Here is a 144179-nt window from a genome sequence, read left to right as displayed (position 1 = left end):
AGTCCCATCCGGACACAGGACGAAGTCTTCTATCTTGTATCTTCATAGTCCAACAGTCCAGCCAAAGCATATTGTCCGGCTGTCCGGATACTCCCTTATCCAGGACTCCCTCAGGGGGGGGGGGGACATAATAGCATCATAGATCATCCTCATCATCATCATGAGCACCACTGCCACCAGCCTCGTCGAAGAAATCAGCCCACTCAGGACCCAAGGGGAAACCAAAGCCAGAAGGGGGCTCTTTAGGAAGACGCTCTGTCACTCACATCATACACTCCGGAGTCTCTCAGACGAGCCTTCAGAGCGTTCTTTGAAGTTACCATGCGAGTGACAACATTGTGATGTTGGGAGCAATGGAAGATGAACATCTTCATCATGGAAGAGTGAGCCTTCAAAAGAAAATGACCAATGTGCCCAAAAGGTGCAGAACTGGAAGGAGAACGGGCAGCATGAGAAGGAACAGTAGCGGCGGTGCGACGAGCAGTAGCGGTAGGAGGAGGAACATGATTAGCCGCCATGTGAGCTGGAATGACCCATCGCTCATGCATGTTCGTGCGGACAATGGGAAAAGAAGCTACGCTCTCGATAAAAGCCTGAATAAAGGGGGCATGAGGAAAAGCCCTCTTGTGCTGGAAGCTAGAAAGGCGGATCTCATGCCATAGAAAGTGTGGAACATTGATCTTCCCTTTGGGAGATGCAAAGAGGCGATGCATGAGATCAATGCAATAGCTGCTGCAGGAGCCTTTGTCACCCATCTTGGGATAGATGGTGCGGATGACACACTGATAAATGATGTTGAAAGGGAAGCACAAAATGGAGACTTGGTTTAGATCCTTTTGTTTTTCAATGTCAGACAAAGTTGGTATAGGTTTAAGAAGATCCGCACAGATCTCAATGCCCTTGGGCCTATGGCTGGGATCATCCTTGTGGATTTTGAACCCAGTGTCAGGAAATCCAAGGGCAGTGACAAAATGAGCATAGGATGCTGTGGGTGCGGTGTCCGAGGTCATCCATCTGACAGTGTTATCAGGACCAAAATAACATGTGGCATAAAATTGATGAATGGCAGCTTAGTTAAAATCATGTTGAAATGCAAATGGAGAAGCTAGATTGGATGACTCAATGAGCTCAATAGCTCCCGGATATTTCTCCGGATGAGTGCGAATATGCTCCAGATCAATGCAGACATGGAGTGACAAGCCTTTAGGGATGATAATAGTGGTAAAGATGTCGGCTTGGACATTAGTGTGAAAGCGACTATCCTGAGAATCCCTAACAACAGTAAATTGATCAACATCGCGATGCAATTTAAGATACAAAGCGGTGGGAACCTCGTTGAAATGCTTAATATGGCGGCCGAGTGGTAATGGAGGCTCAAGTGAGATGTGACGAGCATCACCGTGGGTTTGCACCGGAGGAGGAGGAGGTTGGAAGGTTGGACGACGAGTGCTTGGCTTGGGTGCAGAGACGCGAACACCAACAAACGGGGCCGGTTCCACCTCCTCAAGTTCATCCTCAAAGTCCGACCCCTCCGAGGAGGAGTCGCTAGACGAACTAGGAGGACGGGCGGCACGCTTTCGGGGACGAGCCTACTCCTGGTAGTCATTGGAGCCACCACGACGAGGCGAACGAGCCTGCCCTCCAGTGACTTGCTTGCGAGCAGAGTGCTTGGTCCAAGGCATCATGACCTAGGGGATAAAGAAGACACAAATCAATACCCCACCATAGATTGAGGAGTCAATGCATGAGGGGGAAAAGATATGGCCTACCTTGAAGTGAGGAACATGAAGGAAACCGGCGACCGGAACAAATCAGGAAACCGGCAGAGAGAGAGGCCGCCGGGGCGTGAGCGAAGGCCAAGCTGGAAAGCAAAACCACAGCGAGGAACGAGGCCACGGAGTGGATCCCGAGCAGAAGGGAGCCCCGGCGAGGGGCACGGTGGCGTGTGGCCGCGGCGAGAGACCACTGGGCTGGAGCGGCGGTGGTGGGGAACAGTGGAGAGGAGGATGAGGGAGCAGTTCCGAAACCCTACCGCGCACTATATATAGGGGCCGGTGAAAACGACCAGACGACCGGAGCCTACGGACGACCAAAGTCGAATAGGAGTCTGGACGACCGGGGGGCACAGACGACCAGGGCCGGGGCCAGGAAAATGAAGTATGACAGAGATGATTTTACGGACAACCGGAAGCCTCGGATGTCCGGTGCGAAGGCACCAAAAGGTATATTACGGACGTCCGAATAGGCCGGACGACCATGCTGAGTTTAACAGAGAAGAAGTTACGGACGTCCGGAGGCTTACGGGCGTCCGGCGTTCCGGCGCCAAGGCCAGCTAAGGGGGCCAGAGAGTATTTTACGGACGTCCGGATAGGCCGGACGACCGGGCTGAGGTCAACAGAGAAGAATTTACAGACGTCTGGAGGTCTACGGACGTTCGGCGTTGGAGAACCGCCCGGACGTCCGTAAACCATGGACGTCCGACGCCAGAATTGACAAGAGGCAAGGTGCAAGTGTATGTGCTGCTGATCATGATGAGGAGAAGACGATTGTCGGAGTAATGGGCCACGGGTAGGCTAACCCGAGCCCCAAGACCTTTCAAGACATCGGGGCAGGCCGCGCCCCTCAGGCCGAGTCCCAGAAGGCGACTCCGAGATAAGCCGACTCCAAGCTGGTGACCTCCAGAGAGGTCGACTCCAAGCTGGCGACCTTCAAGGAGGCCGACTTTGGAGAGTCGGCCCGTGGCTCCTCCCTCATCCCGAAGTACGATGCGGGGTACGGTCATGACATGGCCGTCTCTCCCCTACTTACGAAGGGCCGGCATGGCTATAGTGAGCCGTATCGCTGGAAGATCTCCGGCGAGGCGCGGCACTGTTGCCATGCCTGCCCTGACCTCAGCCACAGTGCGCAGTGCACTGTGCCCACGACGCCGGCCTGTATGACCCGAAGGCAGTGGGGCCACCTGTCAGTGGGAGGGCCGAAGGTGGCCTGGGCGCCCGAAGACGGACCTGTGGGAGTCGGCCTCCCTGGAATCGGCCGACTCCCCCCCAGGGCCCCACGTGCCATTAACCTGATAAGATGGGGAATGGCGACAGTGATCTCCTGATAGACAGCGGCACTGTTGCCACGACCCAATGACCAAGCCTGCGTCACCAGGAGTGTCGCTACAGTATCAAGCCTGTCCGCGGGACCCGCCAGTCGGCGGGAAGCCTGCGTCACCAGAAGCCGGCAGGAAGGATGGTGGCTAGAGAGACAGACGGCTGGGACCCGCGCCCAGCCGTATTACTATTGTACCCCCGGGGGGTAGGCCTATATAAACCCCCCGGGGCACCCATACAAAGGGTTCAAACCTGAATAGAGATAGACCAGATAGCACGGGAGGAGAGAACTAGTCTTGCTCTCTCCTGCCTCCCAAAACAGCTCGAGGAGCACCATTGTAGTCACCTTGCTTGAGTGATCATGCGGAGACCCCGCAGAGCAGCAGTAGGGGTGTTATCTCCTAGGAGAGCCCTGAAGCTGGGTAAGATCCGCCGGCGTGCATGTCTTCGCCTCATCCCGCTTCCAGGCACCGGCGATGTTCTACTCACTCCCACCATGATAAGCCATCCTTTGGCATATGTCGCATCCAACCCCCGACATTTGGCGCCCACCGTGGGGCGAGGTGCACCGTCGTCCGGAGATCTGCTCTGGACGGGAACCCTGTTCCTTCCCGGCGAACGCAGCCAGCCCGGCACGCTGGATGGCGTCTGTGCTGATGCACTGCACGGCGCGGAGATCGCCTGTGCGGCCAGCTGCCTCGCCGATCTTATCGGTGAGGTTCGCCTCTCTGATGAGCCTGCATCCGACGCAGGCACGAGTGCCCCCGAGAGCCTCCTCGCGGGCCTCCTCGACCAACTCTACGTCGCTGGCGAGCCTGCTGCGGACCTGGAGTCCATAGGATCCACCGACCCGATGCTGGTCGACTCCGACACCGCGTCGCTCGATGCGTTCCCCACCAACGCGGTGGTCTACGACAAGCCGCTCTCCTACGCGGGGAGCGGTGGAAGCATCGTCACCGAGATCCTCGTCCTCGAACACGGCGAGCGCTCCGGCGAGGAAGCGCATGACCCGCTTGACGCGGCCCTGTGAGACCTTGCAGCGCCGATTCCGGAAGACGCCGACGCCGGGACGCTGGAGGCGCTCCGCCTTCAGCTCATCGAGGGCGCGAAAAAGCTGGCAAGCATGAGGGACTTGTCAGAAGCTTACCAACGAGAGATGGATCGCACCGTAGGCAGTTCGCTGGCTCCAACTGGGCCTAGCCGCCTAGGCGCGGTCCGACAGCGCGGTGCGGCAATCGCAAACCTCTTCGGGGCTGATCGCCCTGTGTACGCCACGCCCGCAGAGAATATCCGTGCCGCCCAGGCGGCGGCAGACGAGCTCGACAACTTCGAAGGCGAAGAGCGCCGCATAATGACGGAGCGAGTTCAGCAACTCCTCGACGCGGCCGCCGCGCAGAACGGTGCCGGCTGCCGCACCGAGGCGCCGCAGCGCCAAAACAATGACACACCGCCTCGCCAAGACCAAGGTGCGACGTCTCGGACGCCGACTAGCAGGGCCCGTGGGAAGAAGTACAAGGAGCCGGCTATCAGCCATAGCCGGACTCACATCACCATCGAGCGCGACCAAGACGGCCGCCCCAGAGCTGTGGAACGGCGGGACGATTACCAGCCTCCCCCTCCTTGCGGAGAAAGGCGAGTCTCCCCGCCGCCCGTGGAACATCCGACTCTCGGCGACCGCCTTGGCCGTCGAGAGGGAGTCGGAGAGAATGATGCCCGCCACCGGATCGACCGACTCCACCGATCCTTGGCGCTGGAAGAAGAGGACGAGTTGGGTCCCCCCTGCTTCGGACCCCGCATCCGGGACGAGACCTTTCCCAAAGGGTTCACGCTCCCCCGAGGCACGCCCAAGTACACTGGCACCGTGAAGCCGGAAGATTGGCTGATCGACTACTCCACGGCTGTCAACATAGCGAACGGCAACAAGCGTGTTGCCGTAAGATATGTCCCGCTCATGCTCCAGGGCTCGGCCCGGACGTGGTTAAACAGTCTGAAGCCTCGCAGCATCAACAGTTGGGTCGACTTCACCGAGGCTTTTCTCTGCAACTTCACGAGCACGTACAAGCGACCTCCCAAGCCACGCCAGCTCTCCTTGTGCGTGCAAGGCCCTGACGGGTCTACTCGCGACTACCTCACGCGCTGGCGGGAACTCCGGAACTCCTGCGAGGGCATGCACGAGGTGCAGGCCATAGAGTACTTAACTGTCGGGTGCAGAGAAGGCACCCTCCTCAAGCACAAGCTCCTCTGCGACGAGCCCAGGACCCTCGACGAGCTGCTGATCACGGCGGACAAGTACGCCACGGCCGACTCCTCCATGAAGGCGGAGATTCGGGTCAGCGCAACTGGCAAAGTCGCCCCTCAGGCTCCAAGAACTCCGGCTGGAGACACCAGTCGGCGGCAGCAGCAGAATGACTAGAAGTGCAAGGCCCCGCTGCCGACTTCCAGCAGTCGGCAGGTGGCAATGGCAGAGGACCAACAACTGGAGGGACCGCCTCCGGCGAAGCGACAGAAGGGCGGCAAGTCCAACTGGCTGCCGGCTTTCTCCTACGAGCAGACTCTGGATGGTCCCTGCAAGTTCCACAGCGGCGCGAAGCCGTCCAACCATACCACCAGGAAATGTCACTGGCTGACCAGAATCGCCAAGGGGGACGGCTTGCCCCCTCCCCCTCCTGCTGGGCCGCCTCCTCCGTAGCCGCCCCAGCAGCTGGCCGTCAGGCCAGTCAGTGCAATACAAGACGAGTTCCTAGACGAGCATGGAGCCTACGTGGTGTTCACCAGTGTAGCGGACGACCGGCGCAGCAGGCGCCAACAGCAGCAAGAAGTAAATGCAGTTGCATCAAGCACTCCAGAGTTCATGCATTGGTCCGAAAGGCCTATCAGTTGGAGCAGAGCTGATCACCCAGAGGTGATGCCAAGCCCAGACTCTTATGCCTTGGTCCTAGGCGCCACCCTTGCCACGGACAGGCGGGCCGCTCACTTCTCGCGAGTACTGATAGACGAAGGCAGCAGCATCAACATCCTGTACAAGGATACGATGGAGAAACTAGGAATCAAGCGAAGACAGCTTCAGAGCAGCCGGACTGTGTTTCACGGAATCGTCCCCGGCCTTTCCTGCTCGCCAATCGGCAAGATCCTGATAGATGTCCTCTTTGGAGACAAGGATCATTTCCGCCGAGAGCCAATTTGGTTTGAGGTGGTGGACCTTGAAAGCCCATATCACGCATTGCTCGGCCGACCCGCCCTGGCCAAGTTCATGGCGGTACCCCACTACGCCTACCTCAAGATGAAGATGCCGAGTTCCAAGGGAATCCTAACCATGTCCGGCGACTATAGGAAGTCATCCGCTTGCGCGGCCGAAAGCAGTCGGCTGGCCGAGTCCTTGGTGATCGCGGCTGAGAAACGGCTTCTTGATCGGGTCGTGGCGATGGCCGGCAAGCAGCCCGAGTTATCGCCCGACCCCAAGGAGTCGGAAGTAGAAGGATCATTCAAGCCGGCCAAGGAAACAAAGAAGATACCGTTGGACCCAGAGCACCCAGAGAGGCACACTGTCATAGGTACTGGCCTTGATAGAAAATAGGAAGGTGAGCTCATCGATTTCCTCCGTGAGAATCGCGACATCTTCGCATGGTCCCCAAAGGACATGCCCGGTGTCCCGACGGAATTCACCGAGCACAAGTTACATGTCCGACCTGATATGAAGCCCGTCAGGCAGCCCTTGCGCCGCCTGTCAGAAGAAAAAAGAAGAGTTGTTGGAGAAGAAATAGCCCGGCTGCTGGCAGCCGGCTTCATCATGGAAGTGTTTTTCCCAGAGTGGTTGGCAAACCCGATACTGGTGCTAAAGAAGAACAAGCAGTGGCGGATGTGCATTGATTACACAAGCCTCAACAAAGCTTGCCCCAAAGACCCATTTGCTCTGCCGAGAATCGATCAGGTGATAGATTCCACAGCCGGATGCGAGCTGTTGAGTTTCCTAGATGCGTATTCAGGATATTACCAGATCAAGCTGAACCCGGCTGACAGACTGAAGACCGCCTTCATCACACCGTTTGGATCCTTCTGCTACCTGACCATGACGTTCGGCTTGAGAAACGCCGGCGCCACCTTTCAGCGTTGCATGCAGAAGTGCCTCCTGAAGCAACTCGGCAGAAACGCCCACGTCTATGTGGATGATGTAGTGGTGAAGACGGAGAAGCGTGGAACCTTGCTGGAGGACCTCAAGGAAACTTTCGAGAATCTGCGCCGATTCCAGATCAAGCTCAACCCAAAGAAGTGCGTTTTCGGAGTACCAGCCGGCCAGCTCCTCGGCTTCCTAGTCTCCGAACGCGGCATAGAGTGCAATCCTGTGAAGATCAAGGCCATCGAGAGGATGGAAGCACCCAGACGACTGTTAGATTTGTAGAAGTTCACCGGCTGTTTGGCATCCATCAGCCGATTCATCAGTCGGCTGGGCGAGAAGGCTCTCCCATTGTATCAGCTCATGAAGAAGACGGCCTTCTTTGAGTGGACTCCCAAGGCGGACGAGGCTTTTCTCCAACTGAAGAAGATGCTGACTGCTCCCCCTGTGCTGGCGGCTCTGACTCCCAAAGAGCCCATGCTCCTATACATTGCCGCCACCAGCCGAGTAGTCAGCACAGTCATGGTAGTTGAGCGCAAGGAGGAAGGCAAGGCGCTACCTGTCCAGAGACCGGTGTATTACCTGAGTGAAGTACTGTCGACCTCCAAGCAGAACTACCCCCATTACCAGAAGATGTGCTACGGCGTGCATTTTGCCGCCAAGAAATTGAAGCCTTACTTCCAGGAGCATCCAATCACTGTGGTCTGTACAGCCCCGCTGGCCGAGATCATCAGAAGCCGAGATGCTTCTGGCCGAGTGGCCAAATGGGCCATTGACTTGGCTCCCTACACCATCTACTACGAGCCCCGCACCGCCATCAAGTCGCAGGCGCTAGCCGACTTCCTCATCGACTGGGCCGAGACCCAGTACCTGCCGCCAGTGCCTGACTCCACCCATTGGCGGATGCACTTTGACGGCTCCAAGATGCGCACCGGCTTGGGAGCCGACGTCGTCCTCACTTCCCCCAAGGGCGACAAGCTCAGATATGCGCTGCAGATCCACTTCGCCGCCTCCAACAATGTGGCCGAGTACGAGGCGCTCATACACGGGCTCCAGCTTGCCAAAGAACTCGGCATTCGCCGGATCTTGTGTTATGTCGACTCCGACTTGGTAGTCCAACAATCATCTGGCGATTGGGTTGCCAAGGACGCAAATATGGCGAGCTACCGTTTCCTCGTTCAGCAGCTCAGCGGATACTTCGAGGGGTGCGAGTTCCTCCACGTGCCAAGGAACGACAACGACCAAGCAGACGCCTTGGCACGAATCGGCTCCACTCGCCAGGCAATACCATCTGGTGTCGCCCTCTGGCGCCTCCTCAGGATTTCTATCAAGCTGTCACTAGAATCAGATTCAATCTTTGTGCCGGCCCCGCCTGAGGACGCCGGACCCGACTCTAGGAAGCACACAGTCGAAGCCGGCCCGGGGACTGCTGCGGCAAGATCGAAGACTCCAGAGCTCGGCCCGGGGACTGCTCCATTCAGCCCCGGGACTTTGTCAAACCAGCAAGCAGCTGCGGACTCCAACCCGCCGCCTCCCAGCCCGGCCGCCCTTATCCAAGTCGCATTAGTGGCAGTTGAAGAAATAGCAGCACCTTCATGGGCCCAGCCCATCCTCAGATTGTTAGTAAACAGAGAGCTGCCAACTGATGAAATCTTGGCTCGGCAAGTGCAACGCCGAGCATCAGCCTACACCATAGTCAACAGAGAGCTAGTCAGGCGCAGCGTTACCGGCGTCTTCCAACGGTGCATCGAGGTAGAACAAGGCCAAGCAATACTCAGAGACATCCACGAAGGCGAGTGCGGTCACCACGCGGCCTCAAGAGCACTCGTCGCCAAAGCCTTCCGGCACGGTTTCTTCTGGCCAACCGCCCTGGAAGAGGCCAAAGAGCTAGTCCAAAAGTGCAAGGGGTGCCAGATTTTCCGTTCCAAGCCACTTCAGCCAGCTTCCGCACTCAAGACTATCCCCATCGCCTGGCCCTTTGCAGTCTGGGGTCTGGACATGGTGGGACCATTCAAGACGGCACGAGGTGGCTTGACTCACCTGCTTGTCGCAGTGGACAAATTCACCAAGTGGGTGGAGGCGAAACCTATCAAGAAGTTGAATGGTCCGACTGCAGTGACCTTCATCGCTGACATCACAACTCGGTACGGCATCCCACACAGCATCATCACCGACAATGGCACGAATTTTGCCAAAGGCGCCTTGGCCCGTTTCTGCGCGATGCAGGGCATCCGACTGGACTTAGCGTCCGTTGCCCATCCGTAGTAAAACGGCCAGGTGGAGTGAGCGAACGGCCTCGTCTTATCCGGCATCAAGCCTCGACTCGTCGTCCCGCTAGAGCGATCTGCCGGCTGTTGGCTTGAGGAGCTGCCAGCCGTCCTCTGGAGTCTACGCACGACTCCGAACAAGTCAACCGGCTTCACACCCTTCTTCCTCGTCTATGGTGCCGAAGCCGTCATCCCAATGGACATAGAGTTCGACTCCCCGCGAGTCACCATGTACACCGAGGAAGAAGTAGAAGAAGCACGACAAGACGGCGTTGATCTGCTGGAAGAGGGCCGACTGTTGGCACTCAGCCGGTCCGGCATTTACCAGCAGAGCCTGCGTCGATACTAGAACAGGAAGGTCAGGCCAAGATCTTTCCAAGAAGGCGACCTTGTGCTCCGGCTGATCCAGCGAACAGCCGGCCAGCACAAGCTGTCGGCACCTTGGGAAGGCCCCTTCATCATCAGCAAGGTGCTAGGAAACGACGCCTACTATCTGATCGATGCTCAGAAGCCCCGAGCGCGCAAGAGGGATGACTCCGGCAAAGAAACAAAGCGCCCGTGGAATGCAAATCTTCTTCGAAGATTTTACAGTTGATGCAGTATGTATCGCACTACCCCTTTGTATTAAAGTACTAAGGCTTTGGGCCCCCCAAGACGAGCTCGGGGACTGCCCTTTTTGTTATCTATATGATAAGAATTATGCCTTCAAGAAAATCACTTTCACTGCAAGCCGCTTGGCACCGAGCCAGACTAGTCGGCCCGGGGACTCGCCGCCTTGCGCTATGAGGAGCTTCCCGCAGTCAGACAAGTAGTGCGCGGTGCCCAATCCGCCTCCTAGCAAAGCCGCAGCTCACAGAGCGACTGTGAGGCGAACAGGAGGGGGGAAGAACGGGCGCCCACACGAAAAATGGCTAAGGACCTAAAGCATGAACATAGCGTAAGACGGCCTCCAGCATTTCTAAAGCGGAAGCCGACTCATGAGTAGCCGGCTCGCCGTCTTTATGAGCTTTTATCAAGGACGGCCGACTCTTGGGTAGTCGGCCTGTCGCTTTACATCCAACTTGCTAAAGAAACTCTAAACGGCCAAGTACTTGCTTTCCCAAAGTAGCTAAGCACTTGACCCAGCGACAGTCTGCGGAGCGGCTGGCTGACTAGCAAGGCAGCGACTAATGGAAGGAGGCAAAGGGAAAAGCCTAAAAGAGCAGTAAGCAAGGGAAGACGGAAATGGGATAAATATTTACATAGGCTCTTGGCCGAATTTTCGAATAGAAGTTCAAGATACACCCCGCGGGTGGAACTGTTCGAAACTAACAAAGTTTTCAAAAGATTACTAAGACAGACAGGCAGAGGCAGCCTAGGAGGCGGCGTCGGGGATCAAAGGATCGGAGGAGACGGCGGTGTCAGGCGCCGGGGCAGTTGGCTGGGCGGTCTCGGCTTGATCGCCTCCGGCGGCAGTCGCCTTCTCTTGACACGGCTCGTTGCTGGAGGCACGGTCGAGCTGAGGTTGGCCGCCTGCTCCGTCTTCTGGCGCCTCCGCCTCGCCTTCGTCCTCCGCCTCGTCCTCCTCCTCAGTGCTGGAGTCGATCACCTCCGCCGAATCTTCGCCATACTTCGGGTTCATTCCGAACCACTCCGGCAGCACTTCCTCGCCGCCTTCAGCCCACTCGGGGACGAAGACACTGGTGTCTGTGTACTCGGCGATGGCCGCTGCACGCTCGATAAGGGCGCCCTCCACGACCTCTAGCTCGGCCTGGGCTTCTGACCGGAACGCGGCCAGACGGTCCAGATCCAGACCTGGATACCACGCCTTGACAAACTCCAAGGCCCGGCGCGCTCCGGCCCGGGCCGAGGAGCCCTTCCAAGCCTCAAGAAGGCCGACAGCGACCTCCAGCCAGTCGACAGTTCGGCTGGCGGTGCGCAGAGCCGGCATGCCTGGCCACAAGGCGGTAACCGCCTGGGCGCCGGCACGCTGAAGCCGGCGCATCAGCCGGTGAGCCGGACGAAGACGGGCTTCAATGCTCAGAAGCTGCTCATCGACGGTTCAGGGGGCATTGGCGGCGATCTCCTCACTGTTCGCCCTTCGCGCCTCACGAGCAACCTCGATGGCCAGAGGAACTGCCTGCGAATGACCAGGGAAGAAGTCTGCCAAGACAAAAAAGAAGCAAGATGAAAAAAATCAGAAGTTGGCCTGACACATAGTCAGAAGCCCGAAGAAGCGAAAGAAACTTACCATCAACAATATCCTCGATCTCGTGGAAGCCGGAGGTCAGCATCGCCTCCCTGTCAGTCCAGGAGGAACGCTCGCTCTCGAACTCGGCCAGGAGTGCGTCCTCCCTCTTCTCGGCCTCGTCCTGCGCCTTCTTGAGCAGCTCCTTCTGCTCGGCTAGCTGCGCCACCAGCAGGTCGCGCTCCATGGCGAGCTTGCCACACTCCTCCTCTTTGGCACGACGGGCGGTATTGGCCTCGCCCAGCTGCTCCTGAAGAACGGCATTGGCCTCTGAGGAACAAAGAAGAGACAAAACAAGTCATTAACAAAAAAGATCGCCGGGAAGATCCGGCCCGACTGCTCAGCAGTCGGCCCAAATCTCGGGGACTACAGCCCGCAGGTGCGCCAGCGCGCCCCCGCGAAGAAGAAGAACTTACTTCGGCTTTCCGACAAGTCGGCAGCCCGCTTGTTCAGCTCCTCGACATTGCGGTTGAAGGCAGTGGCGTGGAGGTTGTGATACTCCTACAATGAATCATTGAAGGCAAAGTTAGTGTTTGGAACTCGCCAGAGGGAGTTCTGAACCGCCTGCTCAGCAGCTGGCCTAGAACTCGGGGACTACACCCAGTGGGTGCGCTGGCGCGCCCCCACAGAGAAATGAACAAGAATCCAAAGGGAAAAGAAACTTACTCGGACGGCCGTTCGTGTGGCCAGATGCGCTCTGGTGCAGGCTTGAAGGGCATCGCCCTCGGCCTGCGGCTTCGCCTGGACTTCCAGGAGCAGTTGACTCAACGGCCCGGTGCCGCCTTCGCGCACCCACCCGCTGGGCGCGGCACTTGTGGCCTCAGCGTCTAGGGATGCCGAGCCGGCCACGCCGGTCTCCCAAGGACGCGGCGCCAAGGTCGCCCTCTCAAGACGGTGACGCACCGACGAAGCGACTTGGAGAAGCAGCCGCGCTTCAGCCTCGTCCATAGCCGGCGGCTCCGACGGATCCACCGGCTGTTTGCCGTGCGGCCTCCCAGAAGGCGGTGGAGGTGGTGGTGGCGGCACGAGGGTGTCCGACATAGAAACATCGCCGCCCTCCTTCTCCACGATGGGGTTCTCGGTGCCGGCCCCTCCGGTTTGCCCCGTTAACCCCGGAGGCGGCGGCGCAGATGATAGTGGGGGGACGAGCATCGCTGATCGGCGATGCGCGGCCTCCTCGGCACGCCGTCTCGCTGCGAGGGTAGCCTCGGCATCCTCCAGCTCCTTCTGGGCGGAGGCGGCCGCCTTGTCGGCTGCCGCCTTCTCCAGACGTTCGGCTTCCTCCTCTTCGCGCTTCTCCCGTGCATTTTGCTCCATCGCCTCCCAGAGGGCGGCGGCGGGGTCGGCCCGCCGAGTATTGGCGGACGTCTCCGCCGACCCCATGACAGAGGGGACGGCGACTCTCTCAAGGGAGAGAGGGGCCCTGGAGAAGATCGGAGGGAGTACATAAACAAAGACTCGGACAAGATTTAGCAAAGGAAATAAAAGAGCGTTAAGACTTACGCGGATACTAGCGGCGGCCTTCTCACTTCCCTTCGGAAGCGGTTGGCCTTCGCAGCCGCCTCCTCCCGTCTGGTCACGGCGGCCGCTCCCTTAAGCTTCTTCAATTTGCCGCCGGGCGCACTCGGCCTGGCGTGACGCCTCTTCGCGCCGCCCTGGCCGGCGGAGGAGCCGACCTTCGGCTGGTGGCGCGGGGCGACTTCCCATTCGGCGGCGTCGTCAGGCCAGTCGTCGAAAGTGGCCGAAGGCCTGAAGTCGCGTTCTGCTACTCCTCCCCCGCCTTCGGCGTCGGCTTCCATTGCCGCCACCCCCAAGTCGGGGTCGTCGACATCGCTCTCCGCGCGGTCGGGGACATACTCGCGGGGCTGTCTCGTAGCACCGGCGGCAGGCTGTATAAGAGGATTCTGGTTCAGAAGAAGCCGACAAGAGTTAGAAGACGGAGTCGGCTGAGGAAAAAAGACAAGGCAATAGGAAGACGCGACTTACCACTGGCGGAGGGTTGTCGCGCGAGTACGGCTCCTTGCCGAACTGCCAGTCCTCCTCGTACTCGCAGTGCGCGATGTAGTTCACCATGTTCGCCACCTCCTTGCAGGGCATCTCCTTGGTGCTCATCCGACTTGGGTCTCGGGGGCCGCTCATCTGACAGATCAGGTGTGGCCGGCCTTGGAGCGGGAGAACTCGGCGCGCTACGAAGGCGGCCAGCAAGTCGGCCCCGACGAGTCCCTCCGACTATATCAAGACTCGGAGTCGCGCTACGGCGGCGTCTCCGGCAAGGGACAGCGACTTGACTCTGTGGGACCAGCTGGGGAGCCTCCCGGTTAGGGGAGTGGCGTTGTAGGGCGGCAGGTTGACCAAGTCGCCTTCAGAGGCGAGGTTCTTCATGTAGAAGTACGTGCGCTGCCACATCTTCACCGACTTGATCAGCGCGATGGGAGGAAAGGGATTGTCGGCCGTCGAGCATCGCATCGCGATGAAGGCGCCGCACCGAGCCGGCATGCCGGCGATGTGCGTGCCGAGCTTAGAAGAGAAGAATTCCCCCCACAGCTTGATGGTGGGGAGAAGGCCGAGGAAACCTTCGCACAGAGTGGCGAAGGCGGAGAGCAGCACCACCGTGTCCGGTGTGAGGTGGTGCGGCTGAAGACTGTGGAACTCCAGGAACGAGCGGAAGAAGCCGCTCGCCGGAAGCCCCAGGCCGCGCATAAGGTGCGAGCGGAAGACGACCCGCTGGCCCTCTTCCGACGCCGGCCGGATTTCCCCCTTCGGCGCGGCGCGGGCGCGCACGAAGTCCGTGCTGGGAAGACGACATGTCTGGCGGAGGAACTTGATGTGTTCTTCCTCTACCTCCGAGCCGTCCCACACGCCGGAGCGCACGGCAGGGGCCGCGGCGGAGGAAGAGCTCATCGCTGCGGTATGGTGTGCTCTGGCTCAACAACGGAGGAAGGAAGGAGAGAGAGCAAGATGGGGCGGGGAGCGGGGAAGAAGGGCACGCGAGCTGTGCCCCTCCGCTTCCCCTCGCCTACTTATAGTCCAGCGGGCTGAGAAGCCGAGGGAGCGGGCGTGGAATTAACTGCGCACGATGTCCCGCACCGCCCGACGATTTACCCCACGAAGTTACTGCACGCAGTAACGACATCGGAAAACCAACCGTCCACGGCCGCAACGGATCCGTCCGTATGCCGAGGCGTGGTAGTGGCAGGCCCTGCCTGACGGCCCGTCCTGTCGCGCGCGTGGGCAGGCAGACTGTTCTCCCCACGTGGTGCCACGCGATAGGACCACCTTGATGGCGGCGGGAAGGCGTATCAGGCACGCCGCCTAGTTTCCCGCCGCGACTTTCGAGCGGAGGCTCTTCGCCGAAGCTCCGACTTTCGACAGTCGGCCCAAGAGAAGACGGCAGCCGAGTCCCAGAAGTATGCACTTATAAAGATTGAAGCTGACGAAGCCTCACAATGCAGCGACCGCCGGGCTTCACCAGCTTCGGGGACTACTATCGGAGTAATGGGCCAGCGGTAGGCTAACCCGAGCCCCAAGACCTTTCAAGACATCGGGGTAGGCCGCGCCCCTCAGGCCGAGTCCCAGACGGCAACTCTGAGATAAGCCGACTCCAAGCTGGCGACCTCCAGAGAGGTCGACTCCAAGCTGGCGACCTTAAGGGAGGCCGACTTTGGAGAGTCGGCCTGTGGCTCGTCCCTCATCCTGAAGTACGATGTGGGGTACGGTCACGACGTGGCCGTCTCCCCTGCTCACGAAGGGCCGGCATGGCTACAGTGAGCCGTATCGCTGGAAGATCTCCGGCGAGGCGCGGCACTGTTGCCATGCCTGCCCTGACCTCAGCCACAGTGCGCAGTGCACTGCGCCCACGACATCGGCCTGTACGACCCGAAGGCGGCGGGGCCGCCTATCAGTGGGAGGGCCGAAGGTGGCCTGGGCGCCCGAAGACGGACCTGTGGGAGTCGGCCTCCCCGGAATCGGCCGACTCCCCCCCAGGGCCCCACGTGCCATTAACCTGATAAGATGGGGAATGGCGACAGTGATCGCCTGATAGACGGCGGCACTGTTGCCACGACCCAATGACCAAGACTGCGTCACCAGGAGTGTCGCTACAGTATCAAGCCTGTCCGCGGGACCCGCCAGTCGGCGGGCCCCAGAAGCCGGCAGGAAGGATGGTGGCCAGAGAGACAGATGGCTGGGACCTGCGCCCAGCCGTATTACTATTGTACCCCCGGGGGGTAGGCCTATATAAACCCCCCGGGGCACCCATACAAAGGGTTCAGACCTGAATAGAGATAGACCAGATAGCACGGGAGGAGAGAACTAGTCTTGCTCTCTCCTGCCTCCCAAAACAGCTCGAGGAGCACCATTGTAGTCACCTTGCTTGAGTGATCATGCGGAGACCCCGCAGAGCAGCAGTAGGGGTGTTATCTCCTAGGAGAGCCCTGAAGCTGGGTAAGATCCGCCGGCGTGCATGTCTTCGCCTCATCCCGCTTCCAGGCACCGGCGATGTTCTACTCACTCCCACCATGATAAGCCATCCTTTGGCATATGTCGCATCCAACCCCCGACAACGATTACCGTCCATAGTAAGAATTTCTTATTAAGTAACTAGTACCCTATCCCAATCAATAATAGCCATATACCACTCCAATATTGTTCTAATGATACAAGTGGTGGCTACTGCCACCATGTATGAGTAGACGTGACATGACATGGAAAGATTTGAACTTTGAGTGCATAATCACTACTCCATCATGTTAAAGCACCATAGTTCTAGAACCATGGCAACTTTGAGAGTGTTGGTTCTTTTTATGCATTAAGTAGGGTGAGAATATTCATGAATTGAATACCTCCCCCTAAATATATGCCTTCATCATGACAAGACATTAGATTCATGCATGAATGGGTACTAGATTTCACATAATATTGTCAAGCTCCAAGATACCAAGTTCACGCCTAAGTCGACAAAACCTTGCTTCATCTAAAGGTTTGGTGAAGATATCTACCAGTTGCAAATCTGTACCAATGTGATTAATGTGAATATCACCCTTTTCAACATGATCTCTCAAGAAATGATACCTAATATGAATGTGTTTGGTGCGGAGATGATCTTTGGAGTTCTCAGCAATATTGATGGCACTTTCATTATCACACAGAAGAGGCACATGTCAATAGGTGATACCGTAATCCTTCAAAGTTTGCCTCATCCATAACAACTGAGTTGCACAACTGGCGGCAGCAATGTATTCAGCTTCTGCGGTAGAGAGAGCAATACAATTTTGTTTCTTCGAGGACCAACTTACCAAGGATCGTCCAAGAAACTGACATGCACCGGATGTGTACTTACGATCCACTTTGTCTCCAGCCTAATCCTCATCCGTGTACCCAATGAGATCAAACTTAGCATCCTTGGGGTACGAGAGGCCCAACTTTGGGGTGTGAACAAGGTATATAAGAATATGCTTAACCGCCTTATGATGACTTTCCATAGGTAAAACTTGAAATCTAGCACACATGCATACACTGAACATGATGTCTGGTCTAGATGCACAAAGATAAAGCAATGAACCAATCATAGAGCGGTAAGTAGATGGGTCGAAAGGAGTACCATTTGTGTCTTCAATGAGAGGAATTTTGGTTGGCATGGGTGTCTTGCATGGACTAGCATCAGACATGCCAAACTTCTCTAGGATATCCTTGAGGTACTTTGCTTGAGATAAGAAAATTCCTTCTTGAAATTGTTGAATTTGAAATGTTAGAAAGAACTTCAAATCCGTATTGAGTGACATTTCAAAATTCTTGGTCATTGAAGCCGCAAACTTCTTGCACAAATGAATGTTAGGAGAACCAAAAATGATGTCATCTCTTCTTGTAGAGGACCGTTAAGGAAAGCACTCTTCACATCCATTTGATGTAATTTAAAACCATTGAAAGCAGCATAAGCAAGTAAGATGCGAATGGATTCAAGACGGGTAACAGGGGCAAAGGTCTCACCGAAGCCCAAACCTTCAACTTGTGAGTACCCTTGTGCCACTAACCTTGCCTTGTTGCGGATGATTACACCATTTTCATCTTGCTTGTTCTTGAAAATCCATTTTGTTCCAATGAGGTTGTGCTTGGTAGATGGCCTCTTGACTAATGACCACACTTGGTTGCGTTCAAAACTGTTCAACTCTTCTTGCATAGCAACTAGCCAATCGTTGTCCATCAATGCATCTTGTACCTTGAGGGGCTCAATACTAGACACAAACAAGGAGTGAGCACAAAAGTTTGTCAAATGTTTACGAGTGACTCTACCTTCCGATATGCCGGTGAGAATTTTGTCAACATCAACACGACCGGCCACTCGATGCATGATGGAGGTAAGGGTTTCATGAGGTTCAACTTCATGTCCATCATCCACGTCCTCAACATATGGATCATTAATGTGTGGAGGAATATCTTCTTGTTCATATTGCATTTTTTGAGGCTCATCATTAATGATTGGACTCTCTTGTTCTTGCACTTGATGATGATCTTGTTCTTGAAGATTATCATGAAGAGAAACTTGATCATTTTCTTCTACTTGGGATAAGGGCATTTGTTGAACAATAGGAGCTTGTGATGGTATGGGTGTTGAAGTAGTTTGATGATGTGTGAGACTTCCATCTTCTTCTTCATCATCATGAGGTTCTTGTTCCATAGGAAGAAGTGCACCAACACCCATGGTCGGAATGTCTTGAGAAGAATCTTCTTCACCTACATCACTTAGATCAACTTTCTCCCCGTGGGAGCCATTAAATTCATCAAACACCATGTCACAAGTTTCTACGCCACATCCATTGGATTTGTTGTAGACTCTATAGGTGTGAGAGTTTGATCCATAGCCAACAAATATACCCTCAATTGTTTTGGATTGAAATTTTCCTAACCGTTCTCTTTTGTTGAGGATGAAATATTTGCACCCAAATACACGAAAGTACTTGAAATTTGGCGTGTTCCCAGTTAGAAGCTCATATGGAGTCTTTTCTAATATAGTGCAGAGGAAGAGCCGGTTTGATGCATGGCATGCGGTGTTGACAGCTTCGGCCCAAAAACTATGCGGTGACTTGTATTCATCCAACATGGACCTTGCCATCTCTACAAGTGTACGGTTCTTCCTTTCGGCTACACCATTTTGATGAGGAGTGTATGGAGTTGAATATTGATGCTCAATCCCTTCATAACTAAGAAATTCTTCCAAGGTATAGTTCTTAAACTCAGAGCCATTGTCACTTCTTATTGCCAAGATTTCTTTGTCAAACTTGCGTTGGGCTTGCTTGGCAAAATCAATGAAGGTGATCTTCATTTTGTCGTTGTACTTGAGGAAGAACACCCATGTATATCTTGAGTAGTCATCAACAATGACAATCCCATACTTTTTCCCACCAAGACTATCCCATGAAGGAGGCCCAAAAAGATCCACATGAAGGAGCTCCAGGGGGCTTGAAGTAAATACTATGTTCTTGGGTGGGTGCTTTGATTGATGTTGCTTCCCGGCTATGCATGCACTACACACACGATCTTTCTCAAAAGAGACATTGGTTAGTCCAAGGATGTGATTCCCCTTTAAGAGATCTTGAAGATTTCCCATGCCGACATGGCCTAGCCGGCCGGCGATGCCATAGCCACCCCTTGTCAGCCTTGGCCATTAGACAAATTGCATGGAATGTGCTCTCTTTCAAGAAATCAACCATGTAAAGGTTGCCATCCAACTCTCCAACAAAGGCCACTTCGAGAGTATCTATCTTAAAGACTTTCACATCCGTTAGTCCAAAGAGTGTATCATAACCACCAGAAGCCAATTGGCGAACAGAAAGCAAGTGGTATTTAAGGGATTGGAGAAGCATGACATTTGCAAGAGACATGTCATTTGTGATAGCCACCTTTCCTAACCCGAGTACCTGTCCTTTTGAACCTCCACCAAACATAATGCTCATGAATGGTTGAATAGCTTCCATGAAATCGTGGAGCAATTTGCTATCTCCAGTCATATGATTTGTACATCCACCATCAATCACCCATTTCACTCCACCGGAGAAGTCAACCTACACACAATTAAGACTTGGTTAGTGATACGTCCATTTTGCATCATGCTTTTATATCAATATTTATTGCATTATGGGCTGTTATTACACATTATATCTCAATTCTTATGTCTATTCTCTCTTATTTTTACAAGGTTTACCATGAAGAGGGGGAATGCCGACAGCTGGAATTCTGGTTGGAAAAGGAGCAAACGTTGGAAACCTATTCTGCACATCTCCAAAAGTCCTGAAACTCCACGAAACAACCTTTTGGATTTATTAAGAATTTAAGAGCGAAAGAAATAGGCCAGGGGGCCCACACCCTGTCCAGGAGACAGGGGGCGCGGCCCCTATCTCCTGGCCCCCCTGGTGGGCCTTCGGCGTCCATCTTCTGCTATATCATCACTCTTTACCTGGAAAAAATCATGGGCAAGCTTACGGGACGAAACTCTGCCGCCACGAGGCGAAACCTTGGCGGAATCATCTAGGGCTCTGGCGGAGCTGTTCTGCCGGGGTCACTTCCCTCCGGGAGAGGGAAATCATCACCAGCGTCATCACGAACGATCCTCTCATCGGGAGGGGGTCAATCTCCATCAACATCTTCACTAGCACCATCTCCTCTCAAAACCCTAGTTCATCTCTTGTATCCAATCTTGTATCGAAACCACAAATTGGTACCTGTGGGTTGCTAGTAGTGTTGATTACTCCTTGTAGTTGATGCTAATTGGTTTACTTGGTGGAAGATCATATGTTCAGATCCTTTATGCATATTATTACTCCTCTGATTATGAACATGAATATGCATTGTGACTAGTTACGTTTGTTCCTGAGGACATGGGTGAAGTCTTGCTATTAGTAGTCTTGTGAATTTGGTATTCGTTCGATATTTTTATGAGATGTATGTTGTCTTTCCTCTAGTGGTGTTATGTGAACGTCGACTACATGACACTTCACCATTATTTGGGCCTAGAGGAAGGCATAGGGAAGTAATAAGTATATGATGGGTTGCTAGAGTGACAGAAGCTTAAACCCTAGTTTATGCGTTGCTTCGTTAGGGGTTGATATGGACGCATATGTTTAATGTTGTGGTTAGGTTTACCTTAATACTCCTTTTTGTAGTTGCGGACGCTTGCAATAGGGGTTAATCATAAGTGGGATGCTTGTCCAAGTTAGGGAAGTACCCAAGTGCCGGTCCACCCACATATCAAATTATCAAAGTACCGAACGCGAATCTTACGAACGTGATGAAACTAGCTTGATGATAATTCCCAATGTGTCCTCGGGAGCTCCTTCATTATTAGAATTTGTCCAGGCTTATCCTTTGCTACATAAAGGATTGGGCCACCTTGTTGCACTTTATTTACTTTATTTACTTTTTGCTCGTTACTATTTATCTTATCACAAAACTATTTATCACCTACTATTTCAGTGCTTGCAGAGAAAACCTTACTGAAAACCGCTTATCATTTCCTTCTGCTCCTCGTTGGGTTCGACACTCTTACTTATCGAAAGGACTATGATATATCCCCTACACTTGTGGGTCATCAAGACTCTTTTCTGGTGCCGTTGCCGGGGAGTGTAGCGCTTTTGGTGAGTGGAACTTGGTAAGGAAACATTTATATAGTGTGATGAAATTTTCTGTTACTTGTCACTTTGGAAACTAATCCTTTGAAGGGCTTGTTTTGGGTATCTTCACCCCAACCATAAGAGCAAAGAGATGCTCCTCAACCTACTGAACCTTATGAAAATATTCACTTTGAGATTCCTTCGGGTATGATAGAAAAACTGCTAGCTAATCCTTTTGCAGGAGACGGAACTTTGCATCCCGATTTACACCTTATCTTTGTGGATGAAGTTTGTGGATTATTTAAGCTTGTAGGTATCCCCGATGATGTTGTCAAAAGGAAGGTCTTCCCTTTATCTTTGAAGGGAGATGCAATGACATGGTATAGGCTATGTGATGATACAAGATTTTGGAATTATAAGCGACTAAAGTTGGAATTTCACCAGAAGTTCTATCCTATGCATCTTGTTCATCGTGATCGTAATTACATATATAATTTCTGGCCTCGCGAAGGAGAAAGCATCGCTCAAGCTTGGGGGAGGCTTAAGTCAATGTTATATTCATGCCCCAATCATGAGCTCTCTCAGGAAATGATTATTCAGAATTTTTATGCTCGGGTTTCTCTTGATAATCGCAACCCGCTCGATACTTCCTATGCTGGTTCCTATATGCTGAAGACTATTGATTTCAAATGGGACTTATTGGAAAGAATTAAATGCAACTCTGAAGATTGGGGTTCCGACGATGGTAAGGAGTTAGGTATGACACCTAAGTTCGATTGTGTTAAATCTTTTATGGATACCGATTCTTTCCTTGGATTTAGCTCTAAGTATGGACTTGACTCTGAGATAGTAGCTACTTTTTGTGAAACTTTTGCTACTCACGTTGATCTCCCTAAAGAGAAGTGGTTGAAATATAATCCTCCTGTTGAAGTGAAAGTTGTTGCACCTATTACAGTAGAAGAAAAGACTATTACATATAGTGATCCTATTATTCCTACTTCTTATGTTGAAAAACCTCCTTTTCCTGTTAGGATAAAAGATCATGTTAAAGCTTCGACTGTTGTTCGTAAGAGTAATACTAGGACCTACACACCTCTTGAGAAAATTAATGTTGAACCTGGTATTGCTATGATTAAAGATCTCTTGGATGAGGACTTAGATGGGCATGTTATCTCTTTCTTGGGTGAAACTGCTAATATTGCTAGACCCGATACTAAGACACATAGACCTGTCGTAGGCACGCCTGTTATTTCTGTTTAAATAGGAGATCATTGTTATCATGGCTTATGTGATATGGGTGCTAGTGCTAATGCGATACCTTATGATCTTTATAAAGAAATTATGCACGATATTGCACCTGTTGAATTAGAAGACATTGATGTTACTATTAAGCTTGCTAATAGGGACACCATTAAACCTATTGGGATAGTTAGAGATGTTGAAGTCTTGTGTGTGAAGATTAAATACCCTGCTGATTTTCTTGTTCTTGGTTCCCCACAAGATGATTTTTGCACCATTATTTTTGGTAGACCCTTCTTGAATACTGCTAGTGCTAAGATTAATTATGAAAAGAATATTGCCACTATTGGCATAGATGGTATGTCTCATGAGTTTAATTTCGCTAAGTTTAGTAGACAACCTCGTGAAAGGGAACCACCTAGTAAGGATGAAATTATTGGTCTTGCTTCCATTGTTGTTCCTCCAACTGATCCGTTAGAACAATATTTGTTAGACCATGAAAACGATATGTTTATGAAGGAAAGGGAAGAAATAGATGAAGTGTTCCTTAAACAAGAACCTATGCTAAAACATAACCTTCCCGTTGAAATTCTTGGGGATCCCCCTCCACCCAAGGGTGGTCCCGTGTTCGAACTCAAACCCTTACATGATAATCTCAAGTATGCTTATCTTGATGAAAAAGAAATATATCCTATTATTATTAGTGCTAACCTTTCAGAGAAAGAAGAAGAAAGATTATTCAAAACTCTGAAGAAGCACCGAGCTGCTATTGGATATACTCTAGACGATCTTAAGGGCATTAGTCCCACATTATGTTAACACAAAATTTCAGTGGAGAAAGATGCCAAACCAGTTAGAGATCCTCAAAGACGATTAAATCCTAAAATGAAGGAAGTGGTAAGAAAGGAGATTCTAAAACTCCTTGAGGCAGGTATTATTTATCCTGTTGCTGATAATGAATGGGTAAGCCCTGTCCATTGTGTCCCTAAAAAGGGAGGTATTACCGTTGTTCCTAATGATAAAGATGAATTGATCCCGCAAAGAATTATTACAGGCTATAGGATGATAATTGATTTCCGTAAGTTAAATAAAGCTACTAAGAAAGATCATTACCCTTTACCTTTTATTGATCAAATTCTAGAAAGGCTATCCAAACACACACATTTTTGCTTTCTAGATGGTTATTCTGGCTTCTCTCAAATACCTATGTCCGCGAAGGATCAATCTAAAACTACTTTCACTTGCCCTTTCGGTACTTTTGCTTATGGACGTATGCCTTTTGGTTTATGTAATGCACCTTTCAAAGATGCATGATGGCTATATTTTCTGATTTTTGTGAAAAGATTTGTGAGGTATTCATGGATGACTTCTCCGTCTATGGGTCCTCTTTTGATGATTGTTTGAGCAACCTTGATTGAGTTTTGCAGAGATGCAAAGACACTAGTCTCGTACTGAATTGGGAAAAGTGCCACTTTATGGTTAATGAAGGCATTGTCTTGGGGCACAAGATCTCCGAGAGAGGTATTGAAGTTGATAAAGCCAAAGTTGATGCTATCGAAAAGATGCCATGTCCCAAGGACATAAAAGGTATAAGAAGTTTCCTTGGTCATGCCGGTCTTTATAGGAGGTTCATTAAGGACTTTTCTAAAATCTCTAGGCCTCTGACTAATTTATTGCAAAAAGATATTCCTTTTGTCTTTGATGATGATTGTGTAGAAGCATTTGAAACACTTCAGAAAGCTTTGATCACATCACCTATTGTTCAGCCACCTGATTGGAATTTACCTTTTGAAATTATGTGCGATGCTAGTGATTATGCTGTAGGTGCTGTTTTAGGGCAAAGAGTCGATAAGAAATTGAATGTTATCCAGTATGCTAGTAAGACTCTTGATTCTGCCCAGAGAAATTATGCTACTTCTAAAAAAGAGTTCTTAGCAGTTGTATTTGCATGTGATAAGTTTAGACCTTATATTGTTGATTCCAAAGTTACTATTCACACTGATCATGCTGCTATTAAATATCTTATGGAAAAGAAAGATGCTAAGCCTAGACTCATTAGATGGGTTCTCTTGCTCCAAGAATTCGACTTGCATATTATTGATAGAAAGGGAGCTGAGAACCCCGTTGCAGACAACTAGTCTAGGTTAGAGAATGTTCTTGATGACCCACTGCCTATTAATGATAGTTTTCCTAATGAACAATTAGCGGTTGTCAATGCTTCTCGTACTGCTCCTTGGTATGCTGATTATGCTAATTACATTGTTGCTAAATATATACTGCCTAGTTTCACATACCAGCAAAAGAAAAAGTTATTTTATGATTTAAGACATTACTTCTGGGATGATCCACACCTTTATAAAAGAAGGAGTAGACGGTATTATTAGATGTTCTGTGCCTGAGCATGAACAAATCCTACGCAAGTGTCACTCTGAATCTTATGGAGGACACCACGCTGGAGATAGAACTGCACACAAGGTACTACAATCTGGTTTTTATTGGCCTACTCTCTTCAAAGATGCTCGTAAGTATGTCTTATCTTGTGATGAATGTCAAAGAATAGGTATGATAACCCACAAGTATAGGGGATCGCAACAGTTTTCGAGGGTAGAGTATTCAACCCAAATTTATTGATTCGACACAAGGGGAGCCAAAGAATATTCTCAAGTATTAGCAGCTGAGTTGTCAATTCAACCACACCTGGAAACTTAGTATCTGCAGCAAAGTGTTTAGTAGCAAAGTAATATGATAGTGGTGGTAGCGGTAACAAAAGTAAAGACAACAAAAGTAATGTTTTTGGTATTTTGTAGTGATTGTAACAACAGCAATGGAAAAGTAAATAAGCGAGAACCAGTATATGGAAAACTCGTAGGCACCGGATCAGTGATGGATAATTACCGGATGTGGTTCGTCATGTAACAGTCATAACATAGGGTGACATAGAACTAGCTCTAATTCATCAATGTAATGTAGGCATGTATTCCGAATATAGTCATACGTGCTTATGGAAAAGAACTTGCATGACATCTTTTGTCCTACCCTCCCGTGGCAGCGGGGTCCTATTGGAAACTAAGGGATATTAAGGCCTCCTTTTAATAGAGAACCGGAACAAAGCATTAGCAGATAGTGAATACATGAACTCCTCAAACTATGGTCATCACCGGGAGTGGTCCCGATTATTGTCACTTCGGGGTTGCCGGATCATAACACATAGTAGGTGACTATAGACTTGCAAGATAGGATCAAGAACACACATATATTCATGAAAACATAATAGGTTCAGATCTGAAATCATGGCACTCGGTCCCTAGTGACAAGCATTAAGCATAGCAAAGTCATAGCAACATCAATCTCAGAACATAGTGGATACTAGGGATCAAACCCTAACAAAGCTAACTCGATTACATGATAAATCTCATCCAACCCATCACCGTCCAGCAAGCCTACGATGGAATTACTCATGCACGGCGGTGAGCATCATGAAATTGGTGATGGAGGATGGTTGATGATGACGATGGCAACGAATCCCCCTCTCCAGAGCCCCGAACAGACTCCAGATCAGCCCTCCCGAGAGAGATTAGGGCTTGGCGGCGGCTCCATATCGTAAAACGCGATGATTTCTTCTCTCTGATTTTTTTCTCCCCGAAAGCCAATAAATAGAGTTGGAGTTGGCGTCGGAGGGTCTCCAGGGGGCCCACGAGGAAGGGGGCGCGCCCAGGAGGGGGGGGGGGGGCGCCCCCCACCCTCGTGAACAGGGTGTGGGCCCCCTGGTCTTCATCTTTGGCGAGGATTTTTTATTGTTTTTTCTAAGATGTTTCGTGGAGTTTCAGGTCATTCCGAGAACTTTTATTTTCTGCACATAAAACAACATCATGGCAATTCTACTGAAAACAACGTCAGTCCGGGTTAGTTCCATTCAAATCAAACAAGTTAGAGTCCAAAACAAGGGCAAAAGTGTTTGGAAAAGTAGATACGACGGAGACGTATCAACTCCCCCAAGCTTAAACCCTTGCTTGTCCTCAAGCAATTCAGTTGACAGACTGAAAGAGAAAAAGAAAAACTTTTACAAACTCTGTTTGCTCTTGTTGTTGTAACATGAAAAGCCAGCATTCAAGTTTCAGCAAATATTATGAACTAACCATACTGATACTAACACATAGGTCTCACAATTACTCATATCAATAGCATAATCAGCTAGCGAGCTATAATAACAAAACTCGGATGACAACACTTTCTCAAAATAATCATAACATGATATAACAAAATGGTATCTCGCTAGCCCTTTCTGAGACCGCAAAACATAAATGCAGAGCACCTTTAAAGATCAAGGACTGACTAAACATTGTAATTCATGGTAAAAGAGATCTAGTCAATTCATACCCAATATAAACCAATTATAATGAATGCAAACGACAGTGTGCTCTCCAGCGGGTGCTTTTAATAAGAGGGATGATGACTCAACATAAAAGTAGATGGATAGGCCCTTCGTAGAGGGAAGCAGGGATTTGTAGAGGTGCCAGAGCTCGATTTTAAAATAGAGATTGAATAACATTTTGAGCAGCATTCTTTTGCTGTCAACACAACAACTATGAGATGACGATATCTTCCGTGCTAAACAAATTATAGGCGGTTCCAAAACAGAATGGTAAAGTTTATACTCCCCCTCCTCCACAAGCATCAATCCATGGCTTTCTCGAAACAACGAGTGCCTCCAACATTCAACGGGTCCCAGGGGGAGTTTTGTTTGCAATTATTCTGATTTAGTTTGCATAAAGCATGGGACTGGGCATCCCGGTGACCAGCCATTTTCTCGTGAATGAGGAGCGAAGTTCACTCCTCTTGAGAATAACCCTCCTAACATGGAAGATAAGGGCAGCCCTAGTTGAAACATGAGCTGCTCGAGCATACAAAACAGAATTTCAATTGAAGGTTTGGAGTTTGGCACATACAAATTTACTTGGAACGACAGGTAAATACCGCGTATAGGAAGGTATAGTGGACTCATATGGAACAACTTTGGGGTTTAAGGAGTTTGGATGCACAAGCAGTATTCCCGCTTAGTACAGGTGAAGGCTAGCAAAAGACTGGGAAGCGACCAACTGAGAGAGCGACAACAGTCGTAAACATGCATTAAAATTAATTTACACCGAATACAAGCATGAGTAGGATATAATCTACCATGAACATAAATATCATGAAGGCTATGTTGATTTGATTCAACTACATGCGTGAACATGTGCCAAGTCTAGTCACTCAATTCATTTAAAGGAGGATACCATCCCATCATACCACATCATAATCATTCTAATAGCATGTTGGCACGCAAGGTAAACCATTATAACTCATAGCTAATCAAGCATGGCACAAGCAACTATAATCTCTAAATGTCATTGCAAATATGTTTACTTCATAATAGCTGACTCAGGAACGATGAATCATCATATTTACAAAAACAAGAGAGGTCGACTTCATACCAGCTTTTCTCATCCCAAAGTCCATCTTATATCATCATTATTGCCTTTCACTTGCATGACCGAACGATGTGTATAATAACAAGAGTGCACGTGCATTGGACTAAGCTGGAATCTGCAAGCATTGAACTCAAGAGAGAAGAGAAGTAATATGGGCTCTAAGTTAAATAAACAATCATGCATATAAGAGCCACTTCAACAATTTAATCATGGTCTTCTCCTACTGACCCCCAAAGAAAAGAAAAGAAATAAAAACTATTTACACGGGAAAGTTCCCAACAAGCAAAAGAAGAACGGGAAATATTTTTGGGTTTTGTTCTTAATCCTACAGCAAAGAAATAAACTACTACTAAGTTTTTGGTTTTTCTTAAGGTTTATTAAACACACAAGAAGAAAGCAGGAAAAGGAAAATAAACTAGCATGGATATTACAGTGAAAGAGTATGAGCACCGACATCTAGCAATGAGTGTGTGTGAACATAAATGTAATGTCGGTGAGAAATACGTACTCCCCCAAGCTTATGCTTTTGGCCTAAGTTGGTCTATTTCCAGGGATAGCCTGGTGGATACACGTAGGTGAAGCTGGGGTCGTACTGCTATGCAGCGGTTATCGCCGCCTGAGCTGTAGCGTGGCGTCGAGCAGCCTCCGCTCTCCTCTCGTACCCATCTGCCTCCTCTCTGGTAATAATATATATTCCTTTTGTCTGAGAATCAAAGAAGGCAGGAGAAGGAAGAGTAATATGGACTACATGCCGTTTGTTAAAGATTAGTCGATACTGGAGAGGTGGTTCAGTCCTCTCAACAAGCTGGTGGGAAACCATAGAATCAAAATCTAAATAGGTAGGGGGTAACTCCATATCACCCTCACGAATGTCTATCTCAAGAAAATTTGCTAAGCGGGTTGCATAAATTCCTCCAAAGAAATCTCCGTTATATCTGTTTTGATGCAACCTACGAGCTACGATGGCTCCCATATGATAAGATTGGTCTCCCAACACAGCACTTCTGAGAATGCTGAGATCAGGGACACACATGTGACATGCTTCATCCTTAGCATTTATGCATCTACCTATGAAGAGAGAAAAATAATGTATAGAAGGAAAGTGAACGCTCCCTATAGTGGCTTGTGTTATATCTCTAGATTCCCCCACAGTTATTCTAGCAAGAAAGTCTCTATATTCAGATTTAGGGGGATCCCTGACGCTACCCCATGATGGAAGTTTGCAAGCAGAAGTGAAATTCTCTAAGTCCATGGTATAAGATTTGTCATAAAGGTCAAACATGACTGAAGTAGAATTACGCGAAGATGAAAACTCAAACCTCCTCACAAATGAACTTGTGAGATCATGATACTGGGGGCATTTGTCAGCTTCAAAGTCCTCAAGACCGGCGTTACGCAAATATGTGCTAAATTATTCTTTGATTCCCACTTGATTCATAAAATTTTCCGAAGGCCATTCACAGGGCCTCACAGGAGCGTCTCTTGGTGGTTCCTCGTCAGCATCACGCATTGCAAGCCTGGGACCTTTCTTCCTTGGAGGACCACCTTGGAACATCCTCCTAAACATATTGCTTCCTCTGGAAAATTTCTGAAATTTTTAGTAACTTCAAACAAAAGTGAACCAACTTCAATAAAATTGATAGCAACAACTCCCACAAGTGCCTAGAGCCTATATCAAGCATTAGAACTACTTGGAACCATATGAATTTGACATGCAAGCTCAAGAACATGGTCACCTATGCAGCATAAATTTGCAATGAATAAAGCACTAGAACAAAAACTAATTGGACCAATGGAGCAGTCACATACCAAGGAACAATCTCCCCAAGCAGTTTTGCAAAAGGTGCTTTGAGCAAGGAGATCGAAAATCACAGCAATGGGGGCTGGAACTCATGCTTGAGTTGGTTTTTCATGTTTGTGTGAGACAGAGGAAGAAGATGGGTGTAGGGATAAGTGGAGGAGGGCCACCGTGGGCCCACGAGGCAGGGGCGCGCGCCTAGGGGGTAGGGCGCGCCCTCCACCCTCGTGGCCAGGTGGCAGCTCCCCCCGCGGTAATTTTTGCACAGTAAATCCTCAAATATTCCCCAAAAAAATCATATTAAATTGGCATGGGCATTCTGAGGACTTTTATTTTCGGGATATTTTTATATTGCACGGATAAATCAGGAGATAGACAGAAAAATACTATTTTAATTTATTTCTACTAAATAACAGAAAATATAAAGAGGGTACAGAAGGTTGTGCTTCTAGTTTCATCCATCTCGTGATCATCAAAATGAACCCACTAACAAGGTTGATCAAGTCTTGTTAACAAACTCATTCCGAATAATCACGGAACCGGAGAAATTTCGAATAACACGAAGTTACCTCAACGGGGATATGAAAATCCCCAACAATAAGTATATCATATTTCTTTTTGACAGTAGGGAGAGGAAATTCAAAACCTCCAAAAATAATTGATGGAATTTTTCCAATAGAGTTGATACTATAAACTTGAGGTTGTTTCCTCGGAAAGTGTACAGTGTGCTCATTGCCATTAACATGAAAAGTGACATTGCCTTTGTTGCAATCAATAACAGCCCCTGCAGTATTAAGGAAAGGTCTTCCAAGAATAATAGACATACTATCATCCTCGGGAATATCAAGAATAACAAAGTCCATTAAAATGGTAATGTTCGCAACTACAACAGGCACATCCTCGCAAATACCGACGGGTATAGCAGTTGATTTATTAGCCATTTGCAAAGATACTTCAGTAGGTGTCAACTTATTCAAGTCAAGTCTATGATATAAAGAGAGAGGCATAACACTAACACCGGCTCCAAGATCACATAAAGCAGTTTTAACATAATTTCTCTTAATGGAGCATGGTATAGTAGGTACTCCTAGATCTCCAAGTTTCTTTGGTATTCCACCTTTAAAAGTATAATTAGAAAGCATGGTGGAAATTTCTTTGGTATCTTTCTTTTATTAGTAATGATATCCTTCGTATACTTAGCATAAGGATTTGTTTTGAGCACATCAGTTAATCGCATACACAAAAAGATGGGTCTAATCATTTCAGCAAAGCGCTCAAAATCCTCATCATCCTTTTTCTTGGATGGTTTCGGAGGAAAAGGCATGGGTTTCTGAACCCATGGTTCCCTTTCTTTACCATGTTTCCTAGCAACGAAGTCTCTTTTATCATAACGTTGATTACTTAATTGTTGGTTATCAAGATCAACAGCAGGTTCAACTTCTACATCATTATCATTACTAGGTTGAGCATCATCATGAACATTATCATTAACATTATCACTAGGTTCATGTTCATTACCAGATTGTGTTTCAGCATCAGACATCGAAATATCATTTGGATTCTCAGGTGGTTCAGTAATAGGTTCACTAGAAGTTTGCAAAGTCCTATCATTTTTCTTTTTCTTCCTTTTAGAAGAACTAGGTACATCGATATTATTTCTCTGAGAATCTTGCTCTATTCTCTTAGGGTGGCCTTCAGGATACAAAGGTTCCTGAGTCATTCTACCAGTTCTAGTAGCCACTCTAACAGCATAATCATTTTTCTTACTATTCATTTCATCAAGCACTTCTTTCTGAGCTTTAAGTACTTGTTCTACTTGAGTGGTAACCATAGAAGCATGTTCGCTAACAAGTTTAAGTTCACCTCTAATATTAGCCATATAATCACCCAAGCGTTTAATCATATAAGCATCTTGTTTTAATTTTCTACCAAAATAAGCATTAAAGTCATCTTGCTTAAACATAAAGTCATCAAACTCATCCAAGCACTGACTAGCAATTTTAGTAGGAGGGACTTCAGCTTTATCATATCTATAGAGAGAATTTACCTTTACTACCTATGTCGGGATATCGGGATCAGGAGGTTCTTCAGTGAATAAGGAATTGAGATCATATACTTCTTCAACAGGCGGTAAATTAAGACCGTGTATCTCTTCAATATATAGGAGGTAAATTCTTAACATCTTCAGCTTTAATACCTTTTTCTTTCATATATTTCTTTGCCTCTTGCATATCTCCGGGACTGAGAAATAGAACACCTCTCTTCTTCGGAGTTGGTTTAGGAATAGGCTCAGTAGTTGGCTCAGGAGCTGGCTCGAGAGTTGGCTTGGGAGGTGCCCAATTATTTTCATTTGTCAACATATTATTCAATAGAATTTCGGCTTCATCCGGTGTTCTTTCCCTGAAAAGAGAACCAACACAACTATCCAGGTAATCTCTGGAAGCATCAGTTAGCCCAATATAAAAGATATCAAGTATTTCAGGTTTCTCAAGAGGATGATCAGGCAAAGCATTAAGTAACTTGAGAAGCCTCCCCCAAGCTTGTGGGGGACTCTCTTCTTCAATTTGCACGAAGTTGTATATTTCCCTCAAAGCAGCTTGTTTGTTATGAGCAGGGAAATATTTAGCAGAGAAGTAATAAATCATATCCTAGGGACTATGCACACAACTAGGATCAAGATAATTAAACCATATCTTAGCATCACCCTTTAACGAGAAAGGAAATATTTTGAGTAAATAAAGGTAGCACGATCTCTCATCATTAGTAAATAGGGCAGCTATATCATTTAACTTAGTAAGTTGTGCCACAACAGTTTCAGATTCATATCCATAGAAAGGATCGGATTCAACCAAAGTAATTATATCTGGATCAACAGAAAATTCATAATAATCCTTATCGGGAACACAGATAGGTGAAGTAGCAAAAGCAGGGTTGGGTCTCGTTCTATCTCTAAGACATTCTTTACTCCATTGAACTAGCAACCTCTTAAGTTCGTATCTATCCTGGCAAGCAAAAATAGCTGCAGAAGATTCCGCATCAAAAAGATAACCCTCAGGAATAGCAGGCATATTTTCATCATCACTCTCATCATCGTATTCATATTCAATAATTTCTCTTTCTCTAGACCTAGCAATTTGCTCATCGAGAAATTTATCAAGGGGCACAGTATTATCAAGCATAGAAGTAGTTTCATCATAAGTATCATGCATAGCAGAAGTGGCATCATCAATAACATGCGACATATCAGAGTTCATAGCAGTAGGAGGTTTAGGTGTCGCAAGCTTACTTATAACGGAAGGAGAATCTAATGCAGAGCTAGATGGCAATTCCTTACCTCCCCTCGTAGTTAGGGCAAAATAGTAGTTCGATCATCTTTCAAGTTCTTCATAGTGTCCAGCAGATATAAATCCCAAATGACTCAAAGAATAGAGCTATGCTCCCCGGCAACGGCGCCAAAAAAAGGTTATGATAACCCACAAGTATAGGGGATCGCAACAGTTTTTGAGGGTAGAGTATTCAACCCAAATTTATTGATTCGACACAAGGGGAACCAAAGAATATTCTCAAGTATTAGCAGCTGAGTTGTCAATTCAACCACACCTAGAAACTTAGTATCTGCAGCAAAGTGTTTAATAGCAAAGTAATATGATAGTGGTGGTAGCGGTAACAAAAGTAAAGACAACAAAAGTAATGTTTTTGGTATTTTGTAGTGATTGTAACAGCAGCAATGGAAAAGTAAATAAGCGAGAACTAGTATATGGAAAACTCATAGGCACCGGATAAGTGATGGATAATTATGCCGGATGTGGTTCGTCATGTAACAGTCATAACATAGGGTGACACAGAACTAGCTCCAATTCATCATGTAATGTAGGCATGTATTCCGAATATAGTCATACGTGCTTATGGAAAAGAACTTGCATGACATCTTTTGTCCTACCCTCCCGTGGCAGCGGGGTCCAATTGGAATCTAAGGGATATTAAGGCCTCCTTTTAATAGAGAACCGGAACAAAGCATTAGCAAATATTGAATACATGAACTCCTCAAACTATGGTCATCACCGGGAGTGGTCCCGATTATTGTCACTTCGGGGTTGCCGGATCATAACACATAGTAGGTGACTATAGACTTGCAAGATAGGATCAAGAACACACATATATTCATGAAAACATAATAGGTTCAGATCTGGAACCATGGCACTCGGGCCCTAGTTACAAGCATTAAGCATAGCAAAGTCATAGCAACATCAATCTCAGAACATAGTGGATACTAGGGATCAAACCCTAAGAAAGCTAACTCGATTACATGATAAATCTCATCCAACCCATCACCGTCCAGCAAGCCTACGATGGAATTACTCACGCACGACGGTGAGCATCATGAAATTGGTGATGGAGGATGGTTGATGATGACGACGGCAACGAATCCCTCTCTCCAGAGCCCCGAACAGACTCCATATCAGCCCTCCAGAGAGAGATTAGGGCTTGGCGGCGGCTCCGTCCCGTAAAACATGATGATTTCTTCTCTCTGGTTTTTTTTCTCCCTGAAAGCCAATAAATAGAGTTGGAGTTGGCGTCGGAGGGTCTCCAAGGGGCCCATGAGGTAGGGGGGCGCGCCCAGGAGGGGGGGGGGGGCGCCCCCCACCCTCGTGAATAGGGTGTGGGCCCCCTGGTCTTCATCTTTGGCAAGGATTTTTTATTGTTTTTTCTAAGATGTTTCGTGGAGTTTCAGGTCATTCCGAGAACTTTTATTTTCTGCACATAAAATAACATCATGGCAATTCTGCTGAAAACAGCGTCAGTCCGGGTTAGTTCCATTCAAATCATACAAGTTAGAGTCCAAAGCAAGGGCAAAAGTGTTTGGAAAAGTAGATACGACAGAGACGTATCAATGTAACATTAGTAGACGTCAAGAAATCCCTATGAATTATTCTCTTGTTATTGAACCGTTTGATGTTTGGGCTTTGATTATATGGGACCTTTTCCTGCCTCTAATAGTTATACACATATTTTAGTTGCTGTTGATTACGTTACTAAGTGGGTAGAAGCTATTCCAACTAGTAGTGCTGATCATAACACTTCTATTAAAATGCTTAAAGAAGTTATTTTTCCGAGGTTTGGAGTCCCTGGATATCTTATGACTGATGGTGGTTCACACTTTGTTCATGGTGCTTTCCGTAAGATGCTTGCTAAGTATGATGTCAATCATAGAATCGCATCTCCTTATAATCCGCAGTCTAGTGGTCAAGTAGAGTTGAGCAATAGAGAGCTCAAATTAAGTTTGCAAAAGACTGTGAATCGATCTAGAAAGAATTGGTCCAAAAAACTTGATGATGCATTATGGGCCTATAGAACTGCATACAAAAGTCCTATGGGTATGTCTCCATATAAGATGGTTTATGGAAAAGCATGTCATTTACCTCTTGAACTTGAACATAAAGCATATTGGGCTATTAAAGAGCTCAATTATGACTTCAAACTTGCCGGTGAGAAGAGGTTGTTTGATATTAGCTCACTTGATGAATGGAGAACCCAAGCATATGAGAATGCCAAGCTTTTCAAAGAAAAAGTCAAACGCTGGCATGATAAGAGATACAAAAGCGTGAGTTTAACGTAGGAGATTATGTGTTATTATTCAACTCTCGTTTAAGATTTTTTGCAGGAAAACTTCTCTCAAAATGGGAAGGTCCCTACATTATCGAGGAGGTCTATCATTCTGGTTCTATAAAAATCAACAACTTCTAAGGCACAAATCCGAGGGTGGTAAACGGTCAAAGAATTAAACACTATATTTCAGGTAATCCTATCAATGTTGAAACTAACATTATTGAAACCATAACCCCTGAGGAATACATAAGAGACACTTTCCAGAACGTTCCAGACTCCGAAAAGGCATAGGTACGTGGTATGGTAAGTAAACCGACTCCAAAACAACTCTAATGGCAATTTTTATCAGTTTCGGATTATTTAAGAATTTTAGGAAGAAAGAAGTAGTCTGAAAGGGACACGAGGCTCCCACGAGAGAGGAGGCCGCGCCCCCCCTGTAGGGCGCGCCCCCTGTCTCGTGGGCACCTCGTGTGCCTCCCGGACTCTGTTTTCTTGTATGTTACGTATTTTGGTCGGTAACAGTTCATTATAGATACTCCCGAAGGTTTTGACCACCGTATTACGCAAATATCCTCTGTTTTCGTTTCGAGATGTTTCCGTTGCAGATTTAGAGCACCATGAATTCTCCCTCCTCCAACAACAAAGACAAGGATGCTTGGCTATTGAAGATAGAGTTGAAAAGTGAGGAACCAGAAGAGATCAACAAGGATGAAGGGATCAAGAAGGCCTTGGAGGTTCAAGCTCCGGTGGTGAAAGAAGAAGACATCCCTCAACCTTTACCTAACCTTTTCACTCCCACAGAGATTGAAGCTTTCAAGATGATTGAGTTAGCCCGCATACAGAACAAGTATCTCACACAGGAGAATATTTTGTTGAAGGATCATATTGCCGGACTCAAGGGCATTATACGCAAGTTGGAGGAGCTTTTACGCTCGATGTGCGATTATCCACCGTCATCATCACCACCTCCATCACCTCCGAAGAAATAATCACATGGGTATGGGCACTCCCCTTGGCAACTGCCAAGCTTGGGGGAGGCCCCCAGTATCATATCACCATCACACTCCTATCTTTACCGCTTTATTTAGTTCGATCCTTTTAGTAGTATCTTGATCTAGTAGATTGAAGTTTTAATATCAAGTAGTTTTGAGTTTTGCATCGTGATCTCTTTATGTAAGCGAGTCTGTGTGCTATCTATAATAAAGATTAGTGTTGAGTTAAGGGATTTGCTATGTTGCTATGATCTTGTGAAAGTATAAAGAACAAAAAGAGTTCATATTGATCTTATGGACTGTGATAACTTCACACATAGAAAGTATGAGGCATAAAAATTGTTGAGAGCTGATGAACGTAGCCTTGGTCGTCGTTGCAATTAATAGGAAGTGATAAGGAAAGAGGGGTTCACATATAGATATATTATCTTGGACATCTTTTATGATTGTGAAGCACTCATTAAGTATGACATGCTAAAAGAGTTGATGTTGGACAAGGAAGACAACGTAATGGTTTATGTTTTCCGACATCTCAGTTAAAGTATATTGTCATTGACCTTCCAAACATGTTGAGCTTGCCTTTCCCCCTCTTGCTAGCCAAATTCCTTGCACCAAGTAGAGATACTAATTGTGCTTCCAAATATCCTCAAACCCAGTTTTGCCATGAGAGTCCACTATACCTACCTATGGATTGAGTAAGATCCTTCAAGTAAGTTGTCATCGGTGAAAGCAATAAAAATTGCTCTCTAAATATGTATGACTTATTAGTGCAGAGAAAATAAGCTTTGTACGAACTTGTTGTGGAAGTAATAAAAGCAACAGATTGCATAATAAAGGTCCACATACAAGGGGTAATATAAAGTGACGTTCTTTTGCATTAAGATTTCGTGCATCAACCCTATACGCGCATGACAACCTCTGCTTCCCTTTGCGAAGGGCCTATCTTTTACTTTATGTTTTTACTTTTTGCTTGAGTCAAGGTGATCTTCACCTTTCCCTTTTTCATTTTATCCCTTGGCAAGCTCCTCGTGTTTGAAAGATCATGATACATATATCCAATTAGATGTAAGTTGGCATAGGCTATTATTATTGACATCACCTAAAGGTGAATACGTTGGGAGGCAACACAATAAGCCCCTATCTTTCTCAGTGTCCGGCTGAAACTCCATAACCACAAGTGTTGTGTGGGTGTTAGCAATTATGGGAGACTACGAGATAGTTGAGTGTGTGAGCTTGTTAAAAAGTTTTATTATTGACTCTTTCTGATGTTACGATAAATTGCAATTGCTTCAATGACTGAGATTATAGTTTGTTAGTTCCCAATGAAGTTTATGAACCATACTTGACATTGTGAATTGCTTGTTACTTGAGCATAGAAAATCATATGACAAAATCTATATATGTTGTTGTTACTAGAATGATCATGATGCCCTCATGTCCGTATTTTATTTTTATCGACACTTCTATCTCTAAACATGCGGACATATTTTTCAAATTCGGCTTCCGCTTGAGGACAAGCGAGGTCTAAGCTTGGGGGAGTTGATACGTCCATTTAGCATCATGCTTTTATATCAATATTTATTGCATTATGGGTTGTTATTACACATTATATCTCAATACTTATGGCTATTCTCTCTTATTTTACAATGTTTACCATGAAGAGGGGGAATGCCGGCAGCTGGAATTCTGGCTGGAAAAGGAGCAAACGTTGGGAACCTATTCTGCACATCTCCAGAACTCCTGAAACTCCACGAAACAACTTTTTGGATTTATTAAGAATTTATGAGCGAAAGAAATAGGCCAAGGGGCCCACACCCTGTCCACGAGACAGGGGGCGCCCCCCTGTCGGGCGCGGCCCCCTATCTCCTGGGCCCCCTGGTGGGCCTTCGGCGTCCATCTTCTGCTATACAATCACTCTTTCCCTGGAAAAAATCGTGGGCAAGCTTACGGGATGAAACTCCGCCGCCACGAGGCAGAACCTTGGCGGAATCAATCTAGGGCTCTGGCGGAGCTATTCTGCCGGGGACACTTCCCTCCGGGAGGGGGAAATCATCACCATCTTCATCACCAACGATCCTCTCATTGGGAGGGGGTCAATCTCCATCAACATCTTCACCAGCACCATCTCCTCTCAAACCCTAGTTCATCTCTTGTATCCAATCTTTGTACCAAAACCTCAGATTGGTACATGTGGGTTGCTAGTAGTGTTGATTACTCCTTGTAGTTGATGCTAGTTGGTTCATTTGGTGGAAGATCGTATGTTCAGATCTTTAATGCATATTAATACCACTCTAATTATGAACATGAATATGCTTTGCGAGTAGTTATGTTTGTTCCTGAGGACATGGGAGAAGTCTTTCTATTGGTAGTCATGTGAATTTGGTATTCGTTCGATATTTTGATGAGATGTATGTTGTCTTTCCTCTTGTGGTGTTATGTGAACGTCGACTACATGACACTTCACCATTATTTGGGCCTATAGGAAGGCATAGGGAAGTAATAAGTAGATGATGGGTTGCTAGAGTGACAGAAGCTTAAACCCTAGTTTATGCGTTGCTTCGTTAGGGGTTGATATGGACCCATATGTTTAATGTTGTGGTTAGGTTTACCTTAATACTCCTTTTTGTAGTTGCGGACGCTTGCAATAGGGGTTAATCATAAGTGGGATGCTTGTCCAAGTTAGGGCAGTACCCAAGTGCCGGTCCACCCACATATCAAATTATCAAAGTACCGAACACGAATCTTACGAACGTGATGAGACTAGCTTGACGATAATTCCCAATGTGTCCTCGGGAGCTCCTTCTTCATTGTTAGAATTTGTCCAGGCTTATCCTTTGCTACATAAAGGATTGGGACACCTTGCTGCACTTTATTTACTTTATTTACTTTTGCTTGTTACTATTTATCTTATCACAAAACTATCTATCACCTACTATTTCAGTGCTTGCAGAGAAAACCTTACTAAAAATCGCTTATCATTTCCTTCTGCTCCTCGTTGGGTTTGACACTCTTACTTATCGAAAGGACTATGATATATCCTCTACACTTGTGGGTCATCAGTTAGAGGCACCCATTTTGCAATGGGACCTCTCAAGTTAGTCACAAGGGTCTTAGGGACCCAAATAGCATAGAACCGGAATGCATTTCGAGGACCAACAAATTTTGCAAAGACTTCTCCATCCTTAGTCTTACGAAGTACATAGGATGGAGGCATGAACTCTTTAGGCTTGTTGAGAGTGGGCATGCCCCTTGTGGCCTTCCCACTCACAACCTTACCTTTGTCCTTGTGCCCTTCTCTTACAAATGTTTCTTTTAGAGGAGTTGTGCACTTTTGAGAGGACGTCTTCTTCTTGCTTGTGCTTGGGTCAAATCCAAGTCCCTCTTTGGCAAACACCTCATTGTGTTGGCTCAATATCTCATCAAGATTCTTTTGCCCTTGAGCACATGTCATGAGACCTTTCTCGATTTGAGCCTTGAGAAAACGATTTTCCTCAAGAATAGATGCTAGATCACTACTAGAGTTAGTAGTACAAGCATCAACATTGATAATAGGAGAAGAGTAAGCCTTGGATAGAGTTTCAAGATAAGTAAGTTTGAGCGTCTCAAAACTCTTTGTAAGAACAGTGAGCTCTCCTTCCTTAGTCTTTAGAGACACGGATAGAAGCTCACAATCCTTAGATAGAGAAGCATGAGACTTCACAAGCTTACTTTTATCATTCATTAACTCTTCGCAAGAGTCAATAGTCTTTCTCAAGGAGGCAAGATCATTAGTGTGAACATCAATATTTGCACCAATTTTTAAGTATAGTTCATCATTTCGTGCTTCCCCATATTGGACTTTCCGCTCAAGGATTTCACATTTTTCCTTTTCCTCGGTGACGAGGGTTTCGAGTTCCTTAATGGTGATGGTGTGCTTACTCACCATCTCCATAAGCATACGAAACATAGGGAGCTTCTTTCCTTTGAGGGAGCACATGAACTTATTAAGTTTAGCAATTATAGGATCATCTAGATCATCATCCTCATAACTATCCTCCGCATCAAGATACTCATCACTAGGAGTAGAAGGACTGAAGAGAGGAGGATTTGATCAAGGAGTTACCTTGACCTTGTCAGAAGAGCTTTGGTCCTCTCCATCTTGAACCATGGCCTTTGCCATTAGGTACTTGTGAGCGCTGCCCTTGTAATCTTTCATGTAGTTGTAGGTGACCACGTCACCACTCTTGTTTACTAACCTCAAGGTGTTTTGAGAGTCTTGAGCAACTCCGGCAACACCACTAACATCATCCGGATTGGATTCTTCTTGAGCAACCATTGCTTTTCCATCTCTCTTCTTGAGATTGGAGTTCAAAGGATTTGTCAACATCTTCTTGGGAAAGGACTTGGGAAACCTTGGTTTATCTTCTCTCTTCTCATAAGGGCACTCGTTGGAGAAGTGGTTGGTTTCTTCATAGTTGTAGCATTTTCTTACTTTCTTCTTTTGAAATCTTCCCTTGAATTTTCCCGTGCTAAAATTCTTGACAAAGAGAGCCATGTCTTCATATGAAGGGCCATCGTCGGATTCAATCTCATCACCATCTTCATCATCATCATCGTCATCTTCTTCTTCTTAACTTTGCTCATCTTCATATACATGCTTGGCCTTCAATGCAAGATTGATCTTTGATGATGGGGAACCATGCATGGCAAGATGTTTTGTGGCATTATCCTTCGACACTTCAAATAGTTGAAAGGTGGATATGATGTCATCTGTAGTCATTTCCTTGAAGGTATGGTGTTGTCTTATGTCCCACGTCATTTGATGGTGATATGGGGCAAGATCATGAAGCAACTTATCCACAAGGAAACGCTTAGTCATGTTGAATCCATCTTGTGTCTTGTCACACTCACATGACTCAATATCGGCAGTGAGAGTCATGAGACGCTCATGGAGTTGATTGGGGGTTTCACCTTTCTCCATACAAAAGTTTTGCAATTGCCCCTTGGCAATTTCATATTGAGCACTCCAGAGGGTAGAGGTGCCAGTCTTGGATCTTATAATACTTTCCCATAGTTCCTTGGCACATGTGATGTGTATGAACGGTCTCCTTTGCTTTTCAGCCATACCTCTCCTTATACACATGATTGCAGTGTCATTGAGGTTCTTGTCATATATTTCTCTTGGTGTGGGGTTCTTTGGATCAACCACATGATAGCCATACTCTATGATCTCCTGCATCTCATCGTTTCCATGTCAAAGATGATCCTGCATAGCAACTCTCCACAAAGAAAAATCGGAAGTGGCACTAAGTAAAGGAGGTTTGCCTTGAGGATTATATCTTGGTTTTTCAACCTGGGGTCTTGCATAAAGCCAAGGAACACTGGCATGTTCATTGCTAGGAGGTTGTTGACCATGTGACGGAATAGGCACAGTTGGCCTCGAAGCCGCACCACCTGAGTGTGGCGCAAGCACCGTGGACAACGTGGCTAATCTCATTTGGACCAAGGCCTCAAGGGAAGCATCATGCTCCTCTTTTTGCTTAGCAAGGGCCCGTTCTAGATCCTCAGACGTAAAGGACTTGATGGTGCCCTATTTAACGTGAATACAGCCGTCTCTAAAGCATAACCCCAAAACGATAGTGGTAAATTAGTAAGAGACATCATAGATCGCACCATATCCAATAAAGTACGGTTATGACATTCGGACACACCATTACACTGTGGTGTTCCAGGTGGCGTGAGTTGCAAAACTATTCCACATTGTTTCAAATGAAGACCACACTCGTAGATCAAATATTCGCCTCCACGATCAGATCGTAGAAACTTTATTTTCTTGTTACGATGATTTTCCACTTCACTCCGAAATTCTTTGAACTTTTCAAATGTTTCATACATATGTTTCATTAAGTAGATATACCCATATCTGCTCAAATCAACTGTGAAGGTCAGAAAATAACGATACCTGCCATGAGCCTCAACACTCATCGGCCCGCATACATCGATATGTATTATTTCCAATAAGTCATTAGCTTGTTCCATTGTTCTGTAGAATGGAGTTTTAGTCATCTTGCCCATAAGGCATGGTTCGCAGTATCAAATGATTCATAATCAAGTGATTCCAAAAGCCCATCATCATGGAGTTTCTTCATGCGCTTTACACCAATATGACCTAAACGGCAGTGCCACAAATATGCACTATCATTATTAACTTTGCATCTTTTGGCATCAATATTATGAATATCGGTATCACTACGATCAAGATTCAATAAACCATCAACCTTGGGTGTATGACCATAGAAGGTTTTATTCATATAAACAGAATAACAATTATTATCTATCTTAGATGAATAATTGTATCACAATAAACATGATCTAATCATACTTATGCTCAACGCAAACACCAAATAACATTTATTTAGGTTCAACACTGATCCCGAAAGTATAAGGAGTGTGCGATGATGATCATATCAATCTTGGAACCACTTCCAACATACATCGTCACTTCATCCTCAACTAGTCTCTATTTATTCTATTACTCCTCTTTCGAGTTACTAATCTTAGCAATTGAACATGTATCAAATACCTAGGGGTTACTATAAACACTAGTAAAGTACACATCAATAACATGTACATCAAATATACCTTTGTTCACTTTGCCATCCTTCTTATCCACCAAACATTTGGGGTAACTCCGCTTCCAGTGACCATTTCCTTTGCAGTAGAAGCACTTAGTTTCAGGCTTAGGTCCAGCTTAGGGCTTCTTCATGGGAGTGACAACTTGCTTGCCATTCTTCTTGAAGTTCCATTTCTTTCCCTTTGCCTTTTTCTTGAAACTAGTGGTCTTGTTTAATCATCAACACTTGATGCTCTTTCTTGATTTCTACCTTTGTCGATTTCAGTATCACAAAGAGCTCGGGAATCGTTTTCGTCATCCCTTGCATACTATAGTTCATCACGAAGTTCCAGTAACTTGGTGATGGTGACTAGAGAACTCTATCAATCACTATCTTATCTGGAAGATTAACTCCCACTTGATTCAAGAGATTGTAGTACCCAGATAATCTGAGCACATGCTCACTGCTTGAGCTATTCTCCTCCATCTTTTAGTTTTAGAACTTGTTAGAGACATCATATCTCTCAACTCGGGTATTTGCTTGAAATATTAACTTCAACTCCTGGAACATCTCTTATATTCCATGACGTTCAAAACGTGTTTGAAGCCTGATTGTAAGCCGGAAAGCATGGTGCACTAAACTATCAAGTAGTCATCATACTGAGCTAGCCAAAGTTCATAACGTCTGCATCTGCTCCTGCAATAGGTCTGTCACCTAGTAGTGCATCAAGGACATAATTATTCTGTGCAGCAATGAGGATAAACCTCAGATCACGGACCTAGTCCGCATCATTGCTACTATCATCTTTCAACTTAGTTTTCTCTAGGAACACATATAAAAACATAGGAAATCTATAACACGAGCTATTGATCTACAACATAATTTGCAAAATACTATCAGGACTAAGTTCATAATAAATTAAAGTTCAATTAATCGTATTACTTAAGAACTCCCACTTAGATAGAGATCCCTATAATCATCTAAGTGATCACGTGATCCAAATCAACTAAACCATGTCCGATCAAAATGTGAGATGGAGTAGTCTACAATGGTGAACATCACTATGTTGATCATATCTACTATATGATTCACGCTCCACCTTTCAGTCTCAGTGTTTCGAGGCCATATCTCCATATGCTAGTCTCGTCAAGTTTAACCCGAGTATTCCGTGTGTGCAAAACTGGCTTGCATCCATTGTATGTGAACGTAGATCTTATCACACCCGATCATCACGTGGTGTCTCGGCACGACGACCTGTAGCAACGGTGCATACTCAGTGAGAACACTTATACCTTGAAATTTAGTAAGGGATCATCTTATAATGCTACCGCCGAACTAAGCAAAATAAGATACATAAAAGATAAAAATCACATGTAATCAAAATGTGTGACATGATATGGCCATCATCATCTTGTGCTCATGATCTCCATCACCGAAGCATCTTCATGATCTCCATCGTCATCGGCGCGACACCTTGATGTCCATCGTAGCATTGTTGCCATCTCACCAACTATTGTTACTACGACTATCGCTACCGCTTAGTGATAAAGTAAAACAATTACATGGAGATTGCATTGCATTCAATAAAGCGACAACCATATGGCTCCTGCTAGTTGCCGATAACTTTGTTACAAAACATGATCATCTCATACAAAAAATTATATCACATCATGTCTTGACCATATCACATCACAGCAAGCCCTGCAAAAACAAGTTAGACGTCCTCTATTTTGTTGTTGCAAGTTTTACGTGGTTGCAACGGGCTTCTAGCAAGAACCGTTCTTACCTACGCATCAAAACCACAACGATTTTTCGTCAAGTGTGTTGTTTTAACCTTCAACAAGGACCAGGCGTAGCCACACTCGATTCAACTAAAGATGGAGAAACAGACACCCACTAGCCACCTGTGTGCGAAGCATGTTGATAGAACCAGTCTCATGAACACGGTCATGTAATGTCGGTTTGGGCCGCTTCATCCAACAATACCGCCGAATCAAAGTATGACATGTTGGTAAGCAGTATGACTATTATCACCCAAAACTCTTTGTGTTCTACTCGTGCATATAACATATACGCATAGACCTGGCTCTGTTGGGGAACGCGGTAATTTGAAAAAATCCTATGATCACGCAAGATCTATCTAGGTGATGCATAGCAACGAGGGGAGAGTCTGTCCATGTACCCTCGTAGACCGAAAGTGGATGTGTAATGCAATGCGGTTGATGTAGTCGAACCTCTTCGCGATCCAACCGATCAAGTACCGAACGCATGGCACCTCCGCGATCTTCACATGTTCAGCTCGGTGACGTCCCTCGAACTCTAGATCCATTTGAGGCCGAGGGAGAGTTCCGTCAGCGCGACGGCATGGTGACGGTGATGATGAAGTTGCCGGCGCAGGGCTTTGCCTAAGCACTACGATGATATGACCGAGGTGGAAAACTATGGAGGGGGGAACCACACACGGCTAAAGATCAACTTGTGTGTCATAGGGGTGCCCCCTTCCTAGTATATAAAGGATCAAGGGGAGGGGGGCATCAGCCTCATAGGGTGCGCCCCAAGGGGGGAATCCATCTCCTACTAGGAGTAGGTTCCCCCTTTCCTAGTCCAACTAGGAGGGGAAGGAAAGAGGAGGAAGGGAGAAGGAAACAACGGCCCGCCCCCCAAGCCCTAAACCAATTTGGTTTGGGCCTAGGGGGGCGCGCCCCATAGCTCCATTGCTGCCCTCTATTTCTACTAAGGCCCATGAAGGCCCATTGACCCCCCAGCGGGTTCCAGTAACTCCCCGGTACTCCAGTATTTATCCGGTGACCCCCGGAACCTTTCCGGTGTCCGAATATAACCTTCCAATATATCAATCCTTATGTCTCGACTATTTCGAGACTCCTCATCATGTCCGTGATCTCATCCGGGACTCCAAACAACCTTTGGTACATAAAAACACATAAACTCATAATACCAATCATCATCGAACATTAAGCGTGCGGACCCTACGGGTTCGAGAACTATGTAGACATGACCGAGACACGTCTCCAGTCAATAACCAATAGCGGAACATGGATGCTCATATTGGTTCCTACATATTCTACGAAGATCTTTATCGGTCAAACCGCATAACAACATACGTTGTTCCCTTTGCCATCGGTATGTTACTTGCCCGAGAGTCGATCATCGGTATCATCATACCTATTTCAATCTCGTTACCAGCAAGTCTCTTTACTTGTACTGTAATACTTCATCGCGCAACTAACTCTTTAGTCACAATGCTTGCAAGGCTTATATTGATGAGTATTACCGAGAGGGCCCAGAGATACCTCTCAGAAACACGGAGTGACAAATCCTAATCTCGATCTATGCCATCCCAACAAACACCTTCGGAGATACTTGTAGAGCACCTTTATAATCACCCTTTTATGTTGTGACGTTTGGTAGCACACAAGGTGTTCCTCCAGTATTCGGGAGTTGCATAATCTCATTGTCTGAGGAACATGTATAAGTCATGAAGAAAGCAGTAGCAATGAAACTATAACGATCATGATGGTATGCTAGCAGATGGGTCTTGTCCATCACATCATTCTCCTAATGATGTGATCCCGTTCATCAAATGATAACACATGTCTATGGTTAGGAAACATAACCATCTCTGATTAACAAGCTAGTCAAGTAGAGGCATACTAGGGACACTTTGTTTTGTCTATGTATTCACACATGTACTAAGTTTTCGGTTAATACAATTCTAGCATGAATAATAAACATTTATCATGAAATAAGGAAATAAATAATTTCTTTATTATTGCCTCTAGGGCATATTTATTTCAGTAATTGCTTTACTTTATCACTAGCAGTAGCGATAGTCGTAGTAGCAATAGTTGGCGAGATGACAACGATGCTACGATGGAGATCAAGGTGTGAAGCCACTGACGATGGAGATCATGACGGTGCTTTGGAGATGGAGATCAAAGGCAAAAGATGATGATGGCCATATCATGTCACATATTTTGATTCTATGTGATGTTTATCTTTTATGCATCTTATTTTGCTTAGTGCGGCGGTAGCATTATAAGATGATCTCTCACTAAATTTCAAGGTAAAAGTGTTCTCCTTGAGTATGCACCATTGTTATAGTTCGTCGTGCCGAGACACCACATGATGATCGGGTGTGATAAGCTCTATGTTCACATACAACGGGTGCAAGCTAGTTTTGCACGTGGAGAATACTCGTGATAAACTTGAAAAACCTAGCATATGAAGATATGGCCTCGGAACACTGAGACCGAAAGGTTGAACGTGAATCGTATAGTAGATATGATCAACATAGAGATGTTCATCATTGAAAAATACTCCATCTCACATGATGATCGAACACGGTTTAGTTGATTTGGATCACGTGATCATTTAGATGACTAGAGGGATGTCTATCTAAGTGGGAGTTCTTTAGTAATATGATTAATTGAACTTTAATTTATCATGAACTTAGTCCTGATAGTTTTTTGCATATCTATGTTGTTGTAGATCAATGGCCCGTGCTACCGTTCCCTTGGATTTTAATGCGTTCCTAGAGAAATCTAAGTTGAAAGATGATGGTAGCAATTACAGGGACTAGGTCTATAACTTGAGGATTACCCTCATTGCCGCACAGAAGATATATGTCCTGGAAGCACCGGTAGGTGCAAGGCCTGCTGCAGGAGCAGATGCTGATGTTATGAACGTCTGGCAGGCTCAATTTGATGACTACTCGATAGTTTAGTGTGCCATGCTTTACGGCTTAGAATCGGAACTTCAAAGACGTTTTGAATGTCATGGAGCATATGAGATGTTCCAAGAGTTGAAGTTAATATTTCAAGAAAATGCCCGAGTTGAGAGGTATGAAGTCTCCAACAAGTTCTATAGCTGCAAAATGGAGGAAAATAGTTCTGTCAATGAACACATACTTAGAATGTCTGGGTACCATAACCACTTGACTCAGTTGGGAGTTAATCTTCCTGATGATAGTGTCATTGACAGAGTTCTTCAATCACTGCCACCAAGCTATAAAGGCTTCGTGATAAACTATAATATGCAATGCTAAAGGCTGCAGAGGTAGAAGTCAAGAAGGAGTGTCGGGGTAATTGACCACAGGTACCCCGAAGACGGCGAGACAATATTTCAAGACATCGGGGCTAGCAAAGCCCCTCAGCCCGACTGCTCAGGCCGCCCCAGACGGCTCCCTGTCCAACTGCCCGGGCCGGCTCGCCACCCGGCTGCCCGACCGCTCCACCTTGCCAGTTGCCGACTGCACCAACCAGTCGGCTGCCTGGAGTCAACTGCAGTTCCGACACCGACAAGACCGCCATACCGCAGACGGGACAGTTGTACCCGGCACTGTTGGCGAATAGTGAAGCACTATACATGCGTCACCCCAAGTTGTCATGTATAGTGTCCCTTGTCCCTGGGCACTATTTATGAAGTGACCCAGGGGACAAGGATGACATCCACGCCATGCCCACCATGCCCCTCACCTAGCTTAGGAACTAAGCTAGCCCACTCTATATATACTAGCTCCATCCATGCACACACCACACACACCCTATCGACACACATGGCCAGGCACATTGGCCACAAGCCACGGCCACAGAGCATGCACGCTCACTCTAGCCACTCACATATACGAATTCATATGCCCTTGGCACTAGTCTCAAATACAACTCTAGGAGCACTTTGTACTGCCAGATCTACACTCCACATATATATTCAGACATGTAGGAGTAGGGGTATTATCTCTCCGAAGAGCTCTGAACCTGGGTAAACCCCCGCATGCTATTCGCATACCCATCCTGGATATTCCACTGCAGTCTTGCCCTCGCCTCAAGCCACTCCGTGGCATCTGTCATCTCGTGGACCCCCCTACCGACTGACGCGAGAATACCCGACAAGGAGCATCAAGTGTTGATGGTTAACAAGACCACTAGTTTCAAGAAAAAGGGCAAAGGGAAGAAGGGGAACTTCAAGAAGAATAGAAAGCAAGTTGCTACTCCTGGGAAGAAGCCCAAGTCTGGACCTAAGCCTGAAACTGAGTGCTTCTACTGCAAAGGGACTGGTCACTGGAAGCGGGACCACCCCAAATATTTTGCGGATAAGAAGGATGGAAAAGTGAAGGTATATTTGATATACATGTTATTGATGTGTACCTTACTAATGCTTGTAGTAGCACCTGGGTATTTGATACTGGTTCTGTTGCTCATATTTGCAACTCGAAATAGGGGCTACAGATTAAATGAAGATTGGGTAAGGACGAGGTGACGTTGTGCGTCAGAAATGGTTCCAAGGTCGATGTGATTACCGTCGGCATGCTACCTCTACATCTACCTTCGGGATTAGTTTTAGACCTGAATAATTGTTATTTGGTGCCAGCATTGAGCATGAACATTATATCTGGATCTTGTTTGATGCGATACGGTTATTCATTTAAAAATAATGGTTGTTCTATTTATATGAGTAATATCTTTTATGATCATGCACCCTTGATGAGTGGTCTATTTTTCTTGAATCTCGATCGTAGTGATACACATGTTCATAATATTGAAACCAAAAGATACAAAGTTGACAATGATAGTGAAACTTATTTGTGGCACTGCCGTTTTGGTCATATTGGTGTAAAGAGCATGAAGAAACTCCATGTTCATGGGCTTTTGGAATCAGTTGATTATGAATCACTTGGTGCTTGCGAACCATGCCTCATGGGAAAGATGACTAAAACTCCGTTCTCCGGAACAATGGAACGAGCTACTGACTTATTATAAATAATACATACCGATTTATGCGGTCCAATGAGTGTTGAGGCTCGTGGCAGGTATCATTATTTTCTGACCTTCACAGATGATTTGAGCAGATATGGGTATATCTACTTAATGAAACATATCTATGAAACATTTGAAAAGTTCAAAGAATTTCGGAGTGAAGTGGAAAATCATCGTAACAAGAAAATAAAGTTTCTACAATCTGATCGTGGAGGCAAATATTTGAGCTACGAGTTTGGTCTTCATTTGAAACAATATGGAATAGTTTTGCAACTCACGCCACTTGGAACACCACAGCGTAATGGTGTGTCCGAATGTTGTAATCGTACTTTATTGGATATGGTGCGATCTCTGATGTCTCTTACTAATTTACCACTATCGTTTTGGGGTTATGCTTTAGATACGACTGCATTCACGTTAAGTAGGGTACCATCAAAATCCGTTGAGACGACACCATATGAACTATGGTTTGGCAAGAAACCCAAGTTGTCGTTTCTTAAAGTTTGGGGCTGCGATGCTTATGTGAAAAAGCTTCAATCTGATAAGCTCGAACCTAAATCGAAGAAGTGCGTCTTCATAGGATACCGAAAGGAAACTGTTGGGTACACCTTCTATCACAGATCCGAAGGCAAGATATCCGTTGCTAGAATGGATCCTTTTTCGAGAAAGAGTTTCTCTCGAAAGAAGTGAGTGGTAGGAAAGTAGAACTTGATGAGGTAATTGTACTGAGGGAGTTCCGGACTAGGGGGTGTTCGGATAGCCGAACTATCATCATCGGGCGGACTCCAAGACTATGAAGATACAAGATTGAAGACTTCGTCACGTGTCCGGATGGGACTTTCCTTGGCGTGGAAGGCAAGCTTGGCGATACGGATATGTAGATCTCCTACCATTGTAACCGACTCTGTGTAACCCTAGCCCTCTCCGGTGTCTATATAAACCAGATGGCTTTAGTCCATAGGACGAACAACAATCATACCATAGGCTAGCTTCTAGGGTTTAGCCTCCTTGATCTCGTGGTAGATCTACTCTTGTAACCCACATCATCAATATTAATCAAGCAGGACGTAGAGTTTTACCTCCATCAAGAGGGCCCGAACCTGGGTAAAAACATCGTGTCCCTCGTCTCCTGTTACCATCCGCCTAGACGCACAGTTCGGGACCCCCTACCCGAGATCCGCCGGTTTTAACACCGACATTGGTGCTTTTATTGAGAGTTCCTCTGTGTCGTCACCGATAGGCTCGATGGCTTCTTCGATCATCAACGACGATGCAGTCCAGGGTGAGACCTTCCTCCCCGGACAGATCTTCGTATTCGGCGGCTTCGCACTGCGGGCCAACTCGCTTGGCCAGCTGGAGCAGATCGAAGGCTACGCCCCTGGCCGTCAGGTCAGATTTGGAAGTTTGAACTTCACAGGTGACATCCGCGGGGACTTGATCCTCGATGGATTCGAGCCACAGCCGAGCATGATGTACTATCACGATGGGCATGATTTAGCTCTGCAGCCGGACAGTACCCTGGAGGCCGCACTCGAAACCACTCCGCTCTTCAATTCGGAGCCAGCTCCGCAGATCGAGGATGGATGCCTAGACACCGCCTCGGGGGCTGCAACCTCTACGGCGATGGAGCCGAACACTGACTTCGTCCCTCATAAAGCTCGTGACTCCAAGGTGCCGGACTCCTTGCCGGACTCCGGACCTCCCGCGCCCCCTCCAATCGAATCCGATTGGGCGTCGATCATAGAGTTCACCGCGGCGGACATCTTTCAACACTCACCTTTTGGCGACATCTTAAGTTCGCTAAAGTACCTCTCGTTATCAGGAGAGGCCTGGCCGGACTGCGGCCAGGACGGTTGGGATGCGGACGACAAAGAAATTCAGAGCCCACCCACCACCCACTTGGTAGCCACTGTCGACGATCTAACCGACATGCTAGATTACGACTCCGAGGACATCGACGGTATGGACGACGATGCCGGAGACGACCAAGAACCAGCGCCCACAGGGCACTGGAAAGCCACCCCATCCCACAACGTATGCATGGTGGACACACCAAAAGGAAGCGACAATGAGGAAAAATGGGACGTGGCGAAGGACAATTCCCCCAACAGACAAACAAAGCAGCGACGCAAGCGCCGCCCGAAGACCGGCATCGACAAAAACGGTACCCATACGGACCCAGCCCTAAAGCAGGGCGAAGCAGTGGATGACGCACACGTCAACAAGCAGCCAGCCGGACATGAACCGGACAAGCAACCCATCCCCGGCGAAGACGATCTCACATCATCAGAGCATATGAATCTCCATAACAGGCTCGTCGCCACTTCAAGAAGTTTGAAGAAGCAAAAGCGGAAGCTCAAAACAGCGGAAAACACACTCAGAATGAGATGGAGCAAAGTACTCAACACCGCAGATAAATATGGCACTAGTCGCCAGACAAAGAGCTACCCGAAGCGCAAGCTGTTTCCCGAATTCGACGAGGAGGCCTTCGAGCCCCCGCAGTCAAAAAAGAAAGGGGCCGCCTGGCCGGATAGACGACCAGATGACAGGCCAAGAGCAACACGGGGCGCCACACACAAGCCGGCACATGATCAACATAAAGATCTTCAGAAAAAGGATAACCCGGCCAGGTCTATCTATGGGCCAAAAAAGAAGACTCCAGGAAGTAACACAACCAGCCGAGCATTTGAAGACAACGGCACACCCAAATACAGGGGCGCCGCACACCCACTATGTTTTACCGACGAGGTACTGGATCATGGATTTCCAGCGGGATTTAAACCCATAAACATAGAGGCATACGACGGAACAACAGACCCCGGAGTCTGGATTGAGGATTATATCCTACACATACACATGGCAAGAGGAGACGATCTCCATGCCATAAAATACCTTCCCCTCAAGCTCAAAGGGCCGGCCCGGCATTGGCTTAAAAGCCTCCCAGAAAATACGATTGGGAGTTGGGAAGAGCTTGAGGATGCGTTTCGAGCAAATTTTCAGGGGACTTATGTCCGGCCTCCGGATGCAGATGATTTAAGTCACATAACTCAACAGCCCGGAGAATCAGCACGCAAATTCTGGAACAGGTTCCTCACTAAAAAGAACCAAATAGTCGACTGTCCGGACGCTGAAGCCTTAGCAGCCTTCAAACACAACGTCCGAGACGAATGGCTCGCCAGACACCTCGGCCAGGAAAAACCAAGAACAATGGCCGCACTAACAAGTCTCATGACCCGCTTTTGCGCGGGGGAAGACAGCTGGTTGGCTAGATGCAGCACCAGCGACCCGAGTACATCCGAAATCCGGGATGGAAATGGGAAATCATGACGCAAAAAAGATCAGCGCCGGAACAAGGAAAATGGCCAAAATAGTACGGCGGTCAACGCCGGATTCAAAAGCTCTCGGCCGAACAACAAAACACTACCCTTAAAGGATAACAGTGAAGAGCTATCCAACCTCAACAAGATTCTGGATAGACTATGTCAAATACACGGTACCTCCGGGAGGCCTGCAAACCATACCCACAGAGATTGTTGGGTCTTCAAGCAGTCCGGCCGACTTAATGCCGAACACAAAGGGCTCGACACACCAAGTGAAAGTGATGAAACCCAAAAGTAGCGCTCCGGAAACCAAAATACTTTCCCATTAGAAGTCAAAACAGTGAACTCACTTCATGTGATAACACACAGCGCGGACCCTGCTATACCAGGACACCGTCCGCAGACTGGGGATAGAACCCACCAAAATTCGCTATAGCAAGCACTTCCTTCAAAGGAGTGAAGCCAGGCCTTTTGGCCAAATTTTACAAGCTCTGTACCACTAGGGGTCGTGTTCGGTTCATCTGACAACCCCCGTCGCGAAAAGCTCGCCCTCCGTCGCCCCATTTAGCAGTAGCCCTTAAGCACTACTGGGGCGTGCAGCTTTCGCCCGCGTTAATGCAACACCACATTACGCGCTCTTACGCTTAAAAATGCCCGGTCCACGTGGCATATTATTAAAACTCCAGGTGTCTCTCGACCACGGAGAATGTGCGGCTACCTAGACAGCCACACATTATTCCGACCTTGCAGGTCAAAGCCCCTAAAAACAGGTCATTTAGACCCCGGACATGGTTAGACGAGTCCGGCGTAACTTAACAAGGGGCTTAGTAGCCGCATACTCCTTTCTTTTAGGGGGCCGCGCGCATAAATGATGAAAGCCAATAAAGCTCAACTTTCTTCATCTTCCAAATTATACTTTATTTTGATACACTTTTTGCATGATATTTCTTAGAAACTAAGTCCTTCTCTTTTACAGATGAAGCACGTGCTACACCCGTCCAGGATACAGCACAACGGAGACACAGGCGCAGACGTGCAGTAGGGACCCGTTGCAAGGATTCTTTTCAGATTAAGACCCTGCGTAAACCTTTCTCACTGTCTCTTGTTGATAAACATTTCCCGATTTCTTACCAGAGCCGAGAAGGAGGCTGGCATTTTGGCATCGGCCGCGTCAGAAGTTCCCGCCTGTACCCGGACACTAGGATCTTAGGGCTTTTATTCTGCCCGATATCATAAAGACCGAACACCTCAGGGAGTGTTCGGCGTCTCGAGTTAGGCCTTATATGCATCAGCTCCGAATCATGTCTTTGGTCAAATGTTGGGTTTGCCCGGCTCCTGTGTTTTGCTGCCTTACGTTCCGTATCATCAGCTAACGCGGCACCAGGAGAACTACTGCGATTGTGCCCCGGTTCGGCCGGGAGAGCGCCTCAGTAGAGAAAGCCGAAAACTGACTGTCATGATATAGCGAGAGATTGGTCAACCACTCGATCGACCATTGGAATGTTTAGAATTCCTCCGCTTTGACGAAGGACCGCTTCCCGGTCAGGCACATACGCGCCCCAAGTTCGGAGAAGCGCGGTGCCATCAGGGGCTATATAGTAGCCCCACATTCGAGCTCCTATGGCTAAGTGAAAGTGATAAAGCATTATAGTCCGGTTGCCTAGTTTGCTATGCTATCACCTCCTTAAAAGGACCAAGACGTTGGATTAAGTGTGAAAAAGCATTTTTCTTTTTGCAAACACCCCCGCACCATGTGCGTGGGGGCTGAAGCCAAAGACTGCCATCTTTCAGATTATACATACATATACGGCCGCACAGGAGATAGTTCAATACTTGAACACACAAGTATAAAAAGTCATTGCATTATAAACATGATCTTAGAAATCATACATGTCATTCAAACATAACATCTTTCGAGCACTGCGACTCTATTATACAAGCGCCCTGCAGGACTTCCTCAAAGTAATGCTCGGTGGGGAATCGGCTTTTGCCCGAACCCCGGGATGCAACAGCGGTGGCATCCATCTCCGCCCAGTATGTTTTACCACGGGCGAGTGCCATCCGCGCACCTTCTATGCATGCCGACCGCTTCATCGCCTTAATATGCGGCACTGCCCCAAGGAATTGCTGCAACAAGCCAAAATAACTCTTCGGCTTGGGCCTTTTCGGCCACAGATGAGTTACCACATCCGTCATGGCCAGTCCGGACAATCTATTCAGCTCAGCCCACTCAACCATCCGATCACACAACGGAAGTGGACGCTCCGGACTATGGAATTGAGACCAAAAAAGCTCTTCCATTTCATGATCCTCCTGGCTTCAAAAGTGCACGACTGCATCAGCCGCACTTGCCGCCAAGTCCATATAAGGATCCTCCGCACTGTACAGTCAGCCCAGCTGAGCATACTTCAGATCCGTGAACTTCCTATGCAGCATAAAGGGCTTTACAGCCACAATGTCTTCGACCTGGCGCAGTTCTTCCTTTATAGCCCGCACCGCACTACGGGCATCCTTGGCCTCGGCATCGGCCTTCTTCAGGTCCTCTTGCTCCGCTCGGCGTTCTCCTTCAAGAACTTCCAGGCGGTCGGTAGCAACTCTTAATTTCATGGCCATTCCAGCCATCTCCTCCCTGCTTCGGCAGTGAGCAGCCTTCTCGGCTTCTAGCCCTTCCGCTGCCTTCAAGGCAGCCGCCTCGCTTTTTCTGGCCTGCTCCTTGGCCCGAGCAAGTTCTGCTCGAAGGTCCTCCACAGCAGCAGCGCCATCTGCATCTAAGCATACAATTTGTAAGGAATGGACGTCAGCTCCCTTACTAACCAACCGCAGGGCAACCACATACCTTGTGACTCATCAAGTCGTCTATTGACCAGCGAGATGTCCGCATCTGCAGCGTTGAGTTGCTTCTTCAGCTCGACAAATTCATTAGTCCGGCTGGCCACCGAACGTTCCGCCACCTGCATGGGAAAGGCGACAGTTAATAACCGAGATTATGATCCTAGGCATGCTGTCGTTTTCGACAGCATACCAAGTCTCGGGGGCTACTATACAGGGCGCACTTCATGTGCAAAACTGTTAACAGGTATGTCATTTTTTTGCGTACCTCAAATCCCGTCAGTAAACTTTCGACGGCCTCATACAACCCGCTTTCGGCGGACAATATCCTCTCAATCACATTACCCGTTAATGTGGGGTGATCTTCTGAGATGGACGCCCTCTTAAGCAAATCCTGCAGCTTCACCGGCCGTACTCCAATGGGTGCCGAACTCTCCGGCCCCGCCGGACTCGGGGAGACCCTCCGCGACGACACCTCAGGGTCGTCGGCCCCGTGCAATGGGGCAACAGATGGAGGGGTTCTGCTCTCCATCATCTCCGGACGAAGGTCTCCCGAGGATGAGCTGTGCTGAGATGGGCTGAGATCCGAACTACAAGGTAAAAACTTCGGTTACCTTTAGGCATTAAGCAGGGGTGTATAATAATTATAAAATCCCCCTTTTTACTTACGGCTCGTTAGAGGGCTGATTCCTCCGAGGATACAGTACGGCCGGGGCTCCTCCCAGCGCAGGACCTTCCGGTACAGATTTCTTTCCCCGCTTTGAGGCCTTGGCCTCCAGGTCTTCGGAAGCGGTCCTCTTCTCCCCCTGGAAGGAGGAACTCTCGATTCCTCCCTTACTAAAAACCTCCTTGGCAGAGGTGACAGTTTCCCCGTGTCCCCCTTCGCCCTCATTCGAAGGAGCAACCTCGAACATTTTGATTAACACGGGATCCTGCATGGTCTCAGGGAGGGGGGCCGGACACCGTATAAGTTTTGCTTGCGCTATCCACTCCTGTCCAGGGAAAGCTGGTTAAAAGGCAAGCTCACGATAAATAAATGGATGGTGTGTCCGGACACATGGCTACTTACTTGAGTATCCGGGCAATTGCAGCTTAGGCCAGCGTCCTCGGTCAATTCCGGATGCATCTCTTGCGATCCGAAGAACAGTTTATACATCTCCATGGGTGTCAAACCCATGAAGTGTTGAAGAACTCATGGCCCCTCCAGATTAAATCCCCACAGGCGGAGGGGGCGACGTTTGTAGGGCAGTAGGCACCGGATCAACATGACCTGTACCACTGTGACCAGATTGATCTCCCTTTCTTCGAGGCCTCGAATCCGGTCCTGCAATAGGGGGACGTCTTTGGGCGGCCCCCAGTCACGCCCCTTGTTGACCCATGACGTCAGCTGCTGTGGAGGGCCCGAGCGAAAGACGGGCGGCGGCTTCTGCTTGCTGCCCCGGGGAGCGGTGATATAAAACCACTCCTGTTGCCACAAGCCGAGCTCCTCTTGGAAAGAGCCCTTGGGCCATGGGGCTTCGGCCCTCTTGCTTATAACCGCCCCGCCGCACTCTGCCTGACGCCCCTCAGTCATCTTCGGCTCCATGTTGAAGGTTTTGAGCCATAAGCCGAAGTGAGGGGTAGTACGGAGGAAGGCTTCACAGACGACAATGAATGATGAGATATGGAGGATGGACTCCGGAGCCAGGTCGTGGAATTCCAGCCCATAGTAAAACATGAGCCCCCTCATGAAGGGATCCGTCGGGAAGCCTAAACCCCGACGAAAGTGAGACATGAACACGACGATCTCGCCAGGCTCAGGAGTTGGGATGACTTGCCCTCGGGCAGGCAGCCTATGAAAAATCTCGTAGGTTAAATACCTGGCATCTCTCAGCTTTAGCACGTCCTCCTCCGTGACGGAGGAGGGCATCCACCGGCCTCGTAGATCAGGACCGGACATTGTCGAAGATCGAAGGTACCCGAATTTGGAGCCCTGGGTGTTGGAACTCGGGGAGAAGGGCGGATTCGATAGAGGATTGAATAAAAAGAACGAGCCTTAGTCTCATTATAAAGAGGAGGAATACCAAGAGTCATCCCCGTGACCGTTTGGAACCCGCCTTCGATGGAGGGGGCATGGCAACGGGCGCGGTTGGGTTACCCACGTCCGTATTGATGGGAATCCCGGAATAAGGGGAAACGATCTCTGCTTCGACAAGACGTGCCAAGGAAACCGCCTCACTAAATGCGCTGAGGTGGAACAATAAAAACAATTCGAGTAAAGGCTTGGAAGTGGTGTGACGTCACGCCACAGAATACGTCAGCAGATTGATCTTGTGTAATATTATTCTCTCCACGGTGGAATGTGGAATTTATTTTTGCAGAGCCGGACACTATCCTGGTGTTCACAATCTTCTATAAATTATTCGGAGGGGGAACCCGCCTTGCAATGCCGAAGACAATATGCGCGCCGGACTCGTCGTCATTGAAGCCTGGTTCAGGGGCTACTGAGGGAGTTCCGGACTAGGGGGTGTCCAGATAGCCGTACTATCATCATCGGCCGGACTCCAAGACTATGAAGATACAAGATTGAAGACTTCGTCCCGTGTCCGGATGGGACTTTCCTTGGCATGGAAGGCAAGCTTGGCGATACGGATATGTAGATCTCCTACCATTGTAACCGACTCTGTGTAACCCTAGCCCTCTCCGGTGTCTATATAAACCGGATGGCTTTAGTCCATAGGACGAACAACAATCATACCATAGGCTAGCTTCTAGGGTTTAGCCTCCTTGATCTCGTGGTAGATCTACTCTTGTAACCCACATAATCAATATTAATCCAGCAGGACGTAGGGTTTTACCTCCATCAAGAGGGCCCGAACCTGGGTAAAAACATCGTGTCCCTCGTCTCCTATTACCATCCGCCTAGATGCACAATTCGGGACCCCCTACCCGAGATCCGCCGGTTTTGACACCGACATGTACCTTCTCCCAAATTGGAAAGTATTTTATCATAGAAATCAGTTCCAGTGATTCCTACACCAATTAGTGAGGAAGCTAATGATGATGATCATGAAACTTCAGATCAAGTTACTACTTAACCTCATAGGTCAACCAGAGTATGGTCCGCACCAGAGTGGTACCATAATCCTATTTTAAAAGTAATGTTACTAGACCATGATGAACCTACGAACTATGAGGAAGCGACGATGAGCCTAGATTCCACAAAATGGCTTGATGCCATGAAATCTGAGATGGGATCCATGTATGAGAACAAAGTGTGGACTTTGGTGGACTTGCTCGATGATCGGCAAGCCATATAAAATAAATGGATCTTCAAGAAGAAGAATGACGCTGACAGTAATGTTACTGTCTACAAAGCTCGACTTGTTGTTAAAGGTTTTTGACAAGTTCAAGGAGTTGACTACGATGAGGCCTTCTCACCCGTAGCGATGCTTAAGTCTATCCAAATCAAGTTAGCAATTGCCGCATTCTATGATTATGAAATTTGGCAAATGGATGCCAAAACTGCATTCCTTAATGGATTTCTTAAAGCAGAGTTGTATATGATGCAACCAGAAAGTTTTTTCGATCCAAAAGGTGAAAACAAAGTGTGCAAGCTCCAGCTATCCATTTATGGACTGGTGCAAGCCTCTCGGAGTTGGAATATACGCTTTGATAATGTGATTAAAGCATATGGTTTTGTACAGACTTTTGGAGAAGCATGTATTTACAAGAAAGTGAATGGGAGCTCTGTAGCATTTCTAATATTATATGTGGATGACATATAGTTGACTGGAAATAATACATAATTTCTGAATAGCATAAAAGGATACTTGAATAAGAATTTTTTAATGAAAACCTCGGTGAAGCTGCTTATATATTGGGCATCAAGATCTATAGAGATAGATCAAGACGCTTAATTGGACTTTCACAAAGCACATACCTCGATAAACTTTTGAAGAAGTTCAAAATGGATCAGTCAAAGAAAGGGTTCTTCCATGTGTTACAAGGTGTGAAGTTGAGTCAGACTCAATGCCCGACCACTGCAGATGATAGAGAGAAAATGAAAGCCATTCCCTATGCCTCAGCCATAGGTTCTATCATGTATGCAATGTTGTGTACCAGACCTGGTGTGTGCCTTGCTATAAGTTTAGCATGGAGGCACCAAAGTAATCCAGGAGTGGATCACTGGACAGCGGTCAAGAACATCCTGACATACCTGAAAAGGACTAAGGATATGTTTCTCATTTATGGAGGTGACAAAGAGCTCGTCATAAATGGTTACGTAGATGCAAGCTTTGACACTGATCCGGATGACTCTAAGTCACAAACTGGATACGTATTTATATTGAATGGTGGAGCTATCAGTTGGTGCAGTTCCAAGCAGAGCGTCATGCCGGGATCTACGTGTAAAGCGGAGTACATAGCTGCTTCGGAAGCAGCAAATGAAGGATTGTGAATGAAGAAGTTCATATCCGATCTTGGTGTAATACCTAGTGCATCAGGTCCAATGAAAATCTTTTGTGACGATACTGGAGCGATCGCCTTGGCGAAGGAATCCAGATTTCACAAGAGAACCAAACATATCAAGAGACACTTCAATTGCATCCACGATCAAGTCAAGGTGGGAGACAAAGAAATTTGCAAGATACATACCGATCTGAATGTTGCAGACCCATTGACTAAGCCTCTTCCATGAGCAAAACATGATCAGCACCAAGACTCCATGGGTGTTAGAATCATTACTATGTAATCTAGATTATCGATTCTAGTGCAAGTGGGAGACTGAAGGAAATATGCCTTAGAGGCAATAATAAAGTTGTTATTTATATTTCCTTATATCATGATAAATGTTTATTATTCATGCTAGAATTGTATTAACCGGAAACTTAGTACATGTGTGAATACATAGACAAAACATAGTATCCCTAGGATACCTCTACTTGACTAGCTAGTTAATCAAAGATGGTTATGTTTCCTGACCATAGACATGTGTTGTCATTTGATGAACGGGATCACATCATTAGAGAATGATGTGATGGACAAGACCCATCTGTTAGCTTAGCATTATGATCGTTACAATTTTATTGCTACTACTTTCTTCATGACTTATACATGTTCCTTTGACTATGAGATTATGCAACTCCCGAATACCGGAGGAACACCTTCTGTGCTATCAAACGTCACAACGTAACTGGATGATTATAAAGATGCTCTACAGGTATCTCCAAAGGTGTTTGTTGGGTTGGCATAGTTCGAGATTAGGATTTGTCACTCAGTGTATCGAAGAGGTGTCTCTGGGCCCTCTCGGTAATGCTCATCACTATAAGCCTTGCAAGCAATGTGACTAACGAGTTAGTTGCAAGATGAAGCATTACGGAACGAGTAAAGAGACTTGCCGGTAACGAGATTGAACTAGGTATGATGATACCAACGATCGAATATCGGGCAAGTAACATATCAATGACAAAGGGAACAACGTATGTTGTTGTGCGGTTTGACCGATAAAGATCTTCGTAGAATATGTAGGAGCCAATATGAGCATCCTGGTTTCTAAATGCCTATGCCTCTTGCAATATCCATTTTCCCTATTTGGTGTGTCCATGCAAACCCAATGTTCTCCACAAAAATCAACATACTTATAAGAGACATTTTTATCATAACTAGTGCAATCATCATTAGTACTATGGATATTCAAGGAATTCATGCTAACAACATTGCAATCATGCTCGTCATTCAAAGATTTAGTATCAAACATTCTATAGATTTCTTCTTCTAGCACTTGAGCACAATTTTCCTTTTCATCATACTTACGAAAGATATTAAAAAGATGAAGCGTGATGGGCAAACTCAATTCCATTTTTTTGTAGTTTTCTTTTATAGACTAAACTAGTGATAAAAACAAGAAACAAAAAGATTCGATTGCAAGATCTAAAGATATACCTTCAAGCACTCACCTCCCCGGCAACGATGCCAGAAAAGAGCTTGATGTCTACTACACAACCTTCTTCTTGTAGACGTTGTTGGGCCTCCAAGTGCACAGGTTTGTAGGACAGTAGCAACTTTCCCTCAAGTGGATGACCTAAGGTTTATCAATCTGTGGGAGGCGTAGGATGAAGATGGTCTCTCTCAAACAACCCTGCAACCAAATAACAAAGAGTTTGTCGTGTCCCCAACACACCCAATACAATGGTAAATTGTATAGGTGCACTAGTTCGGCGAAGAGATGGTGATACAAGTGCAATATGGATAGCAGATAAAGGTATTTGTAATCTGAAATTATAAAAACAGCAAGGTAACTAATGATAAAAGTGAGCGTAAACGGTATTGCAATGGTAGGAAACAAGGCCTAAGGTTCATTCTTTCACTAGTGCAAGTTCTCTCAACAATAATAACATAGATATATCATATAACAATCCCTCAACATGAAACAAAGAGTCACTCCAAAGCAACTAATGGCAGAGAACAAACAAAGAGATTATGGTAGGGTACGAAACCACCTCAAAGTTATCCGTTTTGATCTATCTATTCAAGAGTCCATAGTAAAATAACATGAAGCTATTCTTTCTGTTCAATCTATCATAGAGTTCATACTAGAATAATACCTTAAGACACAAATCAACCAAAACCCTAATGTCACCTAGATACTCCATTGTCACCTCAAGTATCCGTGGGCATGATTATATGATATGCATCACACAATCTCAGATTCATCTATTCAACCAACACAAAGTACTTCAAAGAGTGCCCCAAAGTTTCTACCGGAGAGTCAAGACGAAAACGTGTGCCAACCCCTATGCATAGATTCCCAAGGTCACGGAACCCGCAAGTTGATCACCAAAACATACATCAAGTTGATCATGTGAATATCCCATTGTCACCACATATAAGCACGATAAGACATACATCAAGTGTTATCAAATCCTTAAAGACTTCAATCCGATAAGATAACTTCAAAGGGAAAACTCAATCCATTACAAGAGAGTAGAGGGGGAGAACATCATAAGATCCAACTATAATAGCAAAGCTCACGATACATCAAGTTCGTGCCATAGAGGGAACACGAGAAAGAGAGATCAAACACATAGCTACTGGTACATACCCTCAGCCCCGAGGGTGAACTACTCCCTCCTCGTCATGGAGAGCGCCGGGATGATGAAGATGGCCACCGGTGAGGGATCCCCCCTTCGGCAGGGTGCCGGAACGGGCTCCTGAGAGCTTTTTGGTGGCTAAAGAGGCTTGCGGCGGCAGAACTCCCGATCTATCTTCGTTCTCGATGTTTTTAGGGTATGTGGGATTATATATGCTAAAGAAGTCGGTCGAGGGGGTGCTCGAGGGGCCCAGGACACAGGGGGCGCGCCCATTTGGGGGGGGGGGCGCCCTCCTATCTCCTGGCCTCCTCGAGGTTCTTCTGACGTGAACTCCAAGTCTCCCGGATCATATTCTTCCCAAAAATCACGCTCTCGAAGGTTTCATTCCGTTTGGACTCCGTTTGATATTCCTTTTGTTCGAAACACTGAAATAGGCCAGAAAACAACAATATGGGCTAGGCCTCCAGTTAGTATGTTAGTTCCAAAAGTAATATAAAAGTGTATAATAAAGCTTGTAATCGTCCAAAACGGATAATAAAATAGCATGAATGCTTCATAAATTATAGATACGTTGGAGACGTGTCATGGCCCCCCTTTCCTCCTTCTCCTCCACCTCTTTCCCTCTTCTCCTATTCCGGAAAGGAAAGGGGAATCCTACTAGGACTAGGGAGTCCTAGTAGGACTCCCCACACTTGGCGCGCCCCCTAGGTCGGCCGCCTCCTCCCCTCCTCCTTTATATATGGGGGCAGGGGTCACCCCAAAGGCATACCAAGAATTCTCTTAGCTGTGTGCGGTGCCCCCTTCCACAATTTACTCCTCCGGTCATAGCGTCATAGTGCTTAGGCGAAACCCTGCATGGATCACATCATCAACACCGTTGCCACACCGTCGTGCTGACGAAACTCCCCCTCGACCCTCTACTGGATCAAGAGTTTGAGGTACTTCATCGATCTGAACGTGTGCTGAACACGGAGGTGCCGTACGTTTGGTACTTGGATCGGTTGGATCGTGAAGAGAGTCGACTACATCAACTGCTTTAACTAAACTCTTCCGCTTTCGGTCTACAAGGGTACGTGGACACACTCTTCCCCTCTCGTTGCTATGCATCTCCTAGATAGATCTTGCGTGATCGTAGGAAATTTTTGAAATTGCATGCTACATTCCCCAAGAGGGTAACCAATGCCAAGGATGCTGTTGGTCAGCCTTCCATTGATCCCTCACGGGCCGACGCGGTGCAGCGACGCGCCCCCTCGCGCCACGTGTACACACAACACCACCGCCCCACGTCCCCTCGTCGCTATATAAATCAACACCTCCCTCGCTGGAGGATGCATCCGCCCAGAGCCCCTCCCTCTCTCACCGTGCATACCACCGCCAACGAACTCTTTCCTCTCTCTCTCTCCCTGTTCAAAGCCTACGCAGACGATGGGCGAGAGGTTCCTTGGTGATGGGGCAGCGGCCAATGGCTTTGGCCGCCGCTCGCTGCACGAGTGGGAAGCCCACCTCCTGTTCGAAGCCAACATCCCGATGCCTCCTGACATGCGTGCGCCAGGGCGATGGAGGCTCAGCGCCGGGGGCGTCCCAATGCCCCCGCTGCCTGATGTGATGTGCACGAGTACTTCATCGACGAATTCGAGCGCGTGAGGGCATCATTGACGGAGGAGCACCTGGCCCAGCCGGAGTACGCCGACGGCAACCACGAGGCATGGGCGGCGTACTTTGGACACCGGCAGGCGGCATTGCTGGCCTCCACCAACAATGCTCCTCTGGTGCGGGGCACCAAGAATAGCGACGGCCACCACCTATGGTGGGGCGCCCCCGGCCACACTCTCCATGCTGTCAAGCAACACCTCGAGGGTAGCAATGAGCCGTCGTTGACGTACCGTGCCGCCCCGGTCCCCTGCCGGAGCGGCGGCCAATGGATGCTGAGGAGGAACGGCTCCTCTTCCTCCTCCTCCCGCTCCTCCTCACACTCCTCCAGGTCGCCGGCGCTCTTCAACGTAAAGGCCGAGCCAGCGGAGATGCCGCTCGGCCGGCGCACTCGCAGCGCCGGTATCGTCATCAACAAGGGCGGGCGAGCCTCCTCCTCCTCGGCTACTCGTCAAGCCGAAGACGGAGCTAGGTCTCGCTGGCGTCAAGACGGAGCCGGGGCTCGATGACGCGGCGACCTTGAAGTGGGCGCGGGAGGACTGGGCACGACTGGAGTTGGAGCGCCAGCGTCGTGCCCTAGAGGAGATCGCCGCTCGGCGCCGAGGCCACGACGAGGGAGGCGTAGTTGTTCTCGACGACAGCGATGATTGCGCATGGCCGCCGGTCCGCCAGGGCGACCCTAGGCAGGGGTCTAGCAATGACGTCCGCGTGAAGGAGGAGAAGGACGACGACGATGGCGGTGACGACGGCGACTAAGCTGTGTTCAGCGAGTTCTTCGGCCTATAGTCGCGGCCATGTTTTTTTAAATAAATTTTAAGTTGCTATGTACAAATTGCTTTAAGTCACCGAAGTTTATATCTTGATTGCCGAATTTTAGCCAAATTTATTTTTAAAAAGTTTGAAATAGGCGTCTGGGGGTGACCCTCGGGGTGGCGGCTGGCACCCCGATCGGCCGCAGGCCGATTTTAACACCGGTTCACCCCCAGGCGGCGATTTTTCGAGCCGGACGGGGGGGGGGGGGGGGGCAAACGGCTAGAGTTGCTCTGAAGACATAGCAGTTGCACCGGTTCACCGAAGACTAACACAGCAAAGCAGCTACGACATATAGACTATATTACAATGATCAACAAGTATCCAAAGACAGCAGTGGAGTACAAAGCAGCAACTCATTAGGATAGACAAAGCAGGGAAAAAAACAGAAGCTTCAGCTCGCCATGATTCTATTAGCCCCAATCTGCCGGCCATGCACCACTTTGAAGAATTCACTTGCCATCATTTTGAACATTTGTACTCCCCACCTCATAGTTTCTTGTATTTTTGGCCTTTTCTACAAAAGCATTCAATCATTAAGCCATTGAGCAATTATATCAACAGGTTTGCGTAACTATGTATGTTTTTCTAATGACTTGGTTGATTTTGAGCGAATTAAGGTGAGCAATACGCGACACTAATGGCTATGAATTGCACATTCATATGGAGATTGCATATTGAACCAAGAAACAAACCATCTTGTACAATTTTCCTTGCAAATATTATGATTCTATTCTACTAAGTTTCCAGTATGCACACTACATATCAAACTTAGAAAAAAACTGGAGGCGTTCAATTCAAGTTGAACGATGCTATTTTGCGATGTCGACATATTGTTGAACCCATGAAAAAACCAATAAGTAAGCAATGTCAACAAATTTGAGAATAGAACCTTGTAGATATTTTGTTTACTCTAACATTATCCTTTCTAATTACTTGTAATTTAAACATGCACTCTAGTAACGTCTACCAACTTTAGTACTTTATGCTATAATATTTATGGTAAAATAGACACAAACAAATACATATAGATACAATCAATCTAAGTTCAACAAATATCTGCAAGACATGTGATTTTATTCTCTTCTATTTTACCCTCATCTAGGAAAATCCGTTTTTTAAAGACAATGTCTCTAAATAAAATGAAAAATGCCACTTTTAATTGTAGTGTATGCCTTAAATTAATATTAGTGCATTTTTCAATTTTGGCATTATGCATAATAAAAACATTGTATCTTATGATATGGCCACATTGTTATGTGATTAATTTAAGAAATATAAGAGAAAACATTAACGTTTAAGATTGTATGTCAAGGAAATAAGTTATTAATAAATACAAAAGTATAATATAAATAAATATATGTTATATAACTCACACTAGGCAATGTTGGAGTGGAGTGGTTATTTATAACCGCAGTCTTCCCCGAAGGGAAAAGACCAAATTGTCCACGCGCATCAGCCAATGGCCGAATGACACGTTTCCAACTGTTGGAATTTAAGCACAACGGTAACATTCCTTATGAAGCAAAAATGCTAACTTCTTTGTCTGGAAGATATCTCCTGCGTCACCAAGGATTCACTGACAGGTAGGGTTATCCGTTTCATAGGCGAGGGTGGGGGAGAAGCGAGCCGAACCTCTGATCGACCCGGAGACGTCAAAAATTCTCGGCGCCGAGAGAAAGACGAGATTCAGTAAGTAATTCGGTGAGTGCTTTCTTTTATAAGAAGAGCGTCGACTTGGAAGAAGAAAATGAAATACGAACAACCGCGCTGGTTGTAATAGATCGACTTGAATGCGTCTTCTTGCTCCAGCATTCAAGTTCCATTTCAAGGGAGGACGACGTACCATGATACTTTCTGTTTTGTCGAGTGATACTTTCTGTTTTGTCGAGCCCTGCTTTGGTCTCTGGTTTGATGGTTGTACGTGCTAAAAATCCGGTACATTCTGTTTTGTTTCCCATCCTAATCTTTTAAGACACTTCTGGTTTACTTATTTTGTTAGGTCTCAACTTCTTTGCTATGATCTCCCCTGTAGTTCATATAGGAGCTACTGCCATTTCATTCCTATTCGTGGTTATGATGTTCAATATTCAAATCATTCAAAGCATAAAGAGATTTTTCTAAGTCTCTCATAGGTTTTGCCTAAGCATCATAGCGGACCGAAGCTTCAAGAACCTATACTCTCTTAATAGTACAAAGGTCCTATGACTCAAAAGAGATTAAGAAAAATAACCAAATAATCTTCACTTCGTCTTTAACTTCTTAATTGCGGTCATTTCCTTCGGACACTCCGAACAAATATTGCTTCACTCCATTAATAATTTTAAGGGGTTAACTTCTTCAACACAATCTTCTCGGATACATGTCTTCAAGAAACATAGAACTTCTCTCTCTCTCTACAACACAAAAAGTCTTCAGTGAAGTTCCTCGTACTTGGCGCCGAACACATCATTCTCCTCGGGCTTGCATGTACTATTTATATCTATGTGCACTACCAAACAAATCAAACCACGCCTATTTGTGATAACAATTTCCCAAATGCACGGGGAAAGTTATTGCACCAACACCATGATATCGTCATAACTATGTGCTTTTCTATCAATTGCCCAACAATAATTTATCTACCCACCGTACTACGCTCATGAGAGAGATGCCTCTAGTGAAGAATATGGCCACCGGGTCCATTCACTTTATATTTACTAAAACCATAAAAAAATTGTTACAATTATTTATCTTTTATTTTCCTTTATATTAATATACCTATCACTATCAGATTTAAGCCTTGCAACTAACGAGTACAAGGGAATTAACGACCATCTTGTCCATGTTGGGTGCAAGTATTTTCTTTGTGTATGTGCAGCTATTGCTTACATGTTTTGTGTGATGTCTCTTATTGGTTCAATAAACCTTAGTTCTTAACTGAGGGAAATACTATCTGCTACTATACTACATCACCTTTCTCTCGGGGAAATCCCAATGCCTATCACAAGTAACACATGTGTATGATATTTTTTTAGAATCACACATATATATTTCTGGTCCATCCAATCATGACAAACTATAGTTAAACCATATTTTAAAATAAGCACCACTCCAAGCGATGATCAGTGGCAGAGCTTGAAAAAAATCTCAGGAGGCAGTGGCGGAGCTTAGTGGAGAGCAACCTGGGCCATTGCCCCCCCAGCCCATGAGAAAACTAGCATATATCCCCTAGTATTCAGCCCATATGCCCAGTTAAAATCAGCCTAAACTCATATTTCTTGCCCCTCCAGCCCATTTGCCCCTCCATAAAATCAGCCCAAGCTCCGCCACTGTCAGGAGGGGCGAAGCTATAAAAAATGAATATTTAATCATACTAATACAATCATTTAGATAATACAAATATTGAGAAACTTAGATAATTTTATTAATCTTCGTTTCTTTGTATCAAAACCCAGCAACAACAAAGGAGGCTTTGCTTTGTTTGTTGTTGGTTCATTAGCTTTACATTCAACTGAATCATCTCTCTTTCTTTTGAAAAGACATCAATTGTTTTCCTCTTAAGCATCACTCCTTCCTTCTATAAAGGACATTTTCCATTGAGCCCAAAATCCACTTGACAAAATCCATGATCTAATCAGAATTTTCCCCAACTAAGAAAGAAAATGCAGAATCAAACTCTAAATTTCCTCAATGGAGAGAGAGAGAGAGAGAGGGAGAGATAGCAGTTTTCTCACCAGCTCACTTCTGCACTGCTAGTCGCGCAGGTGTTGCCTGATGCTGTCTGTGGCGGCTACGAGACGAGGTCAGAACTCTGTAGGTAGGAGCGGATGAGCGTCTAGCCATCAATCCCTAGCCGGCCGCCCGCCCGTGTCCACCCCACGCCAGGAGGCCACAGGAGCCATCGGCCAGTCCATCGGTGCCCCACCATGCTCAGGCGTCGGCTGTCGCATGCCAAAAATGAAATCGAGTTGGTCAGTCGCTCTTGGTTCGCTTCGTTCATCTCCCGGATGTCAGATCAATCTAGTAGATGACATATGGGCCTTATGGGCTGTAATACGTATATAGGGGTAATAAATAAAAGTCATTTTTGTTGGAGTCGACTGCCTAGGTTCACCCCCATGAAGCTCTGCCATTGCCGATGATCATTCTATTTTTAAGCTTGAATACGAACGAGCTCTCTCCTCTCTCTAATTACGTGCATGCATGCACTAGAGTAATTCCTTCCTCCTTCCACATGCACTCCTCCAATTACATGTATGAATGCAAAGGCAAAAAAATGATGCCATTCTAGATTCTACCTATTTCAAAAATTCAAAATGCGTTGTAGCTTAGACGCCGATGAAATCGATTTTTTACCATTAAATCAGCCACGATGGGATATTTGGAACTAGATCCTAGACTACGTAAGTTACCACACATGTAGTACATAAATTATCATGGTGTTTACACTAAAGTACCCGGGATATGTTTCAAAAACTTCTTTTCCTGGGTCAAAGTTACCATGGTATTTGTACATAAGTTATCAGGTCTGTGGTTTGTATATTAACATGCTATTTACACATAAGTTATCGGGGGTGTATTTTTGAACTTTTTCCCCATTGAAAGGATCGATATAGTTGACTAGAGGGGGGGGAGGGTGAATAGGCAACTAACAAATTTTAGCTTTTCTTTACCAAATTAAACTTTGCATCAAAGTAGGTTGTCTAGATATGCAACTAAGTGAACAACCTATATGATGCAACAACAAGAAGAACATTAGCAAGTAAGGGATACAACACAAGTAAGCTTGCAAAAATAAAGGCACGAGATGACCAAGAGTGGAGCCAGTGGAGACGAGTATGTGTTACCGAAGTTCCTTCCTTTTGAGGGGAAGTACGTCTCCGTTAGAGCGGTGTGGAGGCACAATGCTCCCCAAGAAGCCACTAGGGCCACTGTATTCTCCTCACGCCCTCACACGATGTGAGATGCCGTGATTTCACTATTGGTGCCCTTGAAGGCGCTAACCGGACCTTTACAAACAAGGTTGGGGCTCTCTCCACAACTTAATTGGAGGCTCCCAACGAAACCACGAAGCTTCACCACAATGGAATATGGCTTTCAGGTGACCTCAACCGTCTAGGGTGCTCAAACACCCAAGAGTAATAAAATCCACACTAGAAAGTATGAGGGAAGCAAATATCCTTTGGTGGAAGAGCAGATCTAGGTCTCCTCCTTCAATCCCTAGGAAAACAACAAGTTTGAGTGGCTAGAGAGAGAGATCGGGAAAGAGAGCTTGAGAGCATCAATGGTGGAGTGAGAGAGGTAAGAGGTGAAAGTGGTAGGTGGAAGAACCACCTTATATAACAACCCTAATAAATCCAACCGTTACTGCGTTTTCAGCACTGCAGCGGTACAACCGCTCCTTGTCCCGGTACAACCGGGGCTCATGGTGTATCGGCAGAAACCTACCAGGCGGTACAACCGGGCAACCAGGCGATAGTACCGGTTTTAGAAAATAACCGAATCAACCGCCCGGCCACCGCACAACTACCGCACTGAAATAGAACGGAGTCAACCCTGAGGGCGGTAGTTAGCCGGTGCGGGGCCGGTGCAACTGCTTGGCCTTGAGCGCTTGAGCGGCTAAGGTCAGAGCGGAAGAACCGCTTGAACCTCCGGTGGTACTGGTTGACGAGGAACAATCGGACCAACGGGCCACCACCGCCCGAGAACCGAATCAAAACATAATCTTGACCGGTACTTGGGCGGTGCATGGCCGGAACCACCGCCGCAGGTCTTTGCTGAGCCTGGTGGTGGTACCACCGCCCGGAGGCAGCGGTACCACCGCTTGATGAAGACAGGGAAACGCTAAGAGCCAGCGGTACAACCGCTCGGACGAGCGGTACAACCACTGGGAAAACACAGCAGACAGTCAAATCAAAAAGGGAGACACTCTCTCTCACACCTAAGGAAGACAAGAGAGGGGTGATGGATTTGTACGTGAACGGATTCCCCTACTCTTTCCAATGTGGATTCCCTCTTGATAGTATGGGTTCCCTACAACCAAAGAGATAAAAGGCATAGAGGACTCCGTCTTCAATCTTTTCCTTCGAGAGAGAACAACTATCCGATGTAAGTCTAAGCATCGAGAACCTGAAACATTTAGCACAGAATTAGATCAACATAGGGTTGTCATCATCATCCAAAACATAAGGTAGGGAAATGCCCTTTCAATCTCCCCCTTTTTGGTGGATGATTACAACAACACGATTTGTAAGATAGAAATCTATAGAATCTAGTCGGAGCTCCCCCTAGATGTGTGCCCCAAGTTGAACTAGCTATTAGAGAGCATGGGCAAACTTTAAGGGCGAGACTCCCCCTAGATTTTATAGACTCACCAATAAAAGCACATAATATGAAGGTAGACAACATAACGGATAGAGAGCAATAATACCAATAATAACCAACAAACTGAAAATAAGATAGCAGGAGTAGCACAAGTCTCACACAAAGCAAGCCGAGAAAGAAAGTTCAACTGGAGACCACTGACAAAGTTCAACACGCACACGGAAACACACACACGCAAAAACCCATGCAACTCCCGAGTCCTATAACACTCTCTCCCCCTTTGGCATCAAGACACCAAAAAGGAAAAGAGCGAAGCTAGCACCCGAGAGCTCAGTCGTCCTCCTCTGACTCCTCGGTAGCATCTGGATCTTCATCATCATCAGATTCTTCATCATCGTCCCGATCTGAGTCCTCCATGATATCATCATCAGCAGCAGCAACAAAGGAGGTGGAGGGATGAGGGGGGGCTTCATCATTAGTCCAGGTGCTGTGGGAAGATATCCAACGCTCCTCCGGTGTGATGCTCTTCTCAGAGCCACTCTGAACCGACATGTTGAGGTGCTTCATCATTGCAATTTGGCGACGCTGGGCAAGCTTCTCATTGACATGTGCCTCATACATCCTCTTCTGGATGTCAGACTGAAGGCAGAAAGTCTTCTTCACCTTGGCAGTGAGCTTGTCCACCCACGAGGGCTTGGCCCCTGGCTCCAACTCAAAATCCTCATCGTCAGAAGTGGCATAGACATCCTCAGGAGCATTGGCAGGGAAACGAGGCTCGGCGTGCTTCTTCTTCTTAAGGAGCTTGACTTCATGAACAGTGAGATTATCAGGAGAGGAGAGAGGCTCTCCAGGACGGCGAACCTCCCACACTGAGTTCAGAAAGCACATGACAAAAGGAGCATAAATGGGGACCTTCCTGTAGATGACCATGTTGTACATCTCGTGCCACAGCCAGTTGGACACATCAAATGTCTCCCCAGAGCCCACCTTGGTCTTCATTGCAACCATCAAGTCAACAAGATAGCCATGGATTTCATCTTGATTCCCCACCTTGGGCAGAAGCACATTGCGAAACACGCGATGCATGATGTCATAGACCTTCACCAAATCCTTAGATTCTCCAATAATACCACGGCCCCGAATGTACAGAGGGGCAAGCTTCTCCTTAGGCATGGAGTCAGGATGGTCATGGGGGCGAATGCCACCCCTTCCTTCCAGACCGGTATCATCATACCCAATAGCATTGCAAAAGGTCCTCCAGGGAACTTGAAAGAGCTCATCACGGCACATGAAAGTGAGGGTGCGCGCGTCATCTTCTCCAAAGTGAACGGTGGCATAGAACTGATGGATGAGTTGAACATCAAAGTCACAGTTGACAGGCATGAGCTTGACAAGATCAAACTCCTCACAGAGAGCCAAAGCCTCACCAAAATACTCCAGGTTGTTCCTCCAATGGTCAAGATCGATGGTCCACTGCTTGGTATATCTGTTCTTGTTGTGCTCAAAGAGTTCATGAACAATCCGCACTTGCATCTCATTCCGAAACTGAACGGTGGTCCAATGAGGAGCTATGGGAATGTCATAAGGATTCTTTGAGCAGAAGGCTTCCCAATCCTTGGCTTTCCAACGATGCAGCGACATTACCACATGTTGCTTTGCAGCGGCAGACTTTTCACGGCGAGTGGGCTTGGTGGGAATCACAACCTCCTCTTCATCATCAGACACAACCGGGCGCAAGGTCCTTCGAGCCCTCTTCTTGGTCTTGCAAGGAGCAGAGCAAGAACTAGAGCCACCTGAACACATACACGAAGAGAACACACGAAAACCAGCAAGAATGAGAGGAAAGCACACAACAAATGCAGCAGCAGAGAAGAAAGAACAGAGTTGTGTGGTTTGTATATTCCGGTTGTACCGGATCTCCCACCGGTAGAACCGCCCCACCGGTTGTACCGCCCGTATAGGCGGTAGAACCACTGACTGTGGCAATACCAGGGGGATAGATCTAACCAAGATATACGAATCACACAAGTAATATTCTAATTTCTAGGTACTGCAAACTAGACAGGAAAAAAAAACAATGATATCTCCCAACCAAAGTTCAAACACTAATCTCGGAAGGTCAAGTAATGCCCTAGACAAAAAAAGAACCCTAGAACGAGGAACGAAGAACAAGGGCATTACCACCAGCCATGGGAGGAGATCGGGAGGCCTCCACGGAGAGAATCCACGGAGAGCCCACGGATCCGAAGCGCGAGACGCACTCCGGGGCGGGGCAGTGGTGACCGGCGGCTAGGGCGAGGAAAAGACGAATGGGGACGAAGGAAAAAAAATAAGAAAACCCTTCACCCCGTCGGAGATAAATAGGCCCATAAACACGCAGCGGTAGAACCGCTCTGAGGACCGGTTGTACCGCAAGTCAGGTACTGCCAGGTGGATGTGGGCGGTACTTCCGTTGCCTGAAAGGCACCGGTAGTACCGCTCGGCATCAATCGGTATTACCGGACGAAGGAAACCACTGGGATTTGAGCGGTAAAACCGCCCAAGCACCGATTGCAAACATACTGGGATAGCACAACCAGGTACCAGCGGTAGAACCGCCCGTGACCCCGGTTGTACCGCCCGGCCACCAATGACCAAACCAAAGTCAAAAGGAACAAAACAAGAGAAACAACAACTTAGAGAAACCAACACCTAGAACAAGGACCAAAACGAAAAGGAAAAAAACCACATGAAAGCAGAGCGAGCTCTAGCCTCTCTCAAGAGAGGGCGGTGACTGGAGCCACCTATGTTTGAGTCAATTTTCCTTGGGTCCATGACCAAAACTCGTCCTTGAAACACAAGTACCATCAAGAATGGGGAATGTGAAAGAGAGGCTCAATTTATGCATAATGGGGGGAGGAAGAGTTCATTGAGAGAGCAACACTCCCCCTATGTCCATGCCTACATCTAAACAAGTTGAGGATGGTGGGGTGTGCAAGGGTTCAAGCAACATTGCTCGAATCAATGATATTTAGCTCATGCCTTAACTCGCGAAATCTTGCTTCATCCAAGGGATTCGTGAAAATATCTGCAAGGTTATCATGAGTGTTCACATACTTGAGCTTGATCTCCCCTCGCCTAATGTGATCCCGGATGAAGTGATACCGAATCTCAATATGCTTCGTCTTGAAGTGTTGCACCGGGTTGAGAGAAATCTTGATGGCACTTTCATTGTCACACCAAAGAGGCACCTTGTCATAAATGACACCTTACTCCTTTAAAGTTTGCCTCATCCATAAGAGTTGTGCACAACAACTACCGGCCGCCACATATTCCGCTTCGATGGATGAGAGAGACACACAACTTTGCTTCTTGGAAGACCAACACACCAAAGAGCAACCAAGAAATTGGCACCCTTCGGAAGTGGACTTCCTATCCACTTTGTCTCCCGCCGAATCGGAATCTGTATATCCTTCAAGCTTGAAGTTTGCCCCTCTTGGGTACCATAAGCCAAAGTTTGGGGTATGAGCCAAATATCAAAAGATTCGCTTGACCGCCACATAGTGACTTTCCTTCGGTGCGGCTTGAAACCGTGCACACATTCCCACACTCAACATGATATCCGGTCTAGATGCACAAAGGTAAAGCAAGGAGCCAATCATGGAGCGATATACCTTTTGATCCACCGCTTTACCATTGGGATCAATGTCAAGTTGGCACTTGGTAGGCATTGGAGTAGAAGCCGGCTTGACATCACTTAGCTTGAATCTTTTTAGCATGTCTTGAGTATATTTGGCTTGGTTGATGAAGGTACCTTCTCTTCTTTGTTTGATATCAAAACCAAGGAAGAACTTCAACTCTCCCATCGAAGACATCTTGAACTTGGAGGTCATGAGAGCGGCAAATTCCTCATTGAAAGCTTTGTTAGGGGAACCAAAGATAATATCATCAACATATAGTTGGCATACAAACAACTCCCCTTTGACCTTCTTAGTAAAAAGAGTGGGATCGATTTGCCCCACCTCAAATCCACGATCTTGTAACAACTCGGTAAGGTGGTCATACCACGCACGTGGGGCTTGTTTAAGGCCATAGAGTGCCTTATCGAGTTGATACACATGATCCGGGAAGTAGGGATCCTCGAACCTGGGGGGTTGCTTGACATAGACCAACTCATTAATAGGACCATTAAGAAAAGCACTTTTCACATCCATTTGTTGCAACTTAAAGTTGTGATGGGAAGCATAAGCAATCAACAAACGTATGGATTCAAGACGAGCAACGGGAGCAAAGGTTTCACCGTAGTCGATACCCTCGACTTGGGAGTAGCCTTGTGCTACCAATCTTGCCTTGTTGCGAATGATGTTCCCATGAGCATCTTGCTTGTTCTTGAAAATCCACTTGGTTCCAATGACGTTGTGGTTCCCCGATGGCCTTGGCACCAATCTCCAAACCTTGTTGTACTCGAAGTTGTTGAGTTCTTCATGCATGGCATTGAGCCAATCCGAGTCTTCGAGCGCCTCATAGACCTTTTGGGGTTCAACACAAGAGACAAACGCGTGATGTTCACAATAGTTTGCTAATTGTCTACGAGTGCTTACCCCCTTTCTTAGGCTTCCAACCACATTTTCCATGAGATGGCCTTTGGTGGTGAGCTTGGAAGCAATCTTCGCGGCACGACGCTCTAATTCCTCCTCGGATGTGGAAGGAGGAGGGTTAACTTGATTATCTTGAGCGACGTCTTGAGCTTGTTCTTGATCTTGAGCTTGCTCATGATCTTGAACTTGCTCGAGGGGGAGAACTTGACCTTGGGCATCATTTGGAGGTTCACCACCATCTTGAGATTGATCTTGCCCTTGGTCTTGTTCACGAGGTTGAGGGCCTTCACTTTGTTCTTCGGAAGCGTGTGGGTCTTGGGGAGGTGATGGCTCCACTTGAGTGGAGCATTGTCCTTCTCCTTCGGCCACAAGGGGTTCCTCAATGGGTAGAATATGACCAATACCCATTCTTCTTATGGCTTGGGGAGGAATTTCATCACCTACATCACAAGTACCACTTTGCTCCACTTGGGAGCCGTTATTTTCGTCAAACTCCACGTTACACGTCTCCTCAATGAGTCCGGTGGACTTGTTGAGAACACGGTAAGCATGAGAGTTTGTAGCATAACCAACAAATATGCCCTCATAAGCTCTAGCCTCAAATTTAGACAAACGAACACCTTTCTTGAGAATGAAACACTTACACCCGAACACCCGGAAGTACTTGAGATTGGGCTTGTTGCCGGTGAGTATCTCATAAGGAGTCTTGTTCAAGCCTTTGCGGAGATAGAGTCGATTGGATGCATGACATGCGATGTTGATGGCTTCGGCCCAAAAGTTGTATGGAGACTTGAACTCCGCCATCATGGTCCTTCCCACATCCATCAACGTCCGGTTCTTCCTCTCCGCAACACCATTTTGTTGAGGGGTATATGGTGCAGCATATTGATGCTTGATCCCCTCATCACTAAGAAACTCATCCAAGGTGTAGTTCTTGAACTCGGTGCCATTGTCACTTCTTATTGTCAAGATCTTTGCATTATGTTGACGTTGAGCTTCATTTGCAAAGTCAATGACGGTTTGTTGAGTCTCACTCTTCCCCTTGAAGAAGTATACCCAAGTGTATCTTGAAGAATCATCCACAATACCAAGCAATACTTTCTACCTCCAAGACTATCAAAAGATGGAGGCCCAAAGAGATCCATGTGAAGGAGCTCCAAGGGTCTCTTCGAGTAGATGATGGTCGTGGGAGGGTGAGCCTTCTCATGGAGCTTTCCTTCAATACAAGCACTGCAAGCATGATCTTTGGCAAAACTAACATTTGTTAGTCCACGGACATGGTCCCCTTTGAGAAGACTTTGCAAAGATCTCATATTGACGTGGGCTAAACAGCGATGCCAAAGCCATCCCACGTCTACTTTAGCCATTAGGCATGTCGCGGTCTTAGTGGGTCGCTCCGAAAAGTTTATCACATAGAGACCGTTCTCGACATGCCCAACAAAGGCTACTTTAAGAGTCTTGCTCCACAAGAGGGCCACGGTATCAATGTCAAAGAAAGTGGCAAAGCCCATGAGTGCAAGTTGACGAACGGAAAGTAAATTGTATGCAAGGGACTCAACAAGCATGACTTTCTCGATCGTTAGATCATGAGAAATGACAACCTTGCCAAGACCCAGTACCTTAGAATGTGAAGCATCACCCCACTCGACATTGGTGGGCATAGATGGAATCTTTTGCACGTCCACCACCAAGTCCTTTCTCCCGATCATATGATTTATTGCTCCACTATCGAGCAACCATGATCCCCCACCGGAAGCAAACACCTACAAGAGATCAATGCTTGGTTTTAGGTACCCATTTAGTAATGGGTCCTTTGTTGTTAGTAACAAGAGTCTTAGGAACCCAAATAGACCACTCAATGTACTCACAAGGAGAACCAACAAATTTGGCATAAACATGTCCATCACTAGCACGGCACAACACATATGATGGGTTAAAGTCACCGACTTTGTTGGAGGAGATGGTTTTGCCCTTTTTGCCATCAACGCCCTTCACATTTTCCTTCTTCTCCTTAGGAGCACCCTCTCCCTCCTTCACAAAAGTTTGCTTGAGAGGAGGAGGTCGTTTGGTCTTGTCGTTCTTCTTCTTATTCTTGGACTTAGGTGCAAACCCAATTCCCTTCTTGGCCACAACTTCCTTTAGATTGCTCAAAAGGTCGTTGAGGTTCTTCTCACCTTGAATGCATGTCACAAGGCATTTCGCAAGTTGATCCTTCAACTTGGCATTCTCCTCCACAAGATGCACATGCTCACAACACGGGTTAGTAGCATATGCATTATCAATTAATACCATATGAGGAAAGGTGGCCTTTTCCTTGGTTAGCTTAACATGGAGTTGAGCATGAGACTCCTTGAGGTTAGCGTGAGCACCCTTCAAGACCTTGTGGGCCTTGTCAAGCACATCAGACTCCTCCTCGAGTCTAGCATGATCAACCCCAAGTTTATCCTTCTCGAAGGTTAGCACACGAGACACGACAAGAGCATGATCAAGATCTTTCTTTAACTTAGCATGGTCATCATTGTATGACTCCTCAAGAGTGAAATGATGCCCACGCTCTTCCTCAAGAGCATTAGAGAGATCCGATATCTCATCGGCATAGTCACGACTATGACTTTCCATCTTAGAGATGGTTTCTTCGTGAGCCTTGATCATGCCATTGGCTTCACCAAGTTGTTCCAAGAGAGCAACAAAGTGCTTCTTGGATTTGCCCTTGAGCTTACTTATAAATGACTCAAATTCATTCACTTCCTCATTAGACCCATCATGTTCATCGATGCAACCCTCCAACGAGGGATTAGTAATGATGGTGGTTTCGATAGGGGTTACCTTGTTAGAGGCTTTCGCCATGAGGCATTTGGCGGTGATGTTCTCGTTGGGTGAATCAAAGAGAGACACCCGGGGAGTGGTAGCAATGGCAACGGAGGCCATGGCCATTGCTTCTCCATTTTCATCATCATCGTCATCCTCATGGTATTCTTCTTGAACCACCAACCCATGAGTAGGAGTCTTCTTGGTGAAGTTGTTCTTGTTGGGGAAGGACTTGGCTTTGTCTTTTCAGATGAACTTGCCACCATTGTCTTCCCGCTTCTCGTAAGGATAATCCGCAACGAAGTGGCTCACATTTCCACAGTTGAAACAAGTTGTAACTCGTTGCTTGCCCTTGAAGCCACTTGAGTTGTTCTTGTTGAAGTTGGGTCTTGTATTCTTCTTGCTCCAAAATTGCCTTGAAGCAAGAGCCATGTGCTCATGATAATCATATTTCGTGTCTTCGGGGTTGCTCTCCTCATCTTCCTCTTCTTACTCTTCTTCCACAATAACCTTGGCCTTCAAGGCAAGGTTGGGCTTATTTGCCCTTTGAGAACGGAGCACCGCATTGTCGACGGTCTTGTCCGAAATGCTCATTGCAACAAACTCATCCAACACTTCACTTGAGGTCATGGAGTGGAAGTCCGGTCTTTGACGAATGATTGAGGACATGGCCTTGTTGTAGGGCATCATGGCCTTGAGGAACTTGCGCTTGATCCAATTGTCATCCGTGTCCTTGCTCCCATGATCTCAGATTGAGACCGCGAGTTTGGTCACTCTTCGAAAGAGCTCACGAGGTTCTTCATCTTCTTTCATTGCAAACTCATCGGCTTCATCTTGCACCACTTCATTGTTGGAGCGTTGAATGCTAGCACTTCCTCGATATAGAGGCACAACACATTGCCATGCGTCTTTGGCCATGGCATGAGGTCGAAGATGAGGGAGATCTTCGGGAAGGATTGCATCTTGGATGATGAAGAGAGCACTCTCATTGAATTGATTATCCACGGCTTCTCGAGGGGTGAAGTTGCTTGGGTCATGTGGATATAAACCTTCTTCAATGATTCTCAAATATTAGTATTCACATGTTTTAAATGACGCTTGAAACGATAAACCCAAGAATCAAAATCCTCATTTTTCACAATCTTAGGAGGAGGACCGGCATGATTTAAATGAGTAGAGGGAATCGGTCCACTATAAGTTGGAGGTTCCACATGGGCAAACATGTCGGAGCCATTTTTACCACTAGTAGAAGGACCCTTTTCACTATTAGCTTCCCCCTTGTCGGAGGTAGCATCCGTCACCTTGTTAGCGGGATCACCCACTTTCATCGGTGAGGTGGATAGTTTAAGTCCTTCTAGAATTTTAGTAAACATGCTTTCAACCTTGGTCGTCATGGAATCTTTCAATGTGTCTAGAGCCACATTGAATTCCTCACGAGAGACCGAGGTTTCCCCATCGGCCTTAGACGAGATAGGATTCACACCAAAGTGCTCCTCCGCACCGTCTGCGGTGTCAACACTACAACAGGACCCCACCTATAGCAACGCATTTTTCCGTATCTAAAAGTCCATATAAGCGTTGTGAGTGTCTTTACCAACGGTTTAGGATGTGTGGCCTTATCCAGTGTTGCTAGAGCATAATACAACGGTTATACTTCCATTGGTAAAAGGAACTGTTGCAAGTCTACAACACATAAAACTGACTTTTACAACACCCATATACGTTGGCGGTTAATGTACAGGAAGTCAAGTCCCATTGCTTGGCAACAAAGAATTTGCAACGCTTCAGGTGTTTTACATATAAAATGTGAACAATATTTTATATGTTGCCAGCAATTAAATTAATGCTCCACATAATGGTGATAAGAATGTATATCAAGTCATAAGAAAAAATATGCACACGACTGGAAGAAATCATATATTGGAAAAAATTGTGAGATTACAATTGTTGATATTACAGGAGGAATAACATCCAAATGTGAGGCATAATCTAAATATTCTCTTGACAGCGAAATTTAACTGAAAGCATCCACGACATCCCTACAACTTAACTAAAACTTAACTGAGGAACATCATCTAACAGGAACAACATCCCTGTAACTTAACTAAATTTAAAACAACCATCATAACTACAACTAAAAATAGCCATCATAGTCATCCTCGTGAACTGGAACATCATCATCATCATTGCAGTATACTTGCCACACACTCGTATAAGCGTCCATGTATCTTTTGAATCTACAAAGAAAATAAAAAAATGAATTGTTAATACACAATGCATTGACATGATGCAAATAGTGTCGGGCTACCCAACAAATAAGAAATGTTACTTTTTACAAAGGGTAATTACTTCCGAAACATTGGTTCGCCGGCTAGATTACGACTATTACAAAGAAAAGTTGTGATCTGAAAGTTTTCCCTTACAACTCAATACATGACTTCAGGCCATAAAACAAACATAAACAGACTCAGAGAAAGATAAACAGATGTTGTGGCCTAAAAAGCAAGCCACTAATAACATAGTACCTACTTAGTTGACTGGTTAAAAGCACAATAGACACTGCTCATATGGAACAGTGCAAGCCACATAATGGGAAATTCAGCAATTTATGAACCATGACAGCAAGAGTTCATGTGGGTAATTCAGCAATTTATGAATCCAAGTGGTGAGATGTCAGTGATCAGTTTAGCAATGTATGAATCAAAATGGCAAGAGCATCTAAGAAGAACAACTTGCATTTCCGTCTTCTCAAACAGTTAAGATATGGAGATCGTATACAATTACCAGAACCATGACTATGAACACTGCCGTATCTTGGACAAATCTACTCGCACATCTAGCCGTCCATGATGTTGGCCTCCATCTCGATAGTGCCTGAATGGACAAGTGCGACGCGTCGCATTAAATTTCACACAACAATAGGTACACCATTGGCGAGATAGGAGTAGTTGACTAAGAGTGGGAAAGGAGGCTGAAAAATGGTTAGAGCTAATGTAAGAAATAAAGGAATAAATAAATAATCACCACAACAGAAATAATCTTAGTTGCAGGTATAACTCAGTGACGTACTATGAATGTAGAGACTGGCACATTAAAAACCACCGAATGGCATTGAGTATTTCTTTCTTTGGAACCTGTGCACAAACAAACAGTGAGCTTCTACTTAACAAATGACAAACATGATGATTAACAGTGAGCCCATGCTGGTGTATATGTGCGTGTGCTTGCTGCAAGCTTTAGTATCTGAATGTTTGTACGTGAACATGCATAAAGCGCAAGTGTAGGTTGCATCTAAGTAGCTTTTTTAGATTAGTAGATAAGTACTTGATATAGATTAATCCTCTGCGTTGACTTGATCCAAGTGCATATATAATAACTGCATGCTATGAGGGACAATCACATAACCAAATGACAAAGAAAATGTGAAATAAATCTCAAAAAAGAAAATGTGTACTATCTTATGGCGAGTTTTTTAGACGAAGAGGCTAGCAAGACCGAGGAATTTAACTGGGGAGTTGCATAATAGCTTTTCAAACCAAAGGAAGAGAAGGGCATCAGTGTATTTAGCTAGTAATCCAAATTGTGTAGAATAGTAAGTGCATACAACAATCAGTACATTAACAGGCATGGAGTTTAGTATTTATCAGGGTTCTGAATCATATCAACAGCATCAAAGCAACATCATAGAAGAAGCAATGTGCATTATTAATTCACCTGCTCACTAAAAGAAAGGTGTATGTGCTTCCTCCAATTGGCCCACGCCCTCTACTATTTGAGCTGGACGTGAAAGCCACCATTAGCAAGCTACTACCTCGACCTAAATAACTTGACCATCAGACTCCTGAAAAGTGTGAAATTGCAACAAAAAACTTTGATTGGTAACTCATCAATACAGAGATCTATAAAGACTGGATCCCCTCCTTAAATATTATAACTCTATAAATATACTATTTAATATGCGTTCTGCATATATGAAGTAGTGCTTCTCTACATAAAAAAACTGGAAGGATTACCGACTAATCTATGAAGGATTGATGAGTTAGCAGTGTATAAGATTTAAAAAAAATGATGCTCCATTGATTTATTTTTTTGGATAAGAAGGCAGACCACAGTCTACCATATATATTCCAAAGCCTGACTGAGATCTGAGAATTGTCTTTGTACAAAAGATGCTAGCTAAAACACCGCATCAGAGGAATAGAAACATGAGAAAGAACAGGGAGGAAGGGGAACAAGCCTCTAGACTAAAACCTGACTAAATGATGTTCCTCAGGAGCTCCGAGTAGTGCTGAAGGAAGGCTTTGAGAGAGCAATCCTTCAATCTACAGCACCATAGCTAAATCATCTCCGCGATGGAAGGCGAGAAGAAAAATTTGGCATTGACTGACTGTCAAAGACCCAAGCATTACGCACTCTATACGGCTGAACTACACAGGCAGCAGAAAGCACGAACTAGTGTGGACTAACAGATCTTAGTGTGCGTACAAAGTCTAGCAAGGAGTGGGATTATGTTGCCTGCTGCAAGACCTCAAGCTTACCCCACAAAAAATGAGCTGGAGCCAAGGTTTTGGTTACCAGTCGAAATTTCAAGATTTCCCATGGTTACCACGTATTTCCGTGCCCCTCGGTAAATCGTCATACCGAGCAAAAAATACCATTTTTTTGAAATTTTTGAATTTAAACACTCGATTTACAGTAAGGTATGTAGGGTCTAATTAATGCAATGAAAGTTGGTTATGGCATGTTGGTAGCAACCTAGTTCCTGTTTTGAGAGGTCTCTGGTTTGAATATTCGTTCATTTTCTTATTTGAATTCAAAATTCAACTATAAAATTCGCTCGAAATATTCTCGGTATTTGTCGGTATTTCTCGGTAACCATGGTAACCACATTTATCAGTCTCCCTCGGTAAAATTACCTCATTCGGTAACCAAAACCTTGGCTGGAGCGCATCTCAATATGATGTGATCCACAGTTTTTCAACCGGACAAGTATCACAATATGGGTGCTCAATATTCTTCCATTGTTTTAGATGATCCATTGATATCTAATAATTACTAATTTAATAGAATAACAACCAGTGCATGAATGTAAATCAATGGAGATCGGAAGTCAGTCTGCAAACCTATCAGTGTTCGCCAATGAATTGAACAAGGGCCAAAAATTTTTAATAGGGATTAGCTGCAATAGAATCGGGGGTGCATACCTAGATGTCTACAGGAGATGAGAAGAACATAGGTTAGAGAAAGGGGAAGAGAGAGAGGATGAAGCCAGGGAAGGGGATTCACTCACCGGCGAGAGGAGGACGACTTGGCCACCAGCGCTGGAGCCGACACCCGAAACCTAGCCATCAGGGGAAGGTTGCGGGTGGGCTTTGGTGGTCATGAGCACCGGATCTAGCCGCATGGGAGGGCTCCGCGGTGTGACGAGACCTCGGGCTGTGCTTCCCGCGATGGCTGGATTCGCCGGATGTCGCCTGAATCAGCTGCCGCAGGTGGCGCAATGAGGAGATGCATCAAGAGAGAGATGGGATGAGAGGGATGGGTGGGCGGGGGATACGGAGGATCCGGTAGCCTCTAGAGCTGCCATGTGGGAGGAGGGGAGGGGAGGCCTGGCGGCGAGGGGGAGGAGGAGGAGGGTTCGGCTCAGCTGCTGGGTTCCCAGCAGGGATTATTGCGCAGGGCAAATAGGTGATTGCCATGTGTCCTTGTGGGCCAAGAGCTTCAATTAATTTAAATTTAATTTGTTTCTTCTTACTGCTTTGGTCCTTCCTCGCCATGAGAATGGATGCCAGCGCCAATGGTTCTTGCTCGTCGGCCTGCCGCGCCGGTGGACCTTCTACCTCCACTCGAGGACGTCGTGGCTGCCGAGGGTCCTGTAGCGGCGCCCTTGCCGGTCGCCGAGGCAGCCTGCCGTGCTGCCCCCCGGCCAAGCCCCCATACAAGAGAAGAGCAAGCATAAGCGGAAGAAATAGAACGGCAAGAAAAGAAACCCGTCCCCTCGCCGGAGCTGCTCAACCCACCTGCGCCCGTCGCGCCTGCTCACGCCCACCACCGTCGAGGACATATTCCGCCTGCAACGTCCGCCAACGATCTGAAACGATGAACTGATTTTATTTTATTTTTGTGCAGAGCGGGAGCGGCCGGCCGCACGGGAAGGTCGTCGTACAGACTGCCATGGTTGCGCTTCTGCTGTCACTGCTTGTGAAAGTAAAAGCAAGAAATCGATCAATGTTCCAATCATTACCCTTCTCCTCATTAAAGTGCTTGGCCTCGGTTAACTCCAGAATTCAAGAGCCGGATCCAAATCGACTAGCAGTAGACGACCCAACAACATCGCCGGCGGGCAAGCAAGAAGAACCCAACCCAACAACTAGCAGGCAACCTCGTATTCTTTCGCCCAGAGGGCAGGTGACGAAGGAAAGAAGCAGTAAGAAGAAACAAATTAAATCTGAGTTAGTTGGAGCTCTTGGCCCACAAGGACACATGGCAATCACCTATTTGCCCTGCACAATAATCCCTGCTGGGAACCCAGCAGGTGAGCCGAACCCGGAGGAGGAGGATGAGGCGGTTGGTGCGGCGATTTGGGAGAGACCAGGGGCATCGGGTGCTCTGTTTCTGGCATATCCATCTCTCCTTTCATGTGTTTTTTTCTATATGTCCCACGATAGTGTAAGAGCTGCAAATCTGCAACGGATATTTGCAACCTTTAATTTGTGTATCTATTGTGAATTTTACAATGTATAGCCAAAATGTTGTAGAATGCGTGTTGCTTTATAAGAGGTATCCTTGTAGTGCAACCATACTCTTCGGACGGCAAAGTCCTTAATAAAGAGACGAGGCTCTGATACCAATTGAAAGGATCGATATAGTTGACTAGAGGGGGGGTGAATATGCAACTAACAAATTTTAGCTTTTCTTTACCAAATTAAACTTTGCATCAAAGTAGGTTGTCTAGATATGCAACTAAGTGAACAACCTATATGATGCAACAACAATAAGCACACTACCAAGTAAGGGATACAACACAAGTAAGCTTGCAAAAGTAAAGGCACGAGATGATCAAGAGTGGAGCCGGTGGAGACGAGGATGTGTTACCGAAGTTCCTTCCTTTTGAGGGGAAGTACGTCTCCGTTAGAGCGGTGTGGAGGCACAATGCTCCCCAAGAAGCCACTTGGGCCACCGTATTCTCCTCACGCCCTCACACGATGCGAGATGCCGTGATTCCACTATTGGTGCCCTTGAAGGCGGCAACCGTACCTTTACAAACAAGGTTGGGGCTCTCTCCACAACTTAATTGGAGACTCCCAACGAAACCACGAAGCTTCACCACAATGGAATATGGCTTCGAGGTGACCTCAACCGTCTAGGATGCTTAAACACCCTGGAGTAATAAAATCCACACTAGAAAGTATGGGGGAAGCAAATATCCTTTGGTGGAAGTTAGATCTAGGTCTCCTCCTTCAATCCCTAGGAAAACAAAAAGTTTGAGTGGCTAGAGAGAGAGATCGGGCAAGAGAGCTTGAGAGCATCAATGGTGGAGTGAGAGAGGTAAGAGGTGAAAGTGGTAGGTGGAAGAACCACCTCATATAGCAACCCTAATAAATCCAACCATTACTGTGTTTTCAGCACTGCAGCGGTACAACCGCTCCTTGCCCCGGTACAACCGTGGCTCACGGTGTATCGGCAGAACCCTACCAGGCGGTACAACCGGGCAACCAGGCGGTAGTACTGGTTTTAGAAAATAACCGGATCAACCGCACGGCCACCACACAACTACCGCACTGAAAATAGAACAGAGTCACCCCTGAGGGCGGTAGATGGGCGGTGCGGGGCCGGTGCAGCCGCTTGGCCTTGAGCGCTTGAGCGGCTAAGGTCAGAGCGGAAGAACTGCTCGAACCTCCGGTGGTACCGGTTGACGAGGAACAACCAGACCAACCGGGCCACCACCGCCCGAGAACCGCATCAAAACAGAAGCTTGACCGGTACTTGGGCGGTGCATGGCCGGAACCACCGGCGCAGGTTTTTGCTGAACCCGGTGGCGGTACCACTGCCCGGAGGCAGCGGTACCACCGCTCGATGAAGACAGGGAAACGCCAAGAGCCAGCGGTACAACCGCTCGGACGAGCGGTTCAACCGCTGGGAAAACACAGCAGGCAGTCAAATTAGAAAGGGAGACACTCTCTCTCACACCTGAGGAAGACAAGAGAGGGGTGATGGAGTTGTACGTGAACGGATTCCCCTACTCTTTCCAATATGGATTCCCTCTTGATAGTACGGGTTCCCAATGACCAAAGAGATAAAAAGCGTAGAGGACTCCATCTTCAATCTTTTCCTTCGAGAGAGAACAACTATCCGATGTAAGTCTAAGCATCGAGAACCTAAAACATTTAGCACAGGATTAGACCAACAGAGGGTTGTCATCATCATCCAAAACATAAGGTAGGGAAATGCCCTTTCACCTGTGAAAGTTACCACGGTGTTTTATACGTAACTTATCAGGTTTGTGGTGTGTATATTACCATGCTATTTATACATAAGTTACCGGGATATGCTTTTGAATGCAAATTCTCCCCGTGGTCTAAGTTATCACGGTGTTTTATACTTAAGTTATCAGATTTATGATGCGTATATTACCATGATGTCTACACGAAAGTTATGGGGTACGTATTCAATAAATTTCTCACCGTAACAAAATTGCCACGGTGTTTGTACTTAAGTTACGAGGTATGTGGTACATAAGTTATCATGGTATTTATACAGAAGTATTGAGGTATATTTTGACAACAAAATTTCATGGTCAATGAGGGAGTCCTGGATTAGGGGGTGTTCGGATGACCGGACTATAACCTTTGGCCGGACTCCTGCACTGAGAAGATACAAGATTGAAGACTTCGTCCCGTGTCCGGATGGGACTTTCCTTGACGTGGAAGGCAAGCTTGGCGATATGGATATGTAGATATCCTCCCATTGTAACCGACTCTGTGTAACCCTAGCCCTCTGCGGTGTCTATATAAACCGGAGGGTTTTTAGTCCGTAGGACGAACAACAATCATACCATGGGATAGCTTCTAGGGTTTAGCCTCTCTGATCTCGTGGTAGATCTAATCTTGTACTACCCATATCATCAATATTAATCAAGAAGGAGTAGGGTTTTACCTCCATCGAGAGTGCCCGAACCTGGGTAAAAACATCGTCTCCCTTGTCTCCTGTTACCATCCGCCTAGACGCACAGTTCGGGACCCCCTACCCGAGATCCGCCGGTTTTGACACCGACATTGGTGCTTTCATTGAGAGTTCCTCTGTGTCGTCACCTTTAGGCCCGATGGCTCCTCTGATCGTCAAAAACGATGAGGTCCTGGGTGAGACTTTTCTCCTCGGACAGATCTTCGTATTCGGCGGCTTTGCACTGCGGGCCAATTCGCTTGGCCATCTGGAGCAGATCGGAAGCTATGCCCCTGGCCATCAGGTCAAATTTGGAAGTTTGAACTACACAGCCGACATCCGTGGAGACTTGATCTTCGACGGGTTCGACCCATAGCCGAGCGTGCCGCACTGTCATGATGGGCATGATCTAGCTCTGCCGCCGAACAGTGCCCAGGAGGCCGCCCTAGTGTCCGCTTCGACCCTTAGCTCGGAGTCGACTGTGCCAATCGAGGACGGGCGGCTGGACACCGCCTCGGGGGCTGCAATCTCTACGGCGATTGAGCCGAACACCAGCCTTGTCCTTTGCGAAGCTTGTGACTCCAAGGTGCCAGACTCCTTTCCAGACTCCGAACCTTCCGCGCCCCTGCCGATCGAACCAGATTGGGCGCCGATCATGGAGTTCGCCGCCGCGGACATCTTTGAGCACTCGCTCTTCGGTGACATTCTGAATTCACTAAGGACTCTCTCTTTATCAGGAGAGCCCTGGCCGGACTATGGTCAGCAAGGTTGGGATGGGGACGACGAAGAAATTCAAAGCCCACCCATCACCCACTTCGTAGCCACTGTCGATGACTTAACCGACATGCTCGACTTCGACTCCGAAGACATCGACGGTATGGACGCTGATGCAGGAGACGACCAAGACCCAGCGCCTCTAGGGCACTGGAAGGCCACCTCGTCATACGACATATACATGGTGGACACCACAAAAGAAGGGAATGACGATGGAAAAACGGAGGATGACCCCTCCAAGAAGCAGCCTAAGCGCCGGCGTCAGCGGCGCCGCTCTAAATCCCGCCAAAGCAAAAACAGTGATTTCGGCAAGGGAGATAATAACACCCCGGGTAGTGCCGAAGACAACCCTCTCCAGCAGGATTCAGCACAGTAGGATGGAGAAGCCAGCCCTCATGAGAGAGCGGAAGACAGGGAGGTAGAGGACGATAATTACATGCCTCCCTCCGAAGACGAGGCAAGCCTCGACGATGATGAATTTGTCGTGCCTGAGGATCCCCTCGAACAGGAGCGTTTCAAACGCAGTCTTATGGCCACGGTGAGCAGCCTCAAGAAAAAACAGCAACAGCTTAGAGCTGACCAAGACTTGCTAGCCGACAGATGGACTGAAGTCCTTGCGGCCGAAGAGTAAGAACTTGAACGCCCCTCCAAGAGCTACCCAAAGCGCAGGATGCTACCCCGATTAGAGGAGGAAGCACCGAAACCTACATCACTAGCGCACGACGCGGCCGACCGACCACCTCGTGGCCGCGATAGAGAGGCCTCCCGGCCATCCACACAAGCCGCACCCCGGCGTCGCTCAAAAAATACCAAGGCACGGTGAAATGCGCCAGACCTGCAAGACATATTGGAGGACAAGGCAAGGCAAACAAGATCGATCTACGAATCGCGTGGGCACCCCACGACAAGCAACGATAACTGTCACGCCGGATATGGCAAATACGGCCAGGCCAAACACAGCAGACAAAGCTCATTTGAGCTACGTCGTGATATAGCCCAGTACAGGGGCGCCGCACACCCACTATGCTTCACAGATGAAGTAATGGATCATCAAATCCCCGAGGGTTTTAAGCCCGTAAACATCGAATCATATGATGGCACAACAGATCCTGCGGTATGGATCGAGGATTATCTCCTTCATATCCACATGGCCCGCGGTGATGATCTACACGCTATCAAATACCTCCCACTCAAGCTTAAAGGACCAGCTCGGCATTGGCTTAACAACTTGCCAACAGAGTCAATTGGTTGCTGGGAGGACCTGGAAGCCGCATTCCTTGACAATTTCCAGGGCACCTATGTGCGACCACCAAACACCGATGACCTAAGCCACATAATTCGGCAGCCAAAGGAATCGGCCAGACAATTCTGGACACGGTTCCTAACCAAGAAAAATCAAATAGTCGACTGTCCGGACGCAGAGGCCCTCGCAGCCTTCAAACATAACATCCGTGATGAATGGCTTGCCCGGCACCTAGGACAGGAAAAGCCGAAATCCATGGAAGCCCTCACAACACTCATGACCCGCTTTTGCGCGGGAGAAGACAGCTGGCTAGCTCGTAGTAATAACATGACCAAGAGCCCTAGTAATTCGGATACCAAGGATAGCAATGGCAGGTCGCGTTACAACAAGCACAAGTGCCACATTAACGGCGGCAATGCTGAGGATACGGCAGTAAATGCCGGATTCAGAGGCTCTAAACCCGGTCAGCGGAAAAAGCCATTCAAAAGAAATACTCCGGGCCCGTCCAGTTTGGACCGAATACTCGATCGCTCGTGCCAGATACACGGCACCCCCGAAAAACCAGCCAACCACAACAACAGGGATTATTGGGTGTTCAAGCAGGCAGGCAAGTTAAGTGCCGAAAACAAAGACAAGGGGCTACATAGCGATGACGAGGAGGAGCCCTGGCCGCCGAACAATAGGGGACAGAAGGGCTTTCCCCCACAAGTGCGGACGGTGAACATGATATACGCAACCCACATCCCCAAAAGGAAGCAGAAGCGCGCACTCAGGGACATATACGCGTTTGAGCCAGTCGCCCTGAAGTTCAACCCGTGGTCCTCCTGCCCGATCACTTTTGATCGAAGGGATCACCCCACTAGCATCCGCCATGGCAGATTCCCCGCATTGGTTCTAGACCCAATCATTGACGGATTTCACCTCACTAGAGTCCTTATGGACGGCGGCAGTAGCCTGAACCTGCTGTATCAGGATACAGTGCGAAAAATGGGCATCGATCCCTCAAGGATTAAACCCACCAAGACGACCTTCAAAGGCGTCATACCAGGCGTAGAGGCCAACTGTATAGGCTCAGTTACACTCGAAGTGGTGTTCGGATCCCCGGATAATTTTCGAAGCAAGGAGTTAATCTTTGACATAGTCTCGTTCCGCAGTGGCTATCATGCGCTGCTCGGACGAACCGCATTTGCAAAGTTCAATGTGGTGCCGCACTACGCATACCTCAAGCTCAAGATGCCAGGCCCTTAAGGAGTCATTACAGTCAATGGAAACACCGAACACTCTCTCCGAACGGAGGAGCATATGGCGGCCCTCACGGCGGAAGTACAAAGTAGCCTCTCAAGGCAATTCTCCAGTCCGGCTATTAATCGTCCAGACACCGTCAAGCGCGCCCGGAGTAACCTACAACAAGACTGACTGGCACGTTCCGAGCAAGCGTAGCAGTGCGGCCCCAACCCCAGCCCTTGCGAAATCGCGAAACCAGTACCACGCGTACATAACTACGCTATGGAAATACCATGGGCATAAGGGGAGGGGCACAACCACGGCACGCTCAAAATGCGGCTCAACCGCACTAGGGGCTCCCGATTTTGTCGTTTCTTTTTTCTTACTTTCAGGACTCCACTCCTCGGAAGGCCTGTCCAGCAGTACAATCGCCGAACAAACGATGCAACAGCCAGGGAGGTAGCAAGCCACGTTGAATGTCCAAGTCGTCTCTATAACGAACTAAATACATGTCTTACATAAAGCCTCGCAGCTTGCCCCTGGAGGGGGACATGTCAAATAATCCCATCGCTTGCTTATCGCACTATTTGTATCTTTCTGCTCTCACAGCAGCCTTTTAATAAACAATACATAGCTCTTGTCTATTATTGCATTCATTTTTTTATTTTTTTTAATATGTTCAGTTATGACATTATGCAACCGTACACTTTGGTACGGCCAATACACCAGGGGCTTAAATACCCCAGAATATGGTGTGAGAAGTCCGAACACTGTCACGAGTGTGGCATTCCGAACTTATAGCATTATATGCATCGGCTCCGAATCATGTCTTGGGTCAATAGTTGGGTTTGTCCGGCTCCCATGTTTTGGTACCTTACGTTCCGTTATATCGGCTAAGTAGCGCTCGGAGAACTACTGCGATTGTGCCCCGGTTGAGCTGGGTTAAGCATCTCAGTAGAGAAAGCTAAAACTGACCATCATGATAGGGCGAGAGCCGGTCGCTGTTCGAGAGGTTTCGAGTCCTTCAAGACTTATGCTGCTTAGAGCGAGGAGCTGGCTTTGTCTGGCCTAGGCGTGGATAGCGACCCGAACTCGGTCTTCCGAATACTAGGGGCTTCGCCGAAATTTAAAATTATAGAATTCTATGGCTAAGTGAGAGTGATAAAGCATTATAGTCTGATTGCCTTGTTCGTTGTGCTGAGCGCCTCCCTCGAAGGACCCAAAAATGGGAACAAGAGCGCTCAGGTTTATCCCGAACACCCCAGCACTCGTCGCATGGGGGTAGAAGCCGACGACTCGCCATCTCTCAGATTTAATAAATGGCCGCACAGAAGGTAATATTTTAAATTCAAAAAGCGTTGCTTAGCGCATATGAACAAGTTTTCAGCGCACACGAGCGAGTTTACTCAAAAATTACATCCTTGGAACACTCACCTGCCACAAGGCGGGCACCCTTCAGGATGCCCTCATAATACATCTCGGGCTTGCGATGCTCCTTCCCCTCCGGTGGCCCATCTATCACCAGGTTCTCAGCATCCATCTTGCCCTAGTGTACTTTAACACGGGCAAGGGCCCTACGGGCGCCTTCGATGCATACAGAGCGCTTGATGACCTCAAGCCATGGACAGGCATCCACCAGCCGCCTCACCAGCCCAAAGTAGCTCCCAGGCATGACCTCTCCAGGCCATAGCCGGACTGTAAGGCCCTTCATGGCCTGTTCGGCTACCTTATTGAGCTCGACCATCTGCTTCAGCTGGTCGCTCAAGGGCACCGGGTGTCCGGCCTCAACATACTGGGACCAGAACACTTTCTCCATCGAGCTCCCTTCCTCGCCTCGGTAGAATGTGGCAGCGTCGGACACACTGCGGGGTAGATCTGCAAATGCTCCTGGAGAGCTCCGGGCTCGGGTAAGTAACAAGTAATTTACTTTCACGTGCTTGCTTTGTAGAAAGAATGCCTTACCCGCCGCTATCTTTTTCATCGCCTCAATTTCTTGGAGGGCTTTTTGGGCTTCGGCCTTGGTAGATTTGGCGCTCTCAAGGGCCGAGGCAAGCTCGGACTCTCGAGTCTTTGAGTCAAGCTCCAAACTCTCGTGTTTTTTCACAAGAGCGTGGAGCTCTCGCTGTACCTCCGCCATCCGCGCCTCCTACTTTTCTCGTTCGGTGCACTCCACGGCCGCATTGTCTTCGGCCTTGGACAGCGCTTCCTTCAGGGTCGCCACCTCTACTGTGGCCCCTGCATATACCCACGTTGGTCCTGTCATTATTTGCAACCAGATCTTTTTATATACTTACATTAGGTATTACTTACCTTCCTTGTCCTCGAGCTGCTTCTTGGCAAGGCCGAGCTCGTTCTCGGACTGCTCGAGGCTCTGCTTCAATGCATCGACCTCTGCAATCAGTGCGGCAGAGGTCAGCAGCGCAACCTGCATTCCCATATTGACATACTTATGTTAGACTCCTGCGTATATCTTTTTAGATCCTTAGTTCGGCTTTTCTTTTCGAATACCAAACTGAGCATCAGGGGCTACTGTCTATGCGGTCATATTTTTACATATCTCAAAACCATACCTCAAAGCTTGTTAGAAGGCTGGCACAGGCTTCCGTCAGCCCGCTCTTGGCGGACTGAACCTTCTGGATCACCGCACTCATAATAGTGCGGTGCTCCTCGTCGATGCAGGCGCCATTAAGCACCTCCAGCAAATTATCTGGTGGCTCCAGTTGGACGGAGGTCACCAGCATCATAGGCTTGCCCCTCTTGCTAGGGGGGTGCCTGCCGGAGTCCGGAACCACTGAAGGTTCTGGTGCGGTGTCCGACCCAGGGCCAAACTTAGAGCCCTTTGGGGTTTTATCCCCTTTGCGCCTGGAGTCCGGGAGGTCGCCTTGTGGCGCCTCCGGGACCACCTCCTCCTGGCTTGGCCCCTTTTGGGACTCCACCTCGGCATCGTCCACAGGGCGAGGGGAGGTAGCAGTCGGGAGTGAAAGACTATTCACATCCGATGAATCCAGGGAGCCGCTCGATGAAGCGTCGAGCCGGGCCTTGGGCGGACTGCATGAGTATATTCGGCGTCAGAATATACTGTGCAATAAAGAAACGCCATGAGTTATTCTGGTATGCGGATACTTACGATTTTGCCAGGGGTTTGGCCCTGGATTGCCACTCCTCTTCGCCGTCGTCAGCGTCGGTGGAGTGGTCCGGGGGAAGGGTCCTTCCCTTCTTGGACCCTCCGGCCCCCCTAGTTGGGGTAGCCTTCCTTTTTATTCCTCCCCCGCTGGAGGGGGGGAGGCCTCTTCTTCCTCCTCCCCATCTTCGTGGGAGGAGTGCGCTTTGGAGTCATCGGACGATGAATCCGACACCACCTGGCGCCGGGAACTTTTTCGAGTTCCCGTGGCCTTCTTCTTGGTCTTCTTCTCCGGCACCGCATAAGGCGTCAGGACCAGCAGCTTCGCCAAGCAGGCGTCTGCTGGGTCTTCGGGCAAGGGAGCCAGACAGTCGATCTGTCCGGCCGTCTTCTGCCCGTCCTGTCAAAGGAACGGGAGCATAGATCCCGCATAGAGTCAAACTATGAAAAACAAGTATCTCGTAAAGGGTAAAACAAGCTTACTGCACTGGCTTGGCGCTTCGCGCAGAATCCGCGATCCTCGGTAATGGGAGGAGGAACCTCGGCGCCCTTGAATAGCACCTTCCAGGCATCCTCGTGCGTTGTGTCAAAGAGCCTGGTCAAAGTTTGGTGTTGGGCCGGGTCGAACTCCCACAAGTTAAAAGCCCGTCGTTGACACGGGAGGATCCAGCGGATGAGCATGACCTGGACCATGTTGACAAGTTTAACCTTCTTGTCCACCAGGTTTTGGACGCAGGTTTGGAGTCCGGTCTGCTCCTCCGAACTGCCCCACGTCAGGCCCTTCTCTTTCTAGGAGGTGAGCCATGTGGGGATGCCAGATTGGAACTCGGGGGCCGCTGCCCATTCAGGGTCATGCGGCTCGGTGATGTAGAACCACCCCGATTGCCACCCCTTGATGGTTTCCACGAAGGAGCCCTCGAACCATATAATGTTGGGCATCTTGCCTACCATGGCGCCTTCGCACTCCACTTGCTTCCCGCCCACTACCTTCGTCTTGACATTGAAGGTCTTCAGCCATAAGCCGAAGTGGGGCTTGATGCGGAGGAAGGCCTTGCACACGACGATAAACGCCAAGATGTTGAGGATGAAGTTCGGGGCCAGATCGTGGAAATCCAGGCCGTAGTAGAACATGAGCCCCCGAACAAATGGGTGGAGTGGGAAGCCCAGTACGCGGAGGAAATGGAGGAGGAACACCACCCTCTCATGGGGCCTGGGGGTGGGGACAAGCTGGCCCTCGTCGGGAAGTCGGTGTGCAATGTCGTTGGACAAGTATCTGGCTTTCCTCAACTTTTTGATGTGCCCCTCCATGACGGAGGAGGCCATCCACGTACCTCCCGCTCTGGACATGGCTGGAGAAGGTTGAGGTGGGAAGTGCGGACTTGGGCGCTGGAGCTCGAGTGCGCGGAAATGGGTAAGCGAAGGAGGAAGAAGGCGTAGATGGAAAAGGTGGATCCTTATCCCCTTATATGTGCGGAAAACTATGTGCCCCCACCAGCCTGGTAAAACTCGCTTATCTCCCAAGCGCCATGGTTAATGGCGTGGTTGGGTTACCCACGCCCGTATTGATGAGAATCCTGGAATAAAGGGACACGATCTCTGCTTTGACAAAACGTGCCAAGGAAACCACCTCGCTAAACGCGCTGAGGTGGGACAGTAAAACGATTTGAATAAAGGCTTGGCTGCGGCGTGATGTCACGCTGCGTAATATGTCAGCGGATTAGATTTGTGCAAATATTATTATCTCTACGGTGGTATGTGGAACTTGTTTTGTAGAGCCGGACACTATCCTTGTGTTCAAAATCTTCTATGAAGTATTTGGAGGAGGAACCCGCCTTGCAATGTCGAAGACAATTTGCACGCCGGACTTGTCGTCATTGAAGCCTGGTTCAGGGGCTACTGAGGGTGTCGTGGAATTGTCACGTCAGATGTCCTCGTGAAAGGACTTAGTTGTGGAGCCATCGCAACTAGGAAGCTTGAAGGGGTTAATCGGGACAAAGGACACGAGAGGTTTTATACTAGTTCGGCCCCTTACGGTGAAGGTAAGGCCTACGTCTAGTTGGGTTGGTATTGATGTTTCGATGACCAGGGAGCGAGATACGCTATGCCTGGTTCTCGATGAGTTGTTTCTTGCCCTAAGCCGCCAGCAGGTCATCCCCTTAGATACACGGGTTGACGCCCTGTGGCCTACAGAGTCCCGGCCGGCTTATAACAATGTCCGGCTCGGTGACTAGTTAAAATTACCTTATAATACAAGTCATGCCATTACGGCGGTTTACTACAACGGGCCTTAAGTCGCCTGTGGGCTTAAGCCCCCTATTGGACCGCCGTCTTCATGCTTGGTCTTGGGCTTGAGTCTTCTTTGCGTAACCCGGCCCCTCCTGGGAGGCTTACACAAATAGTTATATCCCCAACATTAGGCCCCAAATTGATTTGAACCTGTTCATGTCAATCTTAAAATACCTTTAAAGAATAAATTTTTAGTCTTCTGACTGTGCAGAAGGTTTTCTTTAACCCGCCCTGACATCATCTTCTGGATCCGTGTTAACCCGGCGTGACGTCATCCTCTCTTAAATTCCTTTTCTATTCCATCGTATCCTTCAACGGATCTCTGCTTTATTGACTGTTCCGAAAATTGAGGCGTCAGGGCTGCTGGATAATAACTCTTATCTCCTCGTTTCCCGCGACGTCTCAGTTATCCTCTCCCTATAAATAGGCGCGACTTAGGTATTCCACTTTCCCTCTTTCAGTCGTCTTCTTCCTCTTGCCTCCTCTCGAGCTCCGCCGTCGTCGCTGCCGTCGAACCCCTCGTCTTCACCGACTCAGGCCACTGCATCAACCTGACTCTGACCAGAACTCGACGGCGAACCTCCGCAGCTCGTCCACATTCGTGAGTTCCTCTCCTTCCCTTTCCTAGATCTGCATTGGAACTTTGTTGAGTTCGTCGGTGTTCATCATCGCCCGACGCAAACCCTCGCTAGTTTTTACCTCCAATGCCCTATTTAGATCGTAAAAACTATGTAGAACTGCTGCGGTACTTGTTTCTGTTGCTCTTGCATAGAAATAGATCTCATTTCCCTTTGTTTGGAAACCCTCTTCGAATGTATGAACTTCTCTGCCCTATTTTTAGGTCTAGAAAATTTTCTTTTCAGAGCAATAATTTGATCGAGAATAATAGTTGTCATCCGTGAAACTTGTTTTTATCACCCGGAAAACTTCTTCTGGTAAATGCCCTTAAACACAACTGTCGAGGTGTCCGGCTTAAATAAATGACACAGAACCTTAGTTGTTTCTCATGACCTGAACAATTTTTAACTGCTCTTGATACTTGTAGCGGCTTAAATATTGTTGCACAGTCATCCTTATATCATTAGGCCCCTCCTTAAGCCGCCACCTTGAATAATTAGGATTTTTCTCCCTGGTTAAAATTGAACTGGATCTTCTTATTTTGTCATAGGCCAACTGTTGTCATGGCTCCTAAGGTGGCCAAGGCCCCTGTAACCTGCAATTGGGTCCCATCCATAGTTACCAAGAGTAAACTGGCTGAGTTCGTGAAATCTGGCCACCTGCCAAAAAGGGAGCTCATGTCTTATCGTGTCCCTGACCCGTCTGAAGAGAAGCCTCAACCCAAAGAAGGGGAGGTGATAGTTTTTACGGATCACATGAGCCGGGGATTTGCCCCTCCCAGCTCAAAATTCTTCAGGGAAGTTTTGAATCTCTTTGACCTTAGACCTCAAGACATCGGACCCAATTCCGTGTCAAATATTTGCAATTTCCAAGTCTTCTGCGAGGTGTACCTGGGAGAGGAACCAAGTTTGCTATTATTCAGGGAACTTTTCTACATGAACCGGCAAAATGAACATGCCAACGGGCCCAGTCTTGAGCTTGGCGGCATCTCAATCCAGCGAAGGAGAGACTGTCTTTTTTCTTATGCTGAACTGTCGAGTCACCCAAAAGCTTGGAATCAAACGTGGTTCTATTGTCAGGACACTTCTCCGGCTGATGAGAAGCCTCTGCCCGGCTTTCGCACCCTGCGCCTTGAGTCCAACCACCCGCTACCAGACAAACTGACGGCCGTTGAACGTCTGCCTCTCAATCCCACCATCAAGAAGATCAAAGCTCTCTTGGGAAACAATTTAAATGGCATCGATCTGGTCCGAGTCTGGGTCACTTGGCGAGTACTTCCATTAAGCCGCCGTTCCGGCTTAATGTGTACTTATACAGGCGAAAAGGATGACCCATTACGCCATAGTCCTGACGACTTACCAGATGATGTGGTGGAGGCTATGACCCAGTCAGTGCTGAAGGAGGGCACTGTGACAAATAACACCTTCGGCTTACTTCCCTTTTGCAAGAAGAACCCGGCCCCTACAGTAAGTTATCAATCTTAATAATACTGTTTGCTATGTTATACCTTTTTTGGTACTCATAACTCCTTATCCTTTCCCATAGGCCGATGATAACTTCTGGAAGGTCAAATATGACCATGAGGCTGCAAAACAAGCCAGGGCAACCAAAAAAGCCGAAAGGAAAGACGCCAAGACGGGAACCTCAAAGAAGAAGAAACCCAGCGCATCCGACTTACTCAAATTGGAGGATAGTTCTTTGGACGATGAAGAGGTAATCTTTAAATTTTCTTAATTCCCTTGTTATTACCTGTCTGACATTCTATCCCTTCAGGAGGATACGGGGAACAGTCAAGCAGCCAATGAAGAGGTAACTATAATCTCCTCCGACTCAGAGCCTTTGCCAAAGCAAAAGAGGGTGACCCGGAAAGTAAGATTGTCACATGCTCTTGCTTATCAAGATCCTCAATTTCTTTTGAAGAAACAATAGCTTGAGAACCGGAGGCATACCCGGAACAACAAGGATGCGGAACTCTCCTCTGGCTTACCTGACGTAACCAGGAAGCGTCGGACTGAGGTTATCTCCGATTTACGTTCTGTTTTACCTTTAGCGGGCTTAATTCGTCATCCTCTCAATTTGTCTGACTCCAATTATCAGGATACCTCTCCTTCCGGTGAATCCATGCAGTCAAACATGCCGGCTTTCAAAACTGCTCCCGCATAATGTAACCTTATGTACCTTGAACTTTACTTTACCCATGCTTGCGTATTCATCATTCTGCCTTTGTTAACAGCATGCAAGTGAAACCCAGCAAGAGGGCGAAGAAGAATAAGCCGTCCCAAGACCCGATTGTAACTGAACCGGTGATTAATGCGTCTGCTCCAGACAGCTCTACCCATCAGCCGCCGCCTGACCCGGCTTCTAAAATTCCAGTGCCAACTTCTGATCCATCTGCTGAGGATACTATCAACACAAATGACCCGGAGACTCCTAGCCCGGTCAAGACAAATGAACCGGAAGTTGAGATTGTGAGGTCTCAGTTTGTTGAACCAGGGTAGCCTACCCTCCTTGCCAAATGTTTCATCAAGGAAGAACTTGCTGAACGCCAAAAAGCCAAGCAGGACATTACTGATTACACTCACTTAAGCATTGGTGATATAGTCTCGGGCTATCTGAATCAATTGCATAATAGCTGTGACCTAGAAATTGACATGGTAAAACAAATACAGCACAAATCTGAGGTATAACTTATACTTTTTACGTGAGTCTTACATACTGTACCAGCCCCCAAGTCTATCGCTTATGAATAAATATGTTGTAGACTTAGAAATCTGCTTTACTTATTAATTGAGCCGGTTCAAAGAGAATATATTTAACCCGGTTATAACATGATAGTTGTAAATTTGCAATATACATTAGTCCCCAAGTGTCAAGTATCTTTACTTGTAAAGTGCTTGAGACTTAATATGTGTGACCCGGTATGATAAGTTTAAAATTCTTCAGCATACATTAGCCCCCAAGTGCCAAGTATCTTTACTTGTAAAGTGCTTGGGACTTGAATGTTACCTTACTATAATCCTTACCATAACCTGGTGTCAATGCAGGCCACCATAAGTCAATTTGAATCGGAGCTTGCTGTCCTGAAGAGTCATCTGGAAACTCAAGAACTTGAAACTCAGAAGGCCAACTCCAAATTTGAATTCAGTGTCTCTGAAAATGAGAAGTTGAAGAAAAATTTTGAGTCGGAGAAGAAAGCTTGGGCTGATGAGAAGGCTTCACTGGTGACTCGGGCCGAGACAGCAGAAGCATCTCTTGCAGAGGCAACAACCGAGCTGTCCAACTTAAAACGACAGATATCTCAAATGGTCTCAGCCATCTTCGGTAAGTTACTGTGCAAAACCTCAAACATTGTAACCTTCCAATGACTATTGTAATAATTACTTCCGGCTGACTGTTATGCTTGTGCACACACAGGCACCAGGAGTACCAACCTTAAGCAAAACATGCTGATCAAGCTTAAAGCAGTTTATACCTTAGTGGAACAGCTGTACTCCGGGTCACAACGTGCTTTTTCCGTTGTAGCCTTATCAAGCCCTCCTCCCCGCCTTCTGCAAGATGTGTTGAAGAGCCTCACTTTCCTGCCTCAGCGGATCCAAGACTTAAGGAGGGCGTCCTCAAGAGCCGGGGCCATAGCCGCATTGAGCCAGGCTAAAGCATGGCTCCCAGAACTAGACCCGGCCGACCTTGCCCTTGGATACCCAAGTCTGAAGGAAGACGACACTATATTTGACGACCATGATTTCACCGCCTGCGTCAAGGCCATACGTCCCGTGGCAACCCTTGCTGGAAACGACACTGACCTTAGCAAGTATGCGCCGGCTTATGACAGCGAAAACCGGAGAATTCCAAACACTCCATATGATCAAATCAGCCTGATCCCTCCAATTCGTAAGCATACTTTTGCCCCTGAAGTGGACCCAACCGGTTTAATAGATGATGAAGCTGAGTTTGAAGCTTTGAGCGGCATTGACTGGGCCTCGTCAACTTTCCAGGAAAAAACAGCCGACGGAGAAGCGGAGAAGGATAACCCGGAGACTTCAAGCTCGCCGAAAGAGTGAATCGCCAGGTGTTTTGCAGAAAACAATGCTTCACTTATTCAGACTCAGGGAGCCTTGTAATAGGATAGGAAAAAACTCTCAACTTTTATCATGCCTTCGCGCATGTTTATGGCGCTTAATACTTTCATAAGCCACCATTGTTATATATTTCCAGCTTATGTTGATCGTTTGTCTCCCTGATGTTAAATTTGCTTGTCTTATCCTGCACATGAACAAACAAAAGCTCCCTTGGCGGTTTATCACAACGAGGGTCACATAAAGTATTTGTAACCCGGAATACGAACCAAAGGCACCCTACACAGGCCGGTTTATGACTAGACTTTGCTAAGCAAGCATAATAGCATACATGCGATCCTCTTATAATCTTTCCTGCTGACTTGATGCTCACCTGGTACTTAACAACCAGGTGTGACCAATATTAAACCGGAAAGACAAAAAACATCTCATAATGTTTTCCCAAGGCCTCAAGATAGTCAAAATAATTTACAGGCTTCTGATTCGAATACGATCAGTAAACCATTCCAAAGGGGTTAAGCTAAGATTCGGATACGGTCATATAGCCCCCGGTGGCTTGGCGATGCCGATCAAATGGGTATCGACAGCTATGTTCTCTTTGGTTCGAATACGACCTATGTTTGAACAGGAAGCCCCCAAGTGACCATGAGATTTGTTTAATGATGATGATTCGTATACGATCCACGTCAGACCCAAAGGAGTTAAGCTGTGATTCAAATATGATCAAGAAGTCCCCAAGTGGGTTTGGCAGTATGCCGATCAAGCGGGTATCGACAGCTATGTTCTCTTTGGTTCGAATACGACCTATGTTTGAACAGGAAGCCCCCAAGTGATCATGGCTAGATTCAGATATGATCATAAGCGGGACCAAAGGGAAAGCCGGATTCAGATATGATCCGCTCCCTGTCGGTAGTGTCCACCACCTGATAAAGAAGACATAAAAACATTCTTTATGGAAAAAAGGACAGAGGTCCTGCTTTATTGCTTTATCTAATATGTACATCGTCAAAAGTATATACATCCTAAGAGCCGGTGGCTCAAGTATAGTAAGGCCGAAGATGAGCTATATTCCACGGCCGGCGGGTCTTCTCCTCCGACTTACGTGAGTCCTTATGTTCTCGAATATCAATGAGGTAGTATGACCCGTTGTTCAAATTCTTGCTGACCACAAAGGGTCCTTCCCAAGGCGGAAATAGCTTGTGCATGTCAGATTGATCGTGGATGAGCCGGAGCACCAAATCACCTTCCTGAAAGGTTCTGCTCTTGACCCGGCGGCTATGATAACTCCGCAGGTCTTGCTGGTAAATCGCCGAGCGGGCCATTGCCAAGTCTCGCTCCTCATCCAACAAGTCCAGTGCCTCCTGACGAGCCTTTTCGTTGTCCGCCTCAACATAAGCTGCCACACGGGGTGAGTCGTGTCGGATGTCACTTGGTAGAACTGCCTCTGCTCCATAGACCATGAAAAAAGGTGTATAACCCGTAGATCTGTTAGGCGTAGTGTTGATGCTCCATAGTACAGAGGGTAACTCCTCCACCCAGCAACCCGGTGTCCATTTTAAGGGGACTAAGAGTCGGGGTTTAATACCCTTCAGTATCTCTTGATTAGCTCTTTCTGCTTGACCATTGGATTGAGGATGAGCAACGGCCGAAACATCAAGCCGGATATGTTCTCGCTGACAGAACTCTTCCATGGCTCCCTTGGAAAGGTTAGTACCATTATTAGTTATAATGCTGTGTGGGAAACCAAAGCGAAAGATCACCTTTTTCATGAACTGAACCGCTGTGGCCGCATCACACTTACTAACTGGCTCCGCCTCAACCCACTTTGTAAACTTATCCACTGCCACCAGGACATGTGTCTTTTTATCCTTAGACCTCTTGAAAGGTCCAACCATGTCAAGCCCCCAGACAGCGAATGGCCAGGTAATCGGGACATGAGTACGTCGTGAGAACTTCTGACAACCGTCACATTTACTGACCAGATCCTCCGCATCAGCATGAGCTGTGAGCCAGTAGAAACCATGACGGAAAGCCTTGGCCACAAGAGATTTTGAGCCGGCATGATGACCACAATCTCCTTCATGAATCTCATGAAGTATCTCTTGTCCCTATCCAGGTGACACACAGCGTTGAAACGCCCCTGTCACACTGCAATGATGCAACTCACCATTAACAATCGTCATGGATTTGGACCGTCTGACAATTTGTCTTGCCAAAGTTTCATCCTCCGGTAACTCTCCCTGGGTCATATAGGCCAAATATGGCACAGTCCAATCCGGGATGACATGAAGAGCTGCCACTAGCTGTGCCTCCGGGTCTGGCACCGCTAGTTCTTCCTAGGTAGGCACCTTAAAAGAATGGTTATGCAAAACATCAAGGAAGGTGTTAGGTGGCACCGGCTTACGTTGAGATCCCAGCCGGCTTAAAGCATCAGCCGCCTCATTCTTCCTTCGATCAATGTGCTCCACTTGATAACCCTTGAAATGTCCAGCCACAACATCTACTTCCCGACGGTAAGCCGCCATAAGGGGATCTTTAGAATCCCACTTGCCTGAGACCTGTTGAGCCACGAGATCTGAGTCGACCAAACACCTTACCCAGCTCAAATTCATCTCCTTGGCCATCCGGAGACCATGGAGCAAGGCCTCGTATTCAGCTGCATTGTTAGTACAAGGAAACATGAGCCGGAGCACATAGCGAAATTTGTCACCTCAAGGGGAAGTTAAAACAACACCAGCCCCTGAGCCTTCTAACTGCCTGGACCCATCAAAGTGAATAGTCCAATACGTATTATCCGACTTCTCCTCAGGTGCCTGCAACTCTGTCCAATCATTGATAAAATCGACCAAGGCTTGAGATCTGATAGCAGTATGGGGCATATACTTCAAACCATAGGGCCCAAGCTCAATAGCCCACTTAGCGATCCGCCCTGTGGCCTGCCTGTTTTGAATGATGTCTCCCAATGGGGCTGAACTTACCACCGTTATAGGATGACTTTAGAAGTACTGCTTCAGCTTCCGGTTTGCCATGAACACACCATAAACAAGTTTCTACCAATGTGGATACCTTTGCTTAGACTCAATGAGCACCTCACTGATATAATAAACTGGTCGTTGAACCAGATGCTCCTTGCCAGCTTCCTTACGCTCCACCACGATGGCAACACTGACCGCTCGTGAATTAGCAGCCACATACAACAGCAACAGCTCTCTGTCAATGGGAGCCGCAAGAACCGGTGGCTTAGACAATTGTCTCTTCAAATCTTCAAAGGCAGTGTTAGCAGCGTCACTCCAGACGAAGGTGTCTGTTTTCATCATCATCTGATATAGCGGTAAGGCCTTCTCCCCTAACCGGCTTATGAACCAGCTTAAAGCGGCCACACGACCCGCCGGGCGCTGTACATCATTGATACATGCCGGCTTAGCCAGAGAGGTAATTGCCGTTATTTTCTCTGGATTAGCTTCAATGCCTCTGTTTGGTACCAGAAAACCCAAGAGCTTGCCTGCAGGTACACCAAACACACACTTGGTCGGGTTAAGCATCATCTTGTAAACCCGGAGATTGTCAAAGGTCTCTCTCAAGTCAGATATCAAGGTTTCCTTTTCTCTGGATTTCACCACGATGTCATCCACATAAGCATGAACATTACGCTCAATTTGATCGTGCAAACAGTTCTGTACACATCACTGATAAGTCGCCTGGGCACTCTTGAGTCCAAACGGCATAGATACATAACAAAAGGCCCCAAACGGAGTGATGAAAGCTGTCTTCTCCTGGTCCTTAACTGCCATCTTGATCTGATGATAACCAGAGTAAGCATACAAGAAGCTCAAACGTTCACAACCCGCCGTAGAATCAATGATTTGATCAATACGGGGGAGAGCAAAGGGATCAGCCGGACAAGCCTTGTTTAAGTCCGTGTAATCCACACACATCCGCCAAGTGCCATTTTTCTTGAGCACTAACACCGGGTTAGCCAACCACTCCGGGTGAAAAACTTCAACAATAAACCAGGCCGCTAAGAGCCGGGCGACCTCTTCCCCAATAGCCTTCCATCTCTCTTCGTTGAACCGTCAAAGAAACTGCCTGACCGGCTTATAGTTTGGATCAATATTGAGAGTGTGCTCAGTGCGTTCCCTTGGTACACCCGGCATGTCAGAAGGTTTCCATGCAAAGATGTCCCGGTTCTTACGGATGAACTCGATGAGCGCGCTTTCCTATTAAGGATCCAAATTGGTACTGCTACTAAACTGCTTAGAGGCGTCTCCTGGGGTAAAGTCAACAAGCTTTGTCTCAGTGGCCGATTTAAACTTCAATGCCGGGTCATGCTCAGTAGTTGGTTTTTTGAGGGAGGTCATATCCGCCGGGTCAACATTGTCTTGATAAAATTTAAGCTCCTCCGCGGCACAGGCAGTCTCAGCATAAGCCGCGTCGCCTTCTTAACATTCCAACGCCACCTTTCGACTCCCATGCACTGTGATGGTGCCCTTGTAACCCGGCATCTTGAGCTGTAAGTAAACGTAACACGGCTGTGCCATGAACTTAGCATAAGCCGGTCGCCCAAACAAAGCGTGATATGGACTCCCGATTTTGACCACTTCAAACGTCAATTTCTCAGCCTTGGAATCATACTCATCTCCAAAGGCCACCTCCAATTCAATCTTGCCAACTGGTTAAGCCGACTTGCCTGGAACCACCCCAGGGAAAACAGTGTTGGATGTCCTCAGATTCTTCTCAGTCAACCCCATGCGCTGGAAAGTATCATAATAGAGGATATTGATGCTGCTACCTCCCTCCATGAGTACCTTAGTGAATTTATATCCACCAACCTGGGGTGCTACCACCAAGGCTAACTGACCCGGATTATCGACTCGTGGAGGGTGATCCTCTTTGCTCCATATGACGGGTTGCTCTGACCATCTCAAATAACGAGGAATTGCCGGCTCAACCGAATTTACGGCCCTCTTAAGAACCTTCTAGTAACGTTTGCATAAGCTAGTGGTAAACACATGGTACTGCCCACCACTCAACTGTTTCGGATGGCTTTGATAACCCGACTGCTGCTGTTGTTGTCCTCCCTGACCAGATTGCTGCTGATTATTTCCACACGGTTGTCCCTAAAAACCGGAATTTGAACCGCCACCCGGGCCACGAAAGCCGCCAGCCCCTAAACCACCGCCAGATCCATGACTACCATCAAAGGTATTGGAATTTTTAAACGCCTTCATGATCGGGCAGTCTTTCCGCAGATGTGTAGTGGGGTGCTCCCGGGTGCCGTGTTTCGGGCAAGGCTCATTGAGTAGCTGCTCAAGAGATGGGCCTGACCCGCCGGACCGAGGCCACTTACCCTTACGTATCTGATTGTTACCCTGTGTGTTTGCGTTGGCTACAAGCTCCGGGTTGCCATCCGCCTTACGCTTATTGCCGCTTTGATTCACCGCGTTGTGCTGTTGACCCTTTCCATTGCCGTTCCTTTTTCCCTTCCCTGTCTTCTCATCGTCAGACGCAGGATCCTTGGTACTATTAGAATCGGCATATTTGACTAGAGTCGCCATTAGCGTGCCCATATCCCTGCAGTCACGCTTAAGGCGCCCCAGTTTCTGCCTCAGCGGCTCAAAGCTGCAATTTTTCTCCAACATGAGTACTGAAGAGCCGACATCCATCTTATCAGATGAATGAATTATCTCCTTAACCCGGCGTACCCAATGGGTGGTAGATTCGCCCTCCCCCTGCTTACAATTCGTCAAGTCCACGATTGACATAGATTGCTTACAGGTGTCCTTGAAGTTCTGGATAAAACGGGCTTTTAACTATTCTCACGAACCAATGGAATTGGGCGGTAAACTTTTTAACCAAGACCGGGCCGTTCCATCTAACATAATGGTGAAATATTTAGCCATTGTCGCGTCACTGACTTCCAACAGCTCCATGGCCATCTCATAACTTTCAATCCATGCTCTAGGCTGTAAGTCGGCCGTGTAATTCGGCACCTTTCGAGGTCCCTTGAAGTCCTTGGGCAGGCGCACGTTGCGCAAAGCCGGTATCAAACAAGGAACACCACCGGTTCTGGTGGCTACTCCCATCTCAATAGAAGTCGTTGGATACTCTGGAATATTCTGATGTGCCGTCTGTTGAGCCGCCAGCTGAGCCGCCCGCTCATTCTCCTGACGTACTCGGTCCTGTACCGGGTTATAGCAACCATGTTGGTCACGGCGTTGGGTGTTGCTTGACAAAGCTTCAGATTCCATGTGCCTGCTGTAATTCGGACTCCGGTTCTCACGAGGCGGTGCTAACCAAGGCGGAGGAGTTGAATGAATCCTATCCCGGCTATAAAATAGGTCTCTTGCTGAGCCAGGGCCGTCTGGACAAGTTCCCTGATTCTCCGGGTCTCCACCACTGTTGGATCATCACCGTCCATTGGGAGAGCCGCCACATGCGCTGATGCTGCGATTAAGTTCTCCATGGGGTTGGAAAAGTGGCCCGGCGGTATCGACACATAACATGGCGGTGCCATGTTTCCATGAGGAGGTACCATCTCTCGAGTCGGTCCCCCCGTTCCGGCTGTCATAAACTGATTTGCATCGGGCGGGTTTCTTGGGCCGGCTCCGGGTGTAGCAAACAGAACCCGAGGGTCATATTTTGGAGGCAAGCGGGACTGAGTTTTCTAGTACCTTCTCCTCATAACCTCATTGGATGCATTTAAGCTCATCGTGAGCTGGTAAGCTTCTGACTACAATCGTTGTGTCCGGGCGTCGAGAGCCGCCCGCTCTGTAGCTAGTCTAGTATCCTCAGCTGCCAAGGCCTCCTTGGCCTGAGATATCTCCTCATGCACCCATGCCACCTCCGCGTCATGCTCATCTTTATTCGCAGGGATAACCATGGCGGTTAACAGGGCTGTAACTTTATCCATGAGATCTATTAGCACTTGAGCCGGCAGGCGCACAGGGCCTCCTGCCCCGGCCGCTCCTATCCCGGATATAACTGCAGCACCAGCCGTAGAGTTTTGGCCGGGTTGAGTCCCAGCCATGAAGACTCCTGCCCAATTCGGTGACTCACTGGGGTCCGGAATACTGAAGCCATCGGAACAGCCCCCGATCACGCCATCTTGTTCCTGATACAGCGAATCGGTAGAACTGGCGGACGAATCACCATCAGAGTGTACAGCCGTCTGACCACCATCTTCAAGACCTTCAGAAAGCTCTTCTTCGTGGACGCAGCCCACAAAGACACGCTTCATGCCGGGTTGAGCTCGGGCGGGTTTCGCACGCTGAGCCATCTCGACGAGGTCGGTGCAATTGTCCAGCTCAGGCCCCGGCTCGCCAATCCGGCCGATGAAGACGTGGATCCCTCCGAAGGGGACCCGGTACCCATAGTCAATTGAGCCGGTGTCGGGGCCCCAGCCTTCGTCGTCGATGTAGATCTTGCCGCGACGACTCTTGGTCATCCGGCCCACTACGTATCCCTTGAGCCCTTCGGAGTTGCCCTTCAAGAACTCAAATCCACCGTGCGCTGGCCCCACGGTGGGCACCAACTGTCGTGGAATTGTCACGTCAGATGGCCTCGTGAAAGGACTTAGTTGTGGAGCCATCGCAACTAGGAAGCTTGAAGGGGTTAATCGTGTCGGGGGTTGGATACGACATGTGCCAAAGGATGGCTTATCATGGTGGGAGCGAGTAGAACGTCGCCGGTGCCTGGAAGCGGGATGAGGCGAAGACATGCACGCTGGCGGAACTTACCCAGCTTCAGGGATCTCCTAGGAGATAACACCCCTGCTGCTGCTCTGCGGGGTCTCCGCATGATCACTAAGGCAAAGTGACTACAATGGTGCTGCTGGAGCTGTATCGGGAGGCAGGAGAGGGCAAGGCTAGCTCTCTCCTCCCTGTGCTATCTGGTCTATCTCTATCTAGGTCCGAACCCTTTACATGGGTGCCCCGGGCGGTTTATATAGGCCTACCCCCCGAGGGTACAATGGTAATCCGGCTGGGCGCGGGTCCCAGCCGTCTGTCTCTCAGGCCGCCGTCCTTCCCGCCGGCTTTTGGGGCCCACCGACTGGCGGGTCCCGTGTACAGGCTTGATACTGTAGCGGCACTCCTGATGACACAGGCTCGGTCATTGGGTCGTGGCAATAGTGCCGCCGTCTATCGGGCGATCACTATCGCCATTCCCCATCCTATCTGGTTAATGGCCCGTGGGGCCCTAGGGAGGAGTCGGCCGACTCCAGGGAGGCCGACTCCCACAGGTCCGTCTTCGGGGCGCTCAGGCCGCCTCCATCCCGCCCACTGACAGGCGGCCCCGCCGCCTTCGGGTCGTACAGGCTGGCGTCGTGGGCACAGTGCGTCGCGCACTGTGGCTGATGTTAGGGCAGGCATGGCAACAGTGTCGCGCCTCGCCGGAGATCTTCCAGCGATACGGCTCACTATAGCCAAGCCGGCCCCTCGTAAGCAGGTGGAACGGCCACGCCGTGACTGTACCCCGCATCGTACTTCGGGATGAGGGAGAAGTCATGGGCCGACTCTCCATAGTCGGCCTCTCTGGAGGTCGCCTAGCTCGGAGTCGGCTTATGTCGGAGTCGCTGTCTGGGACTCGGCTTTAGGGGCACGGCCTGCCCCGATGTCTTGAAAGGTCCTGGGACCCGGGTTAGCCTACCCATAGCCCATTACTCCGACAAATCGGGACAAAGGACACGAGAGGTTTTATACTAGTTCGGCCCCTTACGGTGAAGGTAAGGCCTACGTCTAGTTGGGTTGGTATTGATGTTTCGATGACTAGGGAGCGAGATACGCTATGCCCGGTTCTCGATGAGTTGTTTCTTTCCCTAAGCCGCCAGCAGATCGTCCCCTTATATACACGGGTTGACGCCCTGTGGCCTACAGAGTCCCGGCCGGCTTATAACAGTGTCCCGTTCGGTGACTAGTTAAAACTACCTTATGATACAAGTCATGCCATTACGGCAGTTTACTACAACGGACCTTAAGTCGCCTGTGGGCTTAAGCCCCCTATTGAACCGCCATCTTCATGCTTGGTCTTGGGCTTGAGTCTTCTTTGTGTAACCCGGCCCCTCCTGGGCGGCTTACACAAATAGTTATATCCCCATCGGAGGGAGTCCTGGATTAGGGGTGTCCGGATGATCGGACTATAACCTTTGGCCGGACTCCCGGACTGAGAAGATACAAGATTTAAGACTTCGTCCCGTGTCTGGATGGGACTTTCCTTGGCATGCAAGGCAAGCTTGGCGATACGGATATGTAGATCTCCTCCCATTGTAACCGACTCTGTGTAACCCTAGCCCTCTCCGGTGTCTATATAAACCGGAGGGTTTTTAGTCTGTAGGACGAACAACAATCATACCATAGCCTAGCTTCTAGGGTTTAGCCTCTCTGATCTCGTGGTAGATCTACTCTTGTACTACCCATATCATCAATATTAAGGAGGTGGCGAACTTGGTGAACCACATCGCGCACTTCGAGTTCGAGGAGGACTGGCAGTTCGGCAAGGAGCCGTACTCGCGCAATAATCCCCCACCAGTGGTAAGTCGCGTCCCCCTATTGTTTTTGTCTTCTTTGCGGCCGACTCCGGCTTCTGACTCTTGTTGGTTTCTTCTGAGCCAGAATCCCCTTATGCAGCCTGCAGCCGGTGCCACGAGACAGCCCCGCGAGCATGTTCCCGATCGTGCGGACAGCAAAGTCGACGACCCCGACTTGGGGGCGGCGGCAATGGAAGCCGACGCCGAAGGCAGGGGAGAAGGAGCAGAAGGCGACTTCAGGCCCTCGGCCACCTTCGCCGACTGGCCTGACGACGACGCCGAAGGGGACGTCGCCCCGCGCCACCAGCCGAAGCTCGGTTCCTCCGCCGGCCAAGGCGGTTTGAAGAGGCGTCACGCCAGGCCGAATGCGCTTGGCGGCAAGTTGAAGAAGATAAAGGGGGCGGCCGCCGCGACCAGACGGGAGGAGGCGGCCGCGAAGGCCAACCGCTTCCGAAGGGAAGTGAGAAGGCCGCCGCTAGTCTCTGCGTAAGTCTTTACGCTTTTTTATTTTCCTTCGTTGAATTTTGTCCGAGTCTTCTTTTGTACTCCCTCCGTTCTTCTTCAGGGCCCCTCTTTCCCTTGAGAGAGTCGCCGTCCCCTTCGTCATGGGGTCAATGGAGACGTCCGCCAATACTCGGCGGGCCGACCCCACCGCCGACCTCTGGGAGGCGACGGAGCGAAATGCGCGGGAGAAGCGTGAGGAGGAGGAGGCCGAACGTCTGGAGAAGGCGGAGGCCGACAGGGCGGCCGCCTCCGCCCAGAAGAAGCTACAGGATGCCGAAGCCGCCCTTGCGGCGAGACGGCGTGCCAAGGAGGCCGCGCGTCGCCGATCGGCGATGCTCGTCCCCCCACTGTCGTCTGCACCGCCGCCTCCGGAGTTCACGGGGCAGACTGGAGAGGCCGACACCGAGAACCCCGTCGTGGATAAGGAGAGCGGCGAGGCTTCTATGTCGGGCACTCTCGTGCCGCCACCGCCGCCTCCACCGCCGTCTGGGAGACCGCACGGCAAACAGCCGGTGGTTCCATCGGAGCCGCCGGTCATGGACGAGGCCGAGGCGCGTCTGCTTCTCCAAGTCTCCTCGCCGGTGCGCCGCCGTCTTGAGAGGGCGACCTCGGCACTGCGACCTCGGGAGACCGGCGCTGCCAGCTCGGCAACCCTAGACGCCGAGGCCACAAGCGCCGCGCCCACCGGGTGGATACGCGGAGGCGGCACCGGGCCGCTAAATCAATCGCTTCTGGAAGTCCAGGCGAAGCTGCCGGCCGAAGGCGACGCCCTTCAAGCCTGCACCAGAGCGCATCTGGCCACACGAACGGCCGTTCGAGTAAGTTTCTTTTCCTTTTTGATTCTTTTTTTTCTCTGTGGGGGCGCGCCGGCGCACCCACTGGGTGTAGTCCCCGAGTTCCGGGCCGGCTGCTGAGCAGGTGGTTCGGAACTCCCTCTGGCGAGTTCCAAATACTAACTTTGTCTTCAATGACTTATTGCAGGAGTATCACAACCTCCGCGCCACTGCCTTCAACCGCAATGTTGAGGAGTTGAGCAAGCGGGCTGCCGACTTGTCTGAAAGGCGGAGTAAGTTCTTCTTCTTCGCGGGTGCGCGCGGGCGCACCCGCGGGCTGTAGTCCTCGAGATTCGGGCCGACTGCGGAGCAGTCGGGCCGGATCTTCCCAGCGGTCTTCTTTTTTGACGACTTGTTTGTCTCTTCTTTCGCTCTTCAGGAGCCAACGCCGATCTTCAGGAGGAGCTGGGTGAAGCCAATACCGCCCGGCGTGCCTAGGAGGAGGAGTGTGGCAAGCTTGCCACGGAGCGCGACCTATTGGCGGAGCAGCTAGCCGAGCAGAAGGAGCTGCTCAAGAAGGTGCAGGACGAGGCCGAGAAGAAAGAGGCCGCTCTTCTGGCCGAGTTCGAGAGCGAGCGCTCCTCCTGGACTGACAGGAAGGCGATGCCGACCTCCGGCTTCCACGACATCGAGGATATCGTTGATGGTAAGTTTCTTTCGTTTCTTCGGGCTTCCGACTATGTGTCAGGCCGACTTCTGATTTTTCGACTTGCTTCTTTTTTTTCTTGGCAGACTTCTTCCCTGGTCACTCGCAGGCAGTCCCTCTGGCCATCGAGGCTGCTCGTGAGGCGCGAAGGGCAAACGGTGAGGACATCGCCGCTAATGCCCCCAGAACCATCGATGAGCAGCTTCTAAGCATTGAAGCTCGTCTTCGTCCGGCTTACCGGCTGATGCGCCGGCTTCAGCATGCCAGCGCCCAGGTGGTTGCCGCCCTATGCCAGGCACGCCTGCTCTGCGCACCGCCAGCCGAACTGCCGACTGGCTGGAGGTCTCTGCCGGCCGTCTTGAGGCCTGGAAGGGCTCCTCGGCCCGGGCCGGAGCGCGCCGGGCCTTGGAGTTCGTCAAGGCATGGTATCCAGGGCTGGACCTGGACCGTCTAGCCGCGTTCCGGTCAGAGGCCCAGGCCGAGCAGGAGGCTATGGAGGGCGCCCTTATCGAGCGTGCGGCGGCCATCGCCGAGTACACGGACACCAGTGTCTTCGTCCCCGAGCGGGCTGAAGGCGGCGAGGAAGTGCCGCCAGAGTGGTTCGGGATGAACCCGGAGTATGGTGAGGACTCGGCGGAGGTGATCTACTCCAGCACCGAGGAGGAGGACGAGGCGGAGGACGAAGGCGAGGCAAAGGTGCTAGAAGACGGAGCAAGCGGCCAGCCTCAGCTCGACCGCGCCTCCAGCAACGAGCCGCGTCGTGAGAAGGTGACTGCCGCCGGAGGCGATCAAACCGAGACCGCCCAGCCGACTGCCCCGGCGCCTGACACCGCCGTCTCCTCCGATCCTCTGATCCTAGATGCCGCCTCCTAGGCTGCCTTTTTCGCCTCTGTTTGTCTGTCTTAGTAATCTTTTGAAAACTTTGTTAGATTCGAACAATTCCACCCGCGGGGTGTGTCTTGAACTTCTATTCAAAGATTCGGCCAAGGGCCTATGTAAATATTAATCCGATTTCCGTCTTTCCTTGCTTACTGCTCGTTAGGCTTTTCCCTTTGCCGCCTTCCTTTAGTCGCTGCCTTGCCAGTCGGACAGCCGCTCTGCGGACTGTCGCTGGATCAAGTGCTTGGCTACTTCAGGAAGGCAAGTACTTGGCCGTTTAGAGTTTCTTTAGCAAGTCGGATAGAAAGCAACAGGCTGACTACCCAAGAGTCGGCCGTCCTTGATAGAGGCTAATAAAGACGGCGAGCCGGCTACTCATGAGTCGGAATTCCGCTTCAGAAATGCTAGAGGCCGTCTTACGCTATGTTCGTGCTTTAGGTCCTTAGCCATTTTTCGTGTGGGCGCCCGTTCTTCCTCACTCCTTCCCGCCTCACAGTCGCTCTGCGAGCTGTGGCTTTGCCAGGAGGCGGATTGGGCACCGCGCACTACTTGTTTGACTGCGGGAAGCTCCTCATAGCGCAAGGCGGCGAGTCCCCGGGCCGACTAGTCTGGCCCGGTGCCAAGCGGCTTGTAATGAAAGTAATGTACTCGGAGGCATAATTCTTATCATACAGATAACAAAAAGGGCAGTCCCCGAGCTCGTCTCGGGGGGCCCAAAGTCTTAGTACTTTAATACAAAGGGTGTGATACATACTGCATCAACTATAAAATCTTCGAAGAAGATTTGCATTCCACGGGCGCTCTGTCTCTTTGCCGGAGTCGTCCCTCTTGCGTGCTCGGGGCTTCTGAGCGTCGATCAGATAGTAGGCGTCGTTCCCTAGCACCTTGCTGATGATAAAGGGGCCTTCCCAAGGTGCCGATAGCTTGTGTTGGTCGGCTGTTCGCTGGATCAGCCGGAGCACAAGGTCGCCTTCTTGGAAAGATCTTGGCCTGACCTTCCTGTTGTAGTATTGACGCAGACTCTGCTGGTAGATGCTGGACCGGCTGAGTGCCAATAGCCGACCCTCTTCCAGCAGATCGACGCCGTCTTGACGTGCTTCTTCTGCTTCTTCCTCGGTGTACATGGCGACTCGCGGGGAGTCGAACTCTATGTCCGTTGGGATGACGGCTTCGGCACCATAGACGAGGAAGAAGGGTGTGAAGCCGGTTGACTTGTTTGGAGTCGTGCGCAGACTCCAGAGGATGGCTGGCAGCTCCTCAAGCCAACAGCCGGCAGATCGCTCCAGTGGTACGACGAGTCGAGGCTTGATGCCGGATAAGATGAGGCCGTTCGCTCGCTCCACCTGGCCGTTTGACTGCAGATGGGTAACGGACGCTAAGTCCAGTCGGATGCCCTGTGTCGCGCAGAAATGGGCCAAGGCGCCTTTGGCAAAATTCGTGCCATTGTCAGTGATGATGCTGTGTGGGATGCCGTACCGAGTTGTGATGTCAGCGATGAAGGTCACTGCAGTCGGACCATTCAACTTCTTGATGGGTTTCACCTCCACCCACTTGGTGAACTTATCCACTTCGACAAGTAGGTGAGTCAAGCCACCTTGTGCCGTCTTGAATGGTCCCACCGTGTCCAGGCCCCAGACTGCAAAGGGCCAGGTGATGGGGATAGTCTTGAGTGCAAAAGCTGGCTGAAGTGGCTTGGAACGGAAAATCTAGCACCCTTTGCACTTTTGGACTAACTCTTTGGCCTCTTCCAGGGCGGTTGGCCAGAAGAAACCGTGCTGGAAGGCTTTAGCGACGAGTGCCCTGGAGGCCGCGTGGTGACCGCACTCGCCCTCATGGATGTCTCTGAGGATTGCTTGGCCTTGTTCTGCCTCGACGTAGCATTGGAAGACGCTGGTAACACTGCGCCTGACCAGCTCTCTGTTGACTATGGTGTAGGCTGCTGCTCGGTGTTGCACTTGCCGAGCCAAGATTTCATCAGTTGGCAGCTCTCTGTTTACTAAGAACCTGAGGATGGGTTGGGCCCATGAAGGTGCTGCTATTTCTTCAACTGCCACTAGTGCGACTTGGAAAAGGGCAGTCGGGCTGGGAGGCAGCGGGTTGGAGTCCGCAGCCGCTTGCTGATTTGACAAGGTCCCGGGGCCGACTAGAGCAGTCCCCGGGCCGAGCTCTGGAGTCTTCAATCTTGCCACCGTAGTCCCTGGGCCGGGCTCTGAAGTCCCCAGGCCGGCTTCGACTGTGTGTTTCTTGGAGTCGGATCTGTCTTCCTCAGGTGGAGCCGGCACAAAGATTGAATCTGATTCTGGTGACGGCTTGATAGAAGGCTTGAGGAGGCGCTGGAGGGCGACACCAAATGGTATTGCCTGGCGGGTGGAGCCGATTCGTGCCAAGGCGTCTGCTTGGTCGTTGTCGTTCCTTGGCAGGTGGAGGAACTCGCACCCCTCGAAGTATCCGCTGAGTTGCTGGACGAGGAAACGGTAGCTCGCCATATTTGCGTCCTTGGCGTCCCACTTGCCAGATGATTGCTGGACCACCAAGTCAGAGTCGCCATAACACAGGATCCGACGAATACCGAGTTCTTTGGCAAGCCGGAGCCCATGGATGAGCGCCTCATATTCGGCCACGTTGTTGGAGGCGGCGAAGTGGATCTGCAGCGCATATCTGAGCTTGTCGCCCTTGGGGGAAGTGAGGACGACGCCGGCTCCCAAGCCGGTGCGCATCTTGGAGCCGTCGAAGTGCATCCGCCAATGGGTGGAGTCGGGCGCTAGCGGCAGATACTGGGTCTCGGCCCAGTCAATGAGGAAGTCGGCCAGTGCTTGTGACTTGATGGCGGTGCGGGGCTCGTAGTAGATGGTGTAGGGGGCCAGGTCGATGGCCCATTTGGCCACTCGGCCAGAAGCATCTCGGCTTCCGATGATCTCGGCCAGTGGGGCTGTGCAGACCAGAGTGATTGGATGCTCTTGGAAGTAAGGCTTCAATTTCTTGGCGGCAAAATGCACGCCGTAGCACATCTTCTGTTAATGGGGGTAATTCTGCTTGGAGGCCAACAGCACCTCGCTCAAGTAATATACCGGTCTCTGGACAGGTAGCGCCTTGCCTTCCTCCTTGCGCTCGACTACAATGACTGTGCTGACTACTCGGCTGGTGGCGGCAATGTATAGGAGCATGGGCTCTTTGGGAGTCGGAGCCGCCAGCACAGGGGGGTAGTCAACATCTTCTTTAGCTGGAGAAAAGCCTCGTCCGCCTTGGGAGTCCACTCAAAGAAGGTCGTCTTCTTCATGAGCCGATACAAGGGGAGAGCCTTCTCGCCCAGCCGACTGATGAATCGGCTGATGGATGCCAAACAACCGGTGAACTTCTGCACATCTAACAGTCGTCTGGGTGCTTCCATCCTCTCAATGGCCTTGATCTTCACAGGATTGCACTCTATGCCGCGTTCGGAGACCAGAAAACCGAGGAGCTGGCTGGCTGGTACTCCAAAAACGCACTTCTCTGGGTTGAGCTTGATCTGGAATCGGCGCAGATTCTTAAAGGTTTCCTTGAGGTCCTCCAGCAAGGTTCCACGCTTCTCCGTCTTCACCACTACATCATCCACATAGACGTGGGCATTTCTGCTGAGTTGCTTCAGGAGGCACTTCTGCATGCAACGCCGAAAGGTGGCGCCGGCGTTTCTTAAGCCGAACGTCATGGTCAGGTAGCAGAAGGCTCCAAATGGCGTGATGAAGGCGGTCTTCAGTCTGTCAGCCGGGTTTAGCTTGATCTAGTGATATCCTGAATATGCGTCTAGGAAACTCAACAGCTCGCATCCGTCTGTGGAGTCTATCACCTGATCGATTCATGGCAGAGCAAATGGGTCCTTGGGGCAAGCTTTGTTGAGGCTCGTGTAATCGATGCACATCCGCCACTGCTTGTTCTTCTTCAGCAACAGTACTGGGTTTGCCAGCCACTCTGGAAAAAACACTTCCATGATGAAGCCGGCTACCAGGAGCCGGGCTATTTCTTCTCCAACAACTCTTCTTTTTTCTTCTGACAGGCGGCGCAAGGGCTGCCTGACGGGCTTCATATCAGATCGGACGTGTAATTTGTGCTCGGCGAATTCCGTCGAGACACCAGACATGTCCTTGGGGGACCATGCGAAGATGTCGCGATTCTCACGGAGGAAATCGACGAGCTTGCCTTCCTATTTGCTGTCAAGGCCTGTGCCCATGACAACATACCTCTCCGGGTGCTCCGGGTCCAACGGTATCTTCTTTGTTTCTTTGGCTAGCTTGAATGATCCTTCTGCTTCCGACTCCTTGGGGTCGGGTGATAACTCGGGCTGCTTGCCGGCCATCGCCATGACCCGATCAAGAAGCCGTTTCTCAGCCGCGATCACCAAGGACTCGGCCAGCCGACTGCTTTCGGCCGCGCAAGCGGACAACTTCCTGTAGTCGCCGGACACGGTTAGGATTCCCTTGGAACTCGACATCTTCATCTTGAGGTAGGTGTAGTGGGGGACCGCCATGAACTTGGCCAAGGCGGGTCGGCCAAGCAATGCGTGATATGGGCTTTCAAGGTCCACCACCTCAAACCAAATTGGCTCTTGGCGGAAATGATCCTTGTCTCCTAAGAGGACATCTATCAGGATCTTGCCGATTGGCGAGCAGGAAAGGCCAGGGACGATTCTGTGGAACACAGTCCGGCTGCTCTGAAGCTGTCTTCGCTTGATTCCTAATTTCTCCATTGTATCCTTGTACAGGATGTTGATACTGCTGCCTCTGTCTATCAATACTCGCGAGAAGCGAGCGGCCCGCCTATCTGTGGCGAGTGTGGCGCCTAAGACCAAGGCGTAGGAGTCTGGACTCGGCATCACCTCTGGGTGATCAGCTCTGCTCCAACTGATAGGCTTTTCGGACCAATGCATGAACTCTGGAGTACTTGACGCAACCGCATTTACTTCTTGCTGCTGTTGGCGCCTGCTGCGTCGGTCATCCGCTACACTGGTGAACACCACATAGGCTCCGTGCTCATCCGGGAACTCGTCTTGTATCGCGCCGACTGGCCTGACGGCCGGCTGCTGGGGCGGCTGTGGAGGAGGCGGCCCAGCAGGAGGGGGAGGGGGCAGGCCATCCCCCTTGGCGATTCTGGTCAGCCAGTGGCATTTCCTGGTGGTGTGGTTGGACGGCTTCGCGCCGTTGTGGAACTTGCAGGGACCATCTAGAGTCTGCTTGTAGGAGAAAGCCGGCAGCCAGTTGGACTTGTCGCCCTTCTATCGCTTCGCCGGAGGCGGTCCCTCCAACTGCTGGTCCTTTGCTGTTGCCACTTGCCGACTGTTGGAAGTCGGCTGCGGGGCTTTGCGCTTCTGGTCATTCTGCTGTTGCCGCCGACTGGTGTCTCCAGCCGGAGTTCTTGGAGTTTGAGGGGCGACTTTGCCAGTTGTGCTGACCCGAATCTCCGCCTTCATGGAGGAGTCGGCCGTGGCGTACTTGTCCGCTGTGATCAGTAGCTCATCGAGGGTCTCCGGCTCGTCGCAGAGGAGCTTGTGCTTGAGGAGGGTGCCTTCTCTGCACCCGGCAGTAAAGTACTCGATGGCCTGCACCTCGTGCACGCCCTCACAGGAGTTCCGGAGTTCGCCCCAGCGCGTGAGGTAGTCGCGAGTAGACTCGTCAGGGCCTTGCACGCACAAGGAGAGTTGGCGTGGCTTGGGAGGTCGCTTGTACGTGCTCGTGAAGTTGCGGACGAAAGCCTCGGTGAAGTCGACCCAGCTGTTGATGCTGCGAGGCTTCAGACTGTTCAACCACGTCCGGGCCGAGCCCTAGAGCATGAGCGGGACGTATCTTACGGGAACCGGCTTGTTGCCGTTCGCTATGTTGACGGCTGTGGATTAGTCGATCAGCCAATCTTCCGGCTTCACAGTGCCGGTATATTTGGGCGTGTCTCGGGAGAGCGTGAACCCTTTGGGGAAGGCCTCATCTCGGATGCGGGGTCCAAAGCAGGGGGGACCCAACTCGTCTTCTTCTTCCAGCGCCAGGGATCGGTGGAGTCGGTCGATCCGGTGGCGGGCGTTGTTCTCTCCGATTCCCTCTCGACCGCCAAGGCGGTCGCCAAGAGTCGGATGTTCCACGGGCTGCGGGGAGATTCGCCTTTCTTCGCGAGGAGGGGGAGGCAGGTAGTCGTCCCGCCGTTCCACCGCTTTGGGGCGGCCGTCTTGGTCGCGCTTGATGCTGATGTGAGTCCGACTGTGGCTGACAGCCGGCTCCTTGTCCTTCTTCCCACGGGCCCCGCCAGTCGGCGTCCGAGACGTCGCACCTTGGTCTCGGCGAGGCGGTGGGTCGTCGTTTTGGCGCTACGGCGCCTCGGTGCGGCAGCCGGCATCATTCTGCGCGGCAACAGCGTCGAGGAGCTGCTGAACTCGCTCCGTCATTACGCGGCGCTCTTTGCCTTCGAAATTGTCGAGCTCGTCTGCCGCCGCCTGGGCGGCACGGATATTCTCTGCGGGCATGGCATACACAGGGCGATCAAGCCCGAAGAGGTTGGCGATTGCCGCGCCGCGCTGTTGGACCGCGCCTAGGCGACTAGGCCCGGTTGGAGCCGGCGAGCCGCCTACGGCGCAATCCATCTCGCGTTGGTAAGCTTCTGACAAGCGCCTCATGCTTGTCAGCTTCTTCGCGCCCTCGACGAGCTGAAGGCGGAGCGCCTCCAGCGTCTCGGCGTCGGCGTCTTCCGGAATCGGCGCTGCAAGGCCTCGCAGGGCCGCGTCAAGCGGGTCGTGCGCTCCTTCGCCGGAACGCTCGCCGTGGTCGAGGACGAGGACCTCAGTGACGGTGCTTCCACTGCTCCCCGCGTAAGAGAGCGGCTCGTCGTAGACCACCACGTTGGTGGGGAATGCGTCGAGCGACGCGGTGTCGGAGTCGACCAGCATCGGGTCGGTGGATCCTATGGACTCCAGGTCCGCGGTAGGCTCGCCGACAACGTGGAGTTGGTCGAGGAGGCCCGGGAGGAGGCTCTCGGGGCCACTCGTGCCTGCGTCGGACGCAGGCTCATCGGAGAGGCGAACCTCGCCGACAAGATCGGCGAGGCAGCTGGCCGCACAGGCGATCTCAGCACCGTGCAGCGCGTCGGCACAGACGCCATCCGGCGTGCCGGGCTGGCTGTGCTCGCCTGGGAGGAACAGGGTTCCCGTCCAGAGCAGATCTCCGGCTGACGGTGCACCTCGCCCCACGGTGGGCGCCAAATGTCGGGGGTTGGATACGACATGTGCCAAAGGATGGCTTATCATGGTGGGAGCGAGTAGAACGTCGCCGGTGCCTGGAAGCGGGATGAGGCGAAGACATGCACGCCGGCGGAACTTACCCAGCTTCAGGGCTCTCCTAGGAGATAACACCCCTACTACTGCTCTGCGGGGTCTCCGCATGATCACTAAGGCAAAGTGACTACAATGGTGCTCCTGGAGCTGTATCGGGAGGCAGGAGAGGGCAAGGCTAGCTCTCTCCTCCCTGTGCTATCTGGTCTATCTCTATCTAGGTCCGAACCCTTTGCATGGGTGCCCCGGGCGGTTTATATAGGCCTACCCCCCGAGGGTACAATGGTAATCCGGCTGGGCACGGGTCCCAGCCGTCTGTCTCTCAGGCCGCCATCCTTCCCGCCGGCTTCTGGGGCTCGCCGACTGGCGGGTCTCGTGGACAGGCTTGATACTGTAGTGGCACTCCTAATGACGCAGGCTCGGTCATTGGGTCGGGGCAACAGTGCCGCCGTCTATCGGGCGATCACTGTCGCCATTCGCCATCCTATCTGGTTAGTGTCTCGTGGGGCCCTGGGGAGGAGTCGGCCGACTCTAGGGAGGCCGACTCCCACAGGTCCATCTTCGGGGCGCTCAGGCCGCCTTCGTCCCGCCCACTGACAGGCGGCCCCGCTGCCTTCGGGTCGTACAGGCCGACGTCGTGGGCACAGTGCGTCGCGCACTGTGGCTGATGTCAGGGCAGGCATGGCAACAGTGTCGCGCCTCGCCGGAGATCTTCCAGCGATACGGCTCACTGTAGCCATGTCGGCCCCTCGTAAGCAGGGGGAACGGCCATGCCGTGACTGTACCCCGCATCGTACTTCGAGATGAGGGAGAAGTCATGGGCCGACTCTCCATAGTCAGCCTCTCTGGAGGTCGCCTAGCTCGGAGTCGGCTTATGTCGGAGTCGCCGTCTGGGACTCGGCTTTAGGGGCATGGCCTGCCCCGATGTCTTGAAAGGTCCTGGGACCCGGGTTAGCCTACCCGTAACCCATTACTCCAACAAATTGGGACAAAGGACACGAGAGGTTTTATACTAGTTCGGCCCCTTACGGTGAAGGTAAGGCATACGTCTAGTTGGGTTGGTATTGATGTTTCGATGACCAGGGAGCGAGATACGCTATGCCCGGTTCTCGATGAGTTGTTTCTTTCCCTAAGCCGCCAGCAGGTCGTCCCCTTATATACACGGGTTGACGCCCTGTGGCCTACAGAGTCCCGGCCGGCTTATAACAGTGTCCCGCTCGGTGACTAGTTAAAACTACCTTATGATACAAGTCATGCCATTACGGCGGTTTAGTAGAACGGGCCTTAAGTCGCCTGTGGGCTTAAGCCCCCTATTGAACCGCCGTCTTCATGCTTGGTCTTGGGCTTGAGTCTTCTTTGCGTAACCCGGCCCCTCCTGGGCGGCTTACACAAATAGTTATATCCCCATCGGAGGGAGTCCTGGATTAGGGGGTGTCCGGATGACCGGACTATAACCTTTGGCCGGACTCCTGGACTGAGAAGATACAAGATTGAAGACTTCGTCCCGTGTCTGGATGGGACTTTCCTTGGCATGGAAGGCAAGCTTGGCGATACGGATATTTAGATCTCCTCCCATTGTAACCGACTCTGTGTAACCCTAGCCCTCTCCGGTGTCTATATAAACCGGAGGGTTTTTAGTCCGTAGGACGAACAACAATCATACCATAGGCTAGCTTCTAGGGTTTAGCCTCTCTGATCTCGTGGTAGATCTACTCTTGTACTGCCCATATCATCAATATTAATCAAGCAGGAGTAGGATTTTACCTCCATCGAGAGGGCCCAAACCTGGGTAAAAACATCGTGTCCCTTGTCTCCTGTTACCATCCGCCTAGACGCACAGCTCGGGACCCCCTACCCGAGATACGCCGGTTTTGACACCGACAGTCAAAGTTACCATGGTAGTTATACATAAGTTATGAAGCTGCAATGAGTAAATTACAATGCTATTTACACAGACCTCTGTGGTGCGTAAATTATCATGCTATTCACACAAAACTTATTGAAGTATGTTTCAACAACTTTTTTTCCCGGAGCAAAAGTTATCACGGTGTTATACTTTAGTTTGGAGGAAAAAATCTGAAAAACTTCATATGTTTCTTTCAAAAAATTGAAAATTGAAAAAAAACATGAATATGAAAAAAGTTCATAAATTTGCAGGAAAGTTCATGAATATCAAAAATTTCATGAATTTGAAAAGCTCATGGATTTTGAGAAAAAATCATAGATTTTGAAAAAAGCTTATGAATTTGAATATATTTATGTGTTTGATTTTGTTTGCGGATTCAAAAGTTCATGGATTTGAAATAAGTTCACTTGTTTCCAAAAAAAAGGTTCAAGTATTCAAAACATTCATCAATTTAAAGAAATCATGAATTTGAAAAAGTTCATGAGTTTTAAAAACAATTCATAATTTTTTCATGAATTTAAGAAAAAAACTTCATGAATTTTAAAAAACTTCACGCATTGGGAAAATGTTTATAACTTTTAAATTGAATTGAAGTTGGAAAAAGTTCATGAATATGAAAATAATTAAATTTGAGAAAGTTACTAATTTTAAAAAAGGAAATGCAAAAAAAGGAAAAAGGAAAGAAAAACAAAACAAAATAAAAGAAACAAATTAGAAAAAAAGAAAAAGGAACGAAAAAGTAAAAGGAAAAAGCCACACAAAAACCGAGTGAAAACCAGAAAACCAAAAACACATGAAGGTTGGCAAGCTTCTGCAAGTTTCCCAAACCGGAGGGGGCTTCTGAAAAAAAAAAGGAAGAATGGCTCTTATATGGGCCGTTCGCGTCGCCTCAGGAGCGTCGTGACCAGGATGGCCTAGTTTTGTAGTAGGTCGTTATTTTTCTTTATTTGTTTGTCCGGTTTTTCATTGTTTTCAGCCTGGTTTATCTGTGTTGGTTTCGGGCGCAACTAATTAACGAGCGCTCCTTCAGGAGCCTCGCAACGATCAACGTCACTTGACGCGCTCTCAGTCATTCGCTACCTGTTGCGCTCTAGGCGCTCCCTCCGAATTTTATTTTTTTATTTTTTTGCACGTGTTTTTGTCTTTTTAAACATTTTTTTCTGGGGTTTTTTGGACGTTTTGGTTTTCCACCGGTCTTTCCTAGCTATTCGACCCAAAAAAAGTAAAAAAAAAATTGCGCAAAAAAACGCATTTTTTCGCGTGAGTCACGGCTTTGTTTTCGCGAGAGGCATGGTTGTGCTATCGCGAGAGGCACGGCCATGCCTCTTGGAAACGGAAAAAAACGTGCTTTCTGTTTTTTTCCTTTCGTGAGAGGCACGGTTTTGATTCCGCGAGAGGCACGGTTGTGATTTCGCGAGAGTCATGTCCGTGCCTCTTGGAAACGAAAAAAACATGTTTTCTATTTTTTTTTCTCTTTGGTGAGAGGCATATTTTTGCTTCCGCGAGAGGCACGGTTGTGCTTTCGCGAGAGTCACGGCCGTGCCTCCTGGGAAACGAAAAAAAATGCATTTTTTTTCTTTCGCAAAGAGGCACGGTTTTGCTTCCGGGAAAGGCACGGTTGTGATTTTGTCAGAGGCACGGCTGTGCCTCTTTCGGAAAAGGAAAAAACCCGTGCTCCCGGTTAGGTTTTTTCATCCGTTTTTTTTAAAAAAAAGTTTGTGAAAACCTATCAACATGGGATCTAGTTTTGAAGATCTCGACGCGTAGAATCCAACGGCGAAAGCGGTTTGAGATTTGGATACACGATTTAAGAGATAAAACACTGTGACAAACGGATCTACGAAAAAAGGGAAAACTAGTGGAGTTGCGACAAGTGGTGCACATGCAGCGTGCCAGTTGTTGCAACCTAGAGGAGTTGGAGTGATCTCTGCAAGGAGTACTCCTTAATTTGTTATTTCGGTTGGTTTCTTTGGCCATTTTTCACTGTTGGGTCTCTTTTTCTCCCGTTTTTCTTTGTTTTTATTTTTTCACCCATTTTATATTTTTTCATTATAATTTGGTTTTTTACTGGTTTTGTTTGGTTCTTCTATTTTCCTTTTCTTTTCTTGGTTTTGCTTGCTTTTCTTTCTCTATGATTTCACAGTTTTCCATACTTTGGCACAAAAAAAATTCTGTCCTTTCCTTTGTTTCTTTTTCGGTTTTCATTGGTTTTGTTTGTTCTTTTTGTTTCCATCAGTTTTTCCCCATTTCATATAGAGAATAAACATTTTTTAAACACATTTAGGGCCAGTTCTTTTGCAGCTTATTTTAGCTTCTTGCCAAAATAAGTCGAAAGCCCAAAAGAACTCGAATTGGGGCGTTGGGCTTAACTTTATTCAAAAACATGAATTTTTTTGTGTACATGTTAAATATTTTCAAATATTTAACTAACATTATTTCTCAAACATATATTTTGTGCCGATTTTTCATACACATTCTATATTTTTGTAAGTCAGTCATATTTTATATATGCATGATTAAAATTTGTGAAATACATAATTAAACTTTATAAAATGTATATCTTCTGATCCCTGTTGGTTTTTGCATTCACGTTGTACATTTTTCGTGTACACATGGAACAGTTTTGTTATACATGTTTAATATTTTTCAAGTAAATGATTACATTCTTCTGAATACACGATTGATGTCTACATTTTTTATACATATTGTACATATTTGCATAAGAAACATTTTTCTTATACACGTTTACATTTTCAAGTACATATTTAACTTTTTATTGAAATTCACATACAATTTTTTGAAATGTGTGGACATTTTGTAAATGTCATGAACATTTTTTAATGCTACTAAATTTTAAAAAATGTACTTAAATTTGTTTTACACTGTGTTAACATTTTCTGAACATGTGAATTTTTTTGTTGTATTGTACAACTGTTCATAAATGTTATGAACATTGTCTATTAATTTATCAACAGAACTAGAATATGTAGAGTTGTACCCAAATATTATCAACATGTAATTTGAAGCATGTCTCTACAACCACGTGCAAAGGATTATTAGTTGGCGTGTGACCTACCTGCAAGCCAGATTTCGTAAGATTTCACTACGACTTACGAGCCTTCTCTCTATCCACTAAGATCGATCAAGGACACATGCATCACTAACAAAAAAATCTGGACTTGCATTGCACTTTTTTCTATCACTACACATTCTTGTAAGAAACACATGTAACTTTATTCATATTCATAACAATTACAGACACACGGATTTGGACCTAAGATCCAAGAAAATAGAAAGTAACTCATATGACTAAGAATTATAATGAAATATATTGGGAACACCTTCTTCACGATAACAATCTCTGCTTGAAGAAATACTCCAAAGACTTTGGTAAAGAGGATGCAACTGACCGGAGAAACGATGTTGTCACTTTTTCACCCGCACTTGGGTCGCCCATCCAAAAAGAAGAAAAGCCTTGATCGATAAGTACTTGGGCCGGGGATGATCCCCTAGAAGTGCAGGCCGTCGAATCACTATATCTTCATCATGGTGTCGATGAAAGATTTCACCTTTAAAATAAATCAAACCAATAAAATAAACTTGACACAGTAACATAAACTCATGAGATCCGAATAATCTGATCTGCGATGACAGAAAACTCTCTAACCTCATGGCACTGCCAAAAAGACGAGAGGATACTTATTCTCACAAAACTATGATGATCACTAGACATTGATGGAGAACATAGAGGTTTTGAAGATTTGAGGTCCCCCGCCTCTCTCAACGCCAAGATGGCAGCCGAAGGCAAGGGGACCTAATTATCTCAGATGGGATCGGTGATGGCGGCACGAGAAACCCTCAATACGTCTGGTGGTATTTTATCACTACACATACGCCAAACTCCTTGTGTTGTTTTCGTTCGCTACCCCTCTCTCGCAACCTGGTACTAGCCCAGTTATACTAACGTTGTAGGCGAGTTGTCAGTCAATCTCGCTTGAAGCGAGACATAGGCTCCCCCGTGCCCCGGTTGTAAATAAGCGGAAGGCACCAAATAGTGTTTGGGCTTCGTTACAGCCTTAAGCCAGCCCGGTCGCTCTATGCGCGACCAAAAGATATCGGCCCCTTTATTACGTGTCATGCTTACAAAATCTGCATTGTGTTCCTTTTCATGTATTTTTTACCAAACCTAGAAAAAGTGTTATTTTACGAGGGATAAAAACAACTTATCAATTAGTATTGTAAAGTTTAACTAGGAGCAAAAAGTTTGTAAGTATCCATTGACTCCTAGATATTTGATTTGTTTTGTCCATCCAAATTGGATGTCGGCAGAGGGTGTGCGCACATGGTAAACTAGGTGATTTCCCTGCGCATTACGTTGGGAATTTGAAGATTAATTTCAGATGTATTATGTATGAAGAAAATGATCTAACTCATGAGCTACTATTTTTTAATGTAGAATGTTTCATACTTTACTCGCACTATGTGTAAACAAAGAGTATGGAAGTGGATTGCATGGGCTTGCAAAATAGTGTTAGTGGATGCTGACATGGCACACTTGTTGGGGTGGAAGGCGGCATATTAAAAGAATTAGACTTAATGAAGATCAATTATTTAAGAATAGCAGATGAGGCGAACCAAACAACCAACACCGTTTCCGCGCATGATGGAAATTTCCAGTGCATGTAAGTAAAAGAAGGTGGGTTGATACTAACTACACAGCTTTCTTAAAGCGAATGTAACATGCCACCACATTCCTAAAAACGGGGGAAACATGCATGCGTCGGGGCGTCCTGTCATGGAAATATGCTGCACAAGTCCAGCTAGTCTACTGATGCGCACCACCAGGGTCCCTTTCAGAACAGTTGGGTAAAGAGGCAAAAACACGAGCACAAAACAAAATCAACTTTTCCCTTTTGGATGTAGAATAGAGAATTTTGTCCATTTTTTTGTTGTCGCTGGATTTGCGTCCACATTTCTTTTAATTTGTCGGTGTCGTGAAATTCATATCGGGTCTCGGCTTGCTCTTGGTTTGGTGGTGGTGCAGGCATGACGTGGTTCGAGGTGGACCTGCAGCGCAAGAAGGTGGTGGTGACCGGCGACGTGACGCTGCTGGAGGTGCTGCGAAGCGTCTCGAAGGTCAAGCTCCCCAGCTCACGCAGTAAGAGCAACTTTAACGGGGCGACCCATTTCGTCTACTACCGTCCGTTTGTATTGGCGCGGATAAAAAAAAGGCCCAACGCGTCGACCCAAACGGACGTCCATCTGCTTTCGTCCGCCTGTCGATCCATTCCCGGTCCATTTTTGAGCCAGATTTGTGTCGGCGTGGACACAAGATGGACGCGCGCGCACCCTCTCTCCTCCCCGCACGTGCACAACCTCCGCTGCCTGCTACGTGGCCGACACCACCGGTCATTTTTTCTGATGAAAAGGATACATAGATAGTTCTTACATACACAGATAAAAGAAAATATCAACTACTCGTCGCTTTCCGACTCCGACTCGGTAATGTCCTCCTCCGACGTCTGAATGTAGGCGTCAGCAGCGTGCTCGTCCTCGAAGTCCCACCCCGATGTTTCTTGCAGCCTCAGTCTCATTTGAGCGGTCAACTTCCGCGCGCGCTTGCCGTCCCCATAGGCGGCTCGCTCCGTCCTCCTGGCCTTCCTCTCCGTCCTCCTCTGCTCATAGAACTGACGTTCGTCGATGATGTGCTGCGGGAAGCGTTCGCGCCACAGCACCAAGGCTTGCACGTCCATCTCGGTGATGGCGAGGCGACGCATCCGTCTCCGGTGGACGCGACAATCCTCGTCGGTGAAAAGCCGCGGGAGAGGCGCCAGATCCTGCGCCCGCTGGCTCGGCACGTCAGGAAAATTTATCTCCCGACTCGGCCGCCGGAGGCGCCACGCTGCCGTGTCATACGCACGGACAACCTGCTCAGCGGTGTCGAAGGTGCCGAGGATGAGCCATTTCTCGTCAAACAAAATCTCGGCGGAGAAGGCGACGAAGGGCCGCTCGCGGACTCCGCGAAAATCCGGAGCGCCGAGGATGCGCATCGACATGGTGGCGCACAGGCGGCGAGGCTAGTGAGAGGGGGCGAGACGAGTAGGCGGCGACGGCATACTGAGTGTGGAGGGAGCGCCATATTATAATGAGCCGGCCACGGCGAGCCAAAATGCGCGTGCGAACATTTCCCGCGCTCTGGAGCGCCAAAGCCAGCACGCGCTAGGCCGAATTCCCCCCGTGCCCGCAAACCTTTCCCACGCGCTGGCATGATCTAAAGCGCGCGCGGTCATGAAATGGGTTGGCGCGTTGGGCGCGCTGCCGACCCAAATCTAAAAGAGGGCGGATGACGGGCGGGCGGCCGACCCAAACGGACAAAAAACGGACAAAAGCGCCGTCTGTTTGAGTCGCTCCGTTGGAGTTGCTCTAAAAGCATCTCTAGCAGATCCATTCATTAAGCCACTGAGCAATCATATCAACAGGTTTGGGTAACTATATATGTGTTTCTAATTAGTTTGGTTGATTTTGTGCGAGTTAAGATGAAGAATACACGAGACTTACTTATGGGGAGGAATTGCACATTCGTTTTTTTTTCATGGTAATACATGTCCCATTTATATCATAAGAAACATCATATAAGCCACATACATACCTACCCGACAAAATTGAACAAATAGCATAACGCTAGCCTTTGCACAAGCCAAGAAGTAAAACTACAAACAAGACTAATAAAAACCTTTAAGCTTCACACCAACGCCCGTCACCTGCCTCTGGCACCACAACAGCCACCAAAGAAAAAAAATGACGGATCACCTCCACACACAAACTCGATGCGGCTTCATCGCTGATCGGCAGCTTTGCGGACCCCCAAGATGGCTCGCCAAAGGAGAAACCATTATCGTTGAATGAATCAGACTTGGGCAACACCCTAGACACGCCATCGAACTTCAGATCTGGCAACCCCACACGACTAAGACGTCGGAGGAGAAAACCACACCTGCCATCCACGTACCACGAACCCAATACACGATCCACCATCTTCTAGATGCCGCTGATGCAGACCACAATCTGCATCGTCTGCAGATTGCAGATTGAACCATGAAAACACCATCGTGTACAAATTTCCTTGCAAATAATATGATTCTTTTTTTAGGATAACTACCCAACAACACCATAACTTAATCTGTGTATTCAGATAGCATTAGCGAATGGAGCGCGTCTGACACCTTCGCGATCAACAGACACTCTCCATACTTCCTTGCTCTTGCCGCAAGTTCATGAGCTAGCTTGTCCTGTCCCCTTTTGATAGCTTTTACTTGAACCGAGCTAAACATTTGCATCACATTTTTTATTTCACACGCTATCCAGAAGCACTCTAATCGACTAGTCCATTCACCACTGATCTCCTAGGCCATAATTGCATTATCCGTCTCAACTATGATCGGTCCCCTGTACAGCCTTGCCAGTGCCGTCAGGCCCAACAGGATGGCCTGACCCTTTGCTTCCTCCGCTGACTTACATGTCTTCATCGTCTTGCTAGCAGAGAAGAACACTAGGCCTTTGTTGTCTCTTGCGACAACACCCGCCCAGCTTTGTCCCGATCCCGAGAGGAAGCCTGCATCCGTGTTCAGTTTTACTACCGATTGGTGGCGCTTCCCATGGGGCATTCGCCGCGGGATTCGGTTGGTTTCTCGGAAACGTTGGGCTTATAGGGGACAGGGACCAAGCTCTCTTGCTTTCCTGACCATCATTTGGTGTAGACGGATTCCTTAACTCTTCCTGGTACTGCACCAAGAATAGCATAGATCTGAAAACTGATTCTTTGCCATCATTGTGCACACAATTATCATGCAAAAACCATGCGCGCCACAGCAACAGCACAATTTTCCTTCGCACGTCTGGATCATGCTTGTCCAGCAAGATTTGCAACCAGTCCTTCCCTGTATACCCGAATTCATTTTCCTCGGGCAGACGCCACTTCTTTCTCATTTCAAACTTGAGCGCGATGCTTTTTGTGCATGAGATGACAGCATGGAACTCATCTTTATCTCCATTCCCACATATGTCACAAACAATGGCATGCACAATAGTGCGCCTGAATTTGTTCCTCTTCATCGCCAAAGTATTTGTTGCAATTCGCCATCCGAAAATTTTGATCCTCTCTGGGATGTCCAACTTCCAGATTATATCCCAAATGCTTATGTTTCCAGCCTCACTAGATGAGCTTGAAGGCCCGTCTTTCATATTATTCTTCAAGTTCGCAGCAAGTTTGTACGCACTCCGGACAGAAAATACCCCGTTCTTTTCGTAGTGACACGCAATGCAATCCTCAACCTCCACCGAGGTTTTTTTATCTTATAGATCTCCTCAGCATCAAAAGGATAGAAAATGTTACCGATCAGATTTCTGTCCCAGTTCTTCGATTCTTGGTCAATCAATTGGTTTACCACCGCAACCTTGACCTTCTTATAAAACTAGCTGATTTCAGCCCACTCTCTCTTGGGATCCATTGATACCGTTGTATTTGGATACTTTTCCCATTTCCAACTCTCTGGATGAGCCCTTTTTTAAGTAGTTCTAGACCATGCTCAATTCCTCTGCAGACCAGTGGGGCGTCCGAGGTGAAAACAGTGTTGAGGAGATCACCATTTGGGTAGTATTTTGGTTTGAGGACTCTCGCACATAGGCTGTTAGGGTTTTGGATCAGTCTCCAGCTCTGTCTCGCCAGCTGTCGGTGTCAAAACCGGCAGATCTCGGGTAGGGGGTCCCGATCTGTGCGTCTTAGGCTGATGATAACAGGAAGCAAGGGACACAATGTTTACCCAGGTTCAGACCCTCTTGATGGAGGTAAAACCCTACTTCCTGCTTGATTAATATTGAAGATATGTGGAATACAAGAGTAGATCTACCACGAGATCGTAGAGGATAAACCCTAAGAGCTAGCCTATGATGGTATGATTGTAATTGTGATCGGCCTTCTAAGGACCATGCTCTCCGGTTTATATAGACACCGGAGAGCTGGGGTTTACATGGAGTCGGTTACAAGGAAGTAAATATAATATTCGGATCGCCAAGCTTGTCTTCCACGCAAAGGAGAGTCCCATCCGGACACGAGCCGAAGTCTTGGATCTTGCATCTTGACGCTTCTGTAGTTCGGACGATGAATACAGTCCAGCTGTCCGGATACCTCCTTATCCAGGACTCCCTCAGTAGCCCCTGAACAAGGCTTCAATGACGATGAGTCCGGCGCGCAGTCTTGTCTTCGGCATTGCAAGGCGGGTTCCTCCTCCGAATACTCCAAGGTAATTATCGAACACGTAGGTTGTGTCCGGATCTACAAGATGATCTTCACACACTCTTAGCATAAATCCGCTCCGCTGGCAATCTTCGTACGTCGTGCCCTTGCATCGTGACCTGGTCTAATACGAACCAGCGTTTCCTGCTCCACCTCGATTCGCGTTGCGAGGCGGTTTTATCAGCACGTCCTGCCAAAGCAGAGATCGTGTCCCTCTTAATATGGGATCTTTCATCAATATGGGCATATGTGACCCCACGGAGACTGTTGGTATAATTCCGTGTTTCTTTTTAGATAAGTCTCAAGCGGTCACGCTGAGGACTCTTGGTATTCATCCCTTTTATAAAGGGGCCAAAGCCTACGCCTTGTTTCCGCCTCTTCTGCTCCTTCTCGCACCTCGAGCTCCATCGCTCAAAACCTAAGCTCCAACACCCGAGATCCTCCAGTATGTCCGGATCCGACGCAGCAGGCCGATGGGTGGCCTCCTCGATTTAGGAGGAGGATATTGCGAAGCTGAGGGAGGTTGGATACCTGACTGCTGATATCCAGCACAGGCTTCCTGCTTCGAGGCAAGTCATCCCCATGCCGGAGCTCAATGAGAGCGTCGTGTTTACTCCTCACTTCCTTCGAGGCCTAGGCCTCACCCTCGACCCCTTTGTGAGGGGGCTTATGTTCTACTATGGCTTGGATTTCTATGATCTGGCTCCGGACGCCATCCTCCATATCCCGTCTTTCATTATCATGTGCGAGGCTTTCCTCCATGTCAACCCACACTTCGGCCTATGGCTAAAGACCTTCAATGTGAAGCCGAAGATGATCGAGGGGTGACATGCGAAGTGCGGAGGCGCCATAATAAGCAGGAACACCGATGCCCCATGGCCAGAGGGTTCTTTTCCAGAAGTGTCCGACGTATGGCAGCGGAGATGGTTCTATGTCACCGCTACGAGAGGCACGAAGTGGGTAGCTGCCCCCAAGTTCCGCTCAGGCCCTCCATCACAGTTGGCGTCTTGGACCGATGTGGGACGGAGTTATGGGCCTGCTGGCGATATACCAGAACTGCAGAACCGCATCCAGGAGCTTATTAGGAGGGACATAAATCTTGTCAGCATAATTCAAGTAATGCTAGTCCAGCGGATATTGCCGTGCAAACGTCGGTCTCTCCGCATGTGGGAGTTTAATCCGGAAGGTCCGCGGACTATTAAGCACTTCTTCGGCTTGACGCTCGAAGGGATGTGTAAATTATTTTTCGGACCACAAGCAAAGTGTCCGGATACCACCGAGGATGCGGGCCTAAGCTGCAATCGCCTAGATGCCCAAGTAAGTAACCTTAAAGGCGGACACTTCATTTATATTCATCATGATTATTATTCTAACACTCTCTCCGCGGCCAGGAATGGCTTGACAAGGCAAAGAGAATCAGGTGTCCGGCCCCACTTCCTGAAGGCTCGCCTGGTCCCACCATTGCAAAGATGCTGGACCGGGCGCTCAGCAAAATCCCATCAGAGAAGGACGAAGGAAAGGGCAGTGAAGCCGAACTTCACGCGCTGCGCATCCAGATCGGGGAATATGCTAATCCTCTTATGGAGGATAGTCGGGAAGGGAAGGTCAAAGCCTCCTCCCCACGCGGGAAGAAGAGGGCCGCCTCCGAAGATTTGGAGGCAGAGACGCCCAAGCAAGGGAAGAAAACATCACCAAGGGGATCTGCCACGACGGGCGCCCTCACCACGTCATGCCCACCAACGGGGCAGCCCTCCAACAAGCCGTAAGTCATTCATTAATTCGAAGGTGAGATGTTACTCCGAGATCCATAACCAGGACTTCGTTTTTTGTAGTCCGGCGAGTAGCTCTTCTCAACAGAGTTCATCTTCGGGGGACCTTCGTCCGGAGATGATGGAGAGCGAAACCCCACCCAACTCTCCGCCTCACGAGGCGGGCGACACGGAGGTGTCGTCACGTAGGAGTCCGAATATACCGAAGCTGGAGGCTAATACGTCAGCCGCCCTGAGCCCAGAGCATTTGGCTCCCATGGGGGGCGATGAGAAGAGTCCGGTGCAGTTTAGTGTCCGAGCGGACGTACTAACAGGCCGTCTGGAGCGAGCCGCGCTCTCAGAGGAGCACCATTCTTTAATGAGCATGGTGCTCATGAAGATTTCATCCGCTACCAGCAGCTTGCGTGAGGCATTTACAAGCCTGCTCAAAGGGTTTGAGGTATGTAAAAAATGCACAACTTTTTGGTTATGAAGCACGCGCTAGGTGTGCTCCCTATAGATAGTAGCCCCTGAGACTCTGGTTGCCCGCCATAGGCGGCAAACGGGGGATCGTATACTGATGGTTGCGTCGTACATGTGCGCAGGTATACAAGGATCCGGCAGCCGATCAGTCTGTCGCAGTTGCCGAGCTAAGAAGGCAAATCGGATCCATCGATGCTGATATCACGCTGGTGAATAAACGGCTTGAGGAGTCCCAGGGTATGTGCTTGGTTTTTATTATAATGTGTAAGAAAATGTCAAAGCGGCATAATGTTAATGCAATATGTGTGCACTGCAGATGGTGCCGCTGCCGTGGAGGCCTTGAGGGCGGAACTTGCTCAAGCCAAGGAACAGGCTCGAGCTACCAATGCGGCTTCCCTAAAGGCGGCCGAAGAGTTGAGAGCCGAACAGGCTGCTCGTCTCCGAAGCGAGGAAAAGATAGCCGAAATGGCTGAAGAGTTAAAAAATGCCGTCGACCGGTACGCACTCCTTGAAAAGGAGAATAAGGCTAGTTCGGCCGAGCTGGACAAGGCATGTAATGCCGCCAAGGAGATGCGGACCGAGATCCCGAGTATGCGGGAGGAGCTCCAACAAGCTAACAAAATCGTGGCTGGGGGCTCGTACTTACTGCGGACGAAGTTCTTGGATCCGAAGTATGCTCCCCTAGCGGGTCGCATGAGTCCTGTAGACGCATATGCGGACTTGGCTAATAGTACAACTGATGCTGTCAAGTTCTTCGAGGGTCAAGGCGATGAAGAAGTGGAGAAGCTTTTCTGTTCGCAATTCAATGCTCCCACTCGCCCGCTGCCACTGAATGAGAAGGTGGCTGCTATGGCGGAGGTCCACAGGCTGTCCGGACTTGCGATGCGGTCTGTGATAGACCATCTTTGGCCGAAGGGGCCTAAGCCGGACAGCTACTTTGGTTTGGTGCAACAATTCCTTGGAGCCGTGTCCCGGATTGACGCCCTGAGAAGGTCTGCGTGCATAGAAGGTGCATGGTTGTCTCTAGCCCACGTTAAAGCATACTAGACGGATATGGAGGCCACTGTAATAGTGATCCAGGATCCGGCGGGAGTCCAACATTCGGCCGAGGACTACTTGGCGCAAGTCACAGAAGGTGCCCGCCTAATAGAGGCGCAGTGCTCGAAGAGTGTTTTATTCCAGTGATAAGTCGAATTATTGTAGAAAACAATGTTTAGTTTAATTATGAGGCTATGTTTATACTTGTGCCTGGAAGTATGATTGTCCTCCCTTTGTGGCTATTCTTATATGTATAAGTAGTCTGAAAGATAGCACTCGTTGGCTTCAGCCCCCTCGCGGACAATGCGGGGGTGTTGGCGAAAAAATATGCATAATCACACTTGATCCAACGTCTTGGTCCGTTAAGGAGGTGATCGCACGCCGAACTAGGCAACCGGACTATATAGCTGTAACACTTTCGCTTAGTCATGGGAGTCTAATGGTGGGGCTACTATGTAGCCTCTGGTACCTCCACGTGCATCCGAATACGGGCGCATGTGTACATGGCTGAGAAATGACCCTTCGTTAAGGCGGAGGTATCTTTAGGGATTCCGGTGAGTCTTCTAGTGGTTGAACAGTCTCTCGTTGTATCATGACGGTCAGTTTTCGGCTTTCTCTACCGAGGCACTCATCCGGAATAACCAGGGCACAATCGCAGTAGTTCTCCTTTGGCCTGCCTTAGCCGGATGATAGCGGAACGTAAGGCGGCAAACCCAGGAGCCGGGCAAACCCAACATTTTGACCAAAGACATGATTCGGAGTTGATGCATATACGGCCAAACTCGTGACGCCGAACACTCCCGAGGGTATTCGGTCTTTTGTAAAAGAAGATAGGTTGACAAGAGCCTATTTTAAGCCCTTAATTTCTAGGTACATGCAATTTAGTCTGCCGTGGCCAAAGCCAAAAACGGCAGTATCCTCTGTGGGTATAGAACCCATGGGATGATTATACAACAAGAGGCAGTAAAAAAGGTTTACACAGGGGCTTAGTCTAAAAAGAAACCGGTTGCACGGGGCCCTGCTGCACGTCTGCGCCTTTGTCTCCGTTGTGCCGTATCCTAGAAGGGTATCGCACGAACGTTGTCTGCAAAGAGGAAAAAACTCGTAGAAGGGTGCAACGTAAGTATGCGATCAGTAATAAGATTGTAAGCTATTGGCCTGCCAATAAGGTTGAGCCAAGCGGGGGGCTGTATTAAATATAGACAGCCCCTGGTTTCCCTTATGGGATTACATATAGAGTGCCCTGTTTGAATTTATCCGGGCTATCGGACTTGTCTAACCGTGTCTGTGGTCGTAATGACCAATCATGTTTTCTAAAACTGGAGGCCGCTTATAGTCCGGCCGCCAGGGCCGTCACGTATTCCTCTGCGCGTGAAGGGTGCTTCATGATTCCGCTAACAATGATGATGCCACGGGGACTGGGCATCTTGAGAGTAAGGTGTCCATAGTGCGGCAATGCGTTGAAGCGGGCGAAGGCCGTCCTTCCTAGCAATGCATGATAGCTGCTTTGGAAGGGTGCGATAATGAAGAGCAGCTCCTCGATTCTGGAGTTGCTCGGGGAGCCAAATGTTACTTCCAGCACGACGGAGCCCCTGGCACGGGCTGCAACGCCTGGTATCACCCCTTCAAAGGTGGTGTTGCTTTGTTTAATTCTGGATGGGTCTATCCCCATTCTGCGGACAGTGTCCTTGTATATTAAATTGAGCGCACTGCCGCCGTCCATGAGGACACAGGTGAGACGGTATCCGTCGATTAGTGGGTCAAGCAACAAGGCCTGTGATCCTCCGCGCCGAATACTAGTTTGGCCATCTGTGTGATCGAAAGTGATCGGACGAGACATCCAGTAGTGAGACGTGGGTACGACGGGCTTTACATCATGCACTTCTATGGGCGTGCGTTTATGCCCTCTCGTGGATGTGTGAGTCGCGTGGATCATGTTTACTATTTTAACCTCTGACTGGAATTTTCTGTACCCCAATGTTCGGCTGTTGAGGTTCATGTTGGGGAACGTGCAAAGAAAACTACGCATAGACCTAGATCATGATGCCACTGTTGGGGAACGTTGCAGAAAATAAAAAAATTCTACGCTTCACCAAGATCAATCTATGGAGTCATCTAGCAATGAGAGAGAGGAGTGCATCTACATACCCTTGTAGATCGCGAGCGGAAGCGTTCAAGAGAACGGGGTTGAGGGAGTCGTACTCGTCGCGATCCAAATCACCGATGATCCTAGTGCTGAACGGACGCCACCTCGGCGTTCAACACACGTACGGTTGGGGAAGACGTCTCCTCCTTCTTGATCCAGCAAGGGGAAAGGAGAGGTTGATGGAGATCCAGCAGCACGACGGTGTGGTGGTGGAAGCAGCGGTGATCTCGGCAGGGCTTCGCCAAGCTCAGCGAGAGGGAGAGGTGGTACGGGGGGAGAGGGAGGCGCCAGGGACTAGGGTGCAGCTGCCCTTCATCCCCCCTCTTTATATAGGGGGCCTAGGGGGGTGCGCCAGCCCTGGAGATCCCATCTCCAAGGGGGGGCGGCGGCCTAGGGGGGGGACTTGCCCCCCAAGTCAAGTGGGCCCCCCCCCACCCCTAGGGTTTCCAACCCTAGGCGCAGGGGAGGCCCAAGGGGGGGTGCACCAGCCCACCAGGGGCTGGTTCCCTTCCCCTTTAAGCCCACGTGGCCCTCCGGGATAGGTGGCCCCACCCGGTGGACCCCCGGGACCCTTCCGGTGGTCCCGGTACAATACCGATGACCCCCGAAACTTTCCCGGTGGCCGAAACTGGACTTCCTATATAGAATTCTTTACCTCCGGACCATTCCGGAACTCATCGTGACATACGGGATCTCATCCGGCACTCCGAACAACTTTCGGGTTTCCGCATACTAATATCTCTACAACCCTAGCGTCACCGAACCTTAAGTGTGTAGACCCTACGGGTTCGGGAGACATGCAGACATGACCGAGATGACTCTCCGGTCAATAACCAACAGCGGGATCTGGATACCCATGATGGCTCCCGCATGCTCCTCGATGATCTCATCAGATGAACCACGATGTCGAGGATTCAAGTAACCCCGTATACAATTCCCTTTGTCATTCGGTACGTTACTTGCCCGAGATTCGATCGTCGGTATCCCAATACCTCGTTCAATCTCGTTACCGGCAAGTCACTTTACTCATACCGTAATGCATGATCCCGTGACCAAACACTTGGTCACATTGAGCTCACTATGATGATGCATTACCGAGTGGGCCCAGAGATACCTCTCCGTCATACGGAGTGACAAATCCCAGTCTCGATCTGTGTCAACCCAACAGATACTTTCGGGGATACCCGTAGTATACCTTTATAGTCACCCAGTTACGTTGTGACGTTTGGTACACCCAGAGCACTCCTACGGTATCCAGGAGTTACACGATCTCATGGTCTAAGGAAATGATACTTGACATTGAAGAAGCTCTAGCAAACGAACTACACGATCTTGTGCTATGCTCAGGATTGGGTCTTGTCCATCACATCATTCTCCTAATGATGTGATCCCGTTACCAACGACATCCAATGTCCATAGTCAGGAAACCATGACTATCAGTTGATCAACGAGCTAGTCAACTAGAGGCTTACTAGGGATATGTTGTGGTCTATGTATTCACACATGTATTACGATTTCCGGATAATACAATTATAGCATGAATAATAGACAATTATCATGAGCAAGGAAATATAATAATAATCATTTTATTATTTCCTTTAGGGCATATTTCCAATAGTGTCCCACTTGCACTAGAGTCAATAATCTAGTTACATTGTGATGAATTGAACACCCATAGAGTTCTGGTGTTGATCATGTTTTTCTCGCGGAAGAGGTTTAGTCAACGGATCTGTGACATTCATATCCGTATGCACTTTGCAAATATCTATGTCTCCATCTTGAACATTTTCATGAATGGAGTTGAAGCGACGCTTGATGTGCCTGGTCTTCTTTTGAAACCTGGGCTCCTTGGCAAGGGCAATAGCTCCAGTGTTGTCACAGAAGAGAGTGATCAGCCCCGATGCATTGGGTATGACTCCTAGGTCAGTGATGAACTCCTTCATCCAGATTGCTTTATGCGCTGCCTCTGAGGCTGCCATATACTCCGCTTCACATGTAGATCCCGCCATGACGCTCTGCTGGCAACTGCACCTGCTTATTGCCCCACCATTCAAAATATACACATATCCGGTTTGTGACTTAGAGTCATCCAGATCTGTGTCGAAGCTAGCATCGACGTAACCCTTTACTACGAGCTCTTCGTCACCTCCATAAACGAGAAACATGTCCTTAGTCCTTTTCAGGTACTTCAGGATATTCTTGGCCGATGTCCAGTGTTCCTTGTCGGGATTACTTTGGTACCTTCCTACCAAACTTACGACAAGGTTTACATCAGGTGTGGTGCACAGCATGGCATACATAATAGACCCTATGGCTGAGGCATAGGGGATGACGCTCATCTCTTCTATATCTTCTGCCGTGGTCGGGCATTGAGCCGAGCTCAATCTCACACCTTGCAATACAGGCAAGAACCCTTTCTTGGACTGATCCATATTGAACTTCTTCAATATCTTATCAAGGTATGTGCTTTGTGAAAGACCTATGAGGCGTCTCGATCTATCCCTATAGATCTTGATGCCTAATATGTAAGCAGCTTCTCTAAGGTCCTTCATTGAAAAACACTTGTTAAAGTAGGCCTTAATGCTGTCCAAAAGTTCTATATAATTTCCCATAAAAAGTATGTCATCTACATATAATATGAGAAATGCTACAGAGCTCCCACTCACTTTCTTGTAAACGCAGGCTTCTCCATAAGTCCACATAAACCCAAACGCTTTGATCATATCATCAAAGCGAATGTTCCAACTCCGAGATGCTTGCACCAGCCCATAAATGGATTGCTAGAGCTTGCATAGCTTTTTAGCATTCTCAGGATCGACAAAACCTTCCGGCTGCATCATATACAGTTCTTCCATAAGATAGCTGTTAAGGAATGCCGTTTTGACATCCATTTGCCATATCTCATAATCATAGTATGCGGCAATTGCTAACATGATTCAGACAGACTTCAGCTTCGCTACGGGAGAGAAAGTCTCATCGTAGTCAACCCCTTGAATTTGCCGATAACCCTTAGCGACAAGTCGAGCTTTATAGATGGTAACATTACCATCCGCGTCCGTCTTCTTCTTAAAGATCCATTTATTTTCTATCGCTCGCCGATCATTGGGCAAGTCTGTCAAAGTCCATACTTTGTTTTCATACATGGATCCTATCTCGGATTGCATGGCTTCAAGCCATTTGTTGGAATCTGGGCCCGCCATCGCTTCTTCATAGTTCGAAGGTTCACCGTTGTCTAACAACATGATTTCCAGGACAGGGTTGCCATACCACTCTGGTGTGGAACGTGTCCTTGTGGACCTACGAAGTTCAGTAGCAACTTGATCCGAAGTACCTTGATCATCATCATTAATTTCCTCTCCAGTCAGTGTAGGCACCACAGGAACATTTTCCTGAGCTGCACTACTTTCCGGTTCAAGAGGTAGTACTTCATCGAGTTCTACTTTCCTCCCACTTACTTCGTTCGAGAGAAACTCTTTTTTCAGAAAGGACCCGTTCTTTGCAACAAAGATCTTGCCTTCGTATCTAAGGTAGAAGGTATACCCAATGGTTTCCTTAGGGTATCCTATGAAGACGCATTTTTCCGACTTGGGTTCAAGCTTTTTAGGTTGAAGTTTCTTGACATAAGCATCGCATCCCCAAACTTTTAGAAACGACAGCTTAGGTTTCTTCCCAAACCATAATTCATATGGTGTCGTCTCAACGGATTTAGACGGTGCCCTATTTAAAGTGAATGTAGCTGTCTCTAGAGCGTATCCCCAAAAAGATAGCGGTAAATCGGTAAGAGACATCATATATCGCACCATATCCAATAGAGTGCGATTACAACGTTCGGACACACCATTATGCTGAGGTGTTCCAGGCGGCGTGAGTTGTGAAACAATTCCACATTTCCTTAAGTGCGTACCAAATTCGTGACTTAAATATTCTCCTCCATGATCTGATCGTAAGAACTTTATTTTTCGGTCACGTTGATTCTCTACTTCATTCTGAAATTCCTTGAACTTTTCAAAGGTCTCAGACTTGTGTTTCATCAAGTAGACATACCCATATCTACTTAAGTCATCAGTGAGAGTGAGAACATAAAGATAGCCTCCGCGAGCCTCAACGCTCATTGGACCGCACACATCAGTATGTATGATTTCCAATAAGTTGGTTGCTCGCTCCATTGTTCCGGAGAATGGAGTCTTGGTCATTTTTCCCATGAGGCATGGTTCGCATGTGTCAAATGATTCATAATCGAGAGACTCTAAAAGTACATCAGCATGGAGCTTCTTCATGCGCTTGACACCAATGTGACCAAGGCGGCAGTGCCACAAGTATGTGGGACTATCGCTATCAACCTTACATCTTTTGGTATTCACACTATGAATATGTGTAACATCACGTTCGAGATTCATCAAGAATAAACCATTGACCAGCGGGGCATGACCATAAAACATATCTCTCATATAAATAGAACAACCATTATTCTCGGATTTAAATGAGTAGCCATCTCATATTAAACGAGATCCACATACAATGTTCATGCTCAAAGCTTGCACTAAATAACAATTATTGAGGTTTAAAACTAATCTCGTAGGTAAATGTAGAGGTAGCGTGCCGACGGTGATCACATCGACCTTGGAACCATTCCCGACGCGCATCGTCACCTCGTCCTTCGCAAGTCTCTGCTTATTCCGCAGCTCCTACTTTGAGTTACAAATATGAGCAACCGCACCGGTATCAAATACCTAGGAGCTACTACGAGTACTGGTAAGGTACACATCAATTACATGTATATCACTTATACCTTTAGTGTTGCCGGCCTTCTTGTCCGCTAAGTATTTGGGGCAGTTCCGCTTCCAGTGACCCTTCCCTTTGCAATAAAAGCACTCAGTCTCAGGCTTGGGTCCATTCTTTGGCTTATTCCCGGCAACTGGTTTACCGGGCGCGGCAACTTCCTTGCCATCCTTCTTGAAGTTCTTCTTACCCTTGCCCTTCTTGAACTTAGTGGTTTTATTGACCATCAACACTTGATGTTCCTTTTTGATTTCCACCTCCGCTGATTTCAGCATTGAAAATACTTCAGGAATAGTTTTCACCATCCCCTGCATATTGTAGTTCATGACAAAGCTCTTGTAGCTAGGTGGGAGCGACTGAAGGATTCTGTCAATGACCGCCTCATCCGGGAGGTTAATGTCCAGCTGGGATAAGCGGTTGTGCAACCCAGACATTTTGAGTATGTCCTCACTGACAGAACTATTTTCCTCCATCTTACAACTATAGAACTTGTCGGAGACTTCATATCTCTCGACCCAGGCATGAGCTTGGAAAACCATTTTCAGCTCCTCGAACATCTCATATGCTCTGTGTTTCTCAAAACGCTTTTTGGAGCCCCGGTTCTAAGCTGTAAAGCATGCCGCACTAAACGAGGGAGTAATCATCAACACGTGACTGCCAAGCGTTCATAACGTCTTGGTTCTCTGGGATGGGTGCTTCACCTAGCGGTCCTTCTAGGACATATGCTTTCTTGGCAGCTATGAGGATGATCCTCAGGTTCCGGACCCAGTCTGAATAGTTGCTGCCATCATCTTTCAGCTTGGTTTTCTCTAGGAACGCGTTGAAGTTGAGGTTGACATGAGCGTTGGCCATTTGATCTACAAGACATTTTTGCAAAGGTTTTTAGACTAAGTTCATGATAATTAAGTTCATCTAATCAAATTATTTAATGAACTCCCACTCAGATTAGACATCCCTCTAGTCATCTAAGTGATACATGATCCGAGTCAACTAGGCCGTGTCCGATCATCACGTGAGACGGACTAGTCATCATCGGTGAACATATCCATGTTGATCGTATCTTCCATACGACTCATGTCGACCTTTCGGTCTCTTGTGTTCCGAGGCCATGTCTGTACATGCTAGGCTCGTCAAGTTAACCTAAGTGTTTTGCATGTGTAAATCTTTCTTACACCCGTTGTATGTGGACGTTGGAATCTATCACACCCGATCATCACGTGGTGCTTCGAAACAACGAACTTTCGCAACGGCGCACAGTTAGGGGGAACACTTTCTTGAAATTATTATGCGGGATCATCTTATTTACTACCGTTGTTCTAAGCAAATAAGATGCAAAAACATGATAAACATCACATGCAATCAAATAGTGACATGATATGGCCAATATCATATAGCTCCTTTGATCTCCATCTTCGGGGCGCCATGATCATCTTCGTCACCGGCATGACACCATGATCTCCATCATCATGATCTCCATCAT

The sequence above is a fragment of the Triticum aestivum genome, chromosome 1B (assembly GCF_018294505.1).
Source record: "Triticum aestivum cultivar Chinese Spring chromosome 1B, IWGSC CS RefSeq v2.1, whole genome shotgun sequence".
Lineage (NCBI taxonomy): Eukaryota > Viridiplantae > Streptophyta > Magnoliopsida > Poales > Poaceae > Triticum > Triticum aestivum.
The sequence above is the reverse complement of the archived record's forward strand: the minus strand, read 5'-3'. Positions refer to the sequence as shown.